The sequence below is a fragment of the Carya illinoinensis genome, chromosome 10 (genome assembly GCF_018687715.1).
Source record: "Carya illinoinensis cultivar Pawnee chromosome 10, C.illinoinensisPawnee_v1, whole genome shotgun sequence".
Lineage (NCBI taxonomy): Eukaryota > Viridiplantae > Streptophyta > Magnoliopsida > Fagales > Juglandaceae > Carya > Carya illinoinensis.
Window position 1 is genome coordinate 18,770,438 of NC_056761.1, and position 144,179 is coordinate 18,914,616.

At 37.8% G+C, this 144,179-nt stretch overlaps 4 protein-coding genes across 22 annotated transcripts; 3 read left to right on the forward strand and 1 right to left on the reverse strand.

Moving 5' to 3' along the window:
* Positions 1-36,557: 36,557 nt before the first annotated feature.
* On the forward strand, positions 36,558-60,704 carry LOC122279158 (pentatricopeptide repeat-containing protein At1g30610, chloroplastic). Its single transcript, XM_043089539.1, has 9 exons — positions 36,558-38,122; positions 39,041-39,232; positions 47,154-47,235; positions 47,357-47,545; positions 48,383-48,496; positions 49,595-49,685; positions 49,763-49,920; positions 59,320-59,751; positions 60,249-60,704. Exons 1-9 carry the CDS (start codon positions 36,933-36,935, stop codon positions 60,624-60,626), a joined length of 2,826 nt encoding a protein of 941 aa, XP_042945473.1. The 5' UTR covers positions 36,558-36,932; the 3' UTR covers positions 60,627-60,704.
* Positions 60,705-77,799: 17,095 nt separating this feature from the next.
* LOC122278275 (UDP-arabinose 4-epimerase 1-like) lies at positions 77,800-97,699 on the forward strand. 12 transcript variants are annotated; one of them, XM_043088443.1, is made up of 13 exons: positions 77,808-78,010; positions 78,112-78,202; positions 78,982-79,062; positions 79,308-79,432; positions 91,722-91,775; positions 92,249-92,362; positions 92,453-92,560; positions 92,647-92,738; positions 95,267-95,408; positions 95,666-95,760; positions 95,911-96,040; positions 96,883-97,027; positions 97,145-97,699. In XM_043088443.1, exons 1-13 carry the CDS (start codon positions 78,008-78,010, stop codon positions 97,384-97,386), a joined length of 1,422 nt encoding a protein of 473 aa, XP_042944377.1. In that variant the 5' UTR covers positions 77,808-78,007; the 3' UTR covers positions 97,387-97,699. The 12 variants fall into 12 exon arrangements, with proteins under 12 accessions (XP_042944384.1, XP_042944377.1, XP_042944380.1 ...); XM_043088446.1 differs by having other exon boundaries at positions 78,112-78,154; XM_043088450.1 differs by lacking the exon at positions 78,112-78,202 and having other exon boundaries at positions 77,800-77,899; positions 78,900-79,062.
* On the reverse strand, positions 97,250-103,784 carry LOC122278277 (probable ribose-5-phosphate isomerase 4, chloroplastic). Of its 7 annotated transcripts, none has more exons than XM_043088460.1 (11): positions 103,484-103,784; positions 103,196-103,323; positions 101,510-101,579; positions 100,981-101,088; positions 100,610-100,705; positions 100,451-100,507; positions 99,662-99,779; positions 99,512-99,568; positions 98,872-98,941; positions 97,961-98,066; positions 97,250-97,824 (listed from the first exon to the last, which is right to left on the reverse strand). In XM_043088460.1, exons 1-9 carry the CDS (start codon positions 103,652-103,654, stop codon positions 98,928-98,930), a joined length of 819 nt encoding a protein of 272 aa, XP_042944394.1. In that variant the 5' UTR covers positions 103,655-103,784; the 3' UTR covers positions 97,250-97,824; positions 97,961-98,066; positions 98,872-98,927. The 7 variants fall into 7 exon arrangements, with proteins under 7 accessions (XP_042944394.1, XP_042944392.1, XP_042944390.1 ...); XM_043088458.1 differs by having other exon boundaries at positions 99,482-99,568; XM_043088456.1 differs by having other exon boundaries at positions 99,502-99,568; positions 103,484-103,783.
* Positions 103,785-114,704: 10,920 nt separating this feature from the next.
* Positions 114,705-131,985, forward strand: LOC122280026 (subtilisin-like protease SBT2.2). 2 transcript variants are annotated; one of them, XM_043090980.1, is made up of 10 exons: positions 114,705-115,464; positions 116,138-116,291; positions 116,495-116,892; positions 117,779-117,874; positions 126,254-126,326; positions 126,794-127,076; positions 128,713-129,038; positions 129,206-129,476; positions 129,576-129,857; positions 131,470-131,985. In XM_043090980.1, exons 1-10 carry the CDS (start codon positions 115,271-115,273, stop codon positions 131,895-131,897), a joined length of 2,505 nt encoding a protein of 834 aa, XP_042946914.1. In that variant the 5' UTR covers positions 114,705-115,270; the 3' UTR covers positions 131,898-131,985. The 2 variants fall into 2 exon arrangements, with proteins under 2 accessions (XP_042946914.1, XP_042946915.1); XM_043090981.1 differs by having other exon boundaries at positions 128,716-129,038.
* Positions 131,986-144,179: the final 12,194 nt, after the last annotated feature.

Here is a 144,179-nt window from a genome sequence, read left to right on the forward strand (position 1 = left end):
ATAGCATCAGCAACCCGGCGGAGCCGCATCCTCGGGCTCAGCCTCCTCCTCTTCATCCTCTAACTCTGCACCAAAAGCTACGGAACCACGAATGGTACCGTAGGTAAGTAAAACCCAAACACTACCAGATAAAAACACATATAACTCAAACAAGATGCATGAAACATGCCCAATGCACAAACCCATAAAACACAAGTTTTCCACACACGCCAAAAACCCATTTGACATCTCAAACCATTATCCAATTTTAACCGTATGCACCATGACCTCCCCTAGGGGTCATCCGCACACCCTGGCTCCAGTGTCACACCGCAGAGTACCACCACGCATGCGACACCTAACAAGCGATGCCCAGTTCCGCGCCCCGCGCGTGCGTAGCCAAGCATCCTCTAGCCCTCGCCAGCGAAGGGCCACGGAGTCGGTGAGTAGGCCGATGCCCGGTTCCGCGCCCGGCGCGTTCGTAGCCAAGCACCCCCTAGTCCCGCTCCCATTATCGCTTTCGATAACTCAGGGGACATCACTCAGTTTATTCCGCTCCCGAGTGACCAGAGGAGCTCCACCGAGATAATAACCCATCCCGGCTTGGGCTCGTGATACACACGCACCCGCAACACACTCACGCCAAAACACAGGCTTTTCTCATAAACCCACAACACACGTGCATGCATCATGTAATGCCATAACAATGCACATTAAAATAATCCGACAATATAAATCAACTAAACAAGCAACTCCGTCCTCCATCCATCCGACCCCCGAAACTCCTCGGACTCAGTCCGGAATCAACAACCAACAACAGATAATTAATAGAGTAATTAAATAAATAAAACAATTGAATGAGCAATATATATTAAAATCTGAAAATAGGGTTTGGAAAATACTTACAGCGCTATACGGCAATTTTAGAAAACACGAGGCGTTGCAAACGGCGGAAAAACAGCAACGTCACAGTGAAATTTCACTGTGGCCGTGGGTCCGAAAAACCCACTTTTGAACGGGGACAAACTAGGACACGAGATTGATAAGGAATGGTCTAGGGATGGTTGTGAAGCTATAGGAAGCGACGGACGGCCGTGGGTGGCGGCGGAATGGCCGGAAATGGCCGGATTACCCAAAACGGAAACTAAGCTCGTAGGAGCTGTTCCGGTGGTCGTTGGAGGCCGGAAATAGGTGGGTTAGGACGGCAAGGAGTCGGTGATGAAGTGGTGAAGAAATGGTGGCCGGAGGTGGAGCGACGGCGGCGGATCGGAGCAAAATCCGTGCGCCTTTGTTGAGATTTTTCCGGCCAAATGGCCGGCCGGTTGGGGGTGGGTTTTGGAGGGAAGGTAGACCGGAAGGAGAGGAAGAGAATGGGACCGGTGGGAGGCCGAACGGTGGCCGGACGGCGGCGGTAGGGGCTGGGGAAGGTTGACGCCGGCGTGAGGGAGAGAGAGAAGAGAGAGAGTGCACGGGGGGGGTCCGAGTCGGGGAGAGAGGAGAGAGAAAAGAAAGAGAAAAAAGGAAAAAGAGAAAAAGAAAAAAAGATGTGAAAAGAAATGAGGTCCAGTCCTCACTCCGGGAAAAAGAAACAAACCGCCAAAAAGATTAAAACCACAAAAACAACTAAAAGAAATAAAACACAACCTCAAATAAATTAAAATAAATTAAAAACCGACTTTAAAAACGCAATTAAAATAAAATAAAATATCTGATATATTAATTAAAATAAAAACAATTATTTCAGCGAAAATACACTTAAAAGCGGGTCATCACATACAAGCAAGCAAAAGGCACTTTGAATTTCATTCAGTAGGATCCTGTAGATGCCGCCAACTGTTACGGACGTGTTTTGGACTCCTACTCATAATGTATGTGGACTTGCACTAAGAGAACCAAATAAAGGTTGGGGTGGTATAGGACACCTCTAATGTCTAAGTCAGAAGTACAGACATATGTTCTTTATATTCAAGAAAAAAAGGGTTCAAAAAATATTACCTTAGATGTGTGTTCCTCTCCTGTATACATAGAGTGAATACTAAAGTGATAGGGCTTGCTTAACAACTCAATCCACATATCCACGTTAAGTTGGGGGTTGTTAACATTTTGAACTCGCCGCAGTGTTGGGCGTGGTTATTATCCTCAGTGAGCAATTGGGAGCTTTATCTTGTGGAGGATAGTTTGTAACAATCTTAACACCAGATTATTAACGTTGGTTGGTTCAAAGTTCTACATCAGCATAGATGTTGATGATAACCAAGACTCTTGGTCAGGTGGGTCAGTATACTTGCGTCCATGGGCCTTTAAAGGTGTGGGGGTTCGGTCCATTTCCAGCGAGGGGACACTTGTCCCTCTACAATTATTTATCACAGATAATATACACTTACAATTCTTTTACAATAATTTTATCACTTACTTTACAATTAACCAATATAGGGTTGAAAATAATTATAAAAAGTTGTAAATTATAATTTAATTTTTTATTTTACAAATACTATACAATCGACCAATATGGAAGTGTAACGTGCTCAAAATTGTTAAGATTCTTTTAACTTGAATATTTTAATTGTATATAATTGTTCTTAAGAATATAAGTGATAAAAAGTTGCTTAGATAAAGATTCTCTATAATATACTGTGAGCCTGTTTAGATATTTATAATATTTTAGTGTATTTATGAATAATTATAAAATTATTTGAGTTAAGATATTTTATTGAATTTTAAAAATTGAGAAAAAACAATTTGAACAAAATATTATAAAATTAAAAAAATATTTGAATATAATTTTCTAACATTATTTTTGTTTTAAAATTTGAAAAAAATATATATTATTTTTTGTATTTTGTTTGAGAGTTTAAGAAAGTTGTAATAATTAAATAAAAAAGTTGAGGACTTAAAATTGAAAATGATTTTGTATTTAGTAATTTTTGGAAATAAAATATCTAAGAATACTTGAGAATAATTGTAAAAATTTTGGTAAGAAAATTATAATTGTATGTGAAACCGTTGAAGTTGAAGGTCTAGGTTGTGTTTGTATGATGAGGTAATCCCAGATGATCTGAGTTGATTTGTGAATAGGGTATAACGGGTCTGGTTTTGGTCCTTTTTTATAACCAAATCAGTATACACCAATTCTGCATTTTCAAAAATCAATGCCGCACCGGTTACTTTTCTAAATCGGTACTTCTGGTTTTACCAGTTCCAGTCCGGTTCTCCAATTTTAAACATGTGTCATTAAAAACAAATTGTTTTAAAAAAACTGCTATAAAAACTATATATAAATAAAATCTGCAAAAAAAAAAAATCTGCTATAAATAAAACTAATATAAAATCAGAAAATAGAAATCTGCATCAAAAAGAAAATTTGCTATAAAATAAAATCAGCTATACATTCTACTATAGAACATTTGCTATAATGTGATTTTCTTTATAAAATCTGCTGTCATAAATTCTACAACCATAATTAGTCACTACAACACCACAATTGATTAATAGTAACTCGTTTAATATATCATTAATGGTAAGTCGGCTAAGTAGAGAATATTTCCCTTAATCCATATGCTTTTTATGCATAAATGTTAAGGCAGAGAAGATTTATTCTACCTCAAGAGTAGATTTTTCAAAAATCAATAAACTTAGGTTCTAAAAAATCAATGTATTGCCCTTGGCAAAAGTGACACATGGATCAGCTGCACACTCAGACCATGTACCTATATTGATCCAAACAAAAGGTTGTCTTCCAAGAAGAAAGGATTCCAAATCTTTTAGGTTTGAAGTTATGTGGGTGGAAGATGAGGAGTGTGGGAAGGTGATTGAGAAGGCTAGGCTTTTAAACTCTGGCCAAGGTCCTTTTAATGATGTGCTTCAGAAAACAACAGGATGCAGTGAAAGTCTATCAAAGTAGAATAAGCAACATTTTGGCCTTATAAATAAGATCAGCAAGCTAGAGACAAATTGGCAAAAATGCAAGCTGCAAACATGATTTCTTTCAACAAGGATGACTTGCATAAGGCTAGAGATGAATTACAGTGTTGTCTTCTTAAGAGGGATGAAATACTATGGAGGTAGATATCAAAGGCCCTTTGGTTAAAAGTTAGGGATCAAAACACAAAGTTTTTCCATAATAAAGTAACACAAAGAAAGAAGAACCATATAGCCAGATTGAAGGATGGTGATGTGATGACCCGTTTTTAAGTGTATTTTCGCTGAAATAATTGTTTTTATTTTAATTAATATATCAGATATTTTATTTTATTTTAATTGCGTTTTTAAAGTCGGTTTTAATTTATTTTAATTTATTTGAGGTTGTGTTTTATTTCTTTTAGTTGTTTTTGTGGTTTTAATCTTTTTGGCGGTTTGTTTCTTTTCCCGGAGTGAGGACTGGACCTCATTTCTTTTCACATCTTTTTTTCTTTTTCTCTTTTTCTTTTTTTCTTTTTCCCTTCTTTTCTTTTTTCTTCTTTTTCTTTTTTCTCTTTCTTTTCTCTCTCCTCTCTCCCCCGACTCGGACCCCCCCCGTGCACTCTCTCTCTTCTCTCTCTCTCCCTCACGCCGGCGTCAACCTTCCCCAGCCCCTACCGCCGCCGTCCGGCCACCGTTCGGCCTCCCACCGGTCCCATTCTCTTCCTCTCCTTCCGGTCTACCTTCCCTCCAAAACCCACCCCCAACCGGCCGGCCATTTGGCCGGAAAAAGCTCAACAAAGGCGCACGGATTTTGCTCCGATCCGCCGCCGTCGCTCCACCTCCGGCCACCATTTCTTCACCACTTCATCACCGGTCCCTTGCCGTCCTAACCCACCCATTTCCGGCCTCCATCGACCACCGGAGCAGCTCCCACGAGCTTGTTTTCCGATTTGCCATTTTCGGCCATTTCCGGCCATTCCGCCACCACCCACGGCCGTCCGTCACTTCCAATAGCTTCACAACCACCTCTAGACCATTCCCTATCAATCCCGTGTCCTAGTTTGTCCCCGTTCAAAAGTGGGTTTTTCGGACCCACGGCCACAGTGAATTTTCACTGTGACGTTGCTGTTTTTCCGCCGCTTGCAACGCCGCTTGTTTTCTAAAATTGCCGTATAGCGCTGTAAGTATTTTCCAAACCCTACTTTCAGATTTAAATATATATTGCTCATTCCATAAATATCTGTTGTTGGTTGTTGATTCCGGACTGAGTCCGAGGAGTTTCGGGGGTCGGATGGATGGAGGACGGAGTTACTTGTTTTATTGATTTATATTGTTGGATTATTTTAATATGCATTGATTTGGCATTTCATGGTGCATGCACGTGTGTTTGTGGGATTGTGTGAAAAGCCTGTGTATTGGCGTGACTGGTTTTACGGGTGCGTGTGTATCACGAGCCCAAGCCGGGATGGGTTATTATCTCGGTGGAGCTCCTCTGGTCACTCGGGAGCGGAATAAACTGAGTGATGTCCCCTGAGTTATCGAGAGAGATGACGGGAGCGGGACTAGGGGATGCTTGGCTACGAACGTGCCGGGCATGGAACCGGGCATCGCCCTACTCACCGACTCCGTGGCCCTTCGCTGGCGAGGGCTAGAGGATGCTTGGCTACGCACGAATTTTCCACCCTTATAGAGAGGGAAAATAATCTGAATTTGGGCTCCCCTTCAGGGCAAAAGAGGCGAAGTTTTTCTGGTGAAGGAAGCAGCTCGGGTTCGCCTCAGAAGTTTGTTCAGCGGACTGGAACCCGATCTCAAGCATCCTCCAGTGTTCGCATGGGAGGACGTATGCCTGTTTGTGGAGTTTGTAATAGAGCTCATGAGGGCGAGTGTCGGACGAGTAGCGGACCCCAGTGTTATCGGTGCGGCCAAGTGGGGCATATTGCTCGGGATTGCCCCGTTAGAGCTCAAGGAAGCCGTGGAGGTAGACACGGTGGAAGAACCAACCCGAGACAGGCAGTGCAAGCCCGGGTTTATGCTGTCACGCCCGGAGAGGTGGACGATGAGGCACCAGCGACCCATGATGCTGGAGTAATCACAGGTATGGATTAATCTAATCTTTTAAGTTGGATTTATTTTTGGTGCATTTGGTTTCTTCGTTGTTTTTTTTTGGATTTCATGGGTTGTGTGTTTGGTTCAGGAAGAGTCCGTTTGTATGAGTTTTATGCTTGTACCTTGTTTGATTCTGGTGCTTCACGATCGTTTGTGTCTTCCACATTTGCTCGGGTGTGTAACTTGGTCACGGAACCGTTGCCGAAGGCTATGGTAGTGGCGCTACCCGATGGCGAGATGGTGTGGTGTTCCAAGGTTGCTTTGGGATGCCCGTTAAACTTTGAGGGAAGGTTTTTGGATGCTGATCTGGTGGTATTCAAGCTGTTGGGTTTTGATATCATCCTCGGGATGGATTGGCTATACCGATATTCTGCGACTATTAATTGCAGAAGTCGGACTATTAGCTTTCAGCTTCCGGATGGTGATTGTCTGGAATTTGCGGGGAGTAGATTAAAAGAAAAGCCAATGATTATATCGGCGATACAGGCAAGAAGAGAGATTGCATGGGGAGCGGATGCATTCTTGGTTCAGATGGTGTCCACGCCGTCTGAGAAGAAGTCCTTGGCAGACATTCCAGTTGTGGAAGAGTTCCCCGATGTGTTTGTGGATGACTTGCCCGGACTACCCCCCGTGCGAGAGATGGAGTTTGTTATAGACTTGGAACCTGGAGCGGCTCCTGTGCATAAGGCTCCTTACCGCATGGCACCGGCTGAATTGAAAGAGTTGAAGACTCAGTTGCAAGAATTAGTAGAGAAGGGGTTTATTCAGCCTAGTACGTCGCCGTGGGGTGCTCCAGTTTTATTTGTTAAAAAGAAAGATGGAACCCTTCATATGTGCATTGACTATAGGGAGTTGAACAAGGTGACCATCAAAAATAAATATCCTCTCCCGCGGATAGATGATTTATTTGACCAACTTCAGGGGGCAGCGGTGTTCTCTAAAATTGATCTGAGGTCGGGATACTACCAGCTGAGAATCAGAGAGCAGGATGTGCCGAAAACTGCCTTCAGGTCGAGGTATGGACACTATGAATTTAAAGTGATGCCGTTTGGGCTAGCTAATGCTCCTGCCGCTTTCATGGATTTGATGAATCGGGTGTTCCAGCCTTATCTGGATTCCTTCGTGGTAGTATTTATTGATGATATACTGATTTATTCCCGAGATATTGAAGAGCATGTGTATCATCTTAGTCTGGTACTTGAGAAATTGAGAGAGCACCAGTTGTACGCCAAGCTCAGCAAGTGTGAGTTCTGGTTGGAAGAAGTTAAATTTCTTGGACATGTAATTTCCCAGGGTGGGGTGGCAGTTGATCCCAGTAAGGTAGAAGCCATTTTGTCATGGCCACGCCCAACTACAGTACGCGAGATCAGGAGTTTCTTGGGGCTCGCCGGTTACTACCGAAGGTTTGTAGAGGGTTTTGCTCGCTTATCCGGACCTCTCACAGCTTTGACTCGGAAGAATACAGAATTTGTTTGGTCAGAGAAATGTGAGAGAAGCTTCCAGGAATTGAAGAACAGGTTGACGACGGCACCAGTGTTAGCACTCCCAGAACCGCATAAGCCGTTTGTAGTCTTCAGTGATGCGTCTAAGTTCGGTTTGGGTTGTGTCCTTATGCAGGAAGGACGGGTTGTAGCCTATGCATCTCGTCAGCTTAAGGACCATGAGAAGAATTATCCGACGCATGATCTAGAGTTGGCTGCGATTGTTTTTGCACTCAAGATCTGGCGGCATTTCTTGTATGGGGAAGCTTGTGAGGTATTTACTGATCATAAGAGCTTGAAGCATTTGTTTTCCCAGAAAAATTTGAATATGAGGCAGAGGCGTTGGCTAGAGCTAATCAGTGACTATCAGTGTGAGATCAAGTACCACCCGGGGAAGGCTAACATAGTTGCTGATGCTTTGAGCCGGAAGTCTCATTTGGAGGATGAAGCCGAACCGTCAGAAATGGATTCGTTACTTTATGGGATGAGAAGGCTCCTTATAGAGAGTTCGCAGCAAGTAGAGATTTTGTCTTCGGTTCTGGACATTCGGGTAATAGATTTTGAAGAATTGAAAGCTCTCCAAAGAAAGGATCAGAAGCTGCTGAACATCAGGAAAAGAGTCCGAAAATCTCGAGGGCCGTTGCACTATAGCATGGATAGTGATGGAATACTTCGGTTCCGAGATCGCAGAGTGATCCCAAAGGACTCAGATTTCAAGGAACGGATCATGGCGGAAGCTCATGCGGCCCCGTATTCAGTTCATCCCGGCAGTACAAAGATGTATCGAGACTTGAAGAAAATTTACTGGTGGGATGGAATGAAGAAGGACGTTGCCTTATATGTGGAGAAATGCCACACGTGTCGTCAGGTAAAGGCCGAGCATCAGAGACCTGCAGGTATGCTCCAACCCCTCCCTATTCCTGAGTGGAAGTGGGATGATATCACGATGGATTTCGTAGTGGGTTTGCCGAGAACACCTAGTGGGAAGAACTCTGTTTGGGTGATCGTGGACCGGTTAACGAAGAGTGCTCATTTTCTGCCTGTTAACAACACCGACTCTTTGGGTAAGTTGACCCGTTTGTATGTTAAGGAGATAGTGAGGCTACACGGCATACCAAAGAGTATAGTGTCGGATCGGGACCCGAGGTTCACATCGCAGTTCTGGAAGAGTCTGCAGGCAGCTTTGGGTACTAAGTTGAAGTTCAGCACTACTTATCACCCGCAGACAGACGGCCAGTCAGAGCGCACCATACAGACCCTGGAAGACATGTTGCGAGCATGTGCCCTGGAATTCCAAGGGAGTTGGGAAAATCATTTGCCGCTCATTGAGTTTGCCTACAATAACAGCTACCATGCGACCATTCAGATGGCTCCCTATGAAGCTCTTTATGGAAGAAAGTGTAGGTCGCCCTTGTGTTGGGATGAAGTTGGGGAGAGTAGAATTATTGGACCCGAAATAATTCAAGAAATGCAAAGCCAAGTCCGGATCATTAGAGATATAATGGCGGCAGCTCAGAGTCGCCAGAAAAGCTACGCTGATACCAGGAGGAGAGAATTGTCATTTGAAGTTGGTGATTGGGTTTATCTTAAAGTCTCTCCCATGAGAGGTGTTAAGCGTTTTGGTAAGAAAAGGAAACTAGATCCGAGGTACGTCGGCCCTTTTCAGATTCTGGAGAGAGTAGGGTCCGTTGCCTATAGAGTTGCTTTGCCGGATTATTTTGGGGATGTTCATGATGTCTTCCACGTATCATCCCTGAAGAAGAGCTTTGGACAGCAAGAGCCACGCTTCGTCGACCCAACGAGTATTCAGTTGCAACCGGATCTCACTTACGAGGTTGTTCCGTCGCAGATTTTGGATTGGAAGGAGCAACAATTGAGGTCCAAAACGATACCGTTGGTTAAAGTGGCTTGGGGAGATCCGTTAGCTCAAGACTTCTCTTGGGAGCGAGCAGCGGACATGAGGGAGCAGTACCCGTATCTGTTCGAATGATGAAGGTATGCATTTTAATCTTGATCTCTGTTAGTTTGTGAGCGTTTATGTGGCTTGCTTTAAGTTGGTAGTTGATTTGCAATTTCGAGGACGAAATTGTTTTTAAGGAGGGGAGGATGTGATGACCCGCTTTTAAGTGTATTTTCGCTGAAATAATTGTTTTTATTTTAATTAATATATCAGATATTTTATTTTATTTTAATTGCGTTTTTAAAGTCGGTTTTAATTTATTTTAATTTATTTGAGGTTGTGTTTTATTTCTTTTAGTTGTTTTTGTGGTTTTAATCTTTTTGGCGGTTTGTTTCTTTTCCCGGAGTGAGGACTGGACCTCATTTCTTTTCACATCTTTTTTTCTTTTTCTCTTTTTCTTTTTTTCTTTTTCCCTTCTTTTCTTTTTTCTTCTTTTTCTTTTTTCTCTTTCTTTTCTCTCTCCTCTCTCCCCCGACTCGGACCCCCCCCCGTGCACTCTCTCTCTTCTCTCTCTCTCCCTCACGCCGGCGTCAACCTTCCCCAGCCCCTACCGCCGCCGTCCGGCCACCGTTCGGCCTCCCACCGGTCCCATTCTCTTCCTCTCCTTCCGGTCTACCTTCCCTCCAAAACCCACCCCCAACCAGCCGGCCATTTGGCCGGAAAAAGCTCAACAAAGGCGCACGGATTTTGCTCCGATCCGCCGCCGTCGCTCCACCTCCGGCCACCATTTCTTCACCACTTCATCACCGGTCCCTTGCCGTCCTAACCCACCCATTTCCGGCCTCCATCGACCACCGGAGCAGCTCCCACGAGCTTGTTTTCCGATTTGCCATTTTCGGCCATTTCCGGCCATTCCGCCGCCACCCACGGCCGTCCGTCACTTCCAATAGCTTCACAACCACCTCTAGACCATTCCCTATCAATCCCGTGTCCTAGTTTGTCCCCGTTCAAAAGTGGGTTTTTCGGACCCACGGCCACAGTGAATTTTCACTGTGACGTTGCTGTTTTTCCGCCGCTTGCAACGCCGCTTGTTTTCTAAAATTGCCGTATAGCGCTGTAAGTATTTTCCAAACCCTACTTTCAGATTTAAATATATATTGCTCATTCCATAAATATCTGTTGTTGGTTGTTGATTCCGGACTGAGTCCGAGGAGTTTCGGGGGTCGGATGGATGGAGGACAGAGTTACTTGTTTTATTGATTTATATTGTTGGATTATTTTAATATGCATTGATTTGGCATTTCATGGTGCATGCACGTGTGTTTGTGGGATTGTGTGAAAAGCCTGTGTATTGGCGTGACTGGTTTTACGGGTGCGTGTGTATCACGAGCCCAAGCCGGGATGGGTTATTATCTCGGTGGAGCTCCTCTGGTCACTCGGGAGCGGAATAAACTGAGTGATGTCCCCTGAGTTATCGAGAGAGATGACGGGAGCGGGACTAGGGGATGCTTGGCTACGAACGTGCCGGGCATGGAACCGGGCATCGCCCTACTCACCGACTCCGTGGCCCTTCGCTGGCGAGGGCTAGAGGATGCTTGGCTACGCACGCGCGGGGCGCGGAACTAGGCATCGCTTGTTAGGTGTCACATGCGTGGTGGTACTCTGCGGTGTGACACTGGAGCCAGGGTGTGCGGATGACCCCTAGGGGAGGTCATGGTGCATACGGTTTAAAATTGGATAATGGTTTATGAGGCCAAATGGGACTTTTGGCGTGAGCCAGATGGACTTCTGGCGAGATATTGGGCCGGATGGACTTCTGGCGAGATATTGGGCCAAATGGACTTTTGGCGGCCAAATGTGACTTTTGGCGTGTTTTTCGGAATGGATATGTTTTTGGGCCAAGTGGGTTTTTGGCGTGTGTGGAAAACTGGTGTTTTTGGGCTTTGTGCATTGGGCATGTTTCATGCATCTTGTTTGAGTTATATGTGTTTTTATCTGGTAGTGTTTGGGGTTTTACTTACCTGCGGAACCATTTGTGGTTCCGTAGCTTTTGGTGCAGGAGTTGAGGATGAGGAGGAAGAGGCTGAGCCCGAGGATGCGGCTCCGCCGGGTTGCTGATGTTATCTTTTTATTAGTTTAAAACTGTATTTGTGTTTTGTAATATTTTATCTATGTATGTTTTAAACAGCTTGTATTACGTTAAGAAAAATTCTGGTACTTAGTTATGACTTTCTTATCCGCTGCGTGTCTCTCTGTACACAATTGCTGCCTTGCACACACTCGGCACCCGTCGATGGGATGGTGACCCGGGGTGTCACCATCCGGACGTCTCAATTTCCCCGTGTTCGGGCGTGGGGATTTTGGGGGCGTCACAGGTGAGGGTTGTTGGAAAGAAGGAGAGGAAAGAGATGATTTGATCATGAACTATTTTGAAGAAATGTTTAAATTTGATGGCCAAGACAGCAATTTAGAATTCTTATCAGATCTGGGAGGGAGAGTAACTGCTGAAATGAATGAAAAGCTTACCAAACCATTCACTGAAGCTACTTTGCAACAAATGAATCTAACAAAAGCCCTTGGACCAGATGGAATGGCACCTATTTTTTATTAGAAATACTGGCACATAGTGGGAAGATCAATCACTAAAGCAGTTTTGCAAGCTCTTAATATTGGCTAGTTTCCTTTCTCAATAAATCAAAATTTTATAGCCTTGATTCTAAAAAGAAAAAACTTGAGAAAGTGTCAAAATACAGACCTATTAGCCTATGTAATGTTTACAAATTGATTTCAAAAGTATTGTTTGATAGGCTAAAAACTATTCTACCTAATGTTATTTTTACTTCACAAAATGCTTTTGTACTTGGTAGAATTGTTTCTAAAAATATTCTAGTGGCCTATGAAATTGTGCATTTTTTAAGAAGCAAAAGGAATGATAAAGAAGAATTCATGTCTCTTAAGTTGGACATGAGTAAAGCCTATGACAGTCTGAAATGGTCTTATTTGGAAGCAGTGATGTAGCAAGACAATGGATAGAAATGGTCATGTTTTGTGTGAAGTCTGTCACATTCTCAATTCTCATTAATAGAGAAGCAGTTGGACCTATATGTCATTCTCAAGGGATTAGGCAGGGAGACCCCCTCTCTCACTATCTGTTTTTACTAGGAACAGAAGGATTGATTACACCTATAAATCGAGTTGGACAACAAAAACAGATTAGTGGGTATCAAGGTGTGTAGAGGTGCTCCTTTGGTGAATCATCTGTTATTTGCAGATGACAATGTGTTATTTTGCAAGGCTTCACTTCAAGAGAACATGGGTGTCCAAAGGATCCTGTCAGACTATCAAAGAGCATTAGGCCAAAAGATAAACAAAGAAAAAAATCAATGGTCTTCAGTAAAAATGTGTCAGTGGAGAAGCAACAAGAGCTGTATCATTTTGGGGTATCCAAGAGTACCAAAATTATGACAAATATTTAGGCCTTCCACCAATGGTCGGGAAGCATAAAGCAAAAACATTTTTTGATATCGAACACAAAGTGTGGCAGAAGTTACCAAATTGGAAGGAGAATTTGCTTTCTCAAGGTGGAAAAGAAATCCTTCTCAAGGTTGTTGCTCTTTCAATCCCTACTTATGCTATGAGTTGCTTCAAATTGCCAAATGCACTTGCTTTGAGCTTGAACAGATGATGGCAAGATTTTGGTGGTGCCAAAGAAAAAAGGAGAAGAATACATTGGGTTAGTTGAAAGAGGATATGTGTTCCTAAGGGTGAAAGAGGTTTGGGTTTTAAGGATCTGAAAAAACTTAATGATGCCTTATTAGCTAAACAAGGGTGGAGATTTATGTAGATTAATGATAGTCTTCTTCACAAGATTTTTAAGGCTCGATATTTCCCTCATGTTAGATTTTCATATTCAAAGCTGGGACATAATCAATTTTATGTGTAGAGGGGCATCTGGTCATTAAAAGACAAATTGCTTCAGGGGTGTAGATGAAGGATTGGCAATTGAAGAGGGGTTAGCATAGTGTGACGCCCCCAATTCCCACGTACAGACACGTGGAAAATCAAAGTGTCGGGATGATGACAACACGGGTCACCATCCTATCGCTAAGTGCCAAGTGTGTGTACATGCAACAAGTATACAATAAAAACATGCAGCGGATGATAAAAGTCTTATAACTAAGTACCAAAATTTTTTTGTTTAATACAAACCCGATTAGAACATACATAATAAAATATTACAAGTCTCAAATATCGTTTCAAAACCAAACTACAAGGCATAAAACTCCAAATCAAAACTCTGGCGGAGCCGCCTCCTTGGGCTCAACCTCCTCCTCCTCCTCGACATCTGCATCAAAATCTACAGTACCAAAATGGTGCCGCAGGTAAGTAAAGATCCAAACGCCACAAGATAAAAACATATTAAACCCAACAATATGCATGGAAGAATGCCAAATGCACATATTCTATAAATCCACATTTTTCCCACGCACGCCAAAAATCTCATTTGGCCCCAAAAACACATTACCTTCCAACTCACGCCAAAAGTCTCATTTGGCCCAAATCCAAATTCATTTCAATATCCAATTATCCGAATGCACCATTACCTCCCCTAAGGGTCATCTGCATCCCCTGGCTCCCATCGTCACACCACGGGTAACAACCGCGCGTACGTAGCCAAGTATCCTTTAGCCCTCGCCAGCAAAGGGCCACAGAATCGGTAGGAGAGCGTTACCATCCCGCCCGCTCCCGTTGTCGCCCAGCAACAACCCAGGGGACGTCACTCAGTATATTACGCTCCCGAGTGACCAGAGGAGCTCCACCGAGATAATACCCCATCTCAGCTTGGGGTCGTGATACACACGCACCCGAAAATCCATTTACACAAATAAAACCAATTTTTCTCAAATTAACACATGCACATGAATGCACCATGAAATGCACACCTCAAGACACAATTCATCCAACAAATAACAATATCAACAATAACAAACAACTCCATCCTCAAATTCATCCGACCCCCGACTCCTTGGACTCAGTCCGGAATTAACTAACCAGTCAATGAATTTATTGTACAAGCAGTAATATATTTAAATCTAAAATAGAGTTTGGAAAATACTTACAGCGCTATATGATAATTTTCGAAGGATCAAGGAGCTGCAAATGGCGGAGAAAAAGCAACGTAACAGTGTAAAATACACTGTGGCCATGGGTTGTAAAATACCCACTTTCGAACGGGGACAAACCAAGACTTGAAATTGATGGGGAATAGCCTAAAGATGTTTATGAAACTAATGGAAGTGAGATTTGGCCGTGGGTGATGGTGGAAATGGCGGTAGAAGCGAAAAAATGGCAAAACGGAGTTGAGCTCGTAGGAGCTGCTCCTGCAACGGATCAGGGCCAGAAATTGGTGGTTTAGGACAACAAGAGGTAGGTGATGAAGTGGTGAAGAGATGGTGGCTGGAGGTGAAACGACGGCGGCGGAAATGCACAAAAACTGTGCAGCTTGGAGGGGCTCTCGGCGGTAAACGGCGGCTCGGATGGAGGTGAAACTTGGTGGGGAGGTTCAACAATCGAAGGGGAAGAGATCTGGATGGGTGGTGTAGGCCATGGTGGCTGGATGGCGGTGGTCTGGGCTGAGAAGGCAAACGGCGACAGAGGAGAGAGAGAGAACGTGCAGCGCGCGGAAGAAAGAACGGGGAAGAAAGAAAAAAGAAAGAAGAAGGAAAGAAAATGAGAAAGAAAAAGAAAAGAGAAAAAGAAAAAAAGAAAAATAAAAGATGGGGAAAAGAAATGTGGTCCAATCCTCACCCATGGAGTCCAAAAACTGATACGACGAAAACAATTTTAAAAACTATAAAACGACTAAAATAAATCAAATTAAAATACAATAAATTAAAATAAAAGAACTCATATTTTAATTAAATTAAAATACTCCTTCAGTGAAAATACACGTAAAAATGGGGTATCACATCCTCCCCCCTTAAAACAAATTTCGTCCTCAAAATTTGCAAGATCAAACACTAACTTGAAGCAAACCACATGATTCCACTGAGATCAAGTTTAAGAAACGTACCGTCATTTACTCAAACAAATAGGGATACTGCTCTCTCATGTCTGCTTCTCTCTCCCAAGAGAAATCTTGAGCTAACGGATCCCCCCATGCCACCTTTACCAAAGGTATCGTCTTGGATCTCAACTGTTGCTCTTTCCAATCCATAATCTGCGAAAGAACAACCTCATAAGTAAGATCCAGTTGCAGCTGAATACACTCTGGGTCGACAAAGCGCGGCTCTTGTTGTCCAAAACTCTTTTTCAAGGATGATACATGAAAAACATCATGAATTTCTCCAAAATATTCTGGCAAAGCAATTCTATAAGCGACGGACCCTACCTTCTCCAAAATCTGAAAAGGGCCAACATGTCTCGGATCTCGTTTCGTCCTTTTACCAAAACGATTAACTCCTTTCATGGGAGAGGCTTTGAGATAAACCCAATCACCTTTTTCAAAAGATAACTCTCTCCTCCTTGTATCTGCGTAGCTTTTCTGACGACTCTGAGCTGCCGCCATTTTATCCCTTATAATCCGAACTTGACTTTGTATTTCTTGAATTAATTCGGGCCCAATTATTTTATTTTCCCTAACTTCATCCCAACACAAAGGCGATCTACACTTTCTCCCATAAAGAGCTTCATAAGGAGCCATCTGGATGGACGCATGAAAGCTATTATTATAAGCAAATTCTATGAGCGGCAAGTGATTTTTCCAACTTCCTTGAAATTCTATAACACATGCTTGCAACATATCTTCAAGGGTCTAAATAGTGGGCTCTGATTGGCCGTCCGTCTAAGGGTGATATGCAGTACTAAACTTCAACTTAGTACCCAATGCTGCTTGCAAACTCTTCAGTATACCATGCAACCGCACTATCTCTTTTACGTACAAGCGAGTCATCTTACCCAAGGAATCAGTGTTATTAACAGGCAAGAAATGAGCACTCTTAGTTAACTGGTCAACAATCACCCAAACCGAGTTCTTTCCACTAGGAGTCCTCGGTAAGCCCACTACAAAATCCATCGTAATGTCATCCCACTTCTGCTCAGGAATAGGGAGGGGCTGGAGCATACCAGCGGGTCTTTGATGTTCGACCTTGACTTGACGACATGTGTGACATCTCTCAATATACAAGGCAATATCCTTCTTCATCCTTTCCCACCAATAATTTTTCTTCAAGTCTCGATACATCTTCGTACTGCCAGGATGAACTGAATAAGGGGCCGCATGAGCTTCTGCCATAATTCGCTCCTTGAATTATGAATCTTTGGGGACTACTCTATGATCTCGGAACCGAATAATTCCATCCTTATCCATACTATAATGCAATGACCCTTTAGATTTTCTGACTCTTTTTCTGATATCTAAAAGCTTCGGGTGCTTTCTTTGAAGAGTCTTCAATTCCTCAAAATCAACTACTCGAATATCAAGAATTGAAGATAACACTTCCTCTTGCTATGAACTTTCAATAAAGAGTCTTCTCATCCCGCAAAGTAAAGAATCCAATCCTGACGATTCAGCTTCATCTTCCAAGTGCGACTTTCGACTCAAAGCATCTGCAACTATATTTGCCTTCCCTAGATGATACTTGATCTCGCACTGGTAATCATTGATTAACTCTAACCATCGCCTCTGCCTCATGTTCAGATTCTTATGAGAAAACAAGTGCTTCAAACTCTTATGATCGGTGTATACTTCTCAAACTTCTCCATACAAGTAGTGCAGCCAGATCTTAAGAGCAAACACAATCGCAGCCAATTCTAAATCATGCGTCGGATAATTCTTCTCATGATCTTTTAGCTGACGAGATGCATAAGCAACAACCCGTCCCTCCTGTATAAGGACACATCCCAATCCAAATTTAGACGCATCGCTGAAAACTACAAATGGCTTGTGCGGTTCTGGAAGTGCCAATATTGGTGCAGTTGTTAATCTTTTCTTCAATTCTTGGAAACTTCTCTCACACTTGTCTGACCAAATAAATTCTGCATTCTTTCTAGTCAAAGCAGTGAGAGGTCTGGATAAGCGAGAAAATCCCTCCACAAATCTTCGATAATATCCGACAAGTCTCAAGAAACTCCGAATCTCACACACGGTCGTTGGACGCTGCCATGACAAAATAGCTTCCACCTTGCTAGGATCAACAGCCACCCCGTCTCGGGAAATCACATGCCCAAGAAATTTAACTTCCTCCAACCAAAATTCACATTTGCTGAACTTTGCATACAACTGGTGTTCTCTTAATTTCCCAAGAACTAGACGAAGATGATAAACATGTTTTTCAAAATCTCGGGAATAAATTAAAATATCATCAATGAAAACTACCACAAAGGAATCCAAATAAGGTCAAAATACCCGATTCATTAAATCCATAAAAGCCGCAGGGGCATTGGCTAACCCAAAAGGCATCACCTTAAATTCATAATGCCCATATCTCGATCTAAAAGCAGTTTTGGGTATATCCTTATCCCTTATCCGCAATTGGTAGTATCCTGATCTCAAATCAATCTTCGAGAACACAGCTGCTCCTTGAAGCTGATCAAAAAAATCATCGATCCGTGGAAGAGGATACTTATTTTTTATGGTCACCTTATTTAGTTCTCGATAATCAATGCACATTCTGAGAGTACCATCTTTCTTTTTAACAAACAGCACTGGCGCACCCCATGGCGAAGTACTTGGTTGAATAAACCCCTTATCTACCAACTCTTGCAACTGAACCTTCAACTCTTTTAATTCAGCTGGTGCCATACGGTAAGGGGCTTTATGTACAGGAGCCGCTCCAGATTCCAAGTCAATAACAAACTCCAATTCACGAACAGGGGGTAGCCCAGGCAAGTCATCCACAAACACGTCAGGAAATTCTTCCACAACTGGGATATCTACCAATGACTTCTTCTTAGACAGCGTACACACCATTTGGACTAAAAAGGCATCCACTCCACAAGCAATCTCTCTTCTCGCTTGAATTATTGATATAACTGCCGGCTTTTCTTTTAGTTTACTTCCCGCAAATCCCAAATAATCACCATTTGGGAGCTGAAAGCTAATTACTTGACTTCTACAATTAATACTCGCAGAATATCGATATAGCCAATCCATCCTAAGGATAATATCAAATCCCAGTAGCTTAAATACAACCAAATCTGCATCCAGAAACCTTTCACCAAAATTCAAAGGACAACCCAATGCAACTTTGGAACACCACACCACTTCACCATTCGGTAGAGTCACTACTAATGATTTTGGCAAGGGTCCCGTAACCAGATTACAAATCCAAGCGAAAGTGGAAGATACAAACGACTGAGATGCACCCAAATCAAACAAAGTGCAAGCGTAAAATTCATATAAACGGACTCTTCCTGAACCAATCACATTAACCAATGAAATCCAAATACAAAGAAGAAACTAAATCACACCAAAAATCAAATCCAAAATTAATTTAGATCCATACCTATAATCACTCCAGCATCATGGGTCGCTGGTGTCTCATCATCAACATCTCTGGGTGTAACAGCATATACCCGAGCTTGCACCGTTTGCCTCTGATTAGTTCTTCCACCATGTCGACCTCCACGGCTTCCTTGAACTCTAACAGGGCACTCACGAGCAAAATGTCCCTCTTGGCCACAACGGTAACAATGCTTATAGTCGAGTCCCAGTCCGCTGAACAAACTTCTGAGGCGAACCAGAACTACTTCCTTCGCCAGTAAAACTCCGCCTCTTTTGTCCTGGAAGGGAGCCCATACTCAAATTAATCTCTCGCTCTACAAGAGTGGCCAAGTCAACTAAATCCTGAAAAGTGGAAATCCGATAGCAGACTACCATTCTGCTTATATCAGGACGCAGACCATTTTGGAAAATCTCGGCCTGCATCTCCTCCGTGGCGATGAGGTGGGTAGCAAATCGCCCAAGCTCTATAAATCTTCGGGCGTATTGTTCCACAGTCATACTTCCTTGGACCAAGCTTGTGAACTCTCTTGCTTTTTGTCGCCTCATAGAAGCTGGAAAGAAACGATCATTAAATTCTTTCTTAAAGCGCTACCAAGACACAGTGGCAAAAGACCCCAATTCTGACTCTAACATTACTCTTTTTGTATCCCACCATTCAGAAGCAGTGCAAGCAACAAATAACTGGCATAAAGTACTTGTTGCACCTCAGTGCAACCACATACTTTAAATGTTCTTTCTAAATCTCTAATCCACTTTCCAACCCGAAGTGGATCCTCTTCTCCCGTGAAAGATGGGGTTCTATGCACTAGAAAGTGCTCATAGGTGCATCCAGCTTGCACCACTCTACTAGGCTCTCCTTGTTGTGGCCTAAAATTTTGCTGTAGAAATTCTGTCATTTGCCTTAACGCTTGAGCTATGGCATCGTCCCTCGGCATATCATCCCGAGGCTCTTGAGTAGGCTTTTTTGGCCTTACCATCTTCCTGCCACAACACAACCTTTGACCCCCTTTAAATATTGAAATAAACAAACAACATAAAACCAAAAACCAAAACCAAAACCACATAACAAGAAAATAAAATATACTAGCATACAATAACATAACTACATAAATAAATACAAACTAACTAACTCAAATAAATTCAAATCAAATAAAACAAATCAAATAGCAAACTTTAAATAAAATAAATTTCAAATCACAGCTTTAAAAACTTTCTGGTTCTACACCTACGAGACATGCGGTTTTACCCAGAGCCAAACCGCTCTGATACCACCTGTGACGCCCCCAATTCCCACGTACAAACACGTGAAAAATCAAAGCGTCGGGATGATGACAACACGGGTCACCATCCTATCGCTAAGTGCCAAGTGTGTTTATATGCAACAAGTGTACAATAAAAACACGCAGCGGATGATAAAAATCTTATAACTAAATACCAGAATTTTTTTATTTAATACAAACTTGATTAAAACATACATAATAAAATATTACAAGTCTCAAATATCGTTTCAAAACCAAAATACAAGGCATAAAACTCCAAATCAAAACTCTGGTAGAGCCGCCTCCTCGGGCTCAGCCTCCTCCTCCTCCTCGACATCTGCATCAAAATCTACGGTACCAAAATGGTGTCGCAGGTAAGTAAAGATCCAAATGCCACAAGATAAAAACATATTAAACTCAACAATATGCATGGAAGAATGCCAAATGCACATATTCATTTTCCCACGCACGCCAAAAATCCCATTTGGCCCCAAAACACATTACCTTCCAACTCACGCCAAAAGTCTCATTTGGCCCAAATCCAAATTCATTTCAATATCCAATTATCTGAATGCACCATGACCTCCCATAGGGGTCATCCGCACCCCCCGGCTCCCATCGTCACACCACGGGTAATGACTATGCGTGTGACTTCGTAATGAGCGATGCCCAGTTCCGTGCCCCGCGCGTACGTAGCCAAGCATCCTCTAACCCTCGCCAGCAAAGGGCCACGGAGTCGGTACGAGAGCGTTACCATCCCGCCCGCTCTCGTTGCCGCCCAGCGACAACCCAGGGGACGTCACTTAGTATATTACACTCCCGAGTGACCAGAGGAGCTCCACCGAGATAATACCCCATCTCGGCTTAGGGTCATGATACACAAGCACCCGAAAATCCATTTACACAAATAAAACCAGTTTTTCTCAAATTAACACATGCACATGAATGCACCATGAAATGCACACCTCAAGACACAATTCATCCAACAAATAACAATATCAACAATAACAAACAACTCCGTGCTCAAATCCATCCGACCCCCGACTCCTCGGACTCAGTCCAGAATTAACTAACCAGTCAATGAATTTATTGTACAAGCAATAATATATTTAAATCTAAAATAGAGTTTGAAAAATACTTACAGCTCTATATGATTATTTTCGAAGGATCAAGGAGCTGCAAACGGCGGAGAAAAAGCAACATAACAGTGTAAAATACACTGTGCCCGTGGATTGTAAAATACCCACTTTCGAACGGGGACAAACCAAGACTTGAAATTGATGGGGAATAGCCTAAAGATGTTTATGAAGCTAATGGAAATGTGATTTGGCCATGGGTGGAGGTGGAAATGGCGGTGGAAGCGAAAAAATGGCCAAATGGAGTTGAGCTCGTGGGAGCTGCTCCGGCAACGGATCGGGGCCGGAAATGGGTGGTTTAGGACGGCAAAAGGTAGGTGATGAAGTGGTGAAGAGATGGAACGACGGCGGCGAAAATGCACAAAAATCGTGCGGCTTGGAGGGGCTCTCAGCGGCAAACGGCGGCTCGGATGGAGGTGAAACTTGGTGGGGAGGTTCACCAGTCGAAGGGGAAGAGAACTGGGTGGGTGGTGTAGGCCACAATGGCCGAACGGCGATGGTCTGGGTTGAGAGGGCAAACGGCAACAGAAGAGAGAGAGAACGTGTAGCGCGCAGAAGAAAGAACGGGGAAGAAAGAAAAAAGAAAGAAAAAGGAAAGAAAAGGAGAAAGAAAAAGAAAAGAGAAAAAGAAAAAGAGAAAAAGAAAAGATGGGGAAAAGAAATGAGGTCCAATCTTCACCCCTGGAGTCCAAAAACTGATCCGACGAAAATAATTTTAAAAACTATAAAACGACTAAAATAAATCCAATTAAAATACAATAAATTAAAATAAAAAACTCATATTTTAATTAAATTAAAATACTTCTTCAGTGAAAATACACGTAAAAATGGGGTATCACAGAAAGGACAATTGGATCGTTGGGATTAGAGATATTAAACAAATGGCTGATGGACTGAATACATATGATGAGGGCCAAAGTGGAGTCCCTGATTGATATAAATAGTGGATGGTGGTATGTGTTTAAAGTAAGGTGTTTACTTCCACCTGCAGCACCTGATGAGGTACTAAAGCTAGTAATAAGTTTAGAGAACCACAAGGACCAATTGATTTGGGCACTGGAGAGAAGTGGATGCTTTAGTGTGAAGAGTGCATGCAGATTTTCAAGAGTATGGGCACCAGAAGAACAAATGAGGGGGGGGGGGGGGGGGGGGGGGGGGGGGGGGGGGGGGGGGGGGGGGAGTTCTACGTTCTACAACAAGTAGACAGAAACAGGTTTTAAAAGTAATCTGGAAAGCAGTAGAAGATAATTCTTGCCGACTTTGTTCATCTAGGATAGAGACATCTTTACATGCTCTTTATTCTTGTCCATTACTAGGGCATATGTGGCAAAAACAGTTCCCTGATCTAAAAATAGAAGACACAACATTGCAATTCATGGAAGTGATGATTCAAGTGCAGGAGTTCAGCAATAAGGAAGAATTCGAGGTATTTCTTATGATAGCATGGGCATGCTAGAGGATAAGGAACTTTTGGATATTTGTAGGGGAACAAAGGGATGTTGAAGATGGTATAAGACATGCTATCTCTCTTTTTCATTCATTCAAGAAAATAAAAAGTTTCAATCCAGATAGACTTAAAAGGCAACTATATTACCAGGTACCTACTGAGGGGACAGTCAAGCTCAATGTGGATGGAGCTATTTTTCATGAAGATAATAGTGCTGGTGTGCGCATAATTTTAAGAGACAATAAAGGCAAGGTTTTAATGTTAGCTAGCAAGAAAGAACAGGCTATGATGGATCCAATGGACATTGAGATCATTGCAATTCTAAGGGGATTATAATTCTGCATTCCTTTAGGTCTTCAAGCACTAAGTATTGAAAGTGACTCTCTTCTCTCAGTTAAAGCTATTACAACTTCTAAAGATTCAAGCATTCTTGGCAACATAGTCACTGATACTAAACAGCTCATGGGAAGAATTCCAACTTTTTCAATCTCTCACATTAACAAGGAAGGTAACCAAGCTGCACACATATTAGCTCGATTTGCTAGAAATGTAGAACATACAAATGTATTGTGACGCCCCCAGATTTCCATTTGGGATCAGACGGACACCTGAAGCATTGGGACATGCAACACAAGGTTACCTGCCCCCGTTCATAACTTATAAGATGCAATATTCCTAATATGCATCTAGCATTATGCAATATTCGCAGTAGATAATTTTTTTTTTTTTTTTTTTTTTTTGCAATACTATGCACCAAACTTATAATATCTCAAATAGTTAAAACGTAATCCAAGCATACTTAGTAGAATAAACATCCACGATTTCAGTACGAGTCTTAGAAGACTGTAATATCTAAAACATGGGAAGCTAGACTTCATATTTACATTACCAAAATACACTATTGAGGAAGTTCGTCAAGTAACTCGTGTAACTCGACTAATGAGGCCAGAATCTATCCAAAAACTAACTATGGAAGCTACAAGTTCTGCGTCGTGTCTGTGGCGTCTAGTCAACCTTCTCCAGTCTACCAGTGTCTGCTCCCTGCTTTGATCCTGACACAACGCCTACCATTTGGGAGGAATGGTAGTTGGGACTACCACAACTAAGATTTGATTACAAATCTCAGCAAGTTAACAGAAAACTTTCACATAGGTTAATGATGCATGCATGGCAATAAAAACATGAATGCATAATTAAAATCGTAAGTAAGCATAAAACATAACTTGACATATAGCATGGCATAACTGACATATCCTGAATAGAAACGTGAACCAAACTTGACTTGACATGACATGAACTTGAACTTAAAACACAACATGGATTAGCAACATAACAGGAACTTGAACTTGAAAATAATATGGATTTGAAACATAGCATGAACGTGAACATACATAACATAAACATGAACTTGAACTTAACATAAACCTAAGCATAACATGACATAAACGTGAGCTTGAGACATAATGTGAACGTGAACATAACATAACATGAATGTGAACTTGAACATAACATGTACGTAAACATAACAATGTTTCATGAACATAAAACATAACATGAACATGAGTTTGAACTTAAAATAAACGTGAACATAACATGATATGAACATGAACCTGAAACTTAATGTAAACATAAACATAACATAACATAATGGCAGATTATACTCCTTCACCGTAGTACTTGGCAGCACATAGCCTTGACCGCAGTACCAGGCAGCGCGTATCATCCTTCTGTAGTACGGCAGATTATACTCCTTCACCATAGTACTTGGCAGCGCATAGCCTTGACCACAGTACCAAGCAGTGCGTATTATCCTTGACCGTAACATAACTTAACATAACGGTAGATTATACTCCTTCACCGTAGTACTCGGCAGCGCATAGCCTTGACCGCAACACCAGGCAACGCGTATCATTCTTGACCGTAGTACAAATTAACTGATAACTAAAACTTAACTGTTCTCAAAATACACAACTGTATTCGAGATGAAACGTGACTGGAATACGAAAGAACATAAGTCCTAACGTCACATAACATGACTTGAACGTAACTTGAGAGACATGACTTACTTGAGATAGAAATATTTTATAGTATGACATAATATGTAACAGACAATATTTCATAACATGGCATAACATGTTACAGTAAATATTACGTGACATGGCATACATGTAATAGATGGCATAACATAATATGTCATACTTGTAACATATAGCAATACGTGACATAATAGATTGTGTAACAGATAAGCATTCATGACAGAATAAATCATGCGTAACAGATAAACATGTAATGACGTGGCATGGCATGGTATATATGATAACATAGATACTTAAATTGTAGTTCCCTTACCCATCATACATACACAGTAAACTGATAGTAAGTTAGAAGCTAACTTACCTCGATCGTCGCGTTTTACGAGAATAAAGCGCGAAACACGAAGAAATGTAAGAGAGTATTCTAAAAGTTAGAAATTTAATTACTAAAAATTACAAATGTGTAAAAGAGATAACGTAGAGTAAAATTACCATTTTACCCTCTACATGTGGGAAAATGACCATTTTACCCCTAACTTAAGGATTTCATATCCTAACTCCAAAAATTTTTAAAATTTACATTCCTCATGTAAATTTTGTCCTAAACTCAAATATTAACTCAGAAAAATTTAAAACAAATCAAAACTATGGAAAACACACTATGGCCGAAACATCCAACTTCAAAATTCATGCTTAACCCAAAATTTTACAACAAGGATCTTCCTATCCTAAGTTTAAAATCATACTTAAAACATCTATTTAAGAAAAGCTAATAAAACACCAAACTTTTTGTAAAAAAATCCAAACAGTTGAATCACAAGTTTTGACCCTAAATCAAAACATATCCAAAATTTTCAAAAAATCAAATCTTACTTCTAACATATTCATAACATCATCCTAAGATCAACCATGTTTTAAATAATCAAAATAAAGTCACAAAATAACACTTGGAGTTTTTGGTTTTACACTTAGTCCAAAAACAAAAAAATTTTCCTTAACTAGCATTGATAAATCTCTTGATCAATGGCTTAAGAATATGAGATCTTAGAAATAAAGCATCACATGGTTTTAAAATGTGTCCTAAAGAATATCCAACCATCAAACTTAAAATCACATGGCTAAAACTCAATAAAACATGGATCTAACCCAAAAACATCAAATTTTAGATGTAGCCGAAATTGTCTTACATAGAAAAATCATATCTTTGAAAATAATGCTAAATATTTTTAAAATAACATTCTAACATGAAAATGAGAGACTTAGGATCATCATATAAAAATATCAAAGCCATTAGAGTAAGATCAAACCACAAAATATTCAAACTTTCTACAAATAAAAACTGTTTTTCCACTTCCAGTTTTTAAGTTTCTAGATCTAAGAAAATCCATTATCAAAAGCTTTATTCATGCAACATAACTTCAATGAACACTCTTAAACACATTCTAACAACACTCCATAAAAGTTTCGGACCATGATTTGCCCATTAGCTTGGTCAAATATTCCAAAATATAACCTACTCTCCAGTTTCACACATAGAATGACCTTTCCATGATTAAAAATACTTTCGATCAACCAAATGACCATGGAATGATATGAATAATATATCTATGGAAACTAGACTCAACCAAGTAGACTTCAATTTGAGGTTTAAAGGGGGTTTGGTTAGGGTTTGCGATGCTATCAAGCCCAAATCTAATTTTTCTTGACCCAATCAAATTTCCAAGGTTTAAAAGGTTGGATAATAATGTCATAACAATAATTTGAGAAATTAATAGCATATTAAAGTGATTTAATTAAGTGATTAAACACAATGCTAGAAATTAGATCAAAAATGGTTCGAATGCCAATTTTAGGGTTTGGGAAAACCGTTTAGGATTTTGGTTTCAACCAAGTTTTTGGGGTTTCAATTGAGTTCCAACCAATTAGGGTTTCACTAAAGTTGAAAACCCTCTTTGATCTGGCTCAAACTGGTTGATCATATGAAAAAAAAAAGTTTTGCTTAGGTGGCATGATTTCACACCTTGATTTCACACCTTGATTTCTTTCACAAATCCATCTAATGGTTCCTCTTTGTGCCAAATGTCTAATACTTTCACTATGTGTGGCTAAGATCTTGCCAAGTGTTCAAATAAAACTTCTCTAACCTAATTTGGAGATTCCACACTGTAATTTTGAAAACACTACATTTAGTATGCTTATCGATGTTACTATTCACTCCAAATAAATGCATAATAAACTTAGTACTGAAAAATCATAAATATTTATATTAACTTACAGTGAAAATCGTTTACCAAAATTCAACCCTGAAGTACCCCTAAAAATAAATTCATAGTTTTAAACAGTCGTTTCGTCTGAAATTATAAAAATGAGTTATTGTGCTATAAAATCCTAAATATTCAACTGAGTCTAGTGGTATAGACTATAACGTATTCTGACACTTCTAACTACCTCAAAAAATTAAAATCGCATTTCTAGCACAACAGCGAGTGATAACACTCACTATGTTGACAGGCTAAAACCTATGCGATTAATCAATTCGTGAAAACTTATGGAGTTTTTATGAGATTCCTAAAATCTATAGAAATTCTACCATTGAATTTCTAGCGGGCTGTTACATGTATCGTGGGACTCAAATCCAAATTGTATTCATCAAGTCCTTTGGACTGATTTAAATTTGTAATTTGGTTGATCAGTAATGAAAATTTTCCTATCAATAAAAAAGAAAAATAAATAATAAAAAAATTAGTAGTGCATTTATGTGTCTATTTTCTACTAGTTGTAGCACACTAGCACTTGTGATACTTGGCACTAAAAGGAAGTGAACTTTTGTGAAGTTACAGAGCACACAAATTATAGTTATCAACAAAATTAGATTAATAGAGTATACTAAAACCCTAAATTTGTAAGAACAGTAAATATGTAACATCAAATTCAAATAATAATATGTAACAACAAAATCAGATTAATAGAGACAGATTACACAAAACCCTAAATCTGTAAATTCAAAAAGAAAAAAAAAAACCCTAAATCAGATTAAGCAATTTAAACACTTAAACTTGAAACAATGAAATGATTTATATAGGTGATAAGTCCCGAAACAAAACACCTTAAACAAGCCAAGTCCATAAGTGATAAATCCCATTCAGTACACATACCGAAGGTGTCGCATGGGGCTGTTCATGGCGACGGATTGTAGAGTGTGGTAAGAGAACGCCAGGGTGAGGAACGGCTGGGTGCGCTGTGTGGCGAGAAAGGGGTTAAGAGTGAGAGGGGCTAGGAAGGGCTGGAGGCTGAGAGTAAAATCAAATGAGAGTGAAGAGAGAATCGTACCAGGGCCGGGGAGGGGGGTAACCCTGCCGGGGAGGGGGGTAACCCTAAGCCCCAACCTATTAAAATGGTGTCGTTTAATCCCTTAAAAAGGACGAAGTTTTAATCAGTTGGGCTGATCTGTAAAATAATCCATGAAACAGTGCTGTTTCACAAGGGACCAGAGCAGCCTCCTAGGTTTCCAAACAACATTGTTTTGTGTCTTGGGACTTATATTTAATATATATAGTATAAATTTAGTATATCTATAATATATTTCATATATAGTATATGTATATAATATATAGTATATATAATAATTCATATAATATACTATAAGTTATAACTATTATAATATATTAATATATACTAATACTATATATATTATACTATTATAGTAGTATATATATTATAGTGTTATAGTGATATTAATACTATATATAGTGATATAGTTATACTAATACTATTAGTATTAGTATAGACTATAGTTATTAACTTATTTAGTATTAGTATGGTATGGTATAGTATAGTATATTATAGAGTCAGAATCGTTTCTCTCTGAAATCTCTTAATCTTCCCCAACCCAGAGCCGCACGACCAGCAGGGGGGTGGGAGCTTCGTCTCTCGCTCCCCTCCCTTCTCTCTGTTTGTAGTTTTTTCCTTTTCCTTTTCTAGTTTTTTTTTAGGCAAATAAAGGAGGAATGCCGCCCCGAACTGTCTAGCCACCGACCGTCAACATGCGCCCCTCCAGGATGTGTCAACCACTGATCTACAAGCTCACCAAACGTGGTGCCAAACGGAGTGGGGTGTTGCCCACACGCACTGGATGAAGTCTCAAAGGGCCACCTGCAGACGAGTTTCTCGGCTTTTTTGGCTCCTTAGACTTCGGTAGTTCAGTTTCCGAGCAGTGGTTTTCCTCCCAGAGTTAGGTTGCATCTAGCAAAGCCTCTATTTGCTGGCTGTTTTGTGTCCTGTATTTCCTCCCATTGTCCTGTTTGCTATTTTGCATCTGGCGTTTCTGCTATTGCACGGTCTCTGCTGCTGTTGGTTGGTGTCGCTGGTGTGTGTGTTCTATTTCTCTGATTATGGAGTTTGTTTTGTGTGTCTTGTACAGTTGGTTTTTGTGTTCTATGTCGCCGTTGTTGGTTGTTCTATGTTCTGTGCTTTGCATGGCCTCTACGCCGTGGTTTATTTTGTTTTGTTGTTCTGTTTGTTTTCATGTGAAGTCCACGGTGAGGTGTTGAGCTGTTAAGCGGTCACTATCTGAGGTAAAGAGCTGAGAGCAACAGGAGATGTTATGGCCGATGGTAGTACTGCCGGCCTTCGTTGTGGAGGTTGTTGTGGTCCGTACGCAAGCTGGGTGCTCGTGCCGTTGGTGCTCGTAATGCCGATTGCTTGTGGAGGGTGTGCCGTCGGAGTTCATTCCGTGCTAGTGCTTGGGTTGTTTTTGTTGGTTTTTTGTTTTGTGGGTTTGTCTGTTTGTTTAGTTTTAGTGTAGGTATATGCTATTGGACTGTTTGTTCATAGTAGTTGTCTCCCGTATTACCCCTCCTGGAGGTTGGAGGGGCCATCCCGTCTCTGGTTGATAGAGAGCGTTTACTCTCTCTTTTGAGAGTTTTAGAAGTTAATACAATGTCCGTCACTTGTGTGCAGGGAAGTTCCAGAGCAATTGTGTTAGTTGGCTTATAGTCTGGTTCTCCTGTATTGATAAGTCACAGTTCTAATTTCGTTTATGATTGAATGCAATGAAGCATATTTCTATAAATAAAAAAAAGTATATTATAGTATAGACTATAGTTATTTATTATAAATCATGTACAACATAGTTATTTAGTATAAATCACTATAACTAGTCTTTTTAAGTAGACAGGCGGCAATAGATGAATGGAATGATCATTGTAGTTTTTTAAGAAATTAGATTTAAAATAATATAGAACTATTTGAGTATGCTTGCTTTATAAAAAAAAATAGTAAAAATTCACTGATACAAGTTTTTAACAACAATAGACTATAGAAAAAGAAATGGAGTATATTGAGAGTCTTCTGTTGGTAAACCAAAGAAAATTTGTCGGTCAGCCCGTTTATGCTAGGAAACTGTAAAAGTGATTATGGTGGTATTTCCTCAAGATCTTTAACTACTTATTCTCTTTAAATATAGGAAATCCTTGTTTAAAAATTTTATCTCGATGAATTCTTTATTCAAATCTGACTCATCCAAATTCTCTACTAGTATACTCATAGAACTTGATAACATCAATCAAGATTCAATGAGATTATAATATATTAAATATAGAAATAAATTTACAAAATTGGACAATTCCTAATTTTCCAAAAAATCAAATCTATAAACAATCCATTTTTTCTTCAAAATTATTAGTTCTTACTAATTATTCAATTAAAACTATAGAAAAAACTATTAATTTAAATGATGATTATGAATCAATATAATTGTTAACAAAAGATGCTATTAAATATCATAAGGAGCAAAATTATTCTTTCATATATATTAGACTAGTACAAGTTGCTATAAAACTACTTACTAAAAGTGGATTAAATGTTTCAGTACTACTTTGTCTAAGAGATGGAAGACATTATAAATTTCATGACTCATTACTTGGTATGGTAGAATCCAACCTATTCCAAAGTCCAGTTTATTTTAATTATTATTCTAATTATTCCCTTTCATGATTCAATATTAATATCTTACATAATTTAAAATTAAATATTAAAACAAGTAGTTATCATATGATGAAAGAATCACATCCATTAACTGTAGTTATAGGATCCATTATAAACTTATGAAAACAATATTAGAGACACAAGCCCTTATTACTAGTTCAGAAGACTACACGTTGTTATTATAATCTAGCACATCAAATTCTAGTACACAAGTTCCTAAACATATTCAATAGAATCAAATTACTCTTCCTAATGAATGGAAGTTAGATAATATAACTCCATTATCGAAAATAGAAAATAATGCTATGGATGATCTAGAATATATAGACCAAAAATTGGAAGCACGAGTCCAAATAGTTTTTCAACCTTTTAGAAGATCAATTTTACATTATTCTTCACTAGCACCCTCTAGTTATCACACACTTAGATCTATTCTTACTACTGCTTCACAAAATATATCCCAGAACCTAGACACCCAGATTAGGGGAGTTATCCCTGAAAATATTATTGACACACCTATATATACTATTAATTCTAATATATCATCTACCTCTCTTAATCTTGAACAATTAAAAGAACCATCTTCTCCAAGCTATTCACAAGTAATTGGAGATGATGCTCAGATATACACCCTTAGTAAATAAGATTTCAAAATTAATAAAGAATATCTTAAATAAAATTATATGAAAAAAGAAAATAGCCAAAAGAAGAAAATAACCAAAAAAGATTATTACTCTTCTCAACTTTTACAAAAAGAAAGAAAGAGAATATATCCAAAATAAATATTATGAGTACTTGGAAGAGATATGGGCTAATATACATTTCTTCACATTGTTTGAAGTCTACAAATCAAACCAAATATCAACCATAAATAGAACTACTAACTAATGGATAAAAATAGAAAGTAACCAAATTGTTTATGAAGAATATCTCCCCTTTGAAGCCATTAAGTATAGCCCAAGAGGCACTCAAGTTATAGTGTCACCAATAAGAAACATAATTCTATATCAGAAGATATAGTTAATATAATTCAACAAAACAATTATACTAATTTATATTTGCAAACTATGGGAAAACAATTAGAAAGAATTAAAACCCAACTATCTCCCAGTAATCCTATTGTTAAAGAAGTAAAAGAAACTCCTTTATTTGTTCCCCATGAAATCTTATCCCATTTAAAAACTATTTTTCCTAAAAGTAAAAATGATTTGTAAAAACAAATCTCTAACAAGTTAGAAAAATTAAATATTTCTAATACTACATCTTCTTCATTAAAACAACCTCATATCAATGTATTAAGTAAAGTGAACTCACCTACCTTATTATGTAATTCTGAAATTAGTAAATTGAAAACTAATTTAAAAATATAGATCTCCAAATAAATAAGATTAAAAGAGATCGTGCTAATAAATATTATGTTAGAGATTCTAAACATCATGTTTCTATTACCTGTAATAGGTATCATCAGCCAACTCCACTGGATATGTAATTCAAGAAAAATAGAACATATAGTAAGATATACTTTTTCATCGGATGTGTTATACCAATAGAACATTGATGGATAATTCAAATATAAAATATTAAATCATTTTCAAGAAATTATTATAGTTGATAATGTTTATAAAGAAAATGAAAAAAAAAAAAACCATCAAGTGGCTCATATTATTGTTACAAGTTTTACTAGCCAATTAAAATGCTGGTGGGATCATTATCTTTTAAGTGAACAAAGAAATAAAATATTAAGCCAATATAAACATGATGAAAGAATACAAATAATTAAAACAGAAGATGGCCAACCATTAGAAGATATTGTTAATACTTTAATATTCATATTAACTAAACATTTTGTTGGAGACCCTATTCAATTTAAAGAAAGAACCAGTGATTTATTAATTAATTTGAGATGCTCGCAATTATTTGATTTTGGTTGGCATAAAGATGTATTTCTAACTGAAGTTCTGATCAGAAATTACTGTCAGTAACCATACTAGAAGGAAAAGTTCAGTTATGAACTTCCTTATTATTTCGTCCAAAAGGTGTGAGAGTTTTAATAAAATCAGATAGTACAATTGATTTTATTAATCTTATATACGGTAATATTATAACTACTATTAATAAAATTGGTTTAACCATGTATAATGATTTAAGATTAAAAAATCAAATTAATAAAGAAGAGAAATTTGCTAAGAAAGAATTACGTATATTTTGTAAATAGTTTGATTATGTTCTATTATTATCTCCTTCTAGAAGATGTAAAAATGAAAAAAGGATTTATAAGAATTATTCTAATAAGAAATGAAAATATAAAACACCTTATTAAAGGACAAAAGATAAACAAATTTAGAATAAACCAATACAAAATACAAATAAGTACAATAAAAAAAAAAAACAGATTTATTGTTATAAATGTGGAAAAATTGGTCACTACATGTCAAATTGTAAAGTCAAATATCAAATTAATGAATTAGACACCTTCAGGCGAAGTAGAAGAAAATTTTTCAGAAGAAATTTATTAATTAAAAAAATCAAATTTTTTAGAATAATCTTCTGATGGTGAATCAAAAGAAGAAGAAGAGGCTCATGTTTGTTATTGTCTAAATAAAGATAATTATATTTGTAGCCAAACCATTAATGTTCTTTTAAAACAAGAAGATATTATCTTAGAATTAAATTGATAAAATTAGTGACGATTATTTAGTAAAATTAAAAGATACTTTTGTTACAAAAACTAATCATACTACTTCAATACCCCTTATAATTTTTCAGAAATGGTAGGTAGATTTAAAATTGAAAAACAAAAAATTACACTACAAGACTTACAGCAAGATACTAATGAAATAAAACAGAAGATTAAAAATCTAAAAACATCTAATTTTAAATTAGAAATTTCAAATGAACAAATATTACAATAAATTATATTATTAACAATATATAAGAATATGAATACTCCTAACAAAGAATTAGAAAAATGTTCAACAATAGTTATTAAGGATGAGATAGATAATTTTATTAATATCTTTAATAGAATAAATTTTCAAGAATGATATACTGAATTAACGGTTTCTATTAATCAAAAATTTTCTTTTACAACAATTGTCTTATTAGACACATAAGCATATTTAAATTGTATCTAAGAATGATTAATACTTTCTAAATATTTTGAAAAAACAAAAGAAATCTTATCTTAAGTCAACATAACAAATTTAAATATAAATTATAAGCTATCAAATGCACGCATATGTAATACTAGAATTTGTTTTAAAACAACATTTATCCAAGTAAAGAATATTAATACTAAAGTAATACTAGAAAATAAATTTCTTACTCTATTATACCATTTTTCTGTAACAAAAGAATGAATTTCTACTAGAATGCTTAGACAGGAAATTCAATCTAAATTTCTTTTACCCTTGTTTCAAAAGAGATCAATTCATATTAAAAGAAGCCTAATTAATTAAATTAATTAATTTTTTAACAAAAAATAAGATTAATAGAAAAGGAAACTAAATAAATTTTCTAAAAAATGAAAATATAAAAGAATTGATGAACATTTAAAAGATTCATTATTAATTCAAAAAATTAATAATTTTAAAACAATAGGTGAAAGAGAAGTATGCTCCAATTTATCAAATGCTTTCCAGAATATAAAACAACGTATAGTTAAGTTACCCTGTGATAAAAAATTATCTTAGAAAAATATCACAACTAAGGCTAGACCCACCAAATTGAACAATGGATTATTAGAATTTTATAAGAAAGAAATTAATGATCTATGAGCAAAATGATTAATAAGGAAAAGTAGATGACTATGAAATTGTGATGCCTTTTATGTTAAAAAAAAGGCAAAATTAGAACGAAGAGTTCCAATAATCAACTATAAACTATTAAATAAAGTATTGCAATGGATTCGATATATAATTCTTAATAAAAAAGATTTATTATATCGTCTTTATAATACTATTGTATTTTCAAAATTTGATATGAAGAGCGGATATTGGCAAATCCAAATCACTGAAAAAGATCGGTATAAAACAATATTTATAGTTCCTTTTAGACATTATAAATAGAATGTTATGTCATTTAGTTAAAAAATGTATTTAGTGAATTTCAAAATATTATGAATGAAATATTTACTCATTTCACTCATTTTTCAATAGTTTATATAGATAATGTATTAATTTTTTTCATCTATTAAATAACATTGAAAACATTTAAATACATTTTTTCAAATTATTAAACAAAATGGATTAGTTGTTTTCTTATCAAAAATAAAATTATTCAAAAATAAAATTAGATTCTTTAGACATGATATTTATTAAGGAACAATTATACCAATTAATATAGCAATAGAATTTACTAATAAATTTTTTGATAAAATTAAAAATAAACAACAATTACAAAAATTCTTAGAAAGTCTTAATTATGTTGAGATTTTTATCAATTACTCAAACTATTATGTAAATCATTATTTAAAATATTAAAAAAGAGTTCACCCGAATAGACAGACAAACATATAAATATATAAAATAGATTAAAGTTGTATTTGGATAGTGAGTTGATCTCAAGTAGTTTATGAATAGTAGTGAAAAAGTAATAAAAAATATTGAATAATAGTGTATAGTAGTACAAAATATTAAAAACTATATGAAAAATAATAATAAAATAATAAATAGTAGTGAGAATACTTCAACACCCAAGTCAGCTAACGCTGCGTTTGGATGTTAAATTGAGTTGAGCTAAGTTTTTTATGAATAGTAATGAGTTGAGTATGTGGAGTGAGTTATGTGAGACTCATCTAAAGTAAATTTAGATATATTTAAATGTTAAAATAGATTTAATACTATTTATGAAAAATTAAAAAATATTATAAGTCTTATGTATAAAAATGTGCTGAATTGAAAAAAATTATAGATCTCACGTAAAAGAAAATTTGAATAAAAATGTTAATAATTTAGAAATTTAATATTTAAATATCATACTGAACTTAAAATTTGATTAGACAAAATTAATCTCAGCTTAATTTGGACCCAAATGTTAAAATAACCGTGCTCAGAACCAGGGGTGAGCATCGGCCGGTCCAGACCGGCAAAACCGACCGGACCGGCACTGTTTGGACCGGTCCGGTCCCATTTTTAAGGGACCGAAAAGATTCGGTCCGGTCCCGGTCCGGGAGTTTTTCACCCCGGACCGGACCGGACCGGACCGAATAGAAATAAAAAAAAATATTATTTATATAATAGTATTAGCATATTACTAATATATATAATAGTATACTATATGTATATATATTAAATATATTACAATATAATTACATAAATATTAAAAAAAATGTCATTAAATATTAGCATATTATATAAATATATAGTTATCACTATTACTATTATTACATATAGTTATTAGTTATAGTATAGTTATTATTACATATATTTATTAGTTATAGTATTATTACTAATAGACTAATAGTATTAGCATATTACTAATATATATATAATACTATATGTATATATTAAATATATTACAATATAATTATATAAATATTAAAAAAAAATGTCATTAGATAAAAAAAAAAAAAAAAAAAAGGTCAACCTTGGACCGAATGGACCGATCGGACCGGACCAGGCCGAATAGGACCGGACCGGATCGGTCCTGATGGAGTTCAGTCCGGTCCAGCGTTGAAAAACCCTGAACCAAATAGGTCCGGTCCGGTCCACAAAACCTCCCCGGATAGGACCGGACCGGACCGAACTCACCCCCACTCAGAACTCGTGCGACTGCAACCTATAGCGCTCTTTACACTAATCTTTACACAGTACACGTGCAACCTATAGCGCCGTGAGCTGTAAAACTGCAATACGCGCACTCTCCGCTCGCGATTTACGACTGCAAAGCCAACCACCGTCATATTTTTCTAAGATATTTCTTTGTTCTACGGAATAGGAGGCGAAGTAAATGGATAATTGACTTCCCGATTATTGTGGCATGAAACTTACAGCGAAGTCTGGAGAGCACAGTTCGAGGTGGTGGAACAGATGTTCTTTTAGCCGAAAGGGACCTGGTAGTTAAAGCTTCCTCCTTTCAGTCCTCTTAAACTTGACTTCGCTCTCCTCTTGGTTTATTTTCAATGTTCTTTGTTTACTTGGCAGTATTTGCCTCAGCAAGGTTTGTAAAATTTGGTTCTGACATTGTTGGGGTTAAGTTGAAATGGGTTGCGTAGTCATGACAAATGCTCAAATGGGTGTCTCTTATTTTGAAAGATATGGTGCTTTTGCTTCAAATTATTCCTGCAATTCGTTCTCTTCGTATGAGCTTTTGATTCCTCGTAAACCCATTTGTCGTATTGGTTTAACTGTTAGGAAGAATGAGAAGAAGGTTCCGGTTTTTGGTTTTAAATTTCGAAATTCAAATACAATTAATGCTCTTTTGAAGGAAGAGTCGGACAATAGGGTGGTCAGTGGTGGGCTTCTTGAGAAGGAGCTCGAATTTAAGCCATCTTTCGATGAGTGTTTGAAAGCTATGGAATCGGTCAGGGTTTCTAGGGACAAAAGGCACGCTAATAATAATTCTAAAAAACAGAAGCCGAATAAGAATTTGACGGAAAAGGGTGTCTTCCGGAGACCACCAATGGAAGGAGGTGAAGAAAAGGTAAACTTGGAGGGGTTTGGTGGGTTTTCAGATCAAGAGAATGCATTTAAAGTTGTAGGACAAGAACGGTTGTCTATAAATGCCTATGGAGTCATCAACAAAGAAGGCCGGATCGGAGGTAAATTCAGTTACAAAAGGAGAGAATGTAGAGAGTTTAAGAATGATCTTGATCCCAAAGATGGTGATGTAAATGCTAAATTGAGGAAGATTCCCAGGGGAGAAACGACAAAGGGAGTACTGGCGACGCACTGTACTAGTCGTATAGAACAACAATTGGATGATTCCAACTTGGGTAGAAGTCCAAAGGCTCGTAATGTTCAAGAACGCTCAAGGGCATTGGCTCCTGTTAGGAGCAAGAGCCATAATATTGGCATAGAAGGGGAGCGTCTTTATGATGCAAGTTCCTCGGGTATGCTGAGGAAAAAGGGGGCTGAACCTAGCCGATGGGATCACAAATCAATCCGAAAAAGCTATAAGGAAGAGAGAATTGGTGGTGGAAGAGACAAGGAAATAGGTGGCAGAATTGAGAGGAACTACATCCGTGTTAAAGACAATACTAACCATGAGTTTGTTCAGAACAATGGGAAATTTACTAGAAGCAGTAATGTTTACTCAGAAAGGGTTGTTGATGATGGTTTGGGGGTGGAAAGAGCTGCCTTCAAGAATTTTGATGAATTCAATGACATTATGGACAAACCGCGAGTTTCAAAGATGGAAATGGAAGAGAGAATCCAGAAGTTAGCCAACCGGTCTGTGCCTATTCTTTTCTTCTTCACAGTGTCCCTAATATTGGAGAAAAAATTTGTTGACACCTGATCGTAATTATAATTGGTAATCAACAAATAAGATAAATTTTTGTTGACCTATGAGACCATATGCCCATTTTGTTATATTTGTTCTTGACCATATAATCTTTTATGCATTTCACCTCTCAATTAGATGGACAATATCAAGACCCTACTTTAGTATGTGTTGCATTTTGATCGATTCCCAATAGTTGGAATTAGACCAGCATGCAACAAAAGGGTGTGTTGTAACAGGATTTGACCTTTTTGTCAGATCGCATGATCCATCATGAACAGCTTTATAATATTCTGACGCATTATGTCGCTTCCCTTCTGTATTTTGTGGACCTATGCTAGTCAATCTATTTGGATTGATTACACAAAATTTCTGTGCTCTATTTATATCATGAATGGGAGTTTTAGTCAAAAATTTAATGGTGACATGAATAGAGAAAGTAGAGTTATTAATACTAATTTTCTTCATAATGTAGTCCTTTATGCTTGAAATGACAAAGAGCTCAAATGGAAATGAGCCTTTGGGTTAGTAAAGATATTTTCTGTCTTTTTCTTTTCTTTCTTCAGAAGAAGCATGTTTGTTAGGGTGTATAACTTGCTTGCAAAAATTCACTGGTCTGATGCTTGATTCCAGAAAGATATCATTGTAAGTTTTTTACAGTGTTCTCTGCATTCTGTATCCCTCTGGAAAAGTTGTGTCCTCTCAATGTTTAGTGATGACATTTGGCACTTTTCTTGTCATGTCTTGATTCGCTGTTTATATTCCTTTATGTAATGCCAATCTTAATATCTAGTGTGTAGTGCTAACTTATCTAAAGTAGGCATTGTCTTAATTTTGTTTATCTTAAAAGGAGTTTATTTTAACAGGTTGAATGGTGCAGACATAGACATGCCTGAATGGATGTTTGCTAAGACAATGCGAAGTGCTAGGATCAGATTCTCAGATCATTCTATATTGCGGGTAATTCAGATACTGGGAAAACTAGGAAATTGGAGGCGGGTGCTACAAGTGATTGAGTGGCTTCAAATGCGTGAGCGGTTCAAATCCCACAAGCTCAGGTATCATTTTCCCTTTTTTCTTCTTTGCTCCCTTGAACATTGTGCATGTTTTTCAATCTGCTAATTTTTATAGGGTCCATGCATCCAGATCTTCCCTACATGAGTTTAACATTTATTTTTATTAATTTTTTAATAGAGAACTGTCTGATCTAGTATTATGAAAATTGATTGGAGCATTTGAGCAATGAGTTTGATGCAACTTTGATGTGATCCTGTAAGTATCCCAATTTCATTGAGCTCGAAACCTCCCTTAAACATTCAAAAATATATTGTTTCAAATTCCGTTTTAAAACTTACTATTCTTGTTACATATCATTTTATAGGCTCCACATACATATTATGATAAAATTCAAGAGAAATTGTTACAATTGGATAACTTATATCTTGGACTCTCAAAGAAAGGAGTCAATCCTCCTATACAATGTATTAAATCACGTTATTTCCACCTTTGCATATTAATAGCTCTACAATATGTTATCTTTAGAAGAAGTGGTGGTTACATTTTAGTGATATGTTGTGATTAATGTTGGTAATGGGCATTCAGTTGTTAGAGAGGATTAAAAGGGATCTGGTGTGGGTGGGATTGGTAGTTTTGTGTAGCCTTTCACAGTATTTGTGACAGTACTGCCAAGAATGTTAGAGTAGGCCATGGTAGTTGGTTTGTCATCTTGCAAATCGGGTTTTAAATCGGGCGTTATTGTAGAGGCATAGGAAAACTTGAAATCTTAACCTAAGGATGAATATAAAGATTTGCTGGTGATGTGTGCATCTCTAGCCAATGATTCATGATTTTTGGCCAGTGGATCAAATTATCAATCAGTTGATAGAGAATTACCATACGAAGGGAGTCTTGGGCTACCACAAAATGGAAAATACCATCCCATAATAGTGGATAAGTGCCAGGAGCGACACATAAACTATTGATGGCCTTAGACCCTTTCATATGCCAAAAGTCCGTGAGGAAAGTACTAGTATTGTGCTCTCACTTAACAACTCTTCTTGCCTTTAATATTTGTAATCAGGTAGAAAGAGAATCCTTGGTGGGTACAAGCAGATCTTTTCACACTAGTGAGATTGGTAGCATGATAGTGGAGGTCTTAATTGTAGGGGAAACAATGGTTCACCAGAAAACTGGAGGACTGCCTGAAGGGTGATAAAAATGAACTGTAAAGTGTACACCGCCTCTAGGGAAGAGACCAGAAGTTTCATTGCGCAAAGGTGTTCAAATGCCAGTAGCCGCTACATGGCTCTAGCGTAATACAATGGTGGAAGCAGACTCAGTTTCATTTTGTACTTGAAGAGTCTGGAGGTAAGGGCTAGAGGAGAATGGCAGATGCACTGTGGGAGGTGGTTAAAGAGGGAGGGCATGCGATTCACAACAGTGGAGGGGTTATTCAGAGGCCATTGGTGGCAGTGAAACCACCCACAGAATCGTTCGTATAGGGAGACACTGTTGCAGAAGGCAATGCTGACACTTACATTTTTTTTTTTTTTACGTGGGGAACATCTCCAAGGCAGGGCTCTTCGGATCCACCCCTGTAAAGTAAACCCCGATTCTGTTTTCCTACAAGGAACTGGTTGATTTGCTTTGCTTTTCATCAGGGGGTGTAGCTCCAAAAGATTGTTTGCACGCATGAGGTATTGAACCTTGAACTTTGAAGAGCATGATACTCCAAGACCAAGGCCTTTACCACTTGGGCCTACCTCTTAGGGTTAATGCAGAGAGCAAAATAGGGGTGGAAAGGCTCCTCATAGCTCGATTACAGCAAGCGCACAGTGGAACAGTGGAGGTGGCAAGCTCGTCGTGGGTTTGGCAAAGGAGGACGTGCGCACTACTTTGCTAGAAATGAAATCATATTTGTTAGCAATAATAGAGAAGGTGGAGGCTTTAATACAATGCGTTGAGGAGGTATATAAGATGGGCTTGGGCCATGAGGTAAGTGAACCTGGCAATTTACTTAATGCATCGGGCCCTAAAGAAGCAGCTGGGCAGCTGAGGGCGTATGGGCCAATTACAAGCCAAAGGGGCCAGTTGGGCTTCGGATAAAGGGCCAAAAAAGAGGTAAGGCTAGGGTTGGAACCCAACCCGTGCGGAAAAATAGAGAGGGGGGAGATGCTAAGCCTTCTACCAGCTGGAGGTAGTCAACCTCGCCGGAGAAGGTGCCAATCAACTTGCGCATGGCTGAGGAACCCTCGACGGTGGCCCAGATGGCGAACATGGTAGTGGTGGAGTCGACGACAGCCAATCCAGTTATGGATTTCAATGTTTCCTCACCAGTGGACGTTGGATCTCTAGCACAGTACACATACAACGCCAATGGGTAGAAGGGAAGAGTCTCAAGTGGCTTTTACTCCAGCGAAGGGCTCTGGGCATCATCAGTTAGCTCAGTACACATAGACAACACTAGTGGGTGGCAGAGAAGAGTCTCAAGTGACTTTTACTCCGACAAAGGGCTATGGGCATGTCCAGTTAGCTCATCACACATAGACAGCGCCGATGGGTGGTAGGGAAGAGTCTCAAGTGGCTTTTACTCCGACAAAGGGCTTTGGGCATCTCTAGTTAGCTCAAGTTGCGGTGGCAAGGACAGAGAAGGGTATGGGGTTCGATGGGGAGAAGTCAGCGCCTTTTGACTCTACGTCAGAGTTAGAGGACGCAGACTACACTCTAGATGGTGTATGACGAGGCTAAGGTGGATCCAAAGCCGTTATGTGCACTGTTTCCTACTTGCAATGGGAGTTTCACCATCGGATTGGGTGACTCAAAAAGTGAAGGATATTCAAGATTGTGTCAAGATTTCTTGTGAAGGTTTGAGGAGCAATTCTAGGCATTACTCGTCACTAGTGAAGTGGGTCGATTTCAATCCCCTAAATCTGCTTATAGGAAAAAGCGGGAGTTGAAGCGTCTCACTTGTTCGAGTAATTATGACGGATGGGAGGGGAGTACCAGCAAAGGAAGCTAAGGGAAGGTTGTATCTTTCCATGAAGCCTAGAATCCTTTATTGGAACATTCAGGGTCTCAATGATCCCAATAAGTGTCTTCGGATTAAAAATTTCTTACATAACTGGAAATTGGATATTGTTTGTTTCAGGAAACCAAGATTAAATTCATTGATTGAAGCATCATCACTAGTATTTGGGGCTGTCCATATGTGAGATGGGTGTATCTTGCTTCTGAGGGAGTGTCTGGGGGTATTCTTATCATGTGGGATTCGCGTGTGGTTGAGTCTATTGAGGAGTGCATTGGAAACTATATGGTGGCTTGTTTGTTTAAAAATGAGGCAGATGGCTTTTGCTGGGCTTTCATTGGTGTTTATGGACCAAATGCAGATAGACATAGGAAGGGTTTATGGGAGGTTTGGGCAGTTGGTGGAACTTACCGTGGTGTAGGATGTGACTTTAATATCACTTGGTTCCCTATTGAAAGATCGGGAGAAATACGGGTCATCCAGGGATTATATATAAGCTAGACATGGAGAAGGTGTATGATCATGTTAACTGGGATTTTCTGATTAACATTTTGGGAAAGTGTGGTTTTGGGAAGAGATGGCGCTCTTGGATCCGATGGTGTATATCTACGGTGAAATTCTCAGTCCTAATAAACGGAAACCCTATTGGTTTTTTCAACAGCACACGGGGCCTAAGACAGGGAGATCCGTTGTCCCCATTACTCTTTGTCATTGTAATGGAGGCTTTGAGCAGAATGATCTCAGTCTTGGTTGCAAATGGGCACATGACTGGTTACTTGATTGGAACCCCAGGAGGGGGTTAGTATTAACATTTCTCATTTGTTATTTGCAGATGACACCCTAATTTTCTGTGAAACTAATCAACTCCAAGTTAGAGTACTAAAGGCACTCCTACTTTGCTTTGAGGTAGCGTCAAGCTTGAAAGTGAATCTGGACAAATCAGAGATGGTGCCTATTGGTGGTGTTCAGCGTCTAAGACACTTGGCGAATACTCTGGGCTGTAAGACTGCTACACTTCCCATGACATATCTAGGCCTTCCGTTGGGGGCCACCTCGAGAGCAGTCGCGCTATGGGATACTGTGATTGAGAGAGTAGAGCGACGTTTAGCAGGTTGGAAGAGAATGTACTTATCAAAAGGGGGTCGGATTACGCTTATAAAGAGTACTCTATCTAACTTTCCAACATATTATCTATCCCTGTTCCCTATTCCAGGAAGCGTGGCACTCCGTATTGAGAAACTACAACGGGACTTCTTGTGGGGTGGAATGGGAGAGGAGTTCAAGTTTCATTTAGTCAGGTGGGAACAGGTTTGTAAGCCCATCTCGAATGGGGGGTTGGGCATTAGAAAGCTGAGAATATTTAATCAGGCGCTACTTGGAAAGTGGTTATGGAGATACCACAGAGAACCAGAAGCTCTCTGGAAGTTGGTGATTGAAAGCAAGTATGGGGAATTATGGGGTGGTTGGTGTTCTAAGGAAGTACGAGGGGCACATGGTGTGGGATTGTGGAAACATATTAGACAGGGATGGGAGGTCTTCTCTCACTATACGAGGTTTCGTTTAGGAGAGGGAAACAGGATCAAATTCTGGTATGACACCTGGTGTGGTAATTGTGCGTTTAAGAATTTATTTCTGACTTTATTCTTGGTTGCAAGCAACAAAGAGAAATCAGTGGCGGAAGTCATGGTGGTTATGGGGGAGCAAATCCAGTAGAATATCAGTTTTAGCAGGGCTGCTCAAGATTGGGAAATGGACACTTTTGAAGCCTTTTTCAGCCTCTTGTATTCAACTAAACCAAGTAACTAGCTTCTGGATTTGTTGTGGTGGGTACCATCGGGTAAAGGCTTGTTCTCGGTCCGTGCTTTCTACAAGGCCCTAACACAAGGGCAACCCTCTCAGTTTCCATGGAAGAAGCTTTGGAAACACAAGGCGCCTCTCAAAGCGGCTTTCTTTGTGTGGTCCGCTTCACTGGGCAAGATTCTCACAATGGATAATTTGAGAAAACGAAGGGTGATCATCGTAGATTGGTGTTGTATGTACAGGAAGGGGGGAGAATCTGTTGACCATCTTTTATTACATTGTGAGGTAGCTCGAGGGTTATGGAACGAGGTTTTTTGTAGAATAGACTTGGGTTGGGTTATGCCAGAAACAGTTGTGGCGGTTCTTGCTAGCTGGACAGGTCTGAGGGGTAACAACCAGATTAAGGCAATTTGGAAGATGATCCCGATATGCATTATGTGGTGCGTGTGGCAAGAGCGCAATGAACGGACATTCGAGGATAGAGAGAGATCAATGGAGGACCTGAAAGTCTTCTTTTTTAGAACTCTCTGTACTTGGGCTACTGCTGTTAGTTTTAATGGCCAAAATTTACATGAGTTTCTTATTTCTTTTGACCCTACATAGTGTAGGACATTCTATGTACTGAACGTGGCATTTTGCCTTTTCTTTTTTAATATGCTTTCTTACTTTTCTCAAAAAGAAATACGGCATAGCCCTGCCATGAATGAATTTTCTGAATTTATCTTTGATATGGATTTGCTGGATTTACCACTTGTTGGTGGCATGCACACTTGGTCTAATAATCAGGCTTAGTCCTGTTTGGACAGATGTTTGGTGTTTCCTTCATGGGAGGTTCATTACCTTGTTGCAGAAGAGATTGGATAGTGTGTGTTTGGATCACTTCCCTATTGTACTGGATTGTGGAGGCATTGATGAGGGTAAAGGATACTTTAAGTTCGAAAATGTGGCTGAAAGTCGATGGTTTTGTGAAGAAAGTTAGGACGTGGTGGTTCTCATATCCTTTGAGGATTCACCAAGTTTCAAATTGGCCAGGAAATTGAAAGCATTGAAGTGGGATTTGAAGATGTGGAATGTAGAAGTCTTTGGACGAATTGATAGTAAAAAACGGCCCCTTTTGGAGGAATTAAAGGATTGGGAGGAAAGGGAGGTAAGCGCTCCTCTTTTTGAGGACTCTTGCAGGAAATTACATCACCTCAGAGCTGGAAAAGGTGCTACTAATGGAAGAAATCTCATGGAGACAAAGGTCATGTGCCCTTTGGTTGAAAGAAGGGGACCATTGTACTAAATTTTTTCCATCGGGTGGCTAACTCTCATCATAGGAATAATGCAATCGAGATGCTCCAGGTTGATGGACAGGTCTATTCTGATCTTGATACCATTAAGAACCACATTGTTAACTTCTACAAAGATCTCCTTTCTGAAAAGTTCCTTGGGAGACTCAAACTTGATGGCATCCCTTTTGAGTCTATCAATCAGTCAAGTTCGACGTGGCTGGGAAGACCTTTTGAAGCAGATGAGGTTCTTCAGGTGATTCGTGGGATGGCTAAGGATAAAGCCCTGGGTCCAGATGGGCTCTCTATGGCCATCTACCATGATTATTGGGATGTGGTTGGTGAGAATATTATGCAGGTTTTTTTTAGAACTCTACACTTTTGGTAAATTTGAAAAAAAAAATTAATGCGTCTTCTATTTCTCTTATCCCTAAGAAAGTTGGGGCAGTGGATGTGAAAGGTTTTCAGCCTATTAGTCTCATTAATGGAGTGTATAAGTTTATCTCCAAGGTGCTTGCCAATCGCATAAGTGTTGTACTACTTTTTTCTCTTTGCTGATGACACACTACTTTTTTGTCAGCCTGAGAAAAATCATATGCAATATTTGAGGTCTGTACTACTTTGCTTTGAAGCTGTTTCGGGCTCGAAAGTAAATCTCTCAAAGTCTCAAATGGTTCCAATGGGTAATGTGAATAATATTCAGGGCTCGGCAAATATCTTGGGATGTAAGGTTGCTTCGCTGCCCATGAAATACCTTGGCTTTCTGCTGGGCCCTGCCTTCAAGGCAAAATCTATTTGGGATGGTGTGTTAGAAAAAATTGAAAGAAGATTGGCTGGTTCGAAAAGAGTGTATTTGTCCAAGGGTGCCAGATTAACTCTCATAAAGCGCACGTTATCTAACCTCCCTACTTATTTTCTATCCCCATTTCAGTTACCTGCAAGTATGGCCTCGCATATTGAGAAAACCTTTCATAACTTTCTTTAGGGATGTATAGGGGAGGAAACTAAGTTCCATCTTGTTGGTTGGGATAAAGTTTGCTCACCAATGCCTTGCGGTGGGTTGGGGGTGCGTAATTTGAGGGTCTTCAACAAAGCACTTTTGGAGAAATGGTTGTAGAGATACCATAGGGAAGGGGAGAGTTTTTGGGGAGAAATAATAGCTTTCTAAATATGGGAGTATCCGGGGGGCTGGTGTTCTAAGGAAGTTAGGGGGACGTATGGTATGGGTTGTGGAAAAATATTTGAGCTGGATGGGGAAGATTCTCCAAAGTTTTTCAGTTTCACAATTGGAAGAGGTCATGGTGCTTATTTTTGGCATCATGTCTGGTGTGGTGAAAGGGCTCTAAAGCAGGTGTTTCCCATGCTCTATCAAATTTCTAGTGACAAAGAGGCTGTTGGGGCTCATCTATTGGTTTTTTTTTTTATGTTTCTGTTCATTGGAATGTTAGTTTTTCGAGAACGGCTCAAGACTGGGAATGTTGTTTTCTTTGACTCGTTGTATGCTAAGTCGATTGACAATGAGATGGAAAATAAGATGATTTGGAATCTTGGAGGAAATAAAAAGTTCTCAGTGCTCCTTCTATAAGGCTTTGTTGGGATTGTCTAATGATCCTTGCTTTACTTGGAAGGCTATTTGGAATTGCAAGGTACCTCGTTTTTTGGGGGAGCTGAAGCGATTTTTAATGCAGATAATCTCTATGATTTGCTTGTATCTCTCAGTAGTGCTTAGTTGTAATTAAGCTTGTTTGATGTATACTCCCGGTGTACTTGGGCTATGCCTTTATTATCAATAAAATTCTACTTCTACTTATCAAAAAATGACTGAAGAAGATCATTGTCATTATGCATAAACATCTTTTGACAGCTGTCTGCTTCGTTTGGTAGATTTATATATACCACTGCACTTGATGTACTTGGGAAGGCAAAGAGACCTGTGGAGGCACTCAATATCTTTCATTCAATGCTGGTAATGTACAAATATTTGTTCAATGTATTCAGTGCTTTTTTTATAGTGAAACACACCTTTTAAAGAGGGAAAGACAGCTTTGACATAACAGTATTAAAATTTCTGTTTCATTTCTCTCCAGCAACACATGTCTTCGTATCCCGACTTAGTTTCTTATCATTGTCTTGCTGTCGCTCTTGGACAAGCGGGGTATTTGAAGGAACTGTTTGATGTGATTGATATCATGCGATCTCCCCCCAAGAAGTTCAAAACTGGGGCACTTGGGAAGTGGGACCCACGGTTGGAACCAGATATCATTGTTTACAATGCGGTGAGTGTTACTAATGGAAATCCATATGCAGAAGCTAATGGTCTGAAATTGGTCAACTGATCTGTTACTTCAAGGCAACCAAATGGCTATCTAAGGTCTTAAAAAAGTTCAAATCTTAAGAATTTTTTTAATTGAAGTTTTTCTAGATTAGATACTGGCATGATTTGATAGTTTCTATATCTGGAAATGACATATTTATGAATGAAGAATTTAGATATTAAGGTATGCATGAGTCTTGAAATTGTCAGATGATCATTTTCTTTCCTTGCTACATTACATTGTAATCTGTAGCGTGCAAAAGATTTTCCTGGAGTAATGAGGATGAGAAGAAGCTTAATTGTCGAATTTAAAAAAAGAAAACCCAAAGGGGAGAAAACCCATCTCCTGACAGGAACCCCTCCCCACCCAAAGAGTGGTGAAGGAAGCCTCTAGCATCTTCAGAAGCCGAGTAGGAAATTAGGGTGGATCTTAAGTAGGAAATTATGTTTTTCCTATAATAGAGAAAAGTATTCTGATATTTGTTCTGTATGTTGTGCATTATTGGTTCTTGTTCAATGTCTGGTTTTTTTCTTTTCTTGAAGATTTTCTATCCTGTGTTTGATTTGGTTTTTGTGGTTGGGGAGGAAAATCTGTGCTCTTAAAGGGGTGAGTATCTTTGTGGTGAGGTTAGATATATGCATTTTTTTATGCCCAGATTCTAAGGAGGTTCTATCATTGTACTCATGGGTTAAGCCCCTTCATGTTGTCTCAATGAATTTCTGTACTTACTAAAATATATTGGTTGTTTTCAATAGATCACCATATATATGATGTTCTATATATCTCTTCTTTATCCAGGTCCTAAATGCTTGTGCTCAGCAAAAACAATGGGAGGGAGCATTTTGGGTTTTGCAGCAGTTAAAGCAACAAGGCCAACAGCCTTCTTCTTCAACTTATGGACTTGTCATGGAGGTAATAACTGCCTCTAGTTTCCATCATGGTCTGCCTGAGCGTTGCATTCTTTTGCTATTATGGTGACACTTTTATATTTTTGGTCCTTGGTATACTCCTTTATAATAATCATTTTGTTACTACTAAGACGATTGTGGGTTTTCAATTGAATTCTGATTTGCATAAAAATTTACCTTTCCAGCATTCGGTTATCCAGAGTGATTACCACCACTTCGATTCTGTCACTAATTTGACTTTTGTCATTAAAATTAGTCCCCTCCCCCCTAGAAATTTGTATTTAACCCAGGGTATTACTTTAGTAGTCTTATCTTTTACTTTATCCTGAGCTAGATTCTGTCATCATTGTTTTGCCAATGCACTAAAACGTGAGACAAGAAACTATGCATATGGACACAAAATAATGCATTTATGAGAATTGTAAATGTTATAAACTATTGCAGATGTCAGAAGTTGAGAAAAAACTGCACATATTATAAGCTTCTCAAATGAGCAATTGAGATATCTAATGAGAACCTCATCTGTCTCTTGCTTGTAGACTTGCACAAGACATCTATATTTAAATCCATTACTGGCTTTTTAATAAAATTAAGAAACTAATCTATATATGATGTGATTAAATGCATTATCTACAATCATTGTTTTTTACATTCTCAAAAGACCGATCGATGGATGAAATTAGGGAATATTTTTTTTCTAAAACTGTGTCTATGGGCTAAAGGCTAATGTAATGAATGGTGATGATGTGTTGGAGTTTTTCTAATTTTTTCTATCTTTTTAGTTGCTATATGTAGGTATTTTCTCTTGTATACTTCTTGTGTACTTGGGCTATGCCTATTTATGATAATAAAACTCTTATTAATGAAAAAAAAAATGGTACTTTGGTGTGGCTATGAGCGATGAGGGTTGATAAAATGTGTGATAGAACTGCCTTCAGCTGAAGAAATGCTTTTTGGTTCTGGAACTTTCATATTATATTGTTGTAGGATTTGTGAGACTGTTAATAGGTCACTATGTATTTTGTGTCTTCATCCTGAAAATATCTTCTATTTTGTGAGTTTTAACTGGGAAATCAGTACCTAATTGGTTTTCACTTAGCAGGTGATGTTTGCATGCGGCAAGTACAACTTAGTTCACGAATTTTTCAGGAAATTGCAGAAATCTTCTATTCCAAATGCTTTAACATATAAAGGTAACTTAGTTTCTTGTTCTCTTTTAGATGCTATTATATTGTAGTTTAATTATGACAATGACCACTTTTATACACAGTTGTGGTGAATACACTTTGGAAAGAAGGTAAAACAGATGAGGCTTTGTTTGCTGTTCAAGACATGGAAAGCCGAGGAATAGTAGGTTCTGCATCTCTTTATTATGACCTTGCTCGCTGTCTTTGTAGTGCTGGAAGGTGCGAAGAAGCATTAGAGCAGGTAATTTTTGTTATGCTTCATCTTTGCTTTTACATTTTTATACGTGAATTTGCTCTTATGTGTTTTAGGTTTGTATGCTGCTACATCAACATGCATTACAGGATAATTTACTGTTATGTGTCTAAAAGCTTAGATAATGCTTCTTTTAATTTTGGGAGTTGTATCATCAGAAAAGTTGGTAATGCAAGAATATAATGTTATATAGTGGGTGTATAATGCTGTCTTCTTTTAATTCTTCCCCCAACAACCTCTCTCTCTCTCTCTCTCTCTCTCTCTCTCTCTCTCTCTCTGTGTGCACTGTATTCTTTCATTTACACCCTTTTTTTTGGGCACTGGGTGTTTGGGAAGAGCGCCCCAACTAATCCCAGAGGTGCACAGGCTCCCGACAAGGAGTTTGCCGTAAGTGCACTTTGGTTAATTCATTTAAATCCAAAATCAACACATCTTCCCTCGGTTTCCATCTAACCCTCCCATTCTAGGTTGTGTTATGTTAAATTCCCCATGCTCTGTATAGCATTACAGGGTTGCTTCTACATCCCCCATACAATACCTTTATAATTCACAATGTCCTTTTTTTTATACGCTAACTCACAATATCTGGTGGTTAAGTTCTGAACTACTTTCGGGGCTAACTTTTTCTCTCCGTACATGTGCGAAAAAGTTAATGTAGAAAAATTCAGTTTTTTCTGTGTTCTTGCTTGTCGCCGATGATGGGCGTTAGTTAGTATTAAGTTTGTCAAAGGTTCCAAGATGTTTTTCACATGGGAGTTAGTGATTGAATCCAAGCTATTTTTTTTTCGTGAGAGAAGGCGGCCTGGTTCGCATTATTGAGAGAGATAGAAGGTGTAAACAGGAGTTGTTATTGGGTCTGGGTACTGCACAATGGTTAGGGAGGGCGTTGGAGGACTGTTCAAAGGGAGAAAGTAAGGATTATTATGCTTCCAGGAGAGAAGGCTTTCGGTGCTTCATGGCTCAGAGACGTCATAATAATCGTGGTAGATTCTTGGAGGTGGTAGTCTATGGTGATGGGGGACGACAAAGCATAGTTTTTATCCCGGAAGAAGTGGGGGGAAGAGGATGGTGGAGACTGAAGGAGGTGGTCATGGAGGCATCTAAGGAGGTAAGAGAGGGGTCTGATGGGGGAGTCCTGAGGCAACCGTGGAAGGAAACCGAAGGGGGAGGGAAGTCGTACAAAGAGGCTCTCATTCTGGCAGAGAGTCACGGTGTTTCGAGGTATGGGGTTGGTGAGGGATTCCGCGATGGCAACGTGCATCAAGCCCCACGGGGTCTGTCACGAGAGAGGGACTATGGAAGAGACATTTACTGTATGGTGAGGGAGCTGCAGGTGCAAATGGAGTATTTGCAGAGGGAGCTGGAAAAGGTGGCATGGATGGTCGAGGTTAATAAGGAAAGGGATGAAATGGGGAGGTTTGGGGAAAACGGTGCATTTAGGGGCTTTCCAAACGGTGCGTTTCAGGAGGATTTTAATAAATCCTCACGTGGGAGGCAGCGGGGGCCTCATGCGGGAGATGGGCTAGGCCTTCAGGCCCGTAAGGTTTCCTTCCATACAGGCCTTGGCAGGCCCGTCCTCAAGCCCAGCAAACTAAAACCAGCCCGACAAGTGTGGAAGGCCCAGGCTGGTCCTGAGAGTGATGGGGCGAGGCCCTCTGGGCCTGTGTCGATGCCGGGACGACACCAGAGGGCAGCAGATGTGCCAGAGTCTTCACATCGGCAATAGATGATGCCGACGACGGTGGAGGTATCGCCGGCGACTCCAGTGGACCAGACAGAGAAGCTGAAATCGCCGGCAAAGGTGTTTTTATCCCCTTTCTCAGAAGTTGCCGATGGGCAGTGGGGTGGGACATGGTGGCTCAGCGAGTCTCAATGAGCTGAGTTGTGGTGACTCTATGGTGGGGGTCAGCGAGAAAATGGCTTCAGAGGTTACGATAGAGTTGATTCTAGCCCCTTCTTCAACACCGAACAACGCTTCTCCTCTGGGAACTGTATAGAAGTTGTCGATGGTGTGTTAGGGGGGAGTTGGTGGCTCGGCAAGCTCCAATGTGCTGAAAGGTGGGGCCTCAGTGTTGGGGGTTAGTGAGAAAATGGTACTAGGAGACAGTTTCAAGGGACTCAGCCAGTGATGATCTTTTTCTCTCGGATGAGGAAAACCAAGTGGGTTTTCTGACTGGGGAAGAGTGTTTAGACGAACAGCTAGAGTTCAATTTACAGAACCCCATCCCTTTAAATTTTTTGTTTCCAGATCAGTCAAGTGTGTCGGATTGGGTGTTTGACACGGTGAGGGATATCCAGGATCTGGTGGGTTTGAAATGCAAAGGTTACGAGGAGCAATTCACGGCGTTACTCACCGCTATTGAAGCGGGACACCAACAACAAAGGAAAACGGGTTCTAAGAAACAACGGGAACTCAAGAGGTTAACTTGGTCGATGAACTCGGAAGGTGGTTCTAGTAGGGACAGGTCTAAGGGGAAGGGGCTGGTTTATCCAAAGTGAAACCAAAAATTGTCTCGTGGAATGTCTGCAGACTAAACAAGGCCAGTAAGCGTCTTCAAATAATAAACTTACTGCGAGGGTGGAAGGCGGACATCATTTGTTTGCAGGAGACGAAGATGAAAGTTATAACTACAAAAATTGTACGAAGCATATGAAGTTGTGTACATTTGGATTGGGTTTATTGGGCTGCAGATGGGGCCTCAAGAGGCATTTTGGTGATGTGGGACCAACGGGTGGTGGAAAAATGGGAGGAGTTCATCGGGTCTTTTTCGGTAGCATGTTCTTTCAGGAGTGTGGCCGATGGTTTTTTGTGGGCCTTTGCAGGCGTTTATGGTCCCAACTCAGACTCTGATCGTAGTTTATTGTGGGATGAAATAGTCGGCCTACACAGCTGGTGGGATCTTCCATGGTGCATTGGTGGAGATTTTAACGGAACAAGATTTCTCAGTGAGTGCTTTGGCAACAAAAGAATGCAACCAGCTATGTCAGAATTTTCATACTGCATCTTTGAGTTGAATTTAGTGGATTTACCATTGGCGGGGGGTTCAGGTACGTGGGCGAATAATCAGACGTGATCTCGTCTGAATCGATTCTTAATTTCCCTAGAGTGGAAAATTCATTATCCAGAGGTTTGGCAAAAGAGACTTCCTCGACTATGTTCTGATCATTGGCCTATCATGCTGGATTGCGGGGGAATTCAAAAAGGACGAAGGTACTTTAAGTTCGAAAACATGTGGTTGAAATCGGAAGGTTTTGTGGATAGGGTTAGACAATGGTGGTCTTCCTATCAACTATAGGGTATACCTAGTTTTATGTTTGCGGGTAAACTGAAAGCTTTAAAACAAGATTTGAAGCTGTAGAATAGACAGTCATTTGGCGATATAGGGGCACAAAAGGAAAGTAAGACAAGAGATCCATGTGTTGGAAAGGTTACAAGAATCGCGGACATTAACACGGGAGGAATTAGCCCAAAAGCTAGTACTGGTTGCAAATCTTGAGAGGATCGTCCTTTTAGAAGAAATTTCGTGGCGGCAAAAATCTAAGGCTTTATGGTTGAAGGAAGGAGACCAAAGCACCAAGTTTTTTCATAGGATAGCCAACTCGCACAGGAGATCCAATAATATTGAGACATTGAAGATTGATAGGGTCTTTTGTGGGGATGAGAATGTGATTAATTCTTATGTAGTTGGTTTTTTTGAACAATTACTGTCTGAGCAGGTGGCTAGAGGCCTAAGCTCGATGGGTTGGTCTTTGATTCTATTGGTCCATTGGATGGCAACCGTTTGGAGAGGCTGTTCGAGGAGGTTGAGGTTTTTGATCTGCTAAGGAAAATGGCTAAAGATAAGGCTCCAGGTCTAGATGGGTTTTCTATGGGTTTCTTCTATATGTGCTGGGATGTGTTAAAGGATGACTTCATGAAGGTCTTACAGGAGTCACTCGGAAGGAAAATTTGATAAAAGCCTTAACGCCACTTTCCTTGCTTTGATTCCAAAGAAGGTTGGGGCTGAGGAGATTAAGGAGTTTCGACCCATTAGTCTAGTAAATGGGGTATACAAGATCCTTTCTATGGTACTTGCTAATCGCCTTAGTGAAGTTGTGGGAAAGATAATCTCAAAGTCCCAAAATGCCTTTGTAAAAGATAGACAGATCCTAGATGCAGTGCTTTTTGCAAATGAATGTCTGGATAGTAGATTAAAATCTAGCAAGGAAGGGATACTCTGCGAGTTGTGTTAGCGTGATATGCTCTGTGTTTCCTTATTTATCTTTAGACACTTGTATATATTTATTTACTTAGAATTTGTACAGAGGGCTAGTTTCCATACGTAGACAGATTTTATTTACTGTAATCTAGGCTTAATTCTAGCCGTGTATATTGCACTTTGGTGCCTTTATAATGACAAGAAATCCTCACAATGGAGGTATTCAATCCTTTTGACATGGTATCAGAGCCAGGTTGGTTGCACTTGGTAATCGGCAAGAATATGGGGTGGACTATGAGGAGACTTTTGCTCCGGTTGCCAAGATGACTACAGTTCGGACTATTCTCTCGGTTGCTGCCTCTCAAGGCTGGCCTCTTCATCAGATGGATGTCAAAAATGCCTTTCTTCATGGTGATCTCAAAGAAGAAATCTACATGACCCTTCCTGTTGGTTTGTCCTCATCTTCCTCCTCAGATGTCTGTAAATTGAAAAGATCGTTGTATGGGCTGAAACAGGCTCCCCGAGCGTGGTTTGATAAATTTCGCTCCACTTTGCTTCAATTTTCTTTTAAGTAGAGTGCCTATGATTCTTCTTTATTTTTCTACAAGACATCTCTTGGCATTGTTCTTCTTCTGGTTTATGTTGATGATATTGTTATCACTGGGACGAACTCTGCTTTGATCACCCAATTGCAGCATCATCTCCAAGCCTCCTTTCATATGAAGGATCTTGGTCCTCTTACTTACTTCTTGGGGTTGGAAGTCCATACTGATCCTTCTGGCATTTTTTTGAATCAGCATAAATATACTCAGGATCTGATTGCTTTGGCTGGCCTTCAGGATACTTCTTCTGTGGATACTCCTCTGGAAGTGAACACGAAGTATCGTCGGGAAGAGGGTGATCTACTCTCTGACCCCACTCTCTATCGACAGTTAGTGGGGAGTCTGAATTATTTGACTATTACTCGCCCTGATATTTCCTTTGCTATCCAGCAGGTGAGTCAGTTCATGCAGGCTCCACGTCATCTCCACTTGGTTGCTGTTCGTCGTATTATTCGATATCTTCGAGATTCCCCTAGTCGTGGCTTGTTCTTTCCTACTGGCACTCCTCTTCGTCTTGTGGCTTACAGTGACGCTGATTGGGCAGGTTGTCATGATACGCACCGATCTGTTACAGGTTGGTGCATGTTTCTTGGTGACTCCTTACTCTCTTGGAAAAGTAAGAAACAGGATCGTGTCTCCAAATCTTCTACTGAGTCTGAATACCGTGCAATGTCCGCTGCGTGTTCTGAGATTCTCTGGCTTCGGGGTCTCCTTGCTGAAATTGGTTGTGTTCAGTCCTCTCCTACCCCTCTCCATGCTGACAACACCAGTGCCATTCAGATTGCTGCCAATCCTGTGTTTCATGAACGTACCAAACATATTGAGGTGGATTGTCATTTCATTCGGGAAATCTTGGACTCTCGTATAATTACGCTTCCTCATGTTTCTACTAATCTCCAGATCGCCGATGTGTTTACAAAGGCCATGACACGACAACGTCATCAGTTTCTTGTCAGCAAATTGATGTTTCTTGACCTCCCAGCATCAATTTGAGGGGAGATGTTAGCGTGATATGCTCTGTGTTTCCTTATTTATCTTTAGACACTTGTATATATTTATTTACTTAGAATTTGTACAGAGGGCTAGTTTCCATACGTAGACAGATTTTATTTACTGTAATCTAGGCTTAATTCTAGCCGTGTATATTGCACTTTGGTGCCTTTATAATGACAAGAAATCCTCACAATGGAGGTATTCAATCCTTTTGACAAGTTGGATATGGAGAAGGCGTACGACAATGTTAATTGGGACTTCCTACTCGATCTTCTTAGGTGGTGTGGATTTGGAGAGAAATGGCGATCTTGGATCCGTTGGTGTATTTCTACAGTGAAATACTCAGTTCTGTTAAATGGAAGTCCAACAGGTTTCTTCGACAGCACAAGAGGCCTAAGATAAGGAGACCCGCTGTCCCCTCTACTTTTTGTTATTGTGATGGAGGCTCTAAGCAGAATGATTTCAGCCTTGGTCCTCAATAGACGGGTGTCAGGTTACATGATTGGATCTTCGGGAGGGGGTTCTATTAACATTTCCCACCTATTTTTTGCAGATGACACTCTTATTTTCTGTGAGGCAAACCGTAACTAGATTCGAGTATTGAAGGCCCTTTTACTTTATTTTGAAGTATCTTCTAGGTTGAAAATGAATCTGGACAAATCAGAGATGGTGCCTGTTGGGAATGTTTAGAATCTAAGACAGCTGGCTAATACATTGGGGTGCAAGACGGCCTCACTTCCTATGACATACCTTGGCCTCCCGTTGGGAGCTGCCTCGAAAACAGCCTCCGTTTGGGATACAATGATTGAGAAAGTAGAGCGCCGCTTAGCAGTTTGGAAGAGAATGTACCAATCAAAAGGCGAAAGGATTACTCTAATAAAGAGTACACTATCCAACCTACTGACGTATTTTTTGTCCTTGTTTCCTATTCCAGCAAGTGTGGCGCTTCGCAATGAGAAATTACAACGAGATTTTTTGTGGGGGTGAATAGGTGAGGATTTTAAATTCCACCTACTCAGGTGGGAGAAGGTATGTAGTCCCATTTCTAATGGAGGTTTGGGCATAAGAAACCTGAGATTTTTTAATCGGGCGTTACTAGGAAAATGGTTATAGAGATACCATAAAGAACCAAAAGCCCTATGGAAGATGGTGATAGAAAGTAAATACGGTGGCTCATGGGGAGGATGGTGCTCCAATGAAGTGAGAGGGGCTTAAGGAGGGGGTTTGTGGAAACACATAAGGAAAGGATGGGGGGTTTTCTCTTGCCATTCAAGACCATGCCTAGGTGATGGAGCCAGAATTAAATTCTGGCACGATATATGGTGTGGTAATGGAGCTTTAAAGGACCTATTTCCTACTCTATTCAGGATCGCTAATACCAAAGACATTTCAGTGGAGGAAGCTAGGGTAATAGCAGGGTGACAAATTTAGTGGAACATCAATTTCAGCCGGGTGGCAAATGATTGGGAAATGGACAGTATTGAAGCTCTTCTCAGCCTTTTGTATTCCCTCCAAAATAACAATCAGCAGGCTAACTTATTGTGGTGGTTACCAACAAGTAAAGGTATGTTCTTGGTTCGCTCGTTCTATAAGTCTCTTTCACAAGAACCTCATCTTCAGTTCCCGTGGATAAAACTCTGGAGAAATAAGGCGCCTCTCAAAGCTGCATTTTTTGTGTGGACCGCCTCTTTGGGTAAGATTCTCACAACAGATAATTTGAGGAAAAGAAGGGTAATCATCGCAAATTGGTATTGTATATGCAAGAATAGGGGAGAATTGGTGGACCACCTCTTACTACACACCTCTTACTACACTGTGATGTATCCCGAGGGTTATGGAACGAGGTATTTAGTAGATTAGATTTGGGCTGGATTATGCCTGAGACAGTTGTGGAGGCACTGGCTAGCTGGACAGATTTAAGAGGCAATCAATAGATCAAGGCTGTTTGGAAGATGATTCCTATTTGCATCATGTGGTGTATATGGCAGGAGCGTAATGAATGGACTTTTGAGGACAAAGAGAGATCGACGGAGGAACTAAAAGCTTTCTTTCTTAGAACTTTTTGTACTTGGTCCATTGCCATTAATTTTAATGGTCAAGCCTTTCATGACTTTCTTGTATCTTTTACCCCTACTTAGATTAGGGCCCTCTTTGTAACAGTTGGCTATGCCTCCTATCCTTTTATTAATACAATTTGATTTACTTATAAATATATATATATATATCCTTGAAGTTAGAGGTGTCGTATCTTGTATGTGTATGTATATAATTTGTTGAATAAATAGGGATTCTCAAAATTAGTGAATTCTAGAGGTCCCCTCTATTAGGTTCTATCAACTGATATCCTTTGATACTATATGTTTCAGGAAAAAACTTGGTATTCATTTCAAATAATAGTATTTCCTAATATTTACTTTTCATTTTTTAATTCAGTAAGTTTATTATTGTTTATAATATACAACACTGAAATCTATTTACATATTTTATACATAATTCCATCGAATTTTAAACAATATTTCTTACTGATTTCTATTCATGTGTTAATATAATGTCACATCCTTTTAAAGCGCTACTATATGCTCTGATTATTCAAGGCTTTCAACTTAGGTTTTTATTCATTCCTACGCGAGTTCACACGATAATAGTAAGGAAACATGAAAAAGTATAAAATAGATTCTGTGATGATAATAAAATTAAAAAGCTTAAACGTATTACACGGTGGCTAATTTTTTGGAGGCATAATTCTAACTAATTTCTTTTTGGTAAGCTAATTCTAACTAGGCGATTAGTAATTGCTTTCTCAAGTCATATGAGTGAAAGGAAATTCCTAAGAAATGGTTGTCTCTTTGTCTCTATTTTTTTTTTTTTTTTTTTTACGAATAATTTTGTCTCTATTTTAAACTGGTTAATATAGAGACTCACTATTACAAAAGTCTCAGCAAAATATACAAGACCTAAAACATTTCGTAGCAAAAGCACTGGTGCTAAAATGAATTTGTGGTTACATCATTGCAAAATGAGTATCATTGTTCAGGGCATTGATGACACATTGGTTATATACCATCATTCTCCTTTATGCACCTACTGTAGTGATCCCCTTTTAATGCTGCTATCGCTAATGTGCATCCATATCACTAGCACAAAGTAAGGATAATATTTGCAAGTTGGATAGAGTAAACAGCAGCACCTGTGATCAAGCCATTTAGGGGCATGTAGTTCTTTTCTTGTACCCACAGAATAAGGTATTCGTTGGCTTTCCCAATGCATTGAATCCTCAATCCAGTATAACATGTAATGGTGGACCTTGGCATTTTCTTACCTAATATTCCTATGGTATTCCACAATGGTGGTGCCAAGTATGGTGGTGCATGAAACATCTTTTTAGCCCCTTTCCTGGGAGAGGCATATGGCTAAAGGAGTCACCTTGAATCTGAACATGGCTCACGTCCGATGCAATCCATATCTGGGGTTTGTTTTCACCTGCAAAGATTCTCATACCTGGCTTAGCTACTTTCCCAAAATGCGCATTTTATGATGTACATAATATTCGTAATTAAAAGCTTGATTACGTATTGGATATTCATTTTTTCCAGATTGAGAAGATTTGTAACGTTGCAAATAAGCCTCTAGTAGTGACTTTCACTGGCTTAATTCAAGCTTGTCTCAATGCCGGAAACATTCAAGATGGAGCATTGATTTTCAACAAAATGCACAACTTTTGCTCCCCAAATCTTGTTACCTGTAATATAATGCTGAAAGCTTACCTAGCACATGGGATGTTTGAAGAGGCAAAAGAGCTGTTCCATAAGATGTCAGAAGATGGGAACCGTATCAGCAGGATATCTGATTACAAGGTTCGAGTAATACCAGATATCTACACATTCAACACCATGTTAGATGCATGCAACACAGAGAAGAGGTGGGATGATTTTGAGAATATATACAAGCGGATGCTGCACCATGGATTTCATTTCAATGAAAAGCGCCATCTTCGGATGATATTGAATGCTTCTAGAGCTGGAAAGGTATTGCCCCTCCCTCCCCCATTATTCATCTCGTGGCATCAAGTTGGTGCTTGTCTGAAGATGTTATTGAAAGGAAATTTATCTGTTTTGCTATTTATCTATTGGAGAAAATTGAATGATTTCCACAGATAGCAAGATAAATTCAGAGACAATTGTTTCAGTAATCCTAAACTGATCTTTGCGATGCAATATAAACTTTGTTATGGGTTGTGCTCGAGTAAATGTACTATTTATAACTGAGGATGTTCCTGATCTTTGAATATACGCACCCATGCACACCAACATGAATATATATGCACATATATAATCATTTGTTTTTAGTTTGTTCTTTAATTGCCCTACAAGTATTAATTCGTCATCCACCCTGCTTTATCACAAATTAGCAGCATGTCACTTGGTATTTCCCTCAAGTAGAAATCTTAAAAAATAACATTCTTGTTAAATTTAATCTTTAGTTCTATATTTATTCACTATTGGGAACCCTGCATGCTTGGCAGGGAGACCTACTGGAAACAACTTGGAATCATTTGGTTCGGGCGGATAGGACTCCACCACCTTCTCTTGTCAAAGAAAGGTTTTCCGTGAAACTAGAGAACGATGATTATCCTGCTGCTCTTTCATCAATTGCTAGTCATCCCATCAGTGAGTCGCAGGCATTCTCTAAGGTGGCGTGGTTGAATTTACTCAAGGTAAGTGCTCACAGGTTTCGGAGGGATGCTCTTTTTCGGTTAATAGATGAGGTTAGCATACTTATTAACAGAAGTGAATCGCCAAACCCAGCATTTCAGAATCTGTTATCAGCTTGTAAAGAATTTTGTAGGACTCAGATGACATTAGCTGAGATTAAACAAATAGAATTTGTCTATACAAACTGATTTATCTTTAAACCTTGATAAAATATTTAAACTTGCTCATCTTCACTATTAAATCTCAGAACAAGCATTCCTGCTCAAGTGTGATCAGATATTTTAAACCTTCTTCTTCCTATGCGTAATTTGGAAGCTGTGGGGTTTCAAAGTAAAAAAAGAGGATTCTATCATAAGTATTTCCAAGTTTATGGGAATACATATGGGTAAGAGTTCTATTACATTCAACCAATTTTACATACTCTTTGTACACTCAACTGGTGTGAATAGTCAAAATAATTATTTTATATTAAAAAAAAGTGACGCAGCCAATCATATTAGTGATGTGTGTAAAAGTACGTAAAAGTGACTGTATATTAGGAGTGTAAAAAAAAAACCAATAAACTGGTAAACCGGACCGGATTGGACCAAACCGGTGACATTGGTCCGGTCCCGAGGTTGATTCGGTCCGGTATTGATTTTAGTTTTTTTAAAACCGGTCAAAATCGATCCGGTTTCTTTTTCTAAAACCGAACCGGACCGATATATATTTTAATTTTTTATATTGTATATAATATTTTATATAATATATAACTATATATAAAATAGTTTTGTACTATATAATAAATTACTAATTAATATAATATTAAATTTTAAAATCTTATATCATTTTGCTTATTGTATTAATAGTTATACTACTATTATATAATGCATATTAATAGTTATATTTATACTATATCACTATATATTATAATATAATATAATATATTAAAACCGGTAAAACCGGACTAAATCGGACCGGAAACTGGTAAAATCGGAGTACCGGTTTAGGAGGGTAACCGGTGCGTAATCGGTTTTGAAAAATGTAAAATCGGTACATACCAGTTCGGTCCTAAATTTTGTTCAAAATCGGACCAAACTGGACCGGTTACACCCCTACCGTATATAGAGTTTTAATGTCGAAGCAATGGTGGTTGTCTCTTCTGAAAATGGCACGTCCGTTGGCTTTTTCTTTTCTGAAAATGGTAAGTTGGTAACTACCAAGGTAATGTAGGCTATCTCAGCCCTTTTTGATATAAAATACCTAATTTTTAAAGCAAGAGTTTCGCTTCTGTCAACTCACATAATCCATTCTTGTGTTATATATTCATAAATTTTGTAATTTCAGTTTAAAGTAATTCGAAAGGTCATGTCAATAAATATAGTACAATTCGAAATTCTAAAGGTCTGAAACACTTCTCCCACTACTCTTTCTCCTTTCGTTCTTGTATATATATCACAAGCAATAATCATTTATGGTTTTAGGATCTAGTAGGAGATGAGGAGCTTACCACTCAATTCATTTATTTCTTTTTCCAGTTTCTATGTATTTTCCAAATTCAGTAAATAAATTTATAATGTATTGCAAAACTCAATTTAAAGAAAGGGAACATTTCAGTTTTGAACTTTAAGATGGCTATAGCCTAATTATATATATATATATATATATATATATATATATGAGCTTAATTTGCTACTCATCATCTCCACACACCATTTTTTTTTTTACTTATTTTTTCTCTTACCAAATATGTGGTATGTGGTATATTCTATTGAGAATTTGTCCTGACAAGGCTTTAGGCATTTTTTTTCATACAATTTTTTTATATCTTTAAATATTTTTTTAAAAATTTTCAAAACAAAAAATACTTCTTTAATCATTAAGTTTAAAAGAAAAAGTATCGAGACCCACTGTTGAAATATATCATCGGGACACCAAGCATTTTCCATACCATGGTGGAGAAAGCAAGCGGTGTGCAGTAAACCGCTTTCCAAAACTCACTCACAAAACTTGGTAAATTCCAAATTGGGCTAAAATCTTACACCATTTCAGGCTATTTTATTGTTATTCACAAATAGTTTATTACTGTTTTCAAACTATTCACTATTATTTATAAACTATTTCAATATTATTTAAAGATAATCTAAGATACTTTTAACATCAAAACATATCCAATAGTTTTAGATAATGATGGCTGGTGCATGGTTAAGGCACATGGTTAAGGCATATGCCCACTATTGGGTATAAAATGCACTAAGGCCCAGTCCATTGGTTATCAATAGGGGTGAAAATAAAAATGGGTAAACCGGTGGGTCCGGTTCTAAATTGGTTCAATCCGATATTCGTTCTATTTTTTCCAAAACCAGATCTGATTTTGATTTTCTTTTTCCTAATATTGGATCAAACCAGACAGGTTCATATAATTATATATATATATTAATTTTTTATATTAAGTAAAATATTTTTTATATGAATTTTTATATTATAGAAAATAATCCTGTATTATATGCTAAATTACTAATTAAAATAACATTTAAATTTTAAAACCCTGTATAAATAACTATATATTATTACTATAGTCTATAGTATTAGTAGTTATATTAATACAATATCACTATATTATATATTATAGCATATCACTATAGTCTATAATACAATTATAATAAATATTATAATATACTACAATATATTAATACTATATTATAATATATATATATATATATATATATATGTATATGTAGCATAATATATACACTATATATATAATATACCGAAAAAACTAGACCGAATCGAATTGAAACTGATAAAACTGGAAGTACTGGTTTATGAGTGTAACCAACGCGGTTTCGGTTCTTCAAATCTCAAAATCAGTATATACCAGTTCTGTTTGAAAATATGTTCAAAACCAGACTGAACTGAACCAATTACACTCCTATTTATCAACAAGCCCATCATTAAGAGTGAAAGGAAGATACATAAAGATATCAGCAGACCACATAAAGGGGCATAAAGAAGTGTCTACTAGCTAGAGAGGGAGAGATATGGCCTAAAGGAACTTGGCTTGAAGAAGTGGCTACCAAATAGAAAAAAAAAAAAAAAAGGAATTTCCAGACTCTCAACTTCTAGACAACTAGAGGCACCGTCTTCATGTTCAACCTCTATCATCCTCCATTTTTATCACTATATTGAGAGCAAAGCTAGTAATGAAATACTATAAAATTACAAAATATAGTGGATTTACCTCCAATATCTCTCCCTCTCTATGCACTATCCCACGAGTGAGCACTAAGCACTACTGTGGGCCAATCGACCATACTGTAAGCAATCACATTTATTAAGTGATTGACAACATGGTATCCAAAGATGACTTAACTCTGATTAAGCAATCTCATTTATTAATGCCAAAATTTTCACAATATGCTAGAAAGTAAGAATGAGTCATCCCCAATCCATGATAGTGCCTTGATGGTGGCTTATGCATTGATACTGCATGCTTGGTTCATCCATGATGGTAAATAATAAATTAAATATAAATAAGAGAAACACACAAATTTACATGGTTAGGAATAAAGCTTATGTCCACAGGGTATTTGGAGGGCAAATCCACTATAATAGATGATTTGAACAGTTTCTCGAACAATGCTTCAGTACTATGGAGGTTGATGGCTCTTTCTGCTAGAGAAAATAATGCCTCTGGTGTCTTTTTGGTTGAGGTGGAAGAAGCCTTACTAGAAGTCCACAAAAGGTTGTCTAGAAGTCCTCTTCAAAACCCCTCAGAAGCCTTGAAGAAGTCGAATTGTCTTGGTTAGGTAAGCCCCCTTTATTGAGGTCTTAAGGGTGGTTGATGAGAGATATCAGCTTTATGTCACTTTTACCATTTCCCTTCATGTGCATGACTAGAGACTTCCTCCCTTAGCTCTTTCTTGTCTTATACTTCTTCTATTTTCCCTCTTTAGTCTGTCAATGGCTTTACGGTGGATTGGGTTTAGTATATTTTGTCAATATCGGTTTGCCCACAATTCTTATGGCTAACTTGTTCAAGTGAGAAAGCCTGGGGAATATTTCAATTAATCAAAATATAGATGGTTCATGGCAATTACTGGAAGATAAACGCTAGAAACTTGTCATTGATTTTCCCTTGTTGCGCAATTCAACATGGACCTCCAAAGAGGGGCCTCACTGAGATATGTAGATCTCGGCAAAGGTTATGGGGGATGTGTCTTTAGAAACTTGTCATTGGTGGCATGTATTTACTTCTGTTCTTGTTACTATTAGAGTTAGCAGATTATTTGCCCTCCTAAGGTGATTTGTTGTTTGAATGTATGTTTGTTGTAACCTACACTTAGATGGTCAAGGAGCCCGTCGACTACTTTCCAAAGGTAACCCATGTGAGGCGATTGTGGCATGAGTGTTTGTTTGCTAAAGAAGATGTTTGTCCCCCCTTGGACTAGGCTAGTCCCGATCACATGCACATTGTTAACCATCATTGCCTGTATGGGTGTAGGTGTTGTCCTGATTGCATGTACATTCCTAACATCCCACTTTGCTGGGGGCCCGGAAGCCTACTCAATTGCTCATCAGGCTAGGCATTGTTGACTACCATCGTTTGAAAGAGGTACGGGAGATGCTCAATCGCATTGCCATTGATGGCCAAGTGCGAGTGGAGCCAATACTCAGCTCTGGGTTCAATGGGAGAGATGCTCGACCTCTCTGGCAAGAATTAACACATTTATGCAAGTGGTGTTGTCCTTTGTTTCGCCAAGTGCGAGTAGAGCCACCACTCAACTTTGGTTCAACGGGAAAGGTGCTCAATCGCAATAGCAAGGACTAACACCCTTATACAAGTTATGTTATTCTTTGTTTCGCCAAGTGCAAACGGAGCTACCACTTGGCTTTGGTTCAGAGGGAGAGGTGCTTGACGGCTCTGGTGAGGACTAACATCTTTACACAAGTGCTGTTGTCCTTTGTTTCACCCAGTGTGAGTGGAGCCACCACTAGACTTGGATTCAGGGGGAAAGGTGCTCAACCAAGCTATTGAGGACTAACCCTTTACGCAAGTGGTGTTGTCCTTTGTTTTGTCATGTGTGATTGGAGCCACCACTCAGCTTCAAGTTTGGCAAAAGAAATGTTCGACCGCATTGGTGTTATTGGAAAAATACAAGTGGGGCTAGCACTTGGCTTTAGTTTAATGGGACAGGTGCTTGACCACTCTTGGGAGGACTAACACCCTTATGCAAATGGTGCTGCCTTTGTTTTGCCAAGTACAAGGAGGGCCAACACTCTTGCAAGTGGGGCTAGCACTCGCTTTAAATTAGGCGGGAGAGGTGTTCAACCGCATTGGCATTGTTGGCCAAATGCGAGTGGGGCTAACACTCAGTTTTAAGTTTGGTGGGAGGAGTGCTTGACCACATTGGCGTTGTTTGCCAAGTTCGAGTAGGGCTAGCACTTGGCTTTTGTTGAAGGAGATGCTCGATCACATTGTTCTACCAAAAGAGGTACTCGACCACTCTGCTCTAGCATAAAACATACTCAACCTCACTCTTCTAGCCAAGGATGACTCAATTTCATTGCTAACAGAAGAGTGAAGGTCCAATGCAACACTACCGCGGGAGACATACTCGACCGCATTGCTACAAGGGAAGCGATGCTCCACCGCACCACTATGGCTGAAGATGCACCTAACCACATTGCTGCGGGGAAAGTGATGCTCCACTACACCTCTATGGAGGGAGATGTACTTAACCATGTTGAGAGGTTTTTACCAAAATATAGGTTAGATAGATAATAAAAATTATTAGCTAGAGAGTTGCAAACCTGAGCCATTTCGCTAGAGTAAAGTGAAGGCTTGAGGCGGTTAGGTGAGGCTCATGGGTTGCCCGGGTTATGTGCTTGTGATTCCGAACTATCTGTTATGATGAAGATAAGGGTTAAGATGCTCGAGTGGTGCCCCTAGGGGGGCCACATAGCCAATGTTCAAAACCAAGTGGACTATTTCCAAGCTTCTTGTTCCCAGTCCATAACTCTAGATGGTTTCCCATGAAGAATAGGATCCTCACTAGGTTGCCACTTAGTTTCATCTTTCATTTCAGATGGGTTAGCCAACATATTTTCCCATTCATGACTTAGTTGTTCCTCGACTGGACAAGACCAAGCCAGGTAAAAGGACCTTGATTCACTATCACTTGTAATCTCTTTCAAAGCATTGTGTGAACGTTGTCTCTGCGAAAGGACTCACCATGTAGGGGTAGGAACATAACTATGTCATGGGAGGTTTGATTCCCAATGAATAAGCACCTCAGCCTTGCCATAAGAACCATCATCTCTAAAAAGCTTCAACTTTAAACTTGTTATCTGAGCCTAACTTGATCCTTTTGAATCGTCAACACTCTCATCTCCATAATTCTCCAACACATGAAAATCTTCCTAGGAGCCTAGCTTAGTTTGTCTTGACTATGTACAATCTGTTGAGGTCCTTTCATCTGTGGATATTTGTGGTACACCACTACTTACTACATCATCTTTTTCAATTTCCTTCAAAACAACCACTTCCTCATAATTCGATGCATGAAGTGCCAATGGCTCTAATGGTTCATCTTATGCAAGATTAGGAATATGAACAATGTTGTCTAACGTGGGGATTTTGAACTATATTGCAATGGACAAGATGCACTGGGCGAGCAGGAAGGTGTCGTAGTGTCACCTGCCGTGAAACTAGAGAGATGGTGCCAAAAAGAGGGGCCAGTGAGGAAACATGTTCTGCTTGTTATCTGTCACGGGAGATGGCACATATATTGCCCACCATGCGAGGGTTGAGAAAAACCCCTCATTGCCCTTTGCCTAGTCTTGCCCGCGTCGTTGCCTTATTTTCTATACTGCAAACTTATTGCCTACTCCATTTGTTTGCCATCAAATTTGTTTCTCCTTGCATCACTAGACTGGTCCAAGGACCTCGAAACTTGTGCTCTACAAATTGCTTCTCAACCTCATTAGCCTCCATCTTCAGTTAACCATTGAGCTCCTAATTTCCCCTAAACTACATAACTCTATGATCTTTCTCCAATGGCATTGTTGAACTTGTAGGAAAACTCTCTCTTCTCATTGAAACTTTTTCACCAGGATAGTCGAAGTTGTTGTTTTCATATGCAAGACCAATTTCATCATTCCTACCTTGAGTCTTCTTAATCGGACTATCACCAAAAGAAACTGGTTTATGAATCTTCGTACTCTAAACTCTAGAATCTTTGACTTTGGTTTGTCTCCTATCCAATGACCACAATTCTTTCTTACCAATCTCCTCATGTCCTCTTGTATAAGATCTCCTCATGTCCTCATGTCCTTTGGGTTGAGCCAAGGGGGTTTCCTTGAGTTTTAACCCACTACCACAATCAAACTGTCCTAAAAAAGCACGAGAATGACTCTGGGAACCCCTAGAATTTGACTAAGTCACAACCTGAAGTTCAAAATCCTCCACAAGAAAATACTATCACATGTCTAGACCCGTGTTACCGTGTAGTCAATTCTTGCAAGTATTGCTACGACTACATTGGAGCAGTTGCAAGGGACCTGTACTAGTTATTAGTAGTCCCAAATATGAAGCTAGGCAAGTTGCACTTTAAGGGAACCTATGTAGAGAAACAGGAAGGACGATGTGTCGACTATGTCTAGGAGCTTTTCATGTTGCAACTCTGAGTGCAAGACCCTCAGCAAAGGCATGAAAAGCAACTACAAGCTTTAAACCACAAGAGCTCACAACATGGACAAATGCAACTCCTATTGCAAGTAGTAACAGCAGAGGCACTAACCCCATTTTCAAAGACAAGAGAAGCTACAATGGTCGCCAGGCACCAAGGATAAAGGCAATGCCAGAAATTGCACCCATTAGAATAGCATGCTGAAGATGGAAAGCAAGAGCAAATGCAACAAGAGTGATCCCACTAAAGGTGAATTCGGTTCAGTCCAGTCGATCCATAGGAGTTTTTTGGGACTGGACCAGACCCCTTCGATCCATGATTTTCCCACCCTAGACCGTACCAAATAGCCCTTCAGAGTGGACCGGACCGTTCCCTTTCAGTCTGCTCAGTCCAGCCTAATACCAAATGGGCCAATGGCCCAATCATAATATATTGTACTTCTCAACCCAATAGTGAAAATTCTAGTAAGTTTTCAACCCATTAACATTTTATCCAATTTTAAGCCAAAAAATAGCAAAAAAAAAAAAAATGAAAGGAAAATAAAAATAATCATAAAAAGAAAATTGCCTATATACAATAAATTTGAATAAAAGGTTTTACTAAAAAAAATAAAAATTTTCTATATCCATTCAAATAACTAAAACAAGGTTATCAATCATAGTAATAAAATTTTAAAAAATTTAAAAAAATCCCTAATTAGTAATCATCCAAATTTCAAACTCTGAATAAAAAAAGAAAAAAAATAAAATAAAATAAAATAAAGGCAACTAGCCATAAGTTATAACACAAATTTCAAGTCTCCAACTCCAAGTCCACAACTCCAAGAGTCCAAATAAAAGAAAAAGTTAAAAAACCCAAAAAAGTAAAGTAAATGATGCAAAAATTATTACAATTTACAATCCATATAGCTGGGCATCTAGCCATAACCCACCTACTAATAAAAGTAGTATTATAAATCATAAATGACTGAGTTACAAGTGATTTTGAACCAACACTAGCATAGAACACAACATGATCTCCTCCCCATCTCTCCCTGAATAGGTTAGACCATAGATAATAGATTATTGTCTGCAGTTAGGACCTACTACTTCCAACAAACTTTACAAAAGCAAATTCCCATGTTCAATAATTCAAGCCGTGAATCAATAAGAAAAAGAAAAAGGTAGCAAACAAGGGACAACCCTTTAACATCTTAACATTTTTCATATATAATATTTTATCCATATGGTATGGCATATAATTTGGTGTCTATCTCTTTCTTCAGTACTAAACTATGTATCTAATTTGATTAAATTGAAAAATATTTCAATTACCTAATTAGGGACAAATACTATATACTAGTGCCTAAAATTTAAATAAAAGTAATTATTCCTAGAGAGTGAAGACCATATATGTATCAAATGGAAACGTTGGTGGACATGAAACTTAAATTCATATGAGGAATTAATACTACTGGTCCTTTCAGTATAATTAATTACTATGACATATAATATTTACAATGGTCTTCTGGCCAACACAGAAATTTATGAAATTAAAGGTTAAAAAGTATTTCATGCTTTCGTCAACTCGATAATGCATGGCTTCCGTGCTGCATATCACATTAAACATGGTTAATGCATGGCTTCCATGCAGTAGATCACATTTCATGGTTTCTGCAAGTTAGGGTCCTTAGATAAGGCCATGGAGGTTTTCAATATCATGCTACATCATGGTTTCTTGCCTAATACTGTCACTTACAATGTTATAATTGATGGGTATTGCAAGGAAGCGCACTTCGAGGAAGCCTTGAAACTTATGGTTGAAATGCAAGACCTAGGGATCTTTCTTAACACATACACCTATAATGCAGTTATTAACAATTTAACAGGTTGTACAAGGAAAGAAAATAAAAAAAAGCTTGGGAACATTTTCCTCAAATGCTTAAGACTCTAAGAGAATGGCACTCCCTGGAGTTGATAATTATAGTACGCTGATGGATGGTTTAACCAAATAGTCAAGTATTCAGCAAATTAATTCAAGCCTTTGTAGCATATTCTTCTCACCTCATTAATCTGCATTGGTTGTAGATATTGTATTTTACGCCTCCATAGAATTTTCAACCTCTCAAACAAGTTCTATACATAAAAAATAAAACAAAACAAATTATAGAAATTTACATAACATTGAGATCATAAAAGCTATAAAAGAATGTAAATAAGAAAAATACTCATATTCAACTGCTTCTCAAAATCTTCCAACTTATCCATTAAAGTCCTAAGGTTGATTGGAGTCGAAGAAGAACGAAGTCAATTATGTGAACAAATGAGACTCTCAACCATCATCGGAGATAAACTACTTCGGAAAGGATCATGGACATGACCCGCTATGCTAAATGCAGATTTAGAGGTCACTGTAGATACTGGTATTGCAAGTACATCATGTGTAACTTTTGAAAGTATGTGATATCTAATTGAAGTAACCTTCCACCAAATTAGAATGTCAAAACTCGCATCTAATTTTTCACAACTTTTAGTTAGGTGTCTATCAACCTTTGACTTGCTTTCCAAAGAGTTTTCCGATTGTAACCGTTGCTTAAATAAGGTCATTCTATGTGCCTTCCTATCCTGAAATCTACTAATACTATTTGTATGATTTACATCTTCATGTAGAGAACTTGTGCACTGTTGTTATTGATCATAATTGTTCCCTTCTTCATTTTCAATGTATACCTCATATATGCCAGTTAAAACATTTTTCAATTTCCAACTCAAATCAACTGCTTTTGGTATATCATGGACATACATTGATTCCAATGCAAAGTCATGATATTGCATCTTGTACTGAGGATCAAGAATAATCCCGACATACAATAATATATTTATATTATCCATGTTATCCCAATATTTATCAAAACATTTCTCCATATTTGTGGCCATCAATCCCACCACGAGGCTTCATTCTTCTCACTCCATGTCAATCGCATCTTGAATTATAACAACTTCAGAAAAAAAAAAAAAAAAAAAAAAAATTGCAAGTTACATTTTGACTTCCCAAGAAACTTAGGACCCGTTTGGTTGCAAAACTCAACTGAGATCAACTCAGTTCAATCTTATTTTAAACTGAATCTAACATCTAAACACTTAATTCTCAAATTACTAAATCCATCTCAACTCGAAAGATTGTGGGTCTCATGTATAAAGCATATTTGTGGCCATTAATTCCATCACAGGGCTTTCTTCTTCATACTCCATGTCAATCGCATCTTGAATTATAACTAACACTGAAAAAAAAGTTGCAAGTTTCATATTAACCCTCCAAGAAACTAAAAAAATGCATCATGAAATAGTTAAAAAACATCACAAACAACCTTACATTCTCCCAATCAATATTATTAGGAGACCTTAACTTCTTTGATGTTCTCCTATTCACCATATCATCATCGTCGTCTTCAATACTACTAAGAAACTCCAAATCTTGTTGGCGTGAAAATATTTGCAAGTGAACAAAATCGTAACAAGTAGTAAAGTTTTAAGGAAAAAAGTGTCGAACCCATAAGGACTAATTATGCTATTTTGTATTAAAATTTATCATATTTTTTACTATTTGAAAAGAAAACCAAAATTTTAAAGACTATACCACCTAAATTAAACTAAAGTGCTTGACAAAAATAAATTAAAAGATAAGAGACTAAAACTTAAGGTTGTAAAGATAATAAAAATAAATTTAGAGCTTTTGATTTCACCTAACTAATCTCACACAATTTATTATTCATTGTTATAAAATTTTAATTTTTCAAGTTGATGAAAAATAAATCCCTTAATTATTCAATGTTTTCTCTCAACCATGTTCTTATTGGAATGAATAAAAAGAAAACTAAAGATAATATAATAAAAATTTTTTACTTGAAATAAGTTGATGAAGCATTCAAGATTGTTGAAGATCTCTTTTCATTGAGACTCGGCAGCAACCTTCATTCTCTTCTCTCCCTCTTCTTTCCTTTTTTTTTTAAAATAATTTACGACTCAGATTTAGGCCGCACTCCTACTTCAAATACTTCATCCAGTGAAGCATAGTCACTAATACGTACATTCGTTAGGTGTTTGAATCTTCTAGGCATATAAGTGTCAAATAAGTCCAAAAAAACATTTTTACAAAACTCAACCACAAGGTCTTGAATATTGCAAAACGAATCCGTTGGACTTGGTCATGCCATATGGTTATCAAGTTATCTATATCAAGCTTGGAAATAGTATCTTCTTTGCAAAGTTTGGTGATCAGTCAATTTGACCGTGTGCACATTGTTCAGTTCTATAAAGGCCTTGATGGCTACTGCATCTCTCTATCTATCTGTTCGTCTGTCTCTCTTGTAAACTTGGTTCATGTGCTTTCCAAACTTGGCTTTTCAGGTTTCAGTCTTCTATTTTAATAAACCTTCTCATTCCTTCAAACACAAACAAATAAAAAAAAATCAAAATCAAATCAAATAAAAAAAAAAAAGGAAAATCAATAATTTTAATAATTAAAAGAGTAATAAAAATCATGTAAAAATTACACTTATCACTTCTTCTTCTAACCGTTAAAAAGCTTTTTAAAGTTTTTCAACCCTCTCCAACATAAGATAGGTAGAGTTCCATCTAGTCAGTATATCAAACATGACTTTTGCATGTAATATCTTCTAACTATATACATTTCTTAAATGTACTTTACTTGTGAGGGGCAAACTTAACATATTTCATAACACCTCTCATATTTACAATAGACTCATTAAATTCTTTTAACCTCTCACTAACGATTAAGTTTAAGATGTGGGCACAACATCGAACATACCAGAATTCATGTTCCAAAATAGTGTCTCTCCTATACTTTTTTTTCAAATAAAAAATTACTCTGTTATTAGAACTTGCATTATCAAGAGTGATTTCTACTTTCGGTTGCCCCAGTCATGCAAGTACATTTCTATGGTCCTACCAAATGCATCACCTTTGTGATTTTCAATTAAAAAAAAGGAAAGAGAAAGAGAAAGAATCCTCTGGTATAAATGTAGTGAGACACATATAGTTGAGATTTTACATGGATGTCCATGTATCCGTGGTGAGGGAAATTCGTTGCCCTTGAATAGCACTTCTCAACTTATTTTTTTTCCTCATATACACACTAAAGCAATTCTTTGTAACCGAAACATGAGATGAAATTTCTACTCACTTAGGGCAAACAAGTATAAATTTCTTGAAACCATCTCCTTTAACGAACCTAAAGGACAACTCATCAAGAATAATCATCACTACTAAGATTTGTCTGCAAGTCTCAACACTAAATGTTATGGGCACAAATCTCCCACTACCACTTCCTCCATTCGCTTTCCAACCTAGAGTAGTTTGAGACTTATCTATCTTATTAAATGGATATTTCTTACATTGTTTTTCAATATTATACTTTATAGACTTTGTATCGTTAGTTTTCGTATCACATGCATATGAAGCATCACAGTAGTTACATGAAGTCCTAGGTTTGGTTGAATCAATTTTTGGTATTCTTATAAAGTGATCCCAAACCTTTGATCTAGCTCTAGCACTAAGTGGTCCACTAACACTTGGTTTAGTACTTACATTGAGTGGGAGTGGAGGAATGCCTTATTCCTATGTTGACTCGTTCACATCATCTGTAGTAAAGTCTTATGTAATCGTTTCTTTTGTAATGTCCATCTAGAAAAATAATTAATCAAAAATTAGATTAAATATAAAGTTAAAAATCAATATTCAAGAAGAAAATGAGAAAGTTCAGCCTAAGATGTGTTGAATAAGAAACTTTTAAGATCTTTTGTCGTCTGTTCACAATCATAAAAAGTTAGTGGCATGTCCTCATGAAACGAGCACTTACACCATGTGTAACTTTCTACTTTCTTGTTACCATTACTTTCAATTTAATTGCAAGAAAAATATATTAATACTTTAAACAAGTGGCCTTAAATTGCAATCATGCTCATAAGCATTAGCCATGCTATTGCCAACAAACTCTACCTAATCAATTTTCCAAACCAAGTTACCTAATGATTATGTGCCCCAAGTACCTTTAGGCATTTTGTAAAAAATTAGGCCTTTTTTTGGACTAGTCATGCGTAACATGATTCCTCTTTGATGAACAAATTTTTTCGTTCATTTGGTTCAATAAATAAATAAATTATAGTCGGAAGTGCTATAGAAAGTATTTAATATTTTAGCACATGCCACTTGCATGCATTAGTAATTTATAGGATTTGAGAAGCTTTTGATAATGGTTGCACAATGTTCTAAAGCTTTTAATAATTCATATATGCATGCCCCATCTTAGCACCTTGTTCTCTTATTAATTTGCTAGTACTTATGGTGCTGAGGGAATTAACTGGAATAAATTAACCAGTATAGATGACAACATTTAATTTGAACATAGATCAACTTGGAATAAAATTAACATTTATATGCAATATTAGAAAATTAATCCTTCCTAGAAATTAAATTAAATTTATATAATATAAAGAGAATTTAAGAGAAGCATCTTATAATCTGTAGAGCATATATTGCTTTAGAATCACTAACAAAACATGACCATCATCACATAATACAAGTATAATTCAAAATATCGTCCAAACGAGCCATTTGATATCATTCAAGAATCAACACATTGATTATCTATAATATACAAATTTATCATTGATTAAATATAATCATTATACTGTAAATATGCAAACGTATTCAAAGAGAAAATTCACTACAATATTGGGAGAAAAGAAAAAGGAAGAATCAAGACCGTACCTTAGGTCGTTAGGCGGTAAGTGATATGACGGTTTTGGAAATGGGAGGGGATGCATCTGTCCATGGAAGAGCTGGGGGTCCGGTTTGCTAGGGGTTTGAACTTTTGAGAGAATTAGAGAACTGAGAGAGAGTGTGAGAGAATGGGAGGGAAGCCCTCTCACGGGGGGGGGGGGGGTGCATCGAAACAAGATTCATGAGTTGAAACGGCGCCGCTTGGATTGAAAATAACTTTATATGACGCCGTTGTTTCACGCAACCCAGTTTGAATTTTGCTTCCCACTTGATTTAACCTAAACGATGTCATTTAGGTCCAATTTTACATTAAACGGCTCTGTTTCTTGAATGAGTAAGATCCTTTTTTTTTTTTTTTTAAATTCTTTTATCTTTTTGGCATATGAATTAATAAAAAAATTATTTAATGTGGATTATTTAATTAACTCATTAAAAAATAATTATAATTATATTTATGATGTTAATTGTTACTTTGTTACTAATTTAGAGTATATCAATGTATTATGATAGTTAATGCATAATGAGCTATATTAAAACCTTTTACATTTTTTATATGAAGCATAAATAGTTGTCATTGACCATAGGTCCATATATGCTTTATATTTACTTCCAACTTACATATTTTACAAAAACGTTATTTAATAACTTTAATTACATCATATATGTAGATGTTAGTAATTAGTTAATGGTAAATTGGTGATAGATTAGTTAATTGATATCATACATTAGTTAATTACAGTAATATTTATAATTGCTTTATACTCACTTACAACATATGTATTTTAGAAAAAAATTATCTAATAATTTTAATTAGATCGTAGATGTAGATGATAGTAATTAGTTAAATAATGGTGAATTGATGATAGGTTAATTGATATCATACATTAGTTAATTGATAGAATATTAATTTGCAATTACATAGTTAAAATTTTATATTGTTAATGATGATAGGTTAGATGAAAATTATATAATTAATTATAAAATTATTATATAAAGTATACTTAAAAATTAAAAATATGAAATTTTCAATTCGGTAAGTTTGGTTTGGGAAAACCTCACCCGAGGACTGGACTGAAAATCGAGGAATTGAAATTCTATGGACAGAGACCGACTGGTCTCAGCTTCAGTTCGGATCAGACTGGACCAAACAGTCTAGTCAGTTTCTCCTGTGCAGACCAACCACCTTATAGCCCTAGATTCCACCAAGTAACTACCCAAGACTAAAAAGTAGAGAAACAAGGAAGCCGAAAGCATCATTTATGGCTTGTTGTGCAAATTTTGGCATTAACACCATCTAATAATGGCAACTATTGGAGGGGTAGGGTGTATATATAGCAAGTTAGCAACAACAAAGTTGAGCTAGTAGAAATGTAATAAAAGTTGAAGCTGGCATTGAATATGGTCAGGGATGTACGTTTGGGGCAAAAGGGAGAGAGACATTTTTCATGAAGACAATGTGCCAACTAGGCAAAGTTTCATGGCATTAGAGATGATGATATGTTTGTTACAAGTGTGGCTTCTAATCTTCCATGCAATGTTCATAATGCAAAGGAGAAAAACGAAAACGAGCCAACATTAGGGTATGGTTAGGCAATTGAGTGAGTGAATATTTACGAATTGAGGAAAGTGTTTCAAAAAATTTATGTGCTTGATCTCAAGTTTTTCACTATAACTGAGCATCTCTAGAATTAATCGATTGGAAATAATTTTACACATTTCTTTTTTAAAAAAGAGTCTGCGAGACTTGTACATTCTAAAATTATATTTTCATTACTCTTACTCAAAACTTTATTTTTACATGTCCGCTTTCATTAAGCTACATTTGGATGTTGAGATGTGTTGAGTTATTTTGTGAACAGTAATATTTTGTTAGTCTTATTGAGATGCGCTTAACTTTTTTAAGTAGAGATAAGTTTTACTTTTTAAGTTGAAATATATGAAGTAGGTTGAGATGAATTTTAATTTTTTTTTCTGAAAAATTAAAAATATAGTAGGACCCATCAATAATTGGTTATCATTCTCATACACCACACATCATATTTTTTTTCATTTTTCTATAATAAATATGTAGTGTATAGATGATAAATAGAGCAACTCAATTAATTTTTAAAAAATAAAATAACAATAATATTAAAATATATAAACTATATAATATAAGATGACGAGTAGGATTTCTCTAAACTTAAGTTTTAACATTGCATAAACAACCGGAGGCAAGCCTGACCCGGTTGGATCATAGCATTCAGTTTGTAACTTGGAACAATTACGTTCATCAGTCGTGTTGCAAAAAGTCCAAAACTGATAATGGAAACATATGATTGGACGACAATCGTATTTCAAATAAAAATTAATTTTTTCTTAAAATATATATTTATATAAAATAGTTTATATTTATAAATATATGAAAAAGACATTCTCTACCTAATTATCATAATTTAATTATTTCAAAAAAATAAAAACTAAAACCCTTTCTATAAATGAAATGTATGAAAAGTTGGTAAATCCATAAATTCATAAAGTCCAGTGTGAATAATATCAAATGAGATGATGTTAATTAAAAATTAATAGTTAAATAAAATTTTATTAAAATATTTTTTTAATAATATTATTATTTTTAAATTTAAAAAAATTAAATTATTTATTATATTTTATATAAAAATTAAAAAAATATTCAAACCAGCATTCCCTGAGGCGTACCAAAAGTTTAAAATTGTGTTTCAGTTTGGTTTGGCCATTACGATTTCTCATCTTAAATATAAAATTTTTATTTAATCATTACAATTTTTTTAAATTTTTATATAAAATATAATAAATAATTTAATTTTTTCTAAATTTTTTTAAATTTTAAAATAATAATAATATTAAAATATTTGATATTAAAATTCAAAGTTCTAATCTGAATTCAGTGGCCAAACGGAACCTAATACTGCTACTAACGTAGAGAATCTTTGCCACCCAAGGACTAATACTGCTACTACTCAACTCCCTGGCTATACTTTCCTCCTGCCTGTTGTACGTTTCACCTCTCTGTGGTCCTTCGATCTCATTTCTCCTCTTCTTCTTCTTCGTTTCTTTATTTTCTATTACGTTTTTTCGATCGTTTTGGTTTCTACTCCAATTATGGTACGCGCTTTAAGGTTTTTGTTTTTGTTTTTCCCTTTCGTGCGAACGCATGGCAATGCAGTCCTTTTATTTGATTCATGGTTTCTTTCTTTTTGGGTGAGCATCTCCTGTCCGGCTTTCATTGCCGCTTGCTTTCTCTATCCGGTACTTCTTCTAGTCACAAAACGATTCTCCTTCCTTCGTTTTTTTTTGGTGTGTCTCGCTCCTCTTCTGTTCTCTCTCTAATTCTATCAGGGCTTGCTTGGTTCTTGAAAGCCATTTTCTTTCTCTTGGTTTATTTATTGTATTTTGTTACGTTCTTTCTTTTTTGAATGCACTCCTAATGGGAACTTTTTGGATCTTGATATCTAAACTTGACTCTTATATCTTATATGGGTCTGTCATATTTTCAAATTTTAGTTAATGATTTTAATTTGTTCAAATTTGAAAATCGGTTCTATTAGGGTCTTTTCCACCTATTATTGTTTTGCAGACACGCACTGACAGAGAAAAACAATCTGCATATTCCATTTCTATATTTATTAGCTCGGACACAAACAGAAAGTACAAAGAATATGAAAGTTGAAAAATCTTATGCATTTATTTGTTTCTAGTTCTGATGGGCATTTAATTTTATATGGGTTTTCGGCTTCTGGGTCTCTGTGGATCTAGAAGTTCTGTATCAGACATTCTCTATCTTCACCTCTCAAATTTTGAAATCAAGTGGTGAACTTTCCAGGCTATCAGTTGCATAAAAGTTTCGATATTTTCAATAATATAACTTTTTCTCAGCCCTTTTTTTTCTCTTCTATTGGGGCCCAGTTACAATTACTTTTGTGTTTCAATTTTTCGTAATTTTCACTTTTTATTTTCCAGATATTACTGTTTCGTGGTTTGGCTTTTGTTGCAGCACATTACAACATATGAGATATAAAACTTTGATCGTTGATATTGAGGCAAAGGATTAAATTCCTATTTGTATGACCACTTAGGATTGGAGGGATTTCTCCAAATGCTAAATCTTGGCAGGTCCAGAACTCAGCCAAGGTCCAACAGATCGATGTCATTTGGAGGTGGGATTTTCTTTATCTCTATAATTCACTTCAATGTATTACTACTTAAAAACTATTTGCCGATAGTTCTTTTCTCTCTAGCGAAAAATATGTCACCCAAAACCTATCTGGTTAAGATTTCAAAACAATCATTTGCATACGGCGAAACCTGGTTCTTTCTGGTTATGTGCTGCCTCTTCTTAACTTCATCGCTTGAGATATATATTATTTATGTTTGGTGTCTTGAATCCCGTTCATACCTGCAGGCATGGACTATCCAGACCCAAAGAAGAAGAGCAACTTTGTAGGAAGAATCATTTGGGTTGCTGCCTTTATAGTAATATTCATTATGGTGCTCAAGCTGTCTACAAATTTTAATAGTGCATGCCCGGTAACACCATTGTCTTATCTTTGAATGACCTTCTCATTGTTAAGTACTATGTTGTGATGGATTGGTTTTTTACGTAATTAGCATGCATTATCGCATGTCTATACATTTATTTAACCTTATGTCAAGATCAATGCACAGAGAATCTTCATTTGCGCTTCTAGCAATCACGTGATATCTAGCCAAATTTTGTGATAGGTAGCAGTCACAGCCAAAATCACAAAAAAAAAAAAAAAAAATACTTTACTAATATTTCCTTTTCGGTTGAGAGTGAGCCACTAGATAAAGGATGAACTCCACTTCCAGTGCGAGTTGGAGCTACAATACACAAGACAATTCAAGTTTCTGAAACCCCCTTTTGTTACATCTACACAGCTTTGATACTAAATATCCCCCGTAACTTCCATGTAAAACTGCTACTAACTGCCATAATGCTACTTATTTGCAGGCGCCCACACACACAAATATATATTCACATAAATATCACTAAATTACGTAGTAACTGCTGCATGCCCCTCTACATGTTCATGCAATTATGCAAATAACGCCTAGTAACTGAAATGCAATTTGCATGTGTGGTGATGTAGCTCCCCTGTTTTGCATGCTTCTGACTTTTGTGACCTCCGAGACCCATCATTCTTCCCCCATCCACTTGAGCCTTGTCCACAAGATCCACAATATGAGTTTTCCTAGTTTTCTTCCACTTGGTACTGGTGCTAATTTGCAGGCCTTTAATTATGACCATTTGCAAGTTTGCATGTTGAATGCCTTCACTTGAAATGGTGACTCCAAAGTCCAAAGACTCAGCTCCAAACTTTGCTTCAATCTTTGAATGAGTCCAACTTTGTAAATCAAAACTATGAATATCATTAAGATAGCAACTATTGATGTTTCCACCATATTTGTAGATCTTGATGTATTTGTACATCTATTATAGGCTCTGCAATTAGATACTCGTGGATACCAACTTGAATTTTCTTTATCCAATAGCTATGCTGAAAAAAATGTATTACTTTCATGGAAGACATATTTCCAAGGCCACTCCAGTTCTTCCATTTTTTATGCTGAACAACTTCCAAGAATTAGGTTTCTGTATGTTGCAAGGCCCTCTGGTAGCATACATTGACCCACACAGCCATTCATGAAATTGACTAAATAACAGTGGCTTTCTTTCATGAGCTACTACATATAAAATTAAAAAAAAAAATAATAATAAAAATAAATAAATAAATAAATAAATTTTCCAGTTGCATAACTTCGATGTATCTCAATTCACACCCATGAACATGCTCATCTACCTCACCCTTCGATTCACTCTCACGTATAGCACTATCCTCTGTTTTGCAAGGTTGAGAATGTGGGAAAACAGACTTGTTCCATTGTCCATGTGATGGTGTGAGATGTTGAATAGTTTGTCTAAAAGACTCAATCTATTGCATGCGCTTGCCACGTATTTGGCTTGAACTTCTAATCGAAGAACTCCTTGTACTTCATGCAATCTGGTCTCTAACCCCTCAATGTGACCTTTGATGGTTGTCATGCTCTGATACAAATTGATAGGTATCATTCAGAGCTACAATCACAAAAACAAATATTTAACTAATATCCCTCTTCAGGTGAGAGTGAACCACAAGATAAAGGATAAACTCCACTTTGGGTGGGAGTTGGAACTGCGATACACAAGACAATTCAATTGTTTTGAACACCCCCTTTTGTTACATCTACACAACCTTTATATTAAATATCCCCCTGTAACTGCAATATAAAACTGCTATCGGGTGCCATGATATTTTTTTCCACACATATATACATTCACATAAATGCCACTTTAATAACTGCTGCACACCACTCTGCATGTTCACACAAATTCATGCAAATAACACCTAGTTGATGGAAATGCAAATTGCACATGTGGCCATGTAGCTTCCCCATTTTGCACACTCCTGACTTCTGTGATCTCCAAGACCCATCATTTTGTTTCATTTTGCTGGCATATTATACCAGCACTCGGCAGCATATGCCATTTAAACCTTATTTTATTTTAGATATGTATTTGTTTATTAATTTTATTTTGGAGAGTTTCAAGCAAGTTGGATCGTGGGTGTTGATGTGGGGGAGGGAGGAATCAAACCTTATTTCCTGATTGCTCCCATGATCCAGGCTGTTATCCACAAATTTTTGCAGGCCCCAGTTGATGTGTGTTTATTTGATACATCTGCAGTCTTGCTCCACAAATAATATCATGACCGGCTGTTTAGTTAGGAGTTTATGAATAGCGTTCACATATGTCTTAGTTACTAAGATATGTAAGATATCCCTATCTAAGTAATGTGTTGTTGACTTGTATGCAACATCGGTCTCTTCATTTTTGTTTTCTTTTGCTTTGTTTTTTGACCAGACTTTTAAAATTTACATTTGCGTTGTTTTGTAAAGAAGCAACAGAGATGCTAATGTTATTTATGGTATCTTTTCATACAAAGACATCCCCATCCATGTTCTTCTGTCTGTATTTTTTTTAGTGCTCTCAATTTTTCAGATATCTTAATCAAATTCAGTCACTGATAAATTATATTTTATTGTTCTCTTACTAGTCGCCGATCCACTAGTCTCTTTCATGTGGTCAACATCCGTGCACATATAGTTTACCAACGATGTTCTTGATGCAAATTGTGAATGATGCAAAATGTTGTTTGAAAGTTGTGTATCCGATCAATTTTTCTTTCTTTTCCAAGTGTGAGTTTTGTGTAGTCATCACAGATTTATCAACAGCTTTAAAAATTATTGTGAGTATCTAATATGTGTACTAATTTATAATTAATAAGAATTTTATTACCAAGAATAGGCACAGCCCAAGTACACAAGGAAGTATACAAAGGAAATCCCTACTACACACTAGAAAGCAGGAAATTACAACAGAAACAGATTCAGTACATTATCATCATTCCTTACAAAGATCCTAGCCCACAAACTCAAAGTAGAAAAGAAAAAATAACGAAGATCTTCAAAAGAATGCTCTGTCTTCCAAACATCTCCCATTCCTTTGTAGCCATAAACACCACATTAAACACAAAGGAATCATTCTCCATCTGGCAGCAGCACATTTCCTTGCCTCAAAACCAAACCAACATGCAAGGAGATCCACAACTTCCTTAGGCATCACCCAATATAAACTTGTCCGACCAATAACTTCATTCCACAAAGACTTTGCCACCTCACAATGTAAAAAAAGATGATTTACAGATTCACCATCCTTCTTGCACATGACACACCAATCGGCTATACACAAACCACGTTTTCTAAGGTTTTCCGTGGTCAATACTTTCCCTAGAGCAACCACTCAACTGAAGAACGCCACCTTAGTAGGTACCTTCACCCTCCATATGCTTTTCTAGGGGAATACATAGCCAGAATGACAATTAAGCACCTTATAAAAAGAACTGACTGAAAACCTGATATTTCCAGCATGATCCCACAATAGCCTGTCCTCTCTTCCCTGCATCACCTTTGAGTTATAAATTCTTCCCAGAAAATCTGAAACAACATTCACTTCCCAGTCATTTGCATCTCTAATAAAGTCAACATTCCATAGAATATTATTATCCGTACATTGAAGATAATCTGCCACAACAACATTTTGATCCCTTGCAATTCTGTAAAGGGAAGGAAAATTTGATTTAAGAGCTGATTCCGCACACCAAATGTCATGACAAAAGAGAATCCTCTTCCCTTCCCCCACCTTAAATTTAATATGTTCAGAAAACTCCCCCCAACCTTTCCTAATGCCCTTCCTTAAACTCACCCCATACACTTCTCTAACTTCATTAAAACACCAATCCCCCCACCCACTCCCAGATTTAACAGCAATAACATTCTTCCATAAATCTCTTCATGATATCTCCAAAGCCAAATCCAAGGAGTGCTTTATTAAACAACCTCAAATTTCTCACCCACAATCCTCCACAAGAAACCGGTTGACAAACCTTATTCTAACCAACCAAATGAAACTTCTTTTCCTCTCCTATTCCTCCCCATAAGAAATTATGATAAATTTTCTCAATTCTACTAGCAACCCCAACCGGCAAAGGGAAAAGTGAAAGAAAATACGTAGGAAGACTAGACAACGTACTCTTTATCAAAATAATTATTCCCCCTTTAGACAAATATAACTTCTTCCATCCAGCCAACCTTCTCTAATCTTCTCAATAACCCCATCCCATATCAAAACAGAGTTGTGAAGAGCCCCCAAGGGAAGACCAAGATACTTCAGCAGCAGTGAAGCAATCTTACACTCTAAAATATTAGTCAAATCTGAAATATGACCAACGGCACCCATTGGTAAAATTTCAGACTTGTTTAGGTTAATCCTGAGACCCGAGACAGCTTCAAAACATAACAAGAATGCTCTCAAAGATCGAATATGTTCTTGATTGGGCTCACTGAAAATCAATGTGTCATCAGCAAAAAGAAGATGAGATAATTTCATGCTATTCTGTTCCTCATTGCCCACCTCAAAACCCGACGAGTACCTTTCTTCTACCACCGCTTCCAACATTCTACTCGATGCATCCATGACGAGGAAAAGAAAAGGAGATAGTGGATTTCCTTGTCTCAAACCACATGAACTATTAAAAACCCCAACCAGAGTGCCATTCACCAAAATGGAAAATCGTGATGTCGAAATGCAATATTTGATCCACATACACCATTCTCTCCAAAACCATATCTCCCAAGCAAATACCAGAGAAAATCCCTACTAACATGGTCATACGCTTTTTCCATGTCCAATTTAATCAAAATTCCAGATTCATTTGATTTAATTCTGCTGTCCACATTCTCATTAGCTACTAATACCAAGTCAAGAATTTGTCTCCCTCTTACAAAGGCATTTTGAGATTTCAATATAATATATCCCAACACCCCACTCATACGATTAGCTTATCAAAATACTGAGAAACTGAGAATATCAGGAGAGCTTTTGGAAAAACTGTCTGCTATGTGCAGCGTAATTCTCACTAAGTAGTAGGCAATCAGCCCATGCTTTAGAAGGAAAGAAAAGATTACCATTCATAGTTAATTCTAATGTATAAGTCCCTAAGAATTAGCATCTATATAGGGTAAGAATATTACTTGTATAGCTAGTATAAATAGATAAATATACATGGTAAGAATTAGCATTTATTATATGCGGTAACATCCCCCCTCAAATTGATGCGGGTAAGTCAATTAGCAACAATTTGCCAACATAAAATTGATGCCGTTGTTGAGTCATGGCTTTGGTGAAGACATCAGCCACTCGGAGATAAGTAGAAATGTAAGGAAGAGATATCACCCGACTTTCCAAGGTATCGTGGATAGAATGGCAATCAATCTCAATGTGCTTGGTGCGTTCATGTAATACAGGATTGGTTGCAATCTGAATAACACTAGTGTTATCAACATGAAGAGGGTTAGAATTAGTCTAAGGAAACCCAAACTCTTCAAGAAGACCGTGTAGCCATACAATTTCAGAAGAAGTAGTAGACATGGCACGATACTCGGCCTCAGTAGAGGATTTAGAAACGCGATATTGTTTCTTACATCTCCAAGAAGTCAAGACATCACCTAAAAACATACACCAACCCATAGTAGATCAACGTGTATACGAACACCCAACCCAATCAACATCACTATAGGCAATAAGATGGAGAGATGAGCCGGTAGGAAAGAATAACCCACGAGCAAGCGAACCTCGAAGATAGCAGATAATGCATCGAACTGCAGCAAGATGGAGATGCCGAGGAGAAGGCATAAACTGACTGACCTGATGAATGGCATAGGAGATATCGGGTTGAGTAGTGGTCAAGTAGATAAGACTCCCAACCAGGCGTCAAGAGAGTAGGATCATCCAGAAGGTCCCCTTCATCTTTCCTGTATTTGACATTTAACTCCATAGGAGTATCAACAGAAGAAGTGTCCTCCAAACCAGCCAAGGTGATAAGATCTTGAATATACTTAAGCTCATTCAAGAAAATACCACTGGCCTGATGATGAACTTCCAGTCCTAAGAAGTATGTGAGTTGTCCAAGATCTTTCACGTGGAAAGTTGCATGCAACAACTGTTTAAGCTTTGTAATCAAATCATAGTTAGTGCCAGTAATGATAATATCATCCACATAAATCAAAAGGATTATGCCCGATGTAGACTTATGAAAGAAGAGAGAAGAATCATACTGACTTTGGGTAAAACTAAAGGTAAGAAATGTACTGCGAAACTTCTCAAACCAAGCTCGTGGCGCCTACTTGAGCCCAGATAGAGAACGCCTTAGCTTATAGACATCATGAGGAGAAGAAGTAGTCATACCAAAGGGAAGCTTCCTGTAGATCTCTTCTTGGAGATCACCATGAAGAAATGCGTTCTTTACATCCATTTGATGCAGTTGCCATGACTGTAAAGCGGCAATAGCTAAGATGGTTCGAACCGTGGTCATTTTGGTAACAGGAGCAAATTTCTCATCAGAATCAACCCCATATTCTTGTTTGTTACCTAGAGCTACGAGGCGAGCTTTGTATCAGGCCAAAGAGCCATCAGAACGAAGCTTTACAGAGAAAACCCATTTACTCCCAATAAGTTTGACTGTAAGAGGACAATGAACAATATACCAAGTGTGATTCTCCTCAAGTGCTTGAAGTTCTATTTGCATTGCATTTTGCCAACACTCATGTTCCATGGCCTGCTTGTAGCAAGAGGGAATGGAAATAGAGGATAAAGTAGCCACAAGAGAGATAGGGGAGGAGAAACCATACCGATTAGGGGGTCGAGAAGGACAAGTAGACCGGTGAAGAGTGGTGGAAGCAGGAGCAGGATCAAGCACTGGGTCAAGATCGTGAGAGGGCACAGAGGAAGTGGAACCAAACTCATGTCGACTACGTCTTTTATACACAAAATCAAGTTTGAACCTTTCCACAATAGTTGGGGAGTTAGAAAAGTTAGGCAGAAGAGATAAAGATGCAGATGGTAGCTCAACATGAGATGGAAAGAAATATTGATTTTCAAAGAAAACTGCATTTCTAGAAACTCGTATATGACAAGCATGGGGATCATAACAAACATAACCCTTTTGAGGGATATCAAAACCAAGAAAAGCACACTTAACAGACTGAACAGTAAGTTCAAGTCTTTCATGAGGAGGGAGATGCACAAAACAAACACAACCAAATTCACGAAGATCAGAATATGAAAGAGAATGACCAAACAACTTAAAGAAAGGAGAAACATGATTTAACATAGGAGGGGATAAGCGATTGATCAAATGAATTGAAGTAAAAATCACTTCGCACCAAAAACGAGGAGGAACAGATGATTCAAGTTTATGGATTCTTACCACATCAAGAATGTGACGATTTTTCCTCTCAACAACACTGTTTTGTTGCAGTGTCGTAGGACAAGAACGTTGAGAGATGATCCCTTTGTTTTGGAGATGGGCCTAAAACTCATTAGACATGTATTCTCCTCCAAAATCAGATCGCAAGATATTTATGCTGGCAGAGAATTGAGTCTCAAGAGGGGCAAGGAAGCGTTTAAAGACTGAAAAAACTATCGTCTTAGCCCGTAGGAAGTAAGCCCAAGTAAAACGACTAAAATCATCAATGAAAGTAACAAAGTACTTATAATGCGCATGAGAAACAGTAGGTGCAATCCCCCAAACATCACTATGAATAATATCGAAACATTGTGAGGCATGAGATGCATGAGAAGGAAAAGGTAGAACTTTACTTTTGCCAAATTTGCATGTTGTACAATCAAAAGAAAGATCAAGAGAAGAACATGCTTTATTTCTAATAAACTAGAATTAAACAAAATACGAAGTACATCTGAGTTTGGGTGGCCGAGACGTCTATGCCACATCTTATTTCTAGGGATAATTGGGGAAGGGGAAACATGGAGAGGAAAGAGTCGTCTCACTTTAGGTCTATTCGTGATCATCTTCCCAAACACTGGATCCTGCACAACACAACTAGAACGAGAGAAATGGACATTACAATTATTATCAACCAATTGACCAAAATAAGATATGTGGAGAGCGCAGGAGACACAAAAGCATCAGTTAAGGAAGAGGAAAGATCACTAACAGCACTGATAGGCAGAGAACTGCCATCGGTGTGTTAATTTTCAGATTTCCATCATAATTTCTAACATTGGAAAGATGAACAATAGTATTGGTCATATGGTTAGAGGCTCCGCAGTCAAAATACCATGGCTTAGAAGAAATTTTATGATTACTTGAGAGCCCAAAAGTAGAAAAGATCATCTGTTGTACCATTTCAAGAGTGAGTTTGTTCGGGTTTTCTAAGGTTGTAGAAGCAGGAATAGAAACAACTGGTGAGGCAACAGGCAGTGCAGTAGAACTAGAGGCACCAACGGAGGCATGATAAGTAGTACCCTGCTTCCTTTCAGGTCATATGGGACAAGTTGAGATGATAAGGCCTTGTTTCTTGCAATAGTTACAGAATTTCTGTGGGCAATCCCGAGCAATATGACCAAAAGCTTTACAACTATAACATTGGACAACACGCGTGTCTCTACCCTTATTCCTCCCTTGTGCTGCATAAGCCACAGGAATAGGTGTACTAGCAAGAGCCTAATGTTCCATGGAAGCTTGAGTGAGTAGATGCTGCTCCTCACGAAGAAGTTCACTCAAACAAGCATCCAGAGATGGGACAGGTGCACGATTCATCAGATTAGAACGTGCAAATTCAAAGTTTGGTCATAGCTTCATCAAGAATTGATTTCTCTTGCTGGTTGCATGCATTGCTTGGATAGTAGAGAGAGCTGCAGCGGGAACATTAGCATAAACAATGTCAGAATAGTCAGCCCAAAGATTTTGAAAATCAGAAAAATATTCCTCAATTGAGAAACTTCCTTTTGTGAAATTAGCCATCTCATACTCCAATTGAAATCGTCTAGCAGAGTTGTCTTGATTGTAAACCGTGTTGAGATAATTCCACATGTCAGCGACCAATTTATAAGGCCTTAGATTGAGAACAAGGTGAGGCTCAACTGAGCTAAGGATCCAGGTCATAACCCGAGCATCCTTAATTCCCACTTAGACAAAGTCTCAACATCTTGAGGTGTGGGATCACTCCCATCAATATGACCCCACAATTCTTTTCTTAAATAATTTAAATTGAAACTCCCAAGCAGAATAATTTTTGCCAGTAAAACGAATATGGAATGAGTCTAATTTATTGGATGACAGGATGAAACCAAGAATAAACAAACCAAGGGAGCTGCAAATAGAACTGACAAACAAAATCAAGACAGTGCCGAAAGTGGGATCCCAACCAAAACAGTGAGTGCCAAAATCCAGAACCAACTCAAGGAACACACAGACAACACCGAAATGGAGACCAGAGGAAAAAAAATTGCACTGACCCTAACAAAACGCAGAACACAACCAGAAACTGCAACAAATATCGCCGACGACCTCCTTGGAACCAGAAACACGTAACAACGAGCACCGAAATCCACAAACTCACCAAAAACCAGCAACAAATGGCGCCGAAATCCCCAAAGACATGAAAAAAAGAAAATTGAATCAAGCGAGATTCACGAACCTTGCTCTGATACCATGTCAAATTCGGGAAAACAGAGAAACTTTTTGGAAAAACTTGTCTACCATGTGCGCAGCCTCATTCTCATTGAGTAGCCCAATCCGCGATTCTTTACAAGGTAAGAACTATACATTGTAACAGCTAATGTATAACTCCTAACCATTAGCATCTGTATATGGTAAGAATAACTATTGAGTATATACATTAACATAGAATAATATAATATCTAATATCTACATTAACAATTAGCCCGATGTTCTATGGAAGCTTGAGTTACTAGATGCTGCTCCTCACGAAAAAGTTCACTCAAACAAGCATCCAGAGATGGGACAAGATCACAATTCATCATATTAGAACGTGCAATTTCAAAGTTTGGTCGTAGCTTTATCAATAATTAATCTCTCTTTTGCTGGTTGCATGCACTGCTTGGATAGTAAAGAGCTGCAGCGGGAACATAAGCATAAACAATGTCGGAATAGTCAACCCAAAGATTTGAAAACTAGAAAAATATTCCTCAATGGAGAGACTTGTGTGAAATTAGCCATCTCATACTCTAATTGAAATTGCCTAGCGGAGTTGTCTTGATTGTAAACCATGTTGAGATAATTCCACATGTTAGTGGCAATTTTATAAGGCCTTAGATTGAGAATAAGGTTAGGTTCAGCTGAGCTAAGGATTCAGGTCATAATCCGAGCATCCTTAATTTCCCACTTAGACAAAACCTCTACATCTCGAGGTGCGGGATCAGGGGTCCTCGGATGATGGTGCTACCTTCAAGGAAGGAGTTGGAGTAGAATTTGTATTAAGTTCAGTGGGGATTTGAGATTTGGGATTTGATGATGACGACGCGTGATGGGGATTCGTCTGAGGTGGAAAGTGAGAGGTGGTTGAAGGTGGAATAAAAAACTTTCATTTTTCCAAAAGAGGGAGGAAATAGATTTCATATCTCTGAACGTAGCAAAAGGTTGGCTAAGTTAATGTGTCTAGGTGGGATGGCAGTTTCATGGGTGGCAAAAGGGATAGAGGATTGTTTAGAACTTAAATGTCATGAAGGATTCTTCAGAGAGCTAAGAATGGGTAATGGAGTTCTCATTATTCAACATCAGTTTAACACAAGGGGTAGCTTTTTGCAACTCTTGGATTTCCAAAATGGTAAAAGGAAAGGGTGTTGGTGATTCCAGAAGGCGCTAATGGCATTGGATGGAAAGGCTTTCTTCAGTCCATTCGAGGTGTTACTGGGTACAAAGCCACTATTCTTAAGCATGCAAACAACAATGGGGAGTTTGTTTATGGAAAGATAGTGGGAAAGTGTTCCTCAGTCAAAGGTGTTTCGTACGTTGCGGTGTTGAGGTCATAGGTGGGTAGTCCAATTAAGATTAGCTCCACGATAGAAGGAAAGGGTAAGGCGTTTGTTGGAGACAAAGGCCATTAGGTGACATTGGGAGAAGTTGAGAGGGTCTTGTGGGACGTCAAAGCTCAATTGATGGGAGTTATGGAGTATGTGAGAGATTTGATGATTAAAGTGGATAAGGGGCTAGACCTAGTAGTGGGTTTCGGTGGTGGGTCGAAAAAGGATTGGGGAGGGAGCAGAGGGGGGGGGGGGGGGGGTAGATCTTATAGGTTTGAAGGCCTTAAGTGAGTCGGTAAAGTGCGTTTCAACACCGTCACAGATAGAGTCGTTGGACGCTGGCCTCTTTGTCCATGCTAGTGTCACATAGGACATCAGCAACATGTCATCCATGCCTCCTGGGGGAGTATTTGGCCCACAATCACCAGTTACAAATGGGGTTGGTACTTTGGAAGAAACAACTGAGCCTCTTTTAGAAGATACAAATGGGGTAACAGAAGATAGTGCTTCCCCTACATGTTCTATTCCTGAGGGAGCAGTAGGGTCTGACAAAGTGGTACTACAAGGATCATTGGGGGGTGATGCAAATTTCAGCAATGTCATCATCAATGGAGGGGAGGAACCTTTTATGGTGACAGAAAGAATGGATAGCAACCATTTAGCTGTCGAGGAGACTTTGGGATTTGTGTTGGTGCCTAGTGTGGAGGAAGGCTTAGAGTTGGGAGTGCAGTTAGGTACTGTGTCTAGGGATAATGTTGACCCCTGGTTTCTTGTAGAATTATAGGGAGATTTAATTTGATGATCTGTCAGCAATGTTAGGGGCTAAGATTGAGGAGATCTACAGCTAACAGATCATGTTTTCTTATCCCATGATTTTAGGAGATTTAATTTGATGATCTGTCAGCAATGTTAGGTGCTAAGATTGAGGAGATCTACAGCTAACAGATCATGTTTTCTTATCCCATGATTTTAGGAGATTTAATTTGATGATCTGTCAGCAATGTTAGGTGCTAAGATTCAGGAGATCTACAGCTAACAGATCATGCTTTCTTATCCCAAGATTTTAGGGGATTTGGTAGTCTGTTACCAAATCCGTAGATATGAGTTTCCATTTTTATAGCTTTCTGTTTTAGGTAGTTTTGATTCTTTCCTAAGTAAGTTGTAAATATTCCTAAAATAGATGAGTATTATCATCTATATATATATAGAGGGGAATGTAATCATTTTTTATATATTGGAATATTGAGTTTTTCCTTCCAATTCGATATTTCTCTTCCTCTGTTAAATGATATAGTGGGTTCCCCATCGGATTGGGTTCTTAATAAAGTTAACGGGTTTAAGCAAATCATGCGGATGTCAAATGATGCATATGAAGATCAAATCAAAGCTCTATTCACTATGATTGAGGTGAGCCACGTGCTTGAAACCAAATCAAGTTTCAAGAAAAGCAGGGAGTTAAAGCGTCTTTCATGGGCAATTAACTACAATGCTAAGGGAGGTAGTTCAAGTCGAGGCAGACTAAAGGGAGGGCATTGTGAAGATGGTCTTGTAGAGGGATTTGAATTAGTTGTACAGGAAACAAGGGGCTGGGGTTGGGGTGTCCATTCCAATTCGGGTTTGGTGCATTTAGGGTAGTTTTCACAGGCTTTTGGGTGATTCGGGGCACTCTAGTATGGGCTAGGTGTTTTCTTGTATACATCCAGTGTACTTGGTTACTCCTATTGATATATATAATATTTTTATTTAAAAAAAAAAAAAGAAAAAGAAAAGAGAAATAAAACTTTGGACCCAAATGAATGGGTTATAACTTTGTTATGGATTGAATGAAATTTGTCATTTCCAAATCTAAGTTGTTTTACATAGTGTTTCATTTCCTTCAGTTCTCCCATCATGAGCCTGGAGTAATGCATGTTCTAGTAACAGGAGGTGCTGGCTATATTGGTTCACATGCTACCTTAAGGCTTCTAAAGGACTCATACCGTGTAACTATAGTGGTATGCTTTTTTCCAGAAAGAAAGTTATTATATAATTATTTTCCATTTTCAATGTTAATTACAATGTCTTGAGATTTTCCTATTTGGCAGGACAACCTCTCACGGGGAAACCTGGGTGCTGTTAAGGTTCTCCAAGCATTATTTCCAGAAGCTGGAAGGCTTCAGTTCATTTATGCTGACTTGGGGGATGCAAAATCTGTATCCTTATGTTTTGCCCCTCTTGACATACTCTGAATATGACTGTGAGCAGGCATACTTGGATGTTTCCTTAACAGGTTTTTCAGGTTAATAAAATATTTTCTGAGAATTCATTTGATGCTGTTATGCATTTTGCAGCAGTTGCATATGTTGGGGAAAGTACCCTTGATCCACTTAAGTAAGTATTGTTTCTTGATCAATATATAGCCTATTTGAAATGTCAATCTTGCAATAAAAACCATGCTCTCTTTTTTCCCCTTTTGTTTCTTGCATCAAGCTTTCTAGGACAAGCTGATATGAAATGGAAATCATTGATGCAGAACTCATAAAGCCGCATTAACATGTTGACATGAGAATAATGGTAAATGATGCACCCAAACTTTGTTAGATGATCACTTGTCAAAAAGTTTGTTAGTTGATCTAATAGTGTGAAAGAGCTTGAATATGTGAGGCTTGCTTGGATCAATATGACCGTGCTTGAGAATTCCAGTTTTAGTTCCTGTGTTGGATCCTTGAAAAGCACCCGAAAAGGCAGAAATAAATAATACGAAACAATCGAGTTGTAGGATCCATTTGGGAATTTAATAAGCTCAGTACACCATAAAAAGAGCATCTCTATGTGTTCAGAATGTAAAATCTGGCCGGGAAATCATCAAAAGTTGGGAAAATTGGAATCATCAACTAAGAAAATGAGGTAGAAACACCTGCTAATACTTTAGCTAGAACAAGGAAAAGTCTGTTTTTATTATCAGGGTTCTTTTTAAAGGAGTTATTTTTTCATTTCAACAGGAAAATCTGAGCGCTGTACATGCTTCTACATTGCAAGATCTTGTTTATTACTCCATGCCAATAAAACTGATAAGAAAAAAATGTTACTGATAAAAATCTTGAGTGGCATTAAACTTGAAAAAGTTCATTTCTGAATGCATTTACTTATGAAAGATGGTCAACAGATAATTTTGTTTAAAGAACAATACAACAATGTTGTCAGTTTTTGTTCCTTAGTAAAAATTGGTGGTCAGTTATTTCTCTTTCTTTTCAATAAGTAAAAAAGTCAATATTGCTTGCTGTTAAACAATACATATTTTATTATTCCTTCTTTTATTTATTTTTTTTTATGCATAAGAAAATTTTATTAAGTAACCCTTAAACCTCTCCAACAAGCAAAAAGATCCACCAATCTCCTAGGCATCACCTAAGTCATTCCGCTCCCCTACCAAACACTCCATACCATAACACCCTAGCCATCTCACTGTGTAGTAACAAATGATCCACCAATTCTCCAGATTTTTTACATAGAAACACCAATATCCATAACAATTAAACCATGCTTCCTGAGATTGTCCAAAGTCAGAAGTTTCCCTAAAGAAGCAGACCAACCAAAGAACGCAACCTTTGAAGGCACCTTGCACTTCCAAGTACTCTTCCAAGGAAAAGATTGTACCTCATTTGGCCTAGGCAGCGACATTTACATAGAACGAACTGAAAACTTTGTATTCCCAGTATGAATCCAGACCATCTTATATCACTCATGTCCCTCCCAAGCTGTGTAGCATACAATAAGCCAAACAAATCAGAAACTTCATCCATTACCCAGTCATTCTCAGCTCTAGTGAACTGAATGTTCCCTTGGGGCGAACCACTAGAACAATCCAAAATCTCAGCCACAGAAGCTTCCGGATTCTAAGAGATACAAAAGTGGTCTGGAAAAACAGCACTAAGAACCCTACTACCACAACATGGATTATGCCAAAAAAAAATTCTGGAACCATCACCAACCACAAAATTAACGTGTTTTGTGAAAGCATCCCTGCCTCTCCTTATAATTTTCCACATCCCCACATCGTAAGTAGTAAGTAGTAAGTACCTCTACCTCCTTATAATTCTTTCTTTTATAAATGATAAAGCTTCGTTAAATATGTTTAAGGCACATCGAAGTGCACTGGTACTTATTTTATTGTTCTTCAGACTTTCAGCTTTGCCAATTACTATAATCATCTTTAATATGGTCTTAAGAGAGTAAACTCAAGGATTTGATAGTTGAGACTGGGTCCACAAATATCTGACACTAGGGTTTAAAACAACTTCTCAGAAGGAATGTGAATCATGACACCTTTGAAGCACTAAATTGACTACCACGTACATATATATCATGTTTGGACTAAAAAACTAGATATTACTATTTTTCCTGGGCCGATTTTTTATGTGTAGGAGGTGGATTAGAGTATATATGAGAGTTAGTGTGAAATGTCTGGTTGAGAAGTGGAATTTGAGTTTATAGCATGGAAAGTGGTTCACTTGTCAGGCGCTTTTGGGATGTAATCTTTGAAGGTTATTATTTATTTATTTTCTTCTAGCAAGTGAAAATACCCAAGTTGATTGCGAAGGCGCGTCCACAAAAGTAGAATAGGGCAGGTAGAGCAGGTAACTGTGTGATGTTGAAAGTAAAACTATATCCATGCGATTATATTCATTTTATCAGGTTTTGCATTAAGCTAGATTTGGATTTAGGTTGAATCTTGACGAGTCATACTTCTTAAGCATTGCAGTTTGGAATTTTCTTTAGTGTAGAGGTTTTGATGTGCACATAAGAAAACTGTGTAAAGTGAGATAGATGTTAATCCCCCCCTTTCAAGTAAGCAAGTAAAATGATGCTTTACATAGTGAAAACTTCTAAATCATATTACTAACCTTGATGTTGCACAGGTATTATCGTAACATTACATCAAACACCTTGGCGGTCTTAGAGGCCATGGCTACATATGGTGTGAAGACATTGATATATTCTAGTACCTGTGCAACATACGGGGAACCTGAAAAGATGCCCATTACTGAAGAAACTCTGCAGGTCAGGTTCTATTTCTGTATTGTAGCTTTTTTTCCACTACAGAAAAGTTGGTTACTTTTTTGATATGTAAAAAAAAAAAAAAGGCTGATTATGGGTTGACAACAATATTCTTTGTTTTCTTTCATTATCAAAATAAAAAGAAACCAATAAATTTGGTTTTATTATTTTTTAGAGTGGCGTGCTACAGCTACTTTTTGTGGATACAGAGTTTTGTTGCTAAAGAACTGTGAAACATTTTTGCATGAATTCAATTTCAGGTCCCCATTAATCCATATGGAAAAGCTAAAAAGATGGCAGAAGATATTATCCTTGATTTTTCTAAAAAGTCAGACATGGCAGTCATGATCTTAAGGTTGGTTTTTACCCCTTACACTATATATGTGACCATGTCCAGACTTCAACCCTCCACCTGGGTTGTTTTCTATAAGAATAAAGACATTGATAAACCCGAATCAATTGTCGTGATTGTTTTGGTACTTCTTTCACTTTTTGAAAATTTCAGATACTTCAATGTGATTGGGTCAGATCCAGAGGGCAGACTAGGTGAAGCTCCAAGACCTGAACTACGTGAACACGGCCGAATATCTGGTGCTTGTTTTGATGCAGCTCGCACTATTATTCCTGGGCTGAAGGTATACTGCATTCTTATTGAATGGCATTTCTGTGTTAGACCTTGAAAAGACTGTCTTTAGTCATTACTTACCACATCCAAATATGGACACACAAGGCATGTCTAGAAGAGCTACTCTTGTTGATAAAATTTTAGAAAAAATTCAAAGGGATATTTTTGGTTATAAACTTATGAACTTTTTCATTATCTGGGAAAGTAGTTGTTTTCAAATATCAAGAGATAATTAGGATACTTGAGAAATCTGAGAGACTTGGAACCTGTTGATTAGAATCTATGAGAGGGTTTCAATTTATTTATTGGCACCGGGTGTCTAGGACAACGTCCGACTAATCCCGGGGGTGCACAGGCCCTCGGCAAGGAGTTTTCCGTAAGTGCACCTTGGTAACTCAAGGAGAAAACCCCTCAATCTGATAGCCCCTAGAGATTGTTTGCACCCAAGAGAATTTGAACCTTAGACCTGGGGGGAGCATACCCCCAAGCCCAGGGCCTTTACCACTTGAGCCAACCCCTAGGGGTTAGATTCAATTATAAACTTAAGCTGTCTGGAGTTTGGAGTTGACATTGCACTGAACTTTTAACTTTTCAATTAATAGAATCTGTGAGAGTGTTTTGTTTATAAACTTAGCAGTGTAGGGTTTGGAGTTGACATTATGAGGACTCTAAACTTATAATTCAAAATTTAACCATCATGGCTTCCCAATCAACAGTACCATGCAAAGTTCATGATGCTGCAAAATTCTCCTCGTTAGTTTTTATATAGTTGTGGTATTTTGAGTTGTTCTAATCAGTTTTACATTAAAAAGAAAAAAGACTTCTTGTAATCTAGTGTTCTGCACTTTGCAGGTTAGAGGATCAGACTACGATACACCTGATGGCACTTGCATAAGGGATTACATTGATGTCACTGATCTGGTTGATGCTCACGTGAAAGCTCTTGAAAAGGCAGAACCTAGAAAGGTTGGAATTTACAACATTGGCACTGGAAAAGGTAGGATAAACAAAAAGAAAAATCATTATAATATATATCATTTACTTTTGTCTTGTGCATGGAAGACTTGGCACTTCTGATAGAGGTCTGAGGCTTCTTTTTGGATACCTTTATTAGGTAGATCTGTAAAGGAGTTTGTGGAGGCATGTAAGAAGGCTACAGGAGTAGACATCAAGGTTGATTACCTACCCCGCCGGCCAGGCGACTATGCCAGAGTGTACAGCGACCCATCTAAAATCAGGCAAGAACTGAACTGGACGGCACAATACACCGATCTTGAAGAGAGTTTGCAGATTGCCTGGAGATGGCAAAAGTCGCATCTTTATGGCTATGGCACCCCTTTGGCAGTTTCTTACTGAAAGGATCACACCATTCCATAGCTGTAGATTAATGAGAAGAGCCCCATGCACATGCAGAGTGCTGATTTCGGGAGACCGTTCTATTGCTCTCTGAGAATGGAGGGGTTTGAAATAAGATAATATCTCTTTAGGAGGTAAGAGTAGGATGCCAACCCATTTGTTACATGCATTAGAACAGATAGTAGGTCCAAAATTGTTATTGTTTGGTTTATCTTGTCTCATTGGTTGGTGATGGCATATGATATATAGGTTTGGAGGGTCATAGTTTGCGCAGATGGCCCCTTCTAAAATAGAGGGTAATGTTAGTAGTGTATCTTTTGTTCATAACTATTTTCGATCCCCCCTTCAGTGCTGGAACTTGTTGCGAGCAAATTACGAAATGATAGAAATCCACTGCTGGCTCTTTGATGCTTTTCTTTAGGGGGCAGCGCAATGAAACTACAAAATAAAGGAATAACCACGGGGTGGCCGAAAATGTACTGTTAACTTAAAAATAAATAAATAAATAAATAAAAATAAAAAATTAGCAATTGCCAAATACCAATCAAATGTTGTACAAAATTTTGATACATACCAGTTTGAAACCCAAAATTTTGATACCCTGTTGTGTTCGTGAGCTCGTTCCTTTTCCATGAAGAATCATACAAAACCCGCCAGTAGAAAAGTGGGCATTAACTTTTCTGGAAAAGAAATGATACTTATAATTGTAGATTGTGTAAACGCCGTGAAATATTTTTTAAAAAAATGAATAAATATGGAATTCATAAGAAAAAAATAATAATTTTTTAATAGTTAATTTTATTTTTTTAAAAAATAATTGTACAACTTTTACACATTCCACAACTGTATTTATCATTACTCTAAATTAGAATATTAACAAATTCCAATATATCCTCAAATGGGGATATGAAAATGAAATAAGAGTGGAATACCTCCCCCCCTTAACATTACACCCTTGAAATTTTGACTAAAGTACACCTCAGACACACCAACTAGCACTTGCACCTCTTAAACTTTCAGTGAGTACAACTCGGATGTATGATTTAACCCTTCCCAAAAAAAAAGAAATGATACCTTTTAATGGTGTCTTGAGTTTTTCAAAGAGTTTTCGAAGAAACATCCTAATCTCTGTTGATAACTATGCCCTTCAAAATGGACAAAGCCACTCATTTTTCGCCTAAAAGTAGTATTGACACGGAATATTTAGGTCAAAAGATAGAATTTTCCCATATTGACACAGAATATTTAGTTCATTCTTCCCATATTTACAGGTCAAAAGATAGAAAATTCCAAGACATCCAATCAAAACTTAAGGCTGCCCCCATATCAGTCAAAAGTTGAAGTTCGTGATAAATAACCATTTTTTCTCATTTCAACGGTTCTTCATTTTAAAACTCTTTACTGCTGAAACTAGTGTCTGCAGTAAGAGTGCCGTGACTATGAGAACCATATTAGTCTACCATGTGGCCGTAACAATCAAAGTACCTCCACCGCATTCTTTGGCATATTATTAACAATGCACAGTCCATCTGAAGAAGTAATCACTGCTGTGCATCTGTAGTTCATGGAGGCAGAAAAAAAATTAGATACTGGATGTTGAGCCAACATTATTTTTTAAAGAAACAAAATATACTTGATGCAAATATAGGCATTGAAGTTGAAAAACTATGAGAATTATGATTCAAAACACAAAGTAAGGACCACCCTACTACCTACTAGACTAACCTACTACTTACAAGAATTTACACATGTATATACTAAACTTTTTCCCAGGCAAGTGTACTTCAACTAGTTCATAGAAAAAGGTGCATATTTCTCTTTAATAAATTGCCCTACATCCTAGCAGTAGCGCTCAGTAACTCTGGCCAGTCATCTAAATGTTTGAGTATTTCTTATATCACGAAGTATCAGTTCTTAGGTGACATAAGATGCTATACCACGATCTTCAATCAATCATAGTTTATGTAATTTGTCAATTCTTCCACATATATACATGAAATGTATTGAACATGTGGCTGCACAGGCCCATGTGTGGTTGTGCATACATGCTTAATGATGGATTTGATTTCGGTAAGAGCAGTGCATAATTATTTACAAGGAGGCAAGAAAACTAACGGGAACTTGCATATGACTCCATGGTCCACGACCCCATTGACTTTATCAAGGCTTTCAGCTACTTCCGCTGCATTTGTAGTTTACACAAGGAATGAGAGATTATCTTGAAAGTATAAACAAGAAGAAATAAAAGTTGGAAGCATCCAAGTGTAAATCCTACCAAGGCTTGGAATTGGAGATGTAAATATAACATCAAGAACATTATGGCCTTCTCTAGTGACTAAAGGGAAATCACCCCCTAATGGACTTGCTTGCCCTATGGATGACCTCCTCCATACCTATACTCACCAAGAAAAACAAAAAATTAAGAGAGTTTATTAACAGAAAATATAGTATTCCTTACTAGATCCTTGTCTCATTAACAAGAATGAAAAGTGCAAAGTTTTATTGCTGTTCCAAAGCTGTGATAACTTTTGCTTGGTGGTTCTATGTGATTGTCGTGGATGGAAAACACACAAGGCATCCGCAGAGTAATGATACTTCGCTTTTGCTATCGAGGAATATTATGATCTCTATTTTTGTCTTTTTGGTTGCCCCGTGGGGGCAATATCCTGAGCTGGCGGGCAATGTTTGAACCCTTTCAAGATGTTGGATTAAAGGTTGTTTGGTCTAGATGCAGGGACAAAAAGATTCTTGTTCTAGTTCAACAATACTCTTTGTGCTGTCCAATTCTGTTGCATTTACCGAAAAGTAATCCAGATGATGGTGGGAGTCTCTCCTTTCCCAAAACTCAGATCTCAAAAAAATTCTCAAATATTCTCAACATTTTTTATAACTAAATATGGCCTAGAGATTTCCAATCTTGGGAATGTTTATGCCAGGGAAAAAGTTCATAGTTTCTAATGTATAAGTTAAAGAACATAATTTGAAACTGAATGACATAGATACACACAGATATATGCATGCATATATTAATTTAAAACGCTATAATGTCACCTAAGAAGCGTACCTCTGCATCACCTAAAAATAGGTCATCAATCTCTTCAGCAGTTTGCATCCAGTTGAGCTGAAACATGATTCGAGAATCAGATGCAAACAATTATCTCCTCTAACTCTTATTGTTAATGTCTCAAATTGTTTTAAGCTGATAACGTGTGTAATTGCTTACAGATTGAATCAAAACTGGGATGGACCCATCCAGATCACCTTTGTACTGACTCTGTGTGATCATGAACGCAAGCTTTTTGGCTGCATTTAGTATGGACTGAAAGTATAGAATGAAAAGGGTAATTAACAAGTAATAGCAAGCTTGTTGGCTGCATTCAGTAGAGACTGAAGGTAAAGAATGCAAAGGGAAATTCATCAGTGCTGTCATGAATTAAGACCTAATGTGGAATACAAACATATGCAAGTTCAAATTTTCAGAGATATAATTTTACATTTAAAAAAAATAACTAACAGCTTATAAAAAGTTCCTATGCTATAATCCAAGTCAAAGAAGCACCCTAAAACAGGAAACACAAAAATATTTTGATTCACCTTCTGTTGAAGGAGTATTGACTCCTCATCTTTTGGTCTTTGGCGTCCAATGATAGCACTGAGTGTTCCTTCTTCTATAATATCAGCATCATCAAACGCAAAATCAATCTACAACAAAGCAACTAAAAAATGATAGCCTACTAAGGCTGAAGTTTTAAGGAATACCATGATAATCATGTGTTAAGAGACATGCAGGCACATTGTTAGGGAAAACTCTAATAATATCTCTAAAACTAGTGAACAAATTTCATGGGAGTTGAATCTCACTTTCACTTCTCAAACGACTTGGCTTTTTTTTTTTAATTTTTTATCAACTTTTTATGTGACCACCAATGTGTTGTAGAATTGGACCTATAAAAGAAAGAACACATTTGAAAAATGTTCTGGTTCATTGAGGTTTCTTATAATAAAATATTCACTAGGATATTTATCGATAATGTTCTTGAACAAAATAGCATGCAGTTTAATATTCACATAACCTAATTATAATAAAAAGGAAACTGTTATGATGTTCAAAATTTGTGCACACTTGAAGACAATCTTGATACTTATCCATTGGAACTCCTGCCTTCGCTGCTTCACTTGCACTTGCAACGGACCTGCAAAAAACCAAAGCACAATATGTGAGCTTGGTGGAACTGAAAAGTAGCAGTAGAAGTACTTAGGAAAGACCACGAAAACAAGCAAATAAATATAAAACCATTATTCAAGCTAGTTGATACCATAGAAATTACCCACGGCAGATTAGAACAGAAAAGAAGCCTTTTTTCCTGGATTCTCCATAAAAAAGTGCTGCTCAAAAACAATTACTGGAGTAATAAATAAAATATTAAGTTGTATACATGAGTTTTATCTGGCCCTAACCGTATTATTAATGTAAGTTTCTTCGACGAAAACTCTCTCTTAGAAATCATCCAAATTGCTGGAGGCTTCCTCCTCCTCCTCCTTTCTCCTTCCCCCTCTCCTTCCCTCCTTTCTCTTCCTTTCCCCTCTCATTCCCTCTTCTCTCCATCCCTCCTTCCCTCCTCTTCTTCCACTCCTTCCCTCATTTCTCTTCTCTTCTTAATTTATTTTGTTTTCTTCAAGGATGAAAAGATGGATCTAAAGTTCTCCAGTACTTCTTGTGAGGCACAAGCAGCACAAGATGCTTTATAGGCCGATTGTTGGGAAAATAGTGGCAGATCACCGAATCAGATCATTCAGATTTGACTTTTATGGCTGATTTCAAAGTCTACCAAAGTAGATCTAAATTGTAATTCATCATTTTCACATCTATTTTTCTGCTTTCATTGTTGTTTCCTTTTGTTTAGTTAAAAAATAAAAATAAAAAGATCGTCTCTTGGACGTTTTGTACATAGAGATTAAGTCATCTTCTCTTATGGAGGGTGGCGTATGAGTCTCAGTTTTAGAAAGAGTGCTGTCTCTTAGACGGTTTGTCTGTAAAGAGCTACAACAGTAGTTAAGACTATACTAATCACAAAGGAATTTGTATACTGGTAGAGCTCCAAAAGTAATAGTTGGCTTGTGATATGGGAATTTCCTTGTATGTATCTAGTCATGGATGTAACTTTTCTCTGATAAATGAATGAAGTCAATTTCCCAAAAAAAAAAATGTAAGTTTCTTCGACAGTAACTTTTAATGGAGCACAGATTAACAGACCACAACTCAACCAGCTGCAGAGGAAATTTGGACCATTCAACATAGCAGTTACAGGATCTCACTTGTTTCTCAAGTAGTCTATGAACAAATTATATCAGAATTTATTAAATTACCAATTGTCCCAAAAGCTCACTCTTCGAGGTCAATAAACGGAATTTTTGATCAAAATGTAATATTTAATTGAAATGAGATTAGTATGTAGTCAAAGTCAGAACTCAGACCTATGCTCTGATATGAATAAAAAGAATCACAGATTGTAAATTCATCACACTTTGAGTTTGTCGTGCAATATATATATTTTTTCACTGGGAGTGTATATCTAATTAACATAACAACTTTGATGACACATTATCACTAGTTGGAGTTATTTGCACAACCATTTTATAGTCTTGTTGCGTGGGACTTGATCCTTGAGCAGTTAGCTTTAAGCAGGGTTCTTTATCATTGGATGTCTTTAATAGAACTTAGCATTAACAGAGAAGGGAAGCAAAAGAGAAAATCAGCAGGCAAAGGGAGAATTACCACAACCAATGGCATAGAAGAGATAAAACTTACGTGGGTACACCTACTATATCTTCTAAAACGCCAGCACGAAGTTGTCGACCCAGATATTGTATGGCCATACCAGAAGCATGACCAGACCCCAACCCAATAACCATGCCACTTTTTATGCACGTATCCACCTACAACAAACTTCAGCCATCAGAACCGGAAATCAAGATATGCTTTTTATCTCTCTATCATACCATATTGATTGCCCCACTTTCTTTGCTTCTTTCTTTCACAGCAATGACCATACTTTTCAAGAATCAAATGAAAAGGACTTTAATTGGGAAAGCATACAGTGTAATGGGCTGCTTGGAGGAGAGCCGAGGCGTCAGCGAGACTTGAATGAGTAACACTGATAGAACTCGTCTTTCCTCTACTTCTGCGTTTTGTGCCAATGCCATTAAAAGCTGCGGGCACATGCACAAGAAAATTAATGGACGACGAAGACGAAGCCAGTGATGCCATTGTCTATGGCGGTAGATCTTCCACCTCTGGCGTTACGGATAAGTAAAGGACTCAACCTCCAACCACAACTATGGCGCTAGACAGCCATTTTTGCTAGGCCTGGTGGATTTTTAAGCTGGGGTCTAGCCTCATTCCCTGGCCCAATTCAAGTTTTATTCTTGCATTTTGTTTGTTTATTTATTTTAATATCCTGATTTTACAAATGAGAGTGAGAAATATTAGGCACTTAAAGCGAATTATAAGCATTAATTTTATAAATTTTTTATATAATTAATTCTGCTCTTTATAAACCTGCAAAAGTCAAAACCTCTTATTTCAAAGTTGTAATTTATTAGGTACTCCTAAATATGAATAATGTGATATCCTTGTCTTATTACAATATTACTTGACATTAAAATTGCTTGTGCGAAGCATTCTCATCTGACTTCTTAAATTTCTTGGCTAAATTTTGACAAAGGAAGCTCAAAAATCATCTTACATATGGCCCCCTAACGCTAAGAGCATTGGTATTGACTTGTGCATAATTATAGCCAAATTTGAGTTAAAAATAACGTCAAAGTGGCTTTTGGGATGGTGTATAGAGGTGGTCGCTTCAAGGTTGGCATCCGATAGGAGAGAAGGGGTGGTCAATGGCTTCTATGCAAGCCACAATGACTATCGAAGAGAGAGAGAGAGAGAGAGAGCATCCAACAACGTGGGAGATAGGTATGGTTGGTTAGAGTTGGGCTTTGACTTTGATGTAGTCAGATTGATCAACTCCAACCTCCAACTCCGACTAGGGTCAGAGGCCAAATTGAGTTCCAACTCTGACTCGGACTCGGAGCAGACTTCGACTCCAATCGGGGAATTATGGAGTTAGAGTAAGATGTCGGTGCCCAGCTCGAAGCTGAGTCGGTCCAATGGGCTACTGCTTTGGGTTGGGCCCAAAAAAACCTAGAACAAAACTTAATAAAATGACGGACTAGACTTTATTAAAAAAAAAAAAAAAATCATCTATTACTCATTTACTAAGTATCATGTCAATTTAAACTCCACAAAAGAGAAACAAAAACTGGATGATTATTTGAGATGATTAATAAAACCAACAAACAATAATAAATTAATAATTATTATTATTAAAACCAACAAACAAACAAGGAAACATAACACCTAAATTCCTAACGTAAATTAAAATACATCATCATCATCAATAAAATTATATATTACATTAACATGTTTCCATCTATAATACAAAAAACAAATAATCAAATATAGAAAATAGAATCATAAACATTAAAACATCATCATGCAACACAAGATCTTAATGCACACCTCTGCAAAGTGCAAACATCACACAAAAACACACTCACTAATGCGTATTTGTAGCTGTAGACAGATATTACAAATTACAAGTTACAACTCTTTCTAGAACTCCCTCCCCTAATCCCATCAAATTAACAGCCAAAATTTTAAGTTACAAACCAGTGAAACAACAACCATATATAATACCATTCAAATGTTACAAAGTTTCATAATTAAATTAATCAATCAACGAAATCAAACTCCAAAAGCATAGATCCCACAAGGAACCAAGTAATTACTCCAACCCCAATTATCATATATTGTTTTGAAAATTAAACATTATACTACTTAACTAAAACTAAAAGGATAATACTAATATAAAGTTAACGACGCAATATATCATATAAGGCTTCAGCTACCGGACTCCCTCCCATAATGTCACCATTTCAATCCTCCCAAGTATGTCGGAGTCCACATATAGGTTTATAAAACAATAAAAATTATAAGTCAAAGAATTAAAGCAATAAAAAGGTTAAAAGCCTAAAGTTACTCGACTCAAACCTATTACTCTCGGCATTATCAACACAATCTAGTTCTATAGGCTTTGACCTTAGCCAATATGACCATCTGCTCACTTTTTTCTCGATTGGTCACGAGTCTCGTCTATACATTTCAAATCTTGAAATTGTGTTTTAAATTTAGCATGTGATTTTTTAAAGTGGGCCAAGTATTTTCAAATATTCGAAATATTTAAATGTACACAATTATTTTAAAGGAGTATTTTTGGTATTATGGAACCAAGCCCATATTTCAAGTAAGCCTCTTTATATTTTTGAAGCCCCAAAAATAATATTGTTTAGAAAATCATTTTATTTAAATGATTTTAGTTCTTTCAGAATATTATTTAATATTCATTATTTCATCTTATGTTAAAAACTCTAATTAGTTAGATGGTTTTATTTCTCTTTAAAATATTTAGTAAATTTCATTATTTTATTTCATGATGAAGATTATTATTTTTAAATCAATAGAGAAAAGTTGAGTTTTAAATATAGTCTCATTTCATCTTCTGCTTATTTAGTTAGTTTATTTTTAAGTTTTAAATCTCCACCATTGGATCTAGGCTAGGGACCCCTAGATGTGGGCCTAGATTAAATCTCTAGAAACCCTAATTCCTCTCCCTCATTCTCTCTCTCCCCCTCCAGCCATTTTCCCTTCTCTCTCCCTGATCTCTCTTCTCCCTCAAGCCCCCACCACAACTAGTTGCCGTCGCCGTCGATCCCACCACCTCCGCCTTCGATCCCACCACCTCCTCCGTCGTGCAATTGCCGACCAACCAAGCCCCCTCCCTCGCGGCCTCACCCTCACGGCAGATCTCCCTCTCTCTTCCTCTAGCCCTTCCTTCTCCCTCGACTTCAACCCAATGACGTCGCATGCTACTGCAGCTCAACCCAAATCCTAGCACCAAACTGCCATGATCCTTCTCCCAGGTCGAGCCACCACCTCCTCTCTCTCTAGCTCCACCATCGTACGCCCCAGCCCTAATGGCACTCCCTCTCTGTTTCTCATGTATTGCCATTGTATGCAGCCTTCCACCCATAACAGCCTACAGCACCACCAGTCACCAACAGTTGTCCACCACTACTCCACCTCAGCCCCCTCGTCTCTTTCCCTTTCTCTATTTCTCAACCCACGGCCCCAGCTCTTCCCACTCCACCACTATCCCTCCGCCGCCAAGCCTCGCCACAACCACCTCCCACATGACAACAAATCGTGAAGCCCAAGTCTTGTCGCACCCCTTGCCACCACCGTACCCTAGCTAGCCCAAGGCTTTTATCTCCCTCTACCTCTACCGCACAAACCCTCCCATAGTAGTCCAAAAGCTACTAAAACCCTTCCATAGCCGCCAAACCCTAGCTTTAACTACCTAAACAGTTGATGTTAAGGTCATGCCAATAACCACCAAACCCCAACTGAGCTTCTCCTTGCACATAAGTAGCCGCCACTGCGAGACCATGCAGGGCAGTAAGTGACACAGCAAGCTTTCAGCTCCTCGCTATTGTATAATTCCTGTCCCTTTACATCAAGAATTATTATGTTGTGTTGTAAACTGTGGACTGTGATTGTGAAGTGATTGGATGGGTACATAGTTTGTGAAGTGTGTTCTGTTGTAGTGTAATGTGAAGTTTGTGTTGTTGCTATGTGCGGTTCGAAGTGATGGGCTACTATGTAGTGTGTGATGTAGTCGCAATTGTGTTGTGGGCAACGATGTGATTATTGCGTAGTGATGTGATTGTAAGAAGTGTGAAGTGACGGGGCATTGTGTTGTGTGATGTAGTTGGTGATATGGTAGTGTTTTAAAGTGATGAGATTAATATGAAGTTAGTGTTGTGATCATGTGTCGTATGAAGTGATGGGCTTAATTATGGATCCCATGCAGTTGGTGAAATGGTTGGATGCCATGTAATCTTGAATCCACTTGGACCCGAAGATTCACTTTTTGTATGAAGTTGGCTATCCTACATATATAATTGAGGTTCTGAATTGATGTTCACGTATCAATTGTAAAAGAAACTCTTTGCCTAGTGCTAAATAAACATATCTTCCATGCGGGCCTTCTCAATTGCATACATATTCAAAAAATCTCTCATCATGGTATACCGTAAAAGAATGAAAACTTGAAGCTCAAGATTAGCTATAAAATTGTGAAACGATTTTCTCTCAACAATAGGAAAATGCCTCTCATTCGTTACAATCATAGATACCAGCAAATCCCTACATCTCTTCTCACTATAATGGGGGATTGACATTTTTTTATTGCTCTACCATCAATGGTAATTGTTGTTTCATAACTTAGCTTCCTTTAATCTTTAGCCACCAACCTCTTATGTATCTTATACCGCACACTGATTGAACTGAAATATTTCATATTCTAACTATTTAAAATCAATGTATTTTAAATACTTCGTGATATTATTATTGGTTTTAGATATAAATATGGTTAATAAGCATAAATACGAGTTGTGATTTTTAATTGATTGATATCATATTTATACTTAATTTTATAACTATAATTTAATTGGACAATATTTCCTCACAAAAATAATATATTTTTTATTTTAATTTATATTTGAGTGTTATTTTTATCTACTTATTTTCAGCTCAAATAAAATTCACATAGATCCGGTTGGAACTTTTGACCAAAAGTGCATACTAATTGAGAGGAATGAAAAGAAGGAATGATGCGGCGTACTTAGGCAACTGAAAAGTATACAAAATGAAGATGAATTTGAACGATAAATAACTTTCGGTGGTTACTTTCTTCATTTGGTTATTCAAGATGCATGTGATCTTTATGGTTGAACAAAAATCACGGAGGCTTGAGAATTTTCGGTGGTGCAACATTAAAGTCATATAAGGGGGCAGAATTACGGCAAAAAGGAAGAAAAAAAAGAAAGAAAAGAAGCTGGATTAAGGCAAAGAGGTGGGCACTTTTTTTTTTCGAAAAGAGACACGAAAAGAAAATAAAGAAGTAGAGGGAGTTGAGCTTTTCGTTCAGGAAGGAAGTCATACGGTGGGTAGTGTGAATGTGAAGTCGGTTGGTGCAGCTAAAGTGGACAAGTCTGGATAATATTTTCATGTTAGCTTACTCTATTTAAGGGAGCTATTTAATTTTATAGGGGGCATTCTATTCGGGTCAGTGAGGATTTGCAGGAGAGGTGGGGAAGAGAGGAGTCGGTTGGAATTAATTTTCTTGGTGGGTGTGACGCCCCCAAATCCCACTTACGGATATGGAAAAATCGAGACGTTGGGATGATGACAACACAGGTCACCACCCTATTGCCAAGTGCCAAGTGTGTGTACATGCAACAAGTGTGCAAAAGAAAACACACAGTGGATAAATAAAGTCATATAACTAAGTACCAGAACTTTTCTATGTTTAATACAAATCCGTTCAAAACATACATAATAAAATATTATAAGCAACAAATATTGTTTCAAAACCAACTACAAGGCATAAACTCCAAATCAATACTTCGGCGGAGCCGCCTCCTTGGGCTCAACCTCCTCCTTCTCCTCGACCTCTGCATCAAAATCTACGGTACCAAAATGGTGCCGTAGGTAAGTAAAAATCCAAACGCCACAAGATAAAAACATATTAAACTCAAATAATATGCATGAAAGAATGCAAATGCACATATCCCATAAAACCACATTTTTTCCACGCACACCAAAATTTCATTTTGCCCCAAAACATAATCTTTAAACATAACCTCGCCATTATCCCCGATAATGGCCCAAAAACCAGACCATCAGAGCACTATAGGTGGGAATCGCAGGCGGGACTCTACCACCATCCCTGCTCACCACCGTCCCTACGCGTGCACCGTAGGCGGGATTCTACCACCATCCCTACACGTGCCTCTGACTTAAACCAGTCAATCCAATCGTTCACATATACCAAAAACATTTCTCGCTTGTAAACCCAGTTTTCAAGTTCCAACACATGTACATACATGCAATGCACACCTCAAGATACAAAACATCCAATCAATCACAAAATCAACAAAAACCAAGCAACTCCGTCCTCAATCCATCCGACCCCCGAACTCCTCGAACTCAGTCCGGAATCAACCAACTAGTCAAATAATTTATTGTAAGAGAAAAAATATATTTAAATCTAAAATAGAGTTTGAAAAATACTTACAGCGCTATAATGTATTTTTCGAAGGATTACGACGTTGCAAACGGTGGAGAAAAAGCAACATAACAGTGTAAAATACACTGTGGCCGTGGGTTGTAAAATACCCACTTTCGAACGGGGACAAACCAAGACTTGGAATTGATAGGGAATGATCTAGAGATATTTATGAAGCTAATGGAAGTGATTTTTAGCCGTGGGTGGTGGTGGAAGCGAAAAAGGAGCAGATCGAAGTTGAGCTCGTGGGAGCTTCTCCGGTAACAAATCGGGACCAAAAATGGGTGGGTTAGGACGGCAAGAAGTAGGGGATGAAGTGGTAAAAAGATGGTGGCTGAAGGTGGAGTGACGGCGCCGGAAATGGCCAAAAGTCGTGCGGTTTAGATGGGTTGTAAGGGGTTAACGGCGGCACGGGAGGGACTGGTTTTTGGTGGGGAGGTTCACCAACTGGAGGGGAGTCAACTGGTGGGGGTGGTGTCATCCACGTCGGCCGGATGGCGGTGGTCTGGGTGGGGGTGCTGGATGGCGACGGGAGAGAAAGAGAGAAGACGTGTGCGCGGGAGGAAGAAGAAAGAAAGAAAGAAAAGAAGGAAAAGAAAAAGAAAAGGAAAAGAGAAAAAGAAAATGAGAAAAGAAAAAGAAAAGATGGAGAAAGAAAATGAGGTCCAATCCTCACCTCCAGAGTCCAAAAACTGATTTGATGAAAACAATTTTAAAAATCATAAAACAACTAAACTAAATTAAACACCACATCAAACTAAAATAAAACCAATTAAAATACAATAATTTAAAATAAAAGCACCAATATATTAATTAAATTAAAATACTCATTTAGTGAAAATACACGTAAAAACGGGATATCACAGTGGGAGAGAAAGTAAGGTGACGATCGGTTGGAAACTTGGAGGGACGGAGGTGGGTTGTGAAAGAAAGGAGAGAGGGAGTTGAGAAGAGGAGTGTCGGTCGGTTGAGAGAGAGTCGGTTAGTGGAGTTGAGGTTTGTCGGTCGATTTGATTGGGGGAGAGTATTGACGTGAGGCGGTGGGAGTTGAGAGAAGACGTGGGGCTGGTTGAAACGTGAAGACTTGGTTAGGATGTTGGAAGAAAAAAAAAAAAAGTAAAGTCGGTTCATGATGGAATGAAAGGGAGAGTCGGCTGGGAGAGAGTCGGTGCATGAGTTAAATTTTTTAGGAGAAAGTCGGACAGGGGTGGTTTTGAATTTAATTTCTTTTAGTTCGGTGTTTTTCATTTACGGAGAGACATGAGGGACGTGGAGGGAGTTTTCGTCCATACTTTTTGTTTGGCAGCTTGCTTCATTTTACTTTTGTTCTTTTTTTTTTTTTTTTTTTTTTTCGTTTTATGTTTATGAGAGTTAGTTTTCGGCTAAGTTTCCATATTTTATTACTTTTAAGTTATTTTCTAGTATTTTTTGTATTTTATTTTAATTTTCTAATAGAGAATATTTATGTGATTTCTATAACACTTGTGATGAACATGGTTGGCTAAATTTTTATACTAAGATTAGAGGTGAAGTTTAATAATTTAAATATTATTTTCGGATCAACATAAAATTTATTTTGTGAGCTTGATCGATTGAATGATTTTATTATTGGATATTTTGATTATCTATATATTTATCTTAATTTATTGTGATTTTCGAATACAGTGAATACTTGAAGAATCTCTGTAATATTCAAATAGATTTATAAATGTTTTAATTATCAATCGTTCACGCTCAATTATTAGCGACTATTTTTCTTGATCTTAAATATTAAATCTTCCAATTAAACGGAATCATTATTCTGGTTTAATTGAAGTAAATCGATTGGAAACAATATTATAAATTATTAGATGGATCCTCGAAACCATAGTCTTTTTCCATATTAATTCATTTGATCATTTTAGTTTTATTCAGTTATTTCAAAAATCATTATCTCAGTAATTTTATTTTATATTCGATCGCACATTTTTTTAGTAATTTCTTTTTATTGTTTGAGTTTATTTTATTTATCATATAAGTCAATCCCTGTGGATTCGACCATGTAATGTACTACAACACTTGTATACTTGCAGGTAAAACTGCACTAAATTTTTAGTTCATTAGTTTGAGTCAAAGTTTAGGCGCAACATACACAACCATTCAAATGTGCTATCAAAACTGTATTCCCTTCCTTGTTAGATTCACAACCAAAACAACCCTTACAATAATGGCACCTTGCTTGTAGGTTATCATACTCATCCACAAATTTGGTGAGATAGTACCATGTGCACGATCTTCTTTTATTAGGTCATGGTGATCAATCGACACCACGCTCCACTTCTTCCGATTCATTAAGTTCATAACCTTCAGGTACTTAATTACTTGTCCAAAAAGTAGTTGCAAATGTGGGTCTAGAGGTGAATGTCCCTGTCTTCGGTGTAGGCACTTAGCAAACCACTTTGTGTATTTTCATAAACAAAAATACTATTCTAAGGCCTCTATAATACACCCCATTTATATAACATAATTTGGTTTAGAAGATAAATTTTAAATTTTAAATTTTACAAATAAAATCTTATTATTTAAGTGATATGAATGCGATGTAAATGTTCTGTAATATAGAGGCCTTAAAATAATATTATTTTTTTCATACATTGTAGTCATGACAACTAGGGCTATGCATAAAAGGGTCTGGCCCGATCAATCTGAAAGGCCCGACATCGGCTTACCTAACTTTAGTCAAGGTTCATCGACTCAAAGCCAATAGTGAGTTTATTTTCTCTAATGTCGGTCGAAACCGATCAAGGAAGAAGTAAGAGACCATCGTTTTATGCTCTCTTTCTCTCTCGTGCTTTTCATTTTCCTTCTTCCCAAACACCCCAACCCAGATCCCACCTCTCTCCTGGCCCCTCTTCGCCACGCCCAATTTTACCTCTCATTCCTCCATCCATTTCCCCATCAATTTCCTTGCAACTTAATTATTGTGTCTTTCTCATCTTTCTTTCTCTCTCTATACGAAGCCCACTTGTCTCTATCTTTGTTTTTGGCTCCATGCTTGGTTCGCGAGCTCTCTTTCTCGTCCTTCAAACTAGGGATGGGTACTTTAGGCCACCTTTATATAGAACTCCAAGGTCATACAAGAGTTTTACTTGAGCAATAATAGTAAGTCCCACATTGCTCAAGTAAGACTCTTGTATGACCTTAGAGTTCTTTATAAATGTGGCTTAGGGTGCCTATGCCATATGCAATTTTGTGAACAAGTCTCATTCTCTTGTGAACAATTTTAACAAATTGTAATATATATTTATATATATACAATTTGTAAAATATAAATATATATTTATAAATATAAATATTAAGTGCGGGGCGGGGGAAAAGCCGGGTAGGGTTGAGCCCTTCCCGCCCCCCGCCCCTGCTTAGCGTATTTCATGCAAGGCGGGGGACCCCACCTTGGCATGTGCGGTGTGGGGTAGCCTGTCTGCCCATGCGGGAGCGGGGCGGACGGGCCCCTGCTGCCCACCCCTACTTCAAACAGCCATTCGGTGCTCCAAAAGACTATCACCGTTTCGTTGATCCTCCTCGTGGAGCCACTAATCACAAGGCAGAGGCCATTGTTATAAAGCTTATGCATTTTATTTGTAGTTTTTCAACATTTTGTTTTTCTTTTGTTAGTGATAAAGCTTATGCATTTTATTTTTAGTGTTGGAGACTCGTCTTTGGATATGCTTAGCAAGTGAGTTGAATGAATTGTAGGGGTTTGGGTTTGTTAGAATATGTGATCAGAGTGAGAGCAGGGCATCGAATGCGACGGTTGTTTTTCGAATCCATTGCGAACTTAGAGTCACATTCCTTGTAGCCACTGGACATCAGGCACTCGACGATCGCACTTTGATTTCATCCAGAAGAAGCCCAGTTGGTGGAAGGAATCGATGTGTGAGGATGCGCAGAGCATGAAATGGATGGCCAGGATGCATTCCATTTTTTTTAAAGAAGAAGGAAATGGAAAGCTACTGACAATTTGACCGGACCCGAACTGAGTGAATGGGTCGGATTATTTTTTTGTTTGTTTTTGGTTTAAGTTGGATCGGGTTGGACTGGGCCCAAAACAGCCTTGGGCGGGTCGAGTTGCAGTCCTTGATAACATATAAAATAAAGAATCTCATTTTTTTTTTTTATCTTTAAAAAAGGAACACCTTTCCCTCTAATAGAGGTGTTATATTTCCATGGCAGCTCTTAAATAGGTTATTTATTTATTTTATTCTTGAGTCCACAATGCTTTTCTTTTTCTTCTTTTTAAATAGAACCACTAGCGGTAGACGGATGGTATAATGGCATTATCAACTACTAAATATATAAAGTGTCCCTTGATAGTGGATGATGGCATTATAAGTGTGGCCTTCCACTTATAAGAACACCACGTGGATATATAAGGCATACAAAATTTGTAGAGAATTGTTATAAAAATAAAGAGATTATATAAAATTAAATTTATAAATTGATATAATTTCACATGATGTATTAAAATTACTTTACATTAAAAATAAATTTATAATTTGAAGTATTACATTAAGTCACATCATATTATGGTTTTACTTTTATATAATCCACCAAAATATTTCTCAAATTTGTCACGAATTTAGTTGAAAAATCCTGTAGAATAATGGTAGTTTTTTTTTTTTTTTTAAATAAACCCTAACATATGTTTATTTCCTTGTTTTTTTTAGCATATGTTGTTATTGAAAACAAGAGCCTTACCCATATTCTGTCTATACACGTTAGAGAAACCACGTGGACCAATTAGAGACAACAATGTGGCAAGTTAATGTATATATTTTTAAAATTAATTAAATAATAAAGAACTCACTTTTAATAAAATTAAAAAAAAAATAATCAAAACCCACTCCAGCCAGAAGTGAATGCTACCCCTTAAATCTAATAGCCAGAGTAGAATCCTCAATCAAACTCTTGCACTGTTTTGCACTCTCACTGACCACTGTCACATGTGCGCTCAGCAATCTGAGTGTGTGTGTGTGTATATATATATATATATATGCTTAATGCGCCACAGTCCCATGCAAAGAATGTTGAGAACATAAAAGAAAAGAGAAATTTTATGGTCCTTATGGAGGCTGACACAGCCGCCATCATTTTTCTATCAGACATATTCTGCATTTCTATTTCTCAAAACGAGTTTGATCCACTTTGAACCAAAAATCATTGAATATGTTCTGTTAGACGAATGGACAATATCAATTAAAAAAAGGCACATGACGTTCGAATTCATACCACCCGAGAAAGTTTGCAGATTCTCTCTGCCCATATCCATCTTATGTTAATCCACCTCTACTACACACTCTCTCTCTCTCTCTCTCTCTCTCTCTCTCAAGAGTGAGCAGAAGGGTCACTTTCCTAACCAGAAAGACCCCTGCTTTATCTGGAACACTTCTTACCTGGGGAATAGTAGCTGTGCTTCGCACATTCTCTCATCAATGTTCACATTGTAGAGACGTATCTGGTTTGGTGGGTTTTGTTCACTCTACTATACTTACTACTGACATGAAGAGAGACCCGGAGCTTGGGTCCTTGGGAATGGACAACATGGGTTGAATTCAGTTTCCTGGGAACTTAATTTCCCTTTGACTACAGTTTCTTTGGATATGGAGAGAATTTATTGGGCGCATTTAGTGGTGGTGCTTTGCTTGGGGATGTTTGTGAGCAGTTTGTGTCAGGATGATTCAGATACAGATTTCTCAGCCGTGTATATTGTCACTTTGAGGCAAGCTCCTGCTGCTCATCACTTTGGTGAGTTGGCAACGGACAGGGCTGGTTTCAAACATCGTTCTCCTGGAAGGTCTAATTTCCACAAACCGAGATACTCCTTTTTTGTTATTATTAGTTTTTTATGTAGACTTGTGGGTAATTATTTGTAGTATTCAGCAGATGGTGGTAAAATTACTTCCTTCTTCATATATTCCAATAGATTTCTTTCGTAGAATTTTCTACCTTTACAATGGTTGCTAAGAAGTGGGCTCTTTAAAACTGGTTGTTTCTATCACGTTGTTCAATGATTGGGTCTAATATTTTTGTCTTTTATTTCGGTAGCAATATGAAATCTAATGCAAGCATTTGGTTTAGTTTTGACTGGTAATGTCGAAGTTTCAGGGGTATCGATGGAGTCCTCTCATAGACGACCAACAACCCCCCACCACCCCCCCCCCCCCCGTGGTGTTGGGGAATTGTCTTTTATGAACGTGTGGAATATTGTATACATCATATATTTCTGTCCTCGTCTTCAACTGCTTATTTATTTTTCTCCCCAAACATGATGCCTCAATTACCAAGCTATAGTTATTTTACCACAATTCATAACATGGTTGACCATGTTCATACTACACGCTAGCTTTACTTTTCTGTATTTCTCTGTCTCCATGTCTTTTTATTCTATAGCATTTTTCAAGCAGTCGTTAAATTGATATCCTTGAGTTGACTAATGATGCTTTTAATTGTATTCTTTCCCAATTTAGAAATATTTCAAGAAAAAATCGGAAGTATGGATCCTATATTGCTCAAGCTCAAGATTCATTATTGAGGCGAGCACTAAGGGGGGAGCAATATCTCAAGCTGTACAGTTACCACTACTTGATTAATGGATTCGCTGTACTTATTACCCCACTGCAGGTATTGTATAAGTTAAATATCTTCATCATTGTTGTGCCATCATCATACTTTAAGGTCATAATAATGCCAATATGGTTGCTTTAGTTGTTTTTGAGTTTGTGAATGATGTTTTGGGGATTTGCATGTTAGAAGAAACTTGTTGTATTTTGTGACAATAATGTGTTAATCTGTTCTTTAAATGATGATATTGGTGAATGTTGAAGGCGGATAAGCTTTCAAAGAGAAGAGAAGTGGCGAACGTGGTTTTGGATTTCTCTGTCAGAACTGCAACCAGTCATACTCCACAGTTCTTGGGCCTACCAGATGGGGCATGGATTGAAGTTGGTGGTTTTGAATCTGCTGGAGAAGGAATCATAATAGGGTTTGTCGATACCGGCATTGATCCAAAACACCCCAGTTTTGCTGATAACATTTCTAAATATCCGTTTCCAGTTCCAGCTCACTTTTCTGGCATCTGCGAGGTTACTCGGGACTTTCCATCTGGCTCATGCAATAGGAAGCTTATTGGGGCCCGCCATTTTGCAGAATCGGCCATTACCAGAGGAATTTTTAATGCAACTCAGGACTATGCCTCACCATCTGATGGTGATGGCCATGGCACGTGAGTTTTTCACTTATTCCCTGTTTGGGTGTGAATTCTGTTTCATCTTCCACTTTCTTCCATGAGTTGTTCATGGCTGGGAGTTAACATGGTTTATGGAACCATTCAAACCAGTTGTGTTTATAGGAGAAGGGAAAATGATTACGTGTTGAATTCACCTAGCATATATGTTGGGTCTTGATATTGGAATCCAGATCTAAGTACTCATCTTAGATATGTTCAAGTGCAGTCAGATGAACTGGCATTGCATTATTGCAGTCATGCACCACTCGAGGTCCTCTCATCATGTGATTCCTGATAACATAACTATAGGTAGCAGAAAAAAGAGTTCTGTTATATACCCGGTGATTGTCCTTCCTTTACTTTATTTTCGCTCCACCATGTCTATTCTATGGGATATGCATCATTCCAATTATCGTAACGTACAAACTATATGCCTCTATTTGTCAGTCGCTATAGATGTACAAGCTTGTTTTTGCTACCCTCCTCCCTCTGAGTTCCTGACATTTACATGGGCTTGAGTATACGTCAAACCTGGATTTCCTCTTCTGCTCTTTCTCTATTATTTTGCCTGGTTTCAGCATACTGAATGGCTGTTATCCGTAAGAAAGAGTGTGTTATTTGTTTTTATTTTCCAAAGACTTCAGATGCACCAGTCCATCAACATCGCAATGATCTAGATGTTTCTTTGTATGTAATAATCCTTACAAATGACCTCAATTTTGCTGGTGAGAAAACTAACATCTTTGTTTCAGCATAATTGAAAAAGGTGTATAATCCTTTAAAATGCAATGCGATTATAATGTTGTCTATTTCCACTTCTATGTTTATCACAGATCTATACTAAAATCTCCAAAGAGGTAATGAGTCTAATCTTGATATACAGGCACACAGCTTCTGTTGCTGCAGGAAACCATGGGATTCCTGTTGTAGTTGCTGGGCATCACTTTGGAAATGCGAGTGGGATGGCTCCTCATTCACAGTAATTAGTCCATATCTGACTTTTTTTTCTGTTGCTATTGTTAATATGTAAATACTCCACATTCTGAAATCAGCTTTTCATAGCAAATGCATTAAATGTAGTACACATATCCTGTATATAAAAAATACCAATCAGCTTAAGTAGCAAATGCATTAAATGCAGTTCTGCATTCTCTGTATTTTCCAAATTCCATTATCTTGTGAGATGCCACCACAATCAACCTGAATTGTTGCATAACACATATACTGCTCTTTCCTATTAATTTATATTTTTAGTGCTTAACAAGCAAAAGGCAAAAAAACAAAAAACTGCAGTTGAAAGCTGATCCTGAGCACATCACAGCAGAACTTGTGATTAGCAGTCTTGTTTCCGCTATAGTTATTGAAAAATCCTGAAACCTGCTTATTGAAGACCACATTTATGTGGGACATGTTTTGTAGGTCTTTAGGGAGGGAGCAAGTTGACACCTTTTTGTTAATGTATTTCACTCTTTGTAAAACTGTCTTGACTTTTCAGATAAGCTGCCTAGTAAAGATAATTAATTAAGAACACCTATGAAGTGTTTTCTCTCAATTTTTTCTCCCCATGATGTCTTTTATGGTGGAACAGGTTTCTATATTTTCTACCCGGTATCTCCTAACTGTTCAATTGGTTTCTCATTGTTTCTCTTCCTAGGACTACAAAACTATTCACTTTATCATTCTCTCCATTTTCTGGATGTATTTCATTTCCTATGTTCCCATGTCATATGCAGTTCTAATTTCCATAACTAAAACAATTGCGGTATCAGCTGTCCTGTTGGTTAGGTCTTCAATCTATGTTCTATTGACGAAGTGGCTACAACAATTAAGACATTTAGTGGTGCAAATTCATCAATTCCCTTGCCATATATTAATGTTTTTATTAACTAGATCCTTTAAGAAAAAAAGTGCTGGTGAGTATCCATTGTTTACTGGGGTGAGGAATTTCAGAATTTATAATTTGAGTAATGTTAACTATATTGCTGGCAATGTTGGTAAAAGGGTAAAGAGCCAAGGTTGAAGTGCTTTGTTTATGATAAGTGGTGCACTTACAAAAGAGTTCATTTTTGGTGCTTTTTTGTGAGCAAAAGCACAAAAAGCGAGCTGTTGTAGTTTTTTTTTTTAAATATAATATATGAATTTTAACTATCACTGTTCATCCTGACCACTTTATTATAAGAAATCATTATTAAAAAAAGCAAAATATCAACCGAATTACACAGGAGGTATACATGAGAGATGCTTACCTAGATGGAGAAAAAGATAAAAAGATACTAATCTATAGTTTTTCTGAACCATTAATTTAGATGAAATAGATGAGGAAGATACAAGGATTGCAAATCTTTTAAGGATGATAGTGATGGTTTTATGCTTAATGATGAGGATGATTATATACTTCGGATTGCATTGTATTGCCTATGTTAGCATAGAAGTCAATGCCTACAATTCTTATGTTTTTTAGTCCTTGCCTTTGGATATATTTTGATTCAACTGTGTACTTTATTGTGATTATGTTTGTTTATATTTTGTCAAGCACAAGTGTATATAAAATGCTATGGTAAATTTTATGAAACTAATTGATCTCTTGATCGTCATGGTTCATAATTCTTTGACAAATTGAGTTAATAGGCTAAATATATCACTATCTTTCCCTTTTACACTTATTTTATTGTGTAATCTATGAATATTTTGTTATTATAAATTATTTTTAAAAATGAGTGCTTTACTTTAAGCTCATTGTGCCTAGGCTCTATAGACAGCGTATGAGCCAAGTGTGCCTGACACTTTCACCAACATTGATTGGCCAGATTGAAGCAATGGTTTTTCTATAAATAGGAAATCTTTATTAAAGAGTGCAAAAGGCGCAACGCAAGTACAGAGGAGGACCAAAGTAAGGTAGCATACACAAATGATAACAGGATAGGCTACTTATTAACTTATCAAAAAAATAACTTTAGATGATTAAGAGGAGATGGGTGGGTTACATTACTCTACCTTTGATTGCTATCTGGAAGTGTTGAATGGGCTAAAAATGTTGGTTTCTTCATGTAGGATAAAGAAAGTGCAAGAAAATTAGATGGTTGTTTACCTTGAAAACTTGTAGATGTATGACCATTGGATACAGATTTCATAAACAAAAGTGGCAACTTTTTAAATTTTAAAAACTATGATTTGAGCAAAATCCAGTTATATCAGCCAATTTGTCGAAGTCAGCCATGGAATGGGAGATTTATAAGCAAACCCTGCTCTATACTCCTCTTGTAATTCCAGAGCTAAAGGATATGTGAATGGATTTTTTCAAGCCACTAATGTTTTGGATTACCAAATGCTAACCTCAGACCACGTAATTCAAGCTTCTATTGAGTTGTGGAGTCTTTTAAGTTTAAACAGTCAATCTCTACTAGTAGAAGTTGTCAAAATACTCAGAAAATCAAGAATATTTGGAAAACTGGCTCTGTGATCTCAGCCTTCTCATTCACCACATAAAAACAGGCGCCATACAAGAATAATAGACTATATGCTATACACGAAAAAACCCCTAACTGATCCCTAATAATCAGCCTATATACATGGTAAAATATATCTGTACAGCTAATATAAAATAGGAGTCTTAAATGGTATAACTTCCTAAAATGTTATATGGTAACATCCCCCCTCAAATTGATGCTGGTAAGTCAACCAGCAACAATTTGCCAACAAGAAATTGATGCCGCTATCGAGTCATAGGTTTGGTGAAGATATCAGCCACTTGGAGATTAGAAGAGATGTGAGGAAGAGATATCACCCGACTTTCCAAGTTGTCTTTAATAGAATGACAATCTACTTCAATGTGCTTGGTGCGTTCATGGAAAACGGGATTAGTGGCAATTTGAATAGCACTAGTGTTATCAGCGTGAAGAGGGGTAGAAGCAGTCTGAGGAAACCCAAACTCCTCAAGAAGACCGCGTAGCCATACAATTTCAGAACAAGCAGTAGACATGGCACGATACTCAGCCTCAGTAGAGGATTTAGAAACACAATCTTGTTTCTTACATCTCCAAGAAATTAAGGCTTCACCTAAAAACATACACTAACCTCTAGTAGATTGACGTGTATTCTGACACCCAGCCAATCAACATCACTATAGGCAACAAGTTGAAGAGAGGAGCCGGTAGGAAAGAACACCCACGAGTAGGTGAACCTCGAAGATAGCGAATGATGCGGTGAACTGCAGCAAGATGGAGATGCCGAGGAGAAGACATAAATTGACTGAACTGATGAACAGCATATGAGATATCGGGTCGAATAGTGGCCGGTAGAGAGTAGGATCATCCAAAAGGTCCCCTTCATCTTTCCTATCTTTGACATTTACCTCCATAGGAGTATCAACAGAAGAAGTGTCCTCCAAACCAGCCAAAGTGATAAGATCTTGAATATACTTATGCTAGAAGAAGAGAGAAGAATCATACTGACTTTGTGTAAAACTGAAGGAAAGAAGTGTACTGCGAAATTTCTCAAACCAAGCGCGGGGCGCTTGTTTGAGCCCATACAGAGAACGCCTTAGCTTACAGACATTATGAGGAGAAGAAGTAGTCATACCAGAGGGAAGCTTCATGTAAATCTCTTCCTGGAGATCACCATGAAGAAATGCATTATTCACATCCATCTGATGTAGTTGCCATGACTGTGAAGTGGCAATAGCTAAGATGGTTCGAACTGTGATCATTTTGGCAACAAGAGCAAATGTCTCCTCATAATCAACCCCATATTCCTGCTTGTTACCTAGAGCTACAAGGCGAGCTTTGTACCTGTCCAAAGAGCCATCAGAATGAAGTTTTACAGAAAAAACCCATTTACTCCCAATAGGTTTGACTGTAGGAGGACAAGGAACAATATCCCAAGTATGATTCTCCTCAAGTGCTTGAAGTTCTGCTTGCATTGCAATTTGCCAACACTCATGTTCCATGGCTTGTTTGTAGCAAGAGGGAATGGAAATAGTAGATAAAGTAGCGACAAGAGAGACAGGAGAGAAGAAACCATACCAATCAAGGGGTCGAGAAGGACGAGTAGACCGACGAAGAGTGGTGGAAGCAAGAGCCAGATCAGGATCAGGTGCCGGGTCAAGATCGGAAGGGGGCACAGAGGAAGTGGAACCAAACTCATGTCGACGACGTCTTCATACACAAAACCAGGTTTAAACCTTTCCACAATTGTTGGGGAATCAGAAAAACTAGGCAGAAGAGATAAAGATGCAGATGGTAATTCAACATGAGATTGAAAGAAATATTGATTTTCAAAGAAAATCACATTCCTAGAAACCCGTATACGACATGCAAGGGGATCATAACAAACATAACCCTTTTGAGGGATAGCATAACCAAGAAAAACACACTTAACTGACTGAGCAGTAAGTTTATATCATTCATGAGTAGGGAGATGCACAAAACAAACATAACTATATGTACGAAGATCAGAATATAAAGGAGAATGACCAAACAACTTAAAGAAAGGAGAAACATGATTTAACGTAGAAGAGGGTAAGCGATTGATCAAATGAACTGAAGTAGAAAGTGCTTCACACCAAAAACGAGGAGGAACAGATGATTCAAGTAAAAGAGTTCTTACCACATCAAGAAGGTGACGATTTTTTTTCTCAACAACACCATTTTGTTGTGGTGTCGAAGGACAAGAACGTTGAGAGATGATCCCTTTGCTTTGAAGAAAGTCTTGAAACTCATTAGACATGTATTCACCGCCAGAAGAAGAGCGCAAGATCTTGATGCTAGCGGAGAATTGAGTCTCAAGAAGTGCAAGAAAGCGCTTAAACATTGAAAAAACTTCGGCCTTAGCCTAAAGGAAGTAAACCCAAGTAAAGAGAATAAATTCATTAATGAAAGTAACAAAGTACTTGTAATGCACATGAGAAACAACAGGTGCAATCCCCCAAACATCATTATGAATAATATCGAAACATTGTGAGGCACGAGATGCATGATGACGAAAAGGTAGAACTTTACTTTTGCCAAGTTTGCATGATGTACAATCAAAAGAAAGATCAAGAGAAGAACATGCTTTATTTCCCAATAATCCAGAGTTAAACAAAGTACGTAGTACATCAGAGTTTGGGTGGCCTAGACGTTTATGTCACATCTTATTTCCAGAACCAACAACATTACATGCAAAAGAAAGTAAAGGAAAACTAGGAATAATAGTGGAAGGAGAAACGTGAAGAGGAAAAAGTTGTCCCACTTTAGGCCCCTCGCGATCATCTTTCCTGACACTTGATCCTGCACAACACAACCATAATGAGAGAAATGGACATTACAATTATTATCAACCAATTGACCAATAGAAATAAGATTTGTGGAGAGGTCAGGAGACACAAAAACATCAGTTAAGGAAGATGAAAGATCACCAACAGCACTAATAAGCAGAGAACTGCCATCAACGGCATTAATTTTCATATTTTCATCATAATTTTTGACATTGGAAAGAGAAACAACAGTATTGGTCATATGGTTAGAGGCTCTGGAGTCAAAATACCATGGCTTAGAAGAAACTTTATGATTACCTGAGAGCCCAAAAGCAAAAAAAGCTGAAAGGATCATCTGTTGTACCATTTCAGAAGTAAGTGTGTTCGGGTTTGCTAAGGCTGTAGGAGCAGGAATATGAATAACCAGTGAGGCAGCAGGCAATGCAGCAGAACTAGAGGCACCAGCGGAGGCATGATAAGCAGTACCCTGCTTCCTTTCAAGTCGAATGGGACAAGTAGATATGATATGACCCTGTTTCTTGCAGTAGTTACAGAACTTCTTGGGGCAATCCTGAGCAATATGATCAAAAGCTTTACAACTAAAGCACTGGACAGTACGCATGTCTCTACCGTTATTCCTTCCCTGTGCAGCATAAGCCATAGAAACAGGTGCACTAGCAAGAGCCTGATGTGCCATCGAAGTGTGAGTGAGTAGACGCTGCTCCTCACGAAGAAGTTCACTCAAACAAGCATCCAGAGATGGAATAGGAGCACGATTCATTAGATTAGAACGTGCAATGTCATAGCTTTATCAAGAATTGATCTCGCTTGCTGGTTGCATGCACTACTTGGACAGCAGCGGGAACACTAGCATTAATAATATCAGAATAGTCAGCCCAAAGGTTTTGAAAACTAGAATAATATTACTCAACGGAAAGACTTCCTTGTGTGAAATTAGTCATCTCATATTCCAATTGAAATCGCCTAGCGGAGTGATCTTGATTGTAAACCGTGTTTAGATAATTCCACATGTCAGCAGCAGTTTTATAAGGCCATAGATTGAGAACAAGGTGAGGCTCAACAGAGCCAAGGATCCAGGTCATGACCCTAGCATCCTTGATTTCCCACTTTGACAAGGTCTCATCCCAAGGTGCGGGAACACTCCCATCAATATGACCCCACAATTATTTCCCTTTGACAAATAATTGAAATTGAAACGCCCAAGTAGAATAATTTTTTCCATTAAATCGAATATGAAACGATTCTAACTTATTAGATGACATGATTCACTCTAGAGAAGAAATATATATATATATATAGTGCCAAGAACATCCAACCAGAAAATACAAACAAATTGCCGAAAATATGACCCACGTAAGAAACAGAAAAATTGTACCAAATAGAGGCCAGAAACTGTGACAGAGGGCATCAAACAGATACCAGAAACAGCCACAGAAACAGCAACAGAGACCAGAAACAGCAACAGAGACCAGAAACAAAGGCCAGAAACAGCAACGGAAGCCAGAAACCAGCTCCTTAGCAACACAACAGATTGCACCAAAATGCAGAACACGACTAGAAATTCCACAAAACGGCAACAGATGGTGCCGATACCCACAGCCCCAGCAACGGAAAAGAGAAAAAAAATTTCAAACTATGAACCTTGCTCTTGATACCATGTCAAAATACTCAGAAAATCAAGAATATTTGGAAAACTGGCTCTGTGACCTCAGCCTTCTCATTCACCACATAAAAACAGCTGCTAAACAAGAAAAATAGATTATATGCTATACACGAAAAAACCCCTAACTGATCCCTAATAATCAGCCTATATACATGGTAATATATATCTGTACAGCTAATATAAAATAGGAGTCTTAAATGGTATAACTTCCTAAAATGTTATACGATAACAGAAGTATATATATATACTCCACCAGGAAATTAAGAAGGCATGAATGCCTTGATGCTTAGACTTTTTGAAAGATACGGATGTTATTTGGAATGAAGAGGAAAGGAATGCAAGAAATAGCTTTGGGCAGAAGATATAGCAGCCTGTGAGCCCCTGTTTCAGGGCAGCCAGGACTCCTTCCTGTACCTCTTGACCATCTTTATGACTATAAAGAACTTCTTAGAATGTCATGTTTCAAATCGATAATGCAGTTTTCTTTTTGGCCCTTTGACTTTATTTGACAACTTGACAGTCTTCACTGGGCGGTTAGCAATCCTGCTTTGTTGTGGTTGGAGACACTCTCTAGGAATATGTGTGTTTTTCCTTTATTTTTTTGCCCTTTTCTTTTGATTCTGGCATGTGTTACTCATTACATAATTTTCACATACCCCTTGAGAAATGCTCGAGGCTGCCTTGTTCAAAACGTCTGATCCTATGACTTGTGATTCTCTGTCATTCAAGCCTTGGGTAAGAGCTTCACCCAAGTGCTCCATCTAATGCAGTGACTTGTGATGGAAAAGAAAACAATGTAAAGGAGAGGAAGGAAATGATATATGTATGGAATGAATTGTGACTCCCATTTCCTCTTAGATGTGATAAAACTGCTCAGGGTAATACTAGGAGGATTTGGGATGTAAAGAAATGATCCTGAGATAGAGGTAGTTATCATTTTAGTCTTACCTACTCTTTGCCTTCCATGGACAACCAATTTCTTGGAGGTAAATGTAGTTTCCATTGCTCTCTTCCCTTTCTCTCCTATTACCTCATTCTCCCAATCTTCTTTCCTCTCATTTTTGTGCAGGCCTGGTCATCCTCAAGAGATACAATCTAAAATAACTACTCACTTGGACTGAAACAAGCAATTCGATAAAATTTCTTCATATGTAATTTTTTTTTAAAAATTTTTTAATCAGTAAGTAAGAGCAAAAGCCATATTTAATTGAACCACCCCCCCCCCCCCCCCCCCCCAAAAACCAAAAAAAAAAGAAAAAAAAAAGGGTAATGATTTTACATTCATCAGAAAAATAAGCATTAACTCTTGGGTACTGATTCAACTTATTTTTTTCAAGAAAAAGGAATTCTGCACTGATTCCGAATAATATATATAAATTTCCCATTTTTATAGTTTATAGACATTTATATTTTATGTATTAACTAGATGCCAATCTTTCCAGCATTGCTGTTTACAAGGCATTGTACAAGAACTTAGGAGGCTTTGCTGCAGATGTAGTCGCTGCCATAGACCAGGTAGATATTCCTGGTCTTTCACTGCAAATGGTCTTTTCTTTTGTCACTCATGATGTGCCTACAAGGATATTAATGTGAGCTTTTGAATCAAGATTTGTTTCTTTTTCTTTTTGTCCTGATTTAGTAGCAAATCAACTCAAATTTGGAGAAATTCTGGATTTGTTTATATTTTTTGCTCCATATAGCCAATGTTGGTTGCATAGTGTTATCTGTAATTTGCATTTCATTATCATCTTTTTTCAGTCCATAAGATCTTCAATAGAATACTTGTCGGACAGTGGTGTCAACCAGCCCATTTATGTTGCCTAGAAGAGTTTTCATACATGAAACACATTCAACCTATTTGTGAATCTATTTTATGTATCTAACCTATTTGTGAATTTTTTAACCTTCTATGTAAAATATATTCATACATGAATACACATTCAACCATTTATGTAACTAACCTAAAAGATATTCATTTGCAGGCAGCTCAGGATGGGGTTGACATAATCAACTTAGCGATCACCCCCAATCGGCGTCCTGCTGGCATTGCAACTTTTTTTAACCCCATAGACATGGCTTTGCTGTCTGCTGTAAAGGCTGGTATTTTTGTAGTGCACGCAGCAGGCAATACTGGACCATCACCTAAGAGCATGTCTTCCTTCAGTCCTTGGATCTTTACTGTTGGTGCCGCATCACATGACAGAACCTATAGTAACTCCATAATCCTTGGCAGCAATTTAACCATTCCTGGAGTTGGGCTTGCACGTACGTTTATCTTCCAATTAACTAGTTCATCTATTTTCCCCTTGCTATAAAAAAGTTCAAGAGGCAAGTACCGGAAAAGAGCCATTTTCAGAATTTTTATTTGCATAATATTGAAATGAGAAATCACAATAGAAGTTAGGGATAAATGGCTTCTGCTTCCCTAATGCCAGTATTCAGTTCCCACCTTCAATAATCTCACATAGCTTACTCTTAGTATTTATGCCAGCCGGGATCTTTATTTCATTGTGTGGGATGCCAAATATAACATTACTCTATGGGTTTGAGTCTTGACCTAAAATTCTATTCCACCTGAACACATGATAGAACTGATGGAGGGCAGTAAACCTGGGTTGTAGCCCATTTTTGTCTGAAAATCAAGGATTTACTGGGGTAATCTATTCTAAAGGAAGGCAGGGTTTGAAAACTGTGATATGAATAGTTTTAAACTGCACTGTATATATACAATCCCATTGTTATCATTTCTCAACTTTGGAATGATCATTTCAATTATATGGGTATGAGTATCAAAGGAAAACTAGGGTTTTCTTTATTAAGTTGTGGCTAGGGTTACATGGCAGCTAATCTCCTACTTTATTGGGATGCAGCAGAACTGAAATTCAAATAGATTAGGATTTATCTTCTAATCTTATCTCATATTTAAATTAAACTTGTATATATTTAGATAGGATAAAATCAGGTTAGTTTAGATAGAGATAAAGACGTAGTTTGTTGATATTCAAATTTGAATTCTCAATCTTATCTTTGTAATTATTTTTATATAATGAGAAGGAAGCACCTCAAAGGGGTCATTCAGCCAAATCTGACAATGAGGACATATAAGATTTTCTATTTTCATTTGTTAAGTGGCAATTTATGTTTAAGTTTGATTTTATGATTTTGGCTCGACAAAGCCTTGTACATTGACCGTCAGAAAATTTCCAATTCCCAGTCTTCATCCACAGCATTCTGTCCACCTCATAATTACCTACAAGATGAAATTTGATCTGTAATTCGACAACATTTTTTGGATTAGAATCACACGAGTATCCTATAGAGTAAAGTGGTTAAGATGTAAATGCTCAGGAAAAAAGTGCTCAAGAGATGTACATGCGGAAATTTAACATTTTTGCTCGATTTGACGATGGTAGATGGGTGGTACCTCTACAGTATGCTGTCCATAATCTGAATAGTACCATCAAAATTACTTTTAGATTAGAGGATCATGAACAGATATCGGAATAGCTCAAAACTTTATCTTTTGTTACTCTCTTCCTTTGGACATCCCTTATGGTCCTTAAATGGGGTATTTTTTCATGATTTTCTTGTATCAACCTAATATTCTCATCCTTTGGACTGCCTCTATAGACTGTGTACCTGGATGTGCCTTTTGCGTTGTTTATTGAAGTTTTTTACTTGTAAAAAAAAAAAAAAAAGAGTATTGGAAGTCCAACCTGTTCTCATTTCTGTTTTATTGACACATTTCTTTCCTCACTAAGTTATTTCAATATTTGGCTGAAGCTGATCCTTGCATAATGGACATTATGGATTTCTTGATGCATGTGGTTGCAACTGTGATACAATTTAACACACCTGATTGAACTTGAAAGATAAGCCGATTAGTTTCTTGTTTGTTCAGCAGGAACAGATACAATGCATGCACTGATATCTGCAATTCATGCTTTAAACAATGAGACAACGGTTGCTAGTGATATGTATGTGGGTGAATGCCAAGACTCAAGTAGCTTCAATCTTGATCTTGTCCAAGGGAACCTCTTGATCTGTAGCTATTCAATACGATTTGTGCTTGGGCTCGCAACTTTCAAACAAGCCTTACAAACAGCCAAAAACCTCAGTGCAGCTGGTGTTGTGTTCTATATGGATCCTTTAGTAATAGGTTTTCAGCTTAATCCAGTTCCATTGGGAATGCCTAGCATCATAATCCCTTCCCCAGATGATTCCAAGGTGCGGGGTCTCTTTTGTAGTGTGTGTGGGTGTGTATTCTGTTAATCCTCAAAACTTACATAAATTTAGATAGAATCCAATGTAATCACCTCTCTCTCTCTTTCTCTCTCCCTCCCATCTCTCTCCCCCACCGGTGCTCAGTTACATTTTCATGATCTGTCTAGCAGATTTTACTCCAGTACTATAATTCTTCTTTGGAAAGAGATGAGCTTACAAAAGAAATTATTAAATATGGGGCAGTTGCAACCATCTGTGGTGGACTACAAGCCAACTACAGTAATTCTGCTCCGAGGGTTATGTATTACTCTGCCAGAGGACCAGATCCAGAAGACAATGTTCTTGATGATGCTGACATAATGAAACCCAACTTGGTAGCTCCTGGAAATTTTATATGGGCTGCTTGGAGTTCTCTTGGAACTGACTCAGTTGAATTCCAAGGTATAAATATGCATGCAATACACATGGCTATTGTGATTGTATTGACAATAACTTACCAATTAACTTCTGTTTTAAGGGAATTCTGTATTTACAATGTAGGCGAGAACTTTGCAATGATGTCTGGAACAAGCATGGCTGCTCCACATGTTGCTGGTCTGGCAGCACTTATTAAGCAGAAGTTCCCTAGTTTCAGTCCTTCAGCCATTGCATCTGCCCTTTCCACCACTGCTTCCCTATATGACAAGACTGGTAGACCAATAATGGCTCAGCGTGCCTATGCCAACCCAGATCTGAACCAGTCTCCGGCAACACCCTTTGATATGGGAAGTGGTTTTGTGAATGCAACTGTGGCATTGGACCCTGGCTTAATTCTTTATTCCAGTAAGTATAATTTACATTTGCTGTGTATTCTCTATTGCTCGAGGAGTTTCAGGCTTTGTGAAGTATACATTTTTTCTTGGATTTAAGTATGATGCAAATTTCAGTGCTCATTTTCTGTTTCTATTTTCTTTCATTTGAAAAACTCATTAAAATATACCATATAAAATATGAGAAATAATTTTTTTAATGAGTTTCATTTTTATGTTAGAGAAATTATGCAAGTTTGGTGTGGATGGTCTATTTTTTATCAGGATATGACATTATTATGGTCTAATTACTATTTTAGACTGTGTCATGTGGTTTGCCTTTTGGATGAAGTGCTCCTTAGGGTTGTTTCAATTTAGACTTTTTAATACTTGGACTGTCACTTTTAATCAAATCACTCCCTCTAACAGTTTTCTGTTAGCAAACCATTAGTTAGCCATGTCAGCACCAATAATATTTTGGCATGTCATTTGATCAGTGTTACATGTGGCCTGACAAATTACGCGTGTCGAAATTGGTGCTGATGTGACATAATTAACAGTTTGCTAACAGAAAACTGATAGAGGGCGTGATTTGATCAAAAGTAAATTTCAAGGATTAAAATGTCCAAATTGAAATCCCATGGAGCATTCCGTCCAAAGACGGGGACTAAACTAGTAATTAAACCTAATCTCAGCACAGTTGTCCAGATATCCCCGTACAACCAAATAGGCAAATGAGCATTTGAATGGTTTACGTGTTCTAAAGTTACTTTTACTTATAACATCTGTTTTGTCTAAAAGGATCATTAGCCCAAATTCCTGGGGCTTGCTAGCAAGTCCTTTTTCACTTTGATTTCTTTCTTGTTGGTATCTTAAACAGAATATAATCCCTACTTATTCGTGTACTCTGTACCTGTCGCACATAAACAAGCCTGTTTGGGCTTATTTTGGTGTGTTTCTTGTAAAATTTACTTTGTTGAGCTTTGACGGAGATTTAAGGCTTATGTTGAACTTCATATCAGGTCAGTAGGAAAGGAGGGAGAGAAATGTATAGATAACCTTGCTAATATCAGGGAAAGGAAAACTAGAGACTTGAATTGTTGCCAGTGTACTAAGACTTGAGCATAAAGGAGTCTTAGTAACAGAAGAAGAGACTAAGAAAGATGGAGTATGTATAGTGAAAGAATTTCTTTTAGGATCCTGCGGGGAATTAGAGAGCACTTAGGAGCAATATTGAGAATGTAAAGTGTAGGTTCATTCAAATAATCAGGCTGGCCAAAATAAAGAATGTACTGATGAAGATGGAAATGGGAAAAGTTTGCAGTCTCCACCCTGAATTTATCAGGTTAGCTCCTGGGTCTACTGATATGAAATAAGCATACAGTAATATTATCTTGATTTATCTTTTTCTCAGTCGGTAGTCTTCCTCTGACTGAGTTCATTGCGTGAAATTGCATTCACGAACATATATGAAACTCTATACATTTGGATTCAGATTGAATAAATTGCTAGATTGCATATTGCAGATGGAAAAAACACAGCTGTAATAAATGAACAATTGTATCTGTATTCTTTTCATCCCCTCATTCTGAATGTCAGTTGAAGTCCTTGAACTAGTTGCAAGTGTTTGTGTTTTCGTGGTGCAGGTTATGATGACTATGTGCTGTTTCTTTGTGGTATTAATGGATCTGCTCCTGTTGTTTTGAGTTACACTAGTCAGAACTGTTGGGATTATAATTCTACCATCAGTGGTTCTGACCTGAACTTGCCCTCAATTGTGTTAGCAAAACTAAACCAGTCTAAAACAATACAAAGATCAGTGATCAATATTGCTGGCAATGAGACATACAGTGTTGGCTGGAGTTCTCCTTTCGGGGTGTCTGTAAAGGTGGTTCCAACCCACTTCTCTATAGCAAGTGGGGAGACACAGGTCTTGACTGTATACTTCAATGCAATTATGAACAGTTCTGTTGCCAGCTTTGGGAGAATCGGACTTTTTGGAAATCATGGTCATATTGTCAACATTCCTTTATCAGTAATCGTTAAAATGTCATATAACATTACTAATAGCTGAGGACTGTGAAGTGTGAAGTGCTCTCTCTTTTGGCTTTGTTTGTTCCTCTTCTTGTGTTCTATAATTCCTTTTATTATTATTATTATTATTATTATTTACTTTCCTATCTAGCAAGATGTGTTAACCAATTTATATGCTTTTCTGGCGTGTTTGAAACAAACCTTTTACAAGTTATAGCAATAGGGAGGTCTGAAGGATGATCTGATCTTACTCAACAATATTAAACTTACCTTTAAATGATTCCCACAAAATTAGTAAAAACTCTATTTGCAGTTACTTTTACGTACTCCTGGCATACTCTACTAATGTGATTGGTTGCGTCACTTTTTTTTTAATATAATATAACTGTTTTGGCCAATCACATCAGTGGAATGCTCAAAGAGTACGCAAAAGCGATTATATATAGCATAACTCATTAGATATAATCACTGCACAACTATCCTAATCAAGTAACAAATAAGCAACATACAAATTAGATATATGAAAAAAACAAAGAAAAGGAGACAGTCAACATAAACAACATTTGTAGTTACAAATTTAAATCCACTACCAACATCACCAAAAGTACAATGTTTAGGCACAACCATAACAAATGTTAAACGAAATTCAATATTTAATCATAAGAATAGGATATGTTAACAAAGTATCAAAATTACACCACAAGTAGGATTGTAATTCGTGTGACAAATTACACCATGCCAATAGGATATGTTAGTTAACTATCAAAACTACATCACATCTAAGGGTGGCAATTCATATTAACAGGTTATATTCATGTCTTATCAAGTCATGAGTATTAGACTATATGGGTCATCCAAACACAACCTGTTTAATTAAATGAGTATTAGACCTTCAAATCCTAATATGATCCATATAAATAACATGTGACACAACCCGCATAACCCTTCAATAGTTAACTTGTATTCGGTTAACTTGCGACCCAATTAACCCGTTTCATATAAATGTATTGAGTTGATTTGTATAATTATTTTTACCCAATTAATATAATCTCATATATAATATATGGATAATTATATAAATCGTTCACAATTAGCATTGAATTCATGATAAAATATTTTATAATCAATATCTATACCAATAATATATATATATATATAATTAATATTTCCATAAAAATAATTAAGTACTCAAATACTATTATTAATATTATATCCCAATAACAATAAATACATATAGAACTAAACAGTTACAGTATTTAAAAATAGAACTTATTTGTGTTATATGGGTTGATTGCGGGTTTTGAAAGTTGATATGCAATTAACTTGTTTATTAATAGTGTCAATCAGATCAACCTGTTTTGACCCAAATCTATTTATACCAAATTCAAACCCATTTATTTAACGGGTGATGTCATATGTTGCCACCCCTAATCATATCACCAAGCAATGCATCACCAAAATTAATCAAATCTTCCATTTCTTGTTAAGTACCGAGGGATTAGTAAACTCTATAATAAAAAGTACATATATATGTTAATACTAACTACAAAATACATGAAAATGAATGAGATACTACCTTAATAAAGCCTATAGCTCTGTGTGCACATATTAAAGCCTCCATCCTTTTCAGAGCTAATGAATTCCAATATGCATCCAACATGTGACCCATAGTCCTAAAAGTTAACTTAGATGCAAAAGTGATGATAAGAATTGTTAGCATATCGCACAATATTGAAGCAAAGATGGAAGATGTTATCAAATTGGCCATTTTAAGATATCAAGATCCTCGCTTAGTGTCTCAATGTCCCTCATAAATATTGCTCGATCTCTTATTTCTAATCCAATATATTTCTCAAGACTCGTATATGCAGTGGTGGAACCAGCAATTGTGTTGAGGGGGGGGGGGGGGGGGGGGCAATTTTTCTATTGTATGACATATTTATGTAAAAAGTAATGCTAAGTACAGGGTGTGCAAGCTCTACGCACTCTCTTTGAAAAAACAAATGGAGTCCACCATTAAAAAATAATTTTTTCATGTGGATTCTAGATTTATCAAATTTTTTCAAAGAGAGTGGGCAGGACTTGCACATGGTTCTAGGACTGCAAACATAAGTTATCTTATACAAATTAAAAATAGATTGAAAAATTATAAAAACATAACTACAAACTATTTTTCATATAGATCATCGACCTTAAATAATTTTTCTTGTATTTTCAATTTGGATTCCATAACAAGAAACCCAATATTGTATAACAAAAAACTTTGGGATTCATATTAATAAGTTTATTATTTCTCCTAAATTTAATTTTAATTTTAGAAAAACCACATCCTTGAAAATAGATAATATATAGAAATTAAACAAAATTTTGGGACTATAAAAAAAAATTGGAGAGAGACATTTCTAGGTATATTGATTTTTTAAAAAAAAAAAAGCAATTAGAGAGCATATGGAGATTATAATTTTTTTTTTGGAGGGGGGGTGGAGATTTTCTATATTTATAGAATTATGCATAAAATCTAGGGGTTATTATATGATTTCAAAAAGTTTTGGGGGCCTTGGTACAACGTGGCTCTGCCACTACATATATGATGATATTGTAGAATCATTACTCAATGGACCTCGTTGCCAACTAGGCATCTTCTGATTATGTTGGATTTCATTAACACTTGATGGGATTATAACTTTGCTTGAAGACCATCTAAGATTCTTGTAAATTCCATGAAACTATTGGCAACTCTACTAAGGGTTGCAACGAAGTCGGTGGCTTCTCGAAACCAAGAACTGCTCTTAACTATAATTTTATAATCACCAACTTTCAATGAGGATCGAGCATCATAGTTAAAAACAATACCATATTAATCTCCTCAACATCCCTCCAATACTTATCATACTCTGACTTCATTCTATGTCATACTCTCCAACAATCTATCATTACTCTTACAACATTATTGCAAATATTTATAAACCCTACATGGTTCCTCAATATATATATATATATATATATATATAGAGAGAGAGAGAGAGAGAGAGAGAGAGAGAGAGAGAGATTGTTGGAGTTTGATGGACCATTCATATGTGAGTGGTGGTCACTTGATGTGATGGAGGCCAAGCAAAGAGTTGAAGTTCTTAAACTCCTTACATAGACAGAGACGTAAAGAGATTGTAGGTTGCCAAAGAGGTAAATGATGGTGAAGAGTAGAAAGAGATGAGATGACAAATGAAGGAATGGTGAGGGACAACAATTGTGATTTTAAGAAGAAGTAAGAGAGAGATTTTGAATATATATATATATATATATATATTTTTTTGAAAGATCAAATTTCATTCATTTAGAGCAAATGCTAAGTACATGGAGGGTGGTCCTCAATAAGTATATAGTTCTCCAAGCAAGTAAGAACAAATTTTGCCAAAACATAGGCAATTACATTGGTTTCCCTAGGGATATGTTGGATAGACCATTCACGGACATTGGATAATAAGAACTTGATATCTCTAATAACCATTCCAGTGGAGCTCCAGCTCTCATCTATGTGTTGGAACGCCTTTACCACAGCAAGAGAATTTCCTTCTAGGATGATATGGTGTAGTCCCAATTTAGTACACAAAGAAGTAGCTCTAATTGTAGCTACTGCTTCCCCTAGAAGTGGATCAGGAGTCAAGGGCGTCGATGAGCATAATGAGGCTATAATGAAACCAGCCGAATCCCTGATAGCCACACCAATTCCTAGTTTCAAGTTGCCTTTATTATTGGCTGCATCCCAATTAGTTTTGAAAAATCTTGGTGGAGGAGCAGACCATTGAGTGTGCTATGTGGCACCTGGACCTTAACCTGTTCTTCCCAATTCTCTAGCCATGAGCCAATAGATATCAACTCTACATGGGCCTACTTGGACACTTGAAGAGGAGAATGAAATTGCTGCTCAAATAGCCAAGTTCTGTGCCAAATTGTTTTTGCAGTGACCGTAACTTCTATGAGTTCCAAGGGGGATAGTTGGTTCATAATAGGCATCAAGATCTCTTTAAAGGAACCATTCTCAATACCCAGTTTTTGTATAATTCTTGAACTCATAGACCACACATCTTGGGTTACTATACAAGTCCAGAGGGCATTAGCAACTGATTTAGGATACATGGAACGAATTGGACAAAGTGGAGACTCCATCACCTTTCTCTTTTGCAAGTTAAGATTAGTGGCAAGGGACTCACTAGCTACTTTCCAAAGAAAAGATTTTGTGGCTGAGGGTGCCTGGATACCCCAAATTACGTTCTAGAAACTCGAGGTGTGAGTGTCCTGATGATTACCCCATTCTTTCATCCTTCATGGTGCCTTATAAGTGATAGGCACTTCTCACTAAAAATCTTCCATTGCCTAAACATCTCCAAGTCAACACATCTTGACCTCTACAGGGACTAATGGTCATCTTGCTAATTACGTTACCCTCAAAACCCGAGAAGATGGCATAGATGAGAGGAAGGTCCAACTACATTGTAGCTAGATTAATAAGTTCATAAATTGATGCCTCAGCATTCAGGATGCTGACAGGAGATTGAACTCTATAAGTTGATGGGCATGGGAGCTGCTTGTCTTGCCAGATTTTAATTTTGTTCCCATCTCTTACTCCATGGTAGGCCCTCAGTGAGAATTGGCCTTGATTAAAGGAAACTCCTCCATACATATGAGTCATTGGCTCTTGGTTTGGCTAAGAGGAAATCTAAGTCAAGGAAATATTTGGCTTTGAGTACCTGAGCAGCAAGAGAAGAAGGATTTTGAATAATCCTCCATGTCGTTTAGCCAATAAGGCTAAATTAAAGAATTCAAAATCTCTAAAGCCCAAGCCCTCTCTATGCTGGGGTTTTCGAAGTACCTACCAACTCAAACAATAGATTTTAGATCGATTATCTTTTTGATCCCACCAAAAGGAATGTAGTAGGTGGTTGAGGCTCCTTAGAATGGTTTTAGGAAGTTTAAAAATGCCCATGTTGTAAGTAGGAATTGTCTGCAAGAGAGATTTCAGTAAGGTTTCTTTCCCAGCTCGAGACAACATATTAATCTTCCAACTAGTCATCTTAGTCTTGACTCTGTCTAAGACTGAATTGAATGCTTTGGTTTTGTGTCCCCACATAGGAGGTAATCCCAGATATTTGTCAAAGGGGCCAGAGGCTTTAATCCCTATTTACTGTAAAATGGCTTGTTGGACCTCTAGTTTGGTATTGTTGCTAAAGAATACAGAGATTTTGTCAAGATCAAGTCTTTGTCTAGATACTTGTTCATAGTTTCTAAGAACTTGCTGTAGTCTACTCCACTTTGCTGGGTTGGACTTGCAAAAGGCCAAGCTATCATCTGCAAATAATAGGTGGTTTACATGTAAGGCACCTCGAGCAGCTAGAATCCCAGAAATTAAGAACTGCAATTCAGCTTGGTTAAGGCTATGGTTAAGAAATTCAGAACAAATGATAAAGAGGTAGGGAGAGAGATGGACTTCCTGCCTTATCCCTCTAGAAGGAGAGAATGACTCTTGAGGGATGCCGTTAATTAAAATTGAGTAATTAACAGTAGTAACACACTACATCACCAAGTCTACACATGTACTGTCAAAGCCCATTTTAATCATCACTTTATGCAAGAAATATCATTCCACACAGTCATAAGCCTTGCTTATGTCAAGTTTTAATGCCATAAAACCATTAAGTTTCCCTTTTAATCTGGTTTGCATAGAGTGCAATAGTTCATATGCAACAATCACATTGTCAGAAATTAGTCTCCTTGGGACAAATGCACTCTAAGTTGGGGAAATTAGGTTGGGCAGAATGAGTTTAAGTTTATTTGCAATTACTTTGGAGATGATCTTGTAAAATTCATTGCAAAGGCTAATGGGTCTATAATCTGTAACAGATTGACGGAATTTCTTCTTAGGAATTAGAGAGATAAAGGTCTGATTGAGTTCACTAAGACCGTTCCTAGTGCTTAGTACTTCTAGTACTGCTACTGTTACCTCCTTTCCAATTGTGGCCCAATGTTGGTGATAAATTACTACTGGGAAACCATCTGGACTAGGGGATCCAAGAGGGTTCATGTATTGGATAGCTATTACTACTTCTTGTTTAAAGAAGGCACTAGAGAGGGAGGAGTTCATCTCTTCACTGACTAATGGATGGAAGGACTGTAGAGCAGCTTCTATGTTTCTTGGGTTTGAGGTAGAAAACAGGTTTTGGTAAAAAGATTGGAAAGTCTTTGCAACATCTTCTTGGCTGGATGCTAGAACACCATCCTCACTAACTATCTTCTTAATAGAATTCACCTGTTTCTTCTGAGTAGCACACTTGTGGAAAAATTTGGTCTTTTTATCCCCATCCTTAAACCATCTTTGTTTGGCTCTTTGTCTCCACTTCAACTCTTCTTCTTCAAGATAACCATCTACTTCTCTTTGAAAGGAACTTATCTGGCTACTGTATTGGCCAGTATTTGAGCCTTGTAACAATCTTAGCCTTTCTCTTTTTTGTATGAGAAGCCTCTTTTGATTCTTGAAAGCCTCTTTACTCCAAATCTTAAATTTATCTCTGCAAACTTTCAAGCCTTCTCGAGTGGTTGTAAGCTTGGATCCCTGAGAAAGACCTTGTTGCCACGCAGCTTGAATGAGCTCAATGCATCCCTGTCTTTTGCCCTAGGTAACTTCATATCTGAATACCTTTTGCTTAGGAGCTTCTATTTGAGCAGGATTCATGCAATGAATGAAAATGGAATTGTGATCAAAGCACTGGCTTGGTAGAACAAAGACCTGATTGACTTCAAATAGGTTTACCCATTCATCATTAACCAGGGCCCTGTCCAATCTAGATTTTGTAAAGTCAGACCCCTCCCTTCTGTTATACTAGGTGAACTTAGATCCTATGAATCCAATATCAACAAGTCCATAGTCCATTAAGGCTAGTCTGAATTCCTTCATTTGCTTAAACCGGGGGGGGGGGGGGGGGGGGGTGTTAGAACCAAACTGTTCATCTTGGTATAGGATTTCATTAAAGTCTTCCATACACAACCAAGGATTTTGGACTTTGGAATGGATTAATCTAAGAAGGTCCCAACTTTCACTTCTTTTTGCAGTAGTAGGTTGTCCATAGAAGCCTATAAGAGTCCGTCTATTATTCAAAATATCAGAATTGATAGAGATAGAAATGTGGTGTTTGAGTAGGAGTCCAAAACAACATCCATCTGCTTTTTCCAAAGGAATGATTGTCCACCACTCCTTCCAATACAGTCAACTGAAAAACAATAATCAAAGTTCAACTTGTCCTGAGTGGACTGAATTCTTTCCCTCTTACACTTGGTTTCACTAAGGAAGACAATATCTGAGCTCTTTTCCTTCACCAAAAGGTGAAGTTCACAAACTGTCCGAGAGTTTCCAAGTTCTCGACAGTTCTAAGCTAAGTGTTTCATGAGGACTGGTAGGGCTAGATACAACCTCTGCCAACTTAGCTTGCTTTGCTCTCCTCCTTGTCATGATGGGCCCATGACACTCTTCACCAGGCCTTTTCCTTTGTTTAAGTTCATTAGTATTGTACATAAGTGAATCAGATCGGCCATGCATTCCCTTAAGCCCCAGCCCTCCTGTCATTCTCTTCCATGTGGGCCTTTTAGTAGTACCAGAAGTAAAGTGTTTGATGGGAGAGTTATGTGATGGGGAGCTAACCTGAGGATTAACTTTGATAGGGTTGGCAGTGTCAAGGTCATCTTGAGCTGTGAAGGGGCATTGGGTTTCAGGGGATCCTTTGAGTGCTCTTCATCCAAATGAAGGTCTCGAGACTGTCATAGCTTGCCTAAAGAGGAAGGTCAGAAAGACCTTTTAATTTGTACTTGTTGCCCTTTCCATGTAAAGGTCCTCTTAGCTGGTAATTATTAGAAATCCCCGATTGCTCAAAAGTTGCATAGAGTTTCCAGGAGCATTCTACCCCATCCTATCCTCAACGTACCTATTGTCTTTAGGTTTGTTTTGGTGCCAACTTCCTGAATTTTTGAAATCAACCCCCTTTTTGCTAAAGTGTTAAGAGCTTCTTAGCTAAGAGTTGGCCCTTAGCCAAGAACCGTATTTTGATTTAGCTCCTTCACGTAATTTACCACCCAAGGGAGAACTTGGACATGAAGGACCAGGATGTTTGATAGCACTACAATGGAAGCATAACATAGGCAGCCTTTCATATTTGAAAGGGAGCTAGTAACATTTCTCACCCATATTAATAAATCTACCACGAGTAAGGGGTTTAGAGATATCAAGTAACACTCTAATCCTGAGGAAGTTGCCCCAGGCCATTCCACTTGAATCTACATCCATTGATAAAACAATACCCGTAGTTGCACCCAACCTTTCCCCCATGGTTCTATTCATGCTAGCAAAAGGCAGATCATGAAGTTGCATCCAGAATGGTTTTTCTTTAAAGGCAATGTCCTTGGGTGCCAAATAACCTTCACAGTTAAATAAACACACCAAAGACCTATCAAAAGACCAGGGCTTTCCCAATAGAACTCAGTCCTTCCCCGAAGGATTTTGAAACTCTACTAGACACCTGTTGAAACCAAGGTCCTTAAAAGAAACCTGGCCTTCCACTTTCCATACTTTGCTCACCGTAGACTGAGAGGCTCCTCTGTTGACCTCTTTATCTGCTACTACAAGAGCAGCCAAGCACTTCTTACTCTTTTCAATGGAGATCAGAACTTCCTCTGTCAGAATGAGAACTTCCTGCTTCTCCTCCTCCATAAGGCATAGATCCTCATATAGGTTGGAAAGTTCTTCAGCCATGAATGGAAACCAGAGACCAACCTTACTACCAAATAGAACAAGCTCTTCGAACAATGTTCCAGAGAGGACCTTTACGTTCAGAAGAACAGTAGAGAGAAATACACCCCACCTTTTTAGGAGAGAGAGGGGACTCCAAGAGATATCCTAATATTCTCAATTTTGAGTGATTTAATGGGTCATTAAATGATGTTGTTTGGATGACATGTAGAAACTTTAGAATGTACCATTTTGTGATAGTTTATTATTATTTTTTAATTACTTTCAAGGTCAAAACTCATGCAACCTCGTGCAATCTTTTCGCTATTTGGTTAGACTATATGATGTATTTCCAAATGTGTAATTTGCAATTGAAACAAATAAAAATCTATTTATGTTTTCACAAGTTATAGAAAGAAATATTTGTATAAAAGATTGATGCATAAAAGAGTGATTGAAATCTATGAATCAACATAAACTATGTAATTTTGTCAAATTTTTTAAAAAGTGTAAAAATTCAAATGTAAATGGGTTTTAACGATAAAATCTTGACTTCAAAAGTAATGTTGAATGATATAAAGTCAAACTTGTAACAAAGGGTTTCACTCAGAAATTAGCACTAATTAGAAAGATACATTTTCTAATAAACCTAACATAACTCATTCAGGATTGAGCAACAATAAAATCCTAAGATGCAACTGAATTCACAACCCAACCACTTCTGACTCCTCGAAATACCTAAATCATCATCCTAACAAATGAGTCAAGGACAAAGAAGTCCCAACTTGTCCAAATAATGAAGTCTTGATGAACAAGAACATCAACAAATCAAGCATGAACAACAAAAGGGACAAGTTTTATATTACCTTATAATTAAGATGGGGTTAACCTAGATGACCATGGACAATATGGACAATAATCATTAATACAATGAGGTCAAAATATTGTGTTTATCTCCCTTCAAATTGTAGAGAGATTATCCATATTGTCCACTGTCAAACATGTGTGCAATTTTTATGTAGTAAATACATTGGAACACCATTTAAAATTCTAGAAATGATCATAGTAGTGGTTTATCGACTCGCATTACCCCCCGCAATTCTCTGCCATGGACAATGTTTTTCCATATATATCAATGTTAAAGAAGCATGTACATGACCCTTCCCATGTACTAGAGTATGAGCCTCACAAGTGCATGTAGATTATACATATTATGAAGAAGCACATGCACAAACCCAAGAACAAAAGATTCAAATATTTCATAACAAAACCATTTCGATAGTCAAGGTACTTTGGAATCATCATATCGAACATGAATCTGCATGAGAGCATGAAAAATATCTAAGGAATAAATATTCTTATCTCTTCCATTGAGGTACATACTATTTCAAGAACGAATTTATTTTAAGGAAAGAGAGTTGTTATGCCTAAATTGAAGACCCTAACTTCTTATTTTCTAGTTATTTAATTCCCATGATGAGCCAAGAGTGAGAGAGATGGGGATATTGAGTCACATGGAGCAATGGAGAATTGTAGCTAAAGCGGCACTGGATCACACTATGATTGTAGCTAAGTTCCTTTGCTTGCTTCATGTTACTAACAATTACCTATGCTTCCCAATCCTCCTTTTGCCTTATCATTCTCTTCTTCTTCTTGTTCTCATTTTCCAATTAATCCATTTCTAATTCTTTTCTATTCTTTTGATATCAATAAGAAAAAGGTTTGACAATCTATGAGGGAGGCCGTTCCCAGTGTCAGGCAAAGTCACACGGCCTAGCCCACAAGATATTGGTGGGTTTGAGGATAGCACAACAGAAGGAGAATGGTATGGAAGAATATGATGGGCCGGGTTGGGCCCAAAAGCGCAAGATCGCCCCAAAAAGCCCAAAAGGAATCAGCAAAGCAACACTCGTAAGGCCTGGACCTGGGTCAGAAGGCCTGATACCTCTACTAGCCAACATTCATGCACGCAAGGTCAAGGACAACCCTGGTCCTTGGGTACCCTAGACAGACCTGGGAGGTAGGCGCACTAGGCCGAGGCCATGCCACATTTAATGAAGGACGGAGATGAACATGCCACAACACAAACCCAGGACTATCAGCAGTCGTCATGATTAGGCATGGATGGTTTGTCGCATGGTAGAACGAGGGAAGAGGACACAACCTGAGTACGAAGCAACATCTCCACGATCGGCCTGCCAGGGGACCACCCCTACTAGGTATATATAAACCCCCTTAAAGGGGTAGAAAACCCTCTAAGCACTTTCATTTGGGCTCCCTTAAACCGTAGATGAGAATTGCCACTAACTTAAGTATCATAGGTGTCTCCCACCACCCGAGCCCTCATTTTCTCTACATTCATAGGAATGAGAAAACCTACTACAAAGTTGCTCGAGCTGTGAAACACGACATCAATAGTAGTGCCATTTGTGGGATATTTCCTATAGAAGCATATCCTTCGCATGTCAGCAAAGATGTGTTCCCAAACTTCACAAGAGAAGAAGATCAGTTTGGAATGATGGAAGCAAGACTCACCGAAATGGAAGACATGATAAAGAAGTTGATGGGAGAGGTGGGAGCCCTCTGCCAAGAAAATTTCGTGTTATGGAGAACCAATGAAGAACTGGCGGGAGAAGAACCTACCCACAATGAACACACTGAATTGTGACACATCTTGGAGGTCGCCATGGCCAAAGAAGAGAGACACAACATGCACCTCGAGCTTTGGGAACTCAGGGACAAGTATGCAGAGATGGCCAATCAAATGGGCATGTCATCCTCTATAGACTAGCTAATCACTAGCATGGACCTAGCATACAACATGGAAGTCATGGCAGTCCTCTTCCCATCGAAGTTCAAAGTCCCCTAAATGGAAGTGTATGATGGATCTAGGAACTCACTGAAACACTTGGAGACGTTCAGAGCCCACATGACCCTTCACGATTTCTTGGGGATCGTAACATGTCAAGCCTTCCCACTGATGCTAAAGGGGGCGGCAAGAGCCTAGTTCAGATCCTTATCACTAGGGTCCGTTGATGATTTTAGAGAGCTAGTCTGTCTTTTTCTAACACAGTTTATGGTGAGCCAAAAAAGGAGGCGCGTGGCTGGCTACCTCCTGACAGTAAAACAACGTGACGAAGAGAGCCTAAATTCATACCTCCCTTGATTCAATCAGGAGCACATGACCACAAATGACTAGGATGAAAAGATCATTGTGGCAGCTCTGTTGGGGGGATCTGGCCACGAAACTCATTCATGACCCGAGATAGCTTGATAGACCCCTACAAGGTTGAGGGAGTTCATGGATCGAGCTGACAACTTTATAAACACTAAAGACACCCTCTGGACTTTTATAGCCCCTAGAAAACTAAGCTAGAATAGGTAAATAAGACAGTCATAGGGCAGAATAGTAAGGTGAACCAAGAAGGGAACAAGAAGGGTGTGTAAGAAGTTAAGCAAAAGAATGAGGAACTAGCTCGGGCACACAGCGGACCATGCACGCATACGAGTTTGGTCCTACCACTGGATGTCAATGGGGCCAGGCACCAAGAGCTC

Coding starts and splice junctions, on each gene's coding strand:
- LOC122279158 (XM_043089539.1), top strand. CDS start 36,933: ATGGGTTGCGTAGTCATGACAAATGCTCAAATGGGTGTCTCTTATTTT. Junction 47,546..48,382: donor ATATCATTGTTTACAATGCG/GTGAGTGTTACT, acceptor TTCTTTATCCAG/GTCCTAAATGCTTGTGCTCA. Junction 49,686..49,762: donor AAATGCTTTAACATATAAAG/GTAACTTAGTTT, acceptor TTTTATACACAG/TTGTGGTGAATACACTTTGG.
- LOC122278275 (XM_043088442.1), top strand. CDS start 78,088: ATGGTTTCTTTCTTTTTGGGTGAGCATCTCCTGTCCGGCTTTCATTGC. Junction 95,409..95,665: donor TTACTGAAGAAACTCTGCAG/GTCAGGTTCTAT, acceptor ATTCAATTTCAG/GTCCCCATTAATCCATATGG. Junction 97,028..97,144: donor CAACATTGGCACTGGAAAAG/GTAGGATAAACA, acceptor TACCTTTATTAG/GTAGATCTGTAAAGGAGTTT.
- LOC122280026 (XM_043090980.1), top strand. CDS start 115,271: ATGGAGAGAATTTATTGGGCGCATTTAGTGGTGGTGCTTTGCTTGGGG. Junction 117,875..126,253: donor GGGATGGCTCCTCATTCACA/GTAATTAGTCCA, acceptor CAATCTTTCCAG/CATTGCTGTTTACAAGGCAT. Junction 126,327..126,793: donor TAGTCGCTGCCATAGACCAG/GTAGATATTCCT, acceptor ATTCATTTGCAG/GCAGCTCAGGATGGGGTTGA.
- LOC122278277 (XM_043088455.1), bottom strand. CDS start 103,654: ATGGCATCACTGGCTTCGTCTTCGTCGTCCATTAATTTTCTTGTGCAT. Junction 100,706..100,980: donor CAATACTCCTTCAACAGAAG/GTGAATCAAAAT, acceptor CTATACTTTCAG/TCCATACTAAATGCAGCCAA. Junction 98,942..99,501: donor GGAGTCATATGCAAGTTCCC/GTTAGTTTTCTT, acceptor CATGAACTACAG/ATGCACAGCAGTGATTACTT.